General features: G+C 43.1%; 2 protein-coding genes across 2 annotated transcripts in view; both read right to left on the bottom strand.

Annotated features, from left to right (window-relative positions):
- Positions 1 to 5,349: 5,349 nt before the first annotated feature.
- Positions 5,350 to 82,353, bottom strand: LOC145353809 (casein kinase II subunit alpha). The gene is made up of 13 exons (XM_080204636.1): positions 81,969 to 82,353; positions 55,639 to 55,862; positions 37,298 to 37,409; positions 35,691 to 35,792; positions 33,249 to 33,299; positions 31,425 to 31,484; positions 25,002 to 25,085; positions 19,115 to 19,225; positions 13,797 to 13,898; positions 11,718 to 11,818; positions 11,484 to 11,632; positions 10,733 to 10,822; positions 5,350 to 10,601 (listed from the first exon to the last, which is right to left on the bottom strand). The coding sequence occupies exons 2-13, from the start codon at positions 55,737 to 55,739 to the stop codon at positions 10,486 to 10,488; spliced, it is 1,179 nt and encodes a 392-aa protein (XP_080060762.1). The 5' UTR covers positions 55,740 to 55,862; positions 81,969 to 82,353; the 3' UTR covers positions 5,350 to 10,485.
- A 56,608-nt stretch (positions 82,354 to 138,961) lies between these two features.
- LOC145353614 (transcription factor 15-like) overlaps positions 138,962 to 144,179 on the bottom strand; it is a 10,485-nt gene continuing 5,267 nt past the window's right edge. The window contains exon 2 of the mRNA XM_080204379.1: positions 138,962 to 139,495. Coding sequence (XP_080060505.1) covers positions 139,421 to 139,495 — 75 coding nt within the window. The 3' untranslated portion in view covers positions 138,962 to 139,420. The remainder of the gene's footprint in view (positions 139,496 to 144,179) is intronic.

The raw sequence follows: 144,179 nt of genomic DNA on the forward strand, positions 1-144,179 counted from the left end.
CGGGGATGCAGAGTTGATTCCAGGTGACTGTGTGGAGTTTGCATGTCTGACCCATATCTGCATGGGTTTCCTCTGGGTGCTCCAGTTTCCTCCCACAGTTCAAAGATTTGCAGGTTAGGTGGATTGGCTATAGAACAAATAACAAAGAACAGCATAGGAACAGGACCTTCAGCCCTCCAAACCTGTGCTGATCATGATGCTCTAAATAAACTAAACCAAAACCTTCTGCCCTTACTTGGTCCACATCCCTCTATTCCCTCCCTATTCACATACCCATCCAAATGCCTCTTAAATGTTATTAACGTGCCTACTTCCACCACCTCCACTGGCAGTGTGTTCCAGGCACCCATCACTCTCTGCGTGAAAAACTTCCCCTGCACATTTCCCTTAAAGTTTTCCCTTGAATTATGTATCTCCTTGTAATTGACATTTCCACTGTTGGAAAAAGCCTCTGACTATCCACCCTGTCCATGCCTCAGAATTTTGTAGACCTCAATCAGGTGACCCCTCTGCCTCCATCTTTCCAGTGAAAACAATCCTAGTATCTCTCCTCATAGCCAACATCCTCAAGATCTGACAACTTCTTGGTGAACCTTCTTTGCACTCTCTCCAAAGATTCCACGTTCTTTAGATAGTGATGACCAGAACTGCATGCAATACTCCAAATGTGGTCCAACCAATGTTTTATATCCTGCAACATCATTTCCCAACTCCTGTACTCTTAATTGCCCCAAGATGCATTGGTTAGGCGGATTAGCAGGGTAAATGCATGGGGCCAGGATGAATTGTACTGAGAGTTGGTGCAGACTCAATGGGTCAAATGGCCTCCTTCGGCACTATAGGGATTCTACATTGCCAAAGCTTTTCATCTTGCATTCATCAGGACAAATGCAAGAATACCAAATTTCAAACAATAGTAATTTATACAAGAAAGGAAGGTGCTGATTAGCTATTGTAACTGCCTGTTACTTCATCCTAAAATACACTGCTATTCATTATAACTTCCTCTGTTATTTCATCCCAAAATGCGCCACTACAAAATGTATCTGACACCAATGCAGGACTGTGGACAGAGCAGGAAAGTAGAACTAATTGGTTAGTCCTTTCAATGACATGTAGAGATGAGACAAATGACAATGTTTATGAAGTTTTCCATGACCATCAATATCAGCAAACTTCAATTTCATATCTATTGGGTGATGAAAATACTTGTATGTATAAAGTCCTCACAAATATTACTTTCTGAAAATACATGTATCCACAACATCCAATTTTCAACATATTTACTTTATTAACAAATTTCCTTTGATTGTCATACCCTTTTGAACATAAGAACATAATAGGAGCAGGAGTAGGCCAACTAGCCCTTCGAGCCTGCCCCGCCATTCAATAAGATCATGGCTGATCTGAAGTGGCTCAGTTCCACTTTCCTGCTTTTTCCCCATAACCCTTAATTCCCTTGTCTGTCAAAAACCTATCTACCCGTGTCTTAAATATATTTAGCGAGGTAGCCTCCACCACTTCAACGGGCAGAGAATTCCAGAGATTCACCTTCGAGTGAAGAAGTTCCTCTTCAACTCTGTTCTAAACTGCCCCCCACCTTATCTTGGGGCTGTGCCCTCTAGTGCTGCTATCCTTTCTAAACGGGAAGAATCTCTCTACCTCTACCCTATCCATCCCTTTCATTATCTTATACGTCTCTATAAGATCCCCCTCATCCTTCTGGAAAGACCAGAGCCGGTTCTCCCAGCCCACTGCACTGCTTTAGCACTTAGACAGAGACTCAAGTGGAGGCTGTGGCACCCAGTGGGCTCCCAGCTGGGTGCCACAGTCTCTGGGCACCAGATTTCTGGCATGGAGCTGCATAAATTATTTAAGTAATGATTTACATCTAATAAGGACTGAAGTCTCTGAGGCTGTAAGCATCTCTCCCCTCCTCCAGGAGTATTTTACTCCACCAGGATTTACAATAGCTCTCCACCTGCTAGAGGGGAGCCCCCAGGAGTTTGAGGATAAGGGGGGTGGGGGGAAGTTCCTCCCCTGGACATTGCCATCATGGCAACAGCAGTCTGGCTCCTTGGTACTGCCCATTAGGTAGCGATTGGGAGGCCGGCAGTGTGGGCTACTGCGCATGTGCCAGTCTCGACGCTGACAGATCGGCATATGTATAGTGGCCCACTCAATGCCACGCTCTCTGATTTTAACGTGATTCACAGTAGTGAACTCTGATGCTGTGTCGGAGATTCATTTTGAAAATCCTGGGCGGGGATTTACTGCAGTTTTTACGTCAACTCAACACTCAAATTTTTTTGGGAGAATCCCACCCTAGACAATTTCTCAATCTATCAAAGGGTTGGATTCCTAAGTTTACCTCCAGGTTTCCCTGGCAGGTAAAGGAAAAATAGAGAGGCAGAAAGAGACGAAGGTATGTGTACGTAAGTGTGTGAAAAGGTATGTAGAACAAGATAATTAAAAAGTGTGTGAAAGACATAATGGATAAAGTACAGACAAAGGGAACCAGAGTGGAAAACGAACAGAAAAAGTAGGAAGAGTTTAAGTTTAAGCTTATTTATTAGTGTCACAAGTAGGTGTACGTTAACACTGTAATGAAGTTATTGTGAACATCCCCTAGTTGCCACAGTCTGGCGCCTGTTCAGGTACACTGAGGGAGAACTTAGCATGGCCAATGTATCTAATCAGCACATCTTTCGGACGGTGGGAGGAAACTGGAGCACCCTGAGGAATCCCACGCAGACATAGGGAGAACAGACAGTGACCCAAGCCGGGAATCGAACCAGGGTCCCTGGTGCTAACCACTGTGTCACCCAAGTGTAAAATGGATAGAGGTATTTTATTTTGGCCTTGAGCAATACCATAAATCATCAGCTGGTTAAAAAAGATGAGAATGTCTTTTGCTGCTGAAAATCTTTCGGAATGTATTAAGTACAAACTTCAAAAAAACATCCTAACTGGCAATTTGCTTCTGTCCACATGCCCTTAAATTATTAGATATCCAAAAGCATCACACATTATAAGCTAAACACAAAATACTGCGGATGCTGGAAGCTGAAACAAAAACAAACAAAAAAAAGTGCTGGAGAGTGTAGAGCCAACGTTTCAAGTCTAAATGGCCCTTTGGCAGAGCTGTTCATTATAAGCTGTTCTGCCCCAATACTTCAGCAGGTAACATTACTGCATGATGCAAAACTTCAATAATTAGGGAAGTAAGTTCAATTCTTGTTTTTTGCTGAGCTTAGCAACCTTCACCAGTACAGCAGCTCATCTGCTAAAAACAAACTCCAAATTTCCAGGCTGACAAGTAATGCAGCGAGGTTCCTGGTTGCTATTTACTAATGTCTGCTGGAAATGAAGTAGCCGAGTGAAGACTCGGTCAGGCAGAATCTAATTACCCTGCTCCCCTCTTCCAAAAAACAGTCAAAATAGCCTAATGATCCTCTATCAAGTAGGAAGAATAATTTACTGGACACTGTGACCGAACATTGCTGTTTCCTGTTGGGAGTGCTTCCCAGCACTAGTTACTGAATTCAAATAAAGGAAATAATAAATAACTTGCATTTAAGATCCCATGTAGTCGGTGTATTTCAAAGCACTCTAGTGAATCGATTTGAGACTAAGACATGTATATATGTAAGCAATACCCAAACAAAACTTCTCATTTACAAACCTCAATGTGACCCAAATCCAGGACTAGATTTACACTTTAGAAATCAGGGACTGGACATCCTAAATTACAACGGTTAGAGATGTTTTGGTGTATGTGCAGTACCTCATGCTCATACAGGGGTGAACATATAAATCATTTTTGTGTTGATTTGGTTTTTCAGTTAGTTGAACTGTTTCCCGCAAAGCTACAACTAGTATGTTATCCAAGGCACTGCTCAAGATGAGTTAATTAATAGTTTTTTGGGATAGACTTCCAAAACCTGTTCCACAGAGCAATCTAGAGTGGCTGAAGCCTGCAACTATGACAGATAACACAACAAAACTTAATGGGCATTGACATATCCAATTTTAAATGTTGATACAAAAAGCATGATCAAAAATCGTGACAACTAAGATTTATGGAGATGAAATGTGCTCCCTATACAATATTTTCAATATATCGTGTCATATGGATGTCATACGACGGATCTGCTATTTAACTATTTCTGCTTGCAAGCGTACAATAGTGTACCTAACATCTAGGGCACTTATTCATAATTTTAGCACTCATCCATTGAAGGATGTCTGCTCCGACTAGGAATTGGAAAGTCAAATTCCAAAATGTTGACACCCAGTAAGATTATTTCAAACTCTGACAAGCAGCAAATACCTGCCTGGAGTTTCCATACATTTTGGTATTGGCTGGAAACAAACTCTGCTACCCTACCCACCGCACCACCTAGCTAGCTTCACCCCTCCATAAATATTTTATCTGCTCTCACTACCTGGCGTAACACATCCTCTCCACATACTTCAAACTATAACCTGAACCCATGCACATACAAACATTTCTGCAGGAAAATCTGCGGAAAAGGAGCTGTCCTGCCAAGATCACAGTAAAATTAAGACAATTACATTACTATGTTATGTGTCAACTTGGGAGCGGTCTGTTCCTGCATCAGCCTGAACCACCAGCTGAGCAACAGGAAACACAGCTGCACAGTTCCTCTTTCGCTCCAAGCTTTTCACTGGAAGAAACCAGGAAATGACTGGAGCTGCGTGCAAGAGCAAACCACCGTAACAAACAAGAGAGCAACTACCCTCCACCCCGCCAAGTACACGTATCTGGGAAAGCCAGCTCCTTTGTAAACTTAATAAATCGATTAGACACTGTTGAAAAATAGTACTGTGACGTGATAGAATATTTATTGGTGTTTGGGTACAGTAGCACCACTGCACAGTGAACAAGTACTTTTGTATACTTTTAATGGCGTCATACCATACTTTGTCACAAAAAAAGGGGAATAAAAAGAAAACTAGGAAGTACGGGTGACTGACACAAAGTCAGGCCCCTCGTTGAAAATAAGCACTGCAATACTGGATGACCCTCTTAGTTATATTTTACACACGCGCACACACACACACACACACACACAACCCAAGTCCATTTAAAATTGAAATGTAATTGTGGCTTTCAATAGGCACACTGCACTGAATCTGCTACAAAATGCACCATAATTTTCCCAAAGTATTTGTTGTCAGTTGTTTACATAAAATTGATCTACATACCATTCGAGTGCTTCCCCCACCCATCCCTCCATTCAAATTCAGATAATGCCACACATAGGAAGACAGGTTTTAAGTAGAGAAATATCTGTCCCAGGCACTGATAGGGCAGGCTAGCTGTCACGATTCTTGCATTTCATTTAATTGAATATTTGCAACTAAAGTATACGGTCAAAAAAATCCTCATCGCATTGGCACAATTTTCAGGTTTCCCCTCGAGCACAGATCTTTCAAGTTCAATTTAACAAGAATAAAACGACAACCTGCAGTGTTTTGTTTTTAAAACTCGCAACATTATAAACAGGTCATTTCAGACCAGTAATTTTTCTAGTGTGTAGTTTTAAAACAGCTTAAAAGTTGTATTCAGCAGCACTGTAAAATATTGGCTTTTAACCGTCAAAATCGAGTGTGATGCACAATTATTTTCAAATACATGAGGTAATTTACAGATGCAGTTAACATTGCAATTCTGCAACGGACGGCAGAAGTCCAACTTAAGATCAAATGTCATTGCAAATTTGTCTTCCGTCTGCTCAGTTGCTTGCGTTTTTATTGCAGGAAAGCGCAAGTCAATGGGAAAAGTATATCTTCAAACTCATTTCCTTTGCTATCTACACCGTGCTTAAACTATACGTCTTTTAAAAAAACCTGCGAATAAAACTAAATTAAATCTTACAAAAGTTTCATGCCGCAACATTCAGTAATGCTATCAGACTTCCAACATCAGATGACACTGTGGCAAAGCTTTATGACGTGATCTCTTCGGTGGGTTTTACACAACCAAGGTGCCTTCACTCGTCCTCAACATGACATCAAGTCTACAATCTGCAACCCAAGTCAATCTGCAGGTGACTCAGGACTCAGGTCCTTGCAGAACTCTGTAGGTGCTCTGGTGCACTAAAAATGCCCGCGCGCGCACTGCCCCAGAGAGAGAAAACAAAATCATCACACCCACCTCCAGACAAAAACTTCACAAGACTGAGAAATCCCAAACCAAGCTCTATTTTTATCTAGTTAGTTTCACTTAGAATTGATGGTTACCAATCTTAACCCAGCAATTTTACAGCAATCTGCCCTCGCCAGTCCCTTCCATTTTTGGTAGCGCTCAGTTTTGGGAATAGCCACAGCAGTGCAAGCCCAATCCCAATCCCAATAAAACGACTCACTATTTTGCAGTGCCTAGGTTTTAAATGGCAGAGCCACCACTGATTGCCTCCTGTTGGCTTTGGCTTGAGGTGACTGCCATATATTTTGGAAAACTATCTAAGGGCAAAGAGAGGGTGGGAGATGGAAAAATAAGTGCTGGAATAGCTGGCTGTGATATGATTTTCACACCAGTTAGAAGATTCGAATAATTACAAGATAATAATCACAACTGTGATATCTTGGGCCAATACTAACACTGTCCACTCTCTCTAGCTGGGAAGTAATGAGAAACTCCCTGGAATATAATGAATTAATCACCGGGCATTCAACTGGAGGGAGGAAAATTCTGGAACAATTTGGTGAAATGGTGGATGATCGGGAAAAAGGAGGGGAACGTGGTCAGATATCAGATCAGACAGGTATCTCTCCAATTTGCTTGAGCATATCATGCTGTGCTTAAAAAAAATCCATTAAAGTATATCATCGCTAAACTCAATAATAAGATTTCAAAATTACATTTCATATTCTGCTTTGGAAGAAACTAACCAGCGTTTTCCATAACTCAATTAAGTTTTATGTTTCCAAAGGTTTTAAAGGGTACAAATCAGAACCAAAAGCTACAGTGAAGGTGGTACAGAGCACAAGAAATGTTATGCATCTGCCCTAATAATTCCTTATGGGGTGACACGAGTCGAATTTCTGTAAAGCACTAGGCTTGCCAAGTGAGTCGATAATCCTTCAAATTTAACCGTAACAAAACCATTGCTGTTTTGGCATGATGGTTCGGAAGAAATTTACTGTCAAACTGGCTTCAAATACTTCTCCCATTAACTTTAGAACAAAGCAGAGGTTTGTAATTTTAGCAATTTATTTTCTGACAGATCACCCGTCAAATCTAAATGCATTTCACAACTAAATTAGTTATTCCTAAAACTGCAGGATAACAATCAGCTTCATTTAATTATGTAAATAGGTGCACATGGCCATAGTTTTTTTTATAAAAAGGCGGCAATGTCTGATGCATTGAAGCTTAGAACCTTAAAACACATTGTGGTTTCGGTAGGAAACTCAAAACAAGAGATACATTCTATATGCTGTTTGATGATGACTATTTTAATCATCATTTCTCCAGGGACTGAGATTGTTGGATCAATATATACATACATCTAGGTGGACCCAAGAGTTTCAAAGGTTATGTGCTGCTGATTCTCTACAACTAGATGGTGCTAGTAAGCACAGCAATATTCAACAGTGGAACCAGCTTACTGCAGTGCTACAATATGAACTAGATACCCAAGTGCTGTTAATAAGGCTGTAATTCACTCCAAATGTTTAAAGAACACCATCAACTTTTAAGATTGGACAATGGTCAGTTTTGTAAGTTTAACAGAACTCTCCCTTCATACAGGTTCAATTCCAACCTTAAACCCAATTCTTTGTATCTTGATGTTTCATTGTGAATAGGTTAGTAGTAAATGTCAACATCCACTCCTTACAGTTGCACAGTAGCATGACAATAGGTACAAGGTTTGTAAACGTGAACCAAGACACAGCCATAAAACTATACAAGTCATATGATGTGTATTGTATCACAAAGAATTTTTTTAAAAACCATTCTCAATTTTTTCCACAGGTCCTGAATTCAGACAAGTGATTTCAGCTTGTGACTGAAATTTGAAAAGCAGATCTCGGTTGGGCTCAGTGCTAGTGGAACTTTAAAATCCCCCCATGCCCAGGGATATTAGAAAATTAAAAAAAGGGGAAGGGGGCTTGAAACAGCAAACATTGTATGACACATTGCTGCATCACTGTGCTAATAAACCATCTGCCCCAAATGGAATGTGAATTCAAAGAGAAAGCAGGTGCAAAAGTGTGTACTGTCTACTGAAACCAGTTTCGACACTAACTCAAAGTTGCGATCTCATTAGAATTTGTGACCTGTAACCTGAATACAACAAATGAAAAATACAAAGAAAACATGAATCAGCATCTGGCCTAAGTATCCAAAATGGCTCCTAATTTACTTGACTGAAATATGTTAACAGCCATTTCAAAATACACATCATCACAAACACTGAGCCATAATACTGTTCTCCAATGGGTCACATTTTTGGCAAAACAATGAATAAATCAGGAGAAAATACTCTACAATAAGTCGGGTTAGATATCGCATTTTCTATTGCTTTCATTTTACTTTGAAATTTAAATCTTGTAAGACAGCTCAATGATGATCTCTTGTTTGGAATGGGAACAGAGTGGGGTGAAGATGCATAAATATCAGGACTACACGGTTTGGCATAAGATCATTCACCTTCCCACACTGAAGTTGTTTATCCACAAATGCACACTGACCCCTAAAGCATGGGTTACAAGATCACAGGAAAAACCCAATAAACAGATGCCTAGGAGATCTCATGCCTGCTTTTGTGTCAATGTGCATAAGTGACACCTTACTGCACACCAGCACTACACTAATTTTCCATTTCCACAGTTTAATGGGTAGTTAAATACTACCCTCCCCCCCACTAAAAAAAACTTATTCTTTTCTTGATTAAGTGCCATTTGGAACTTTTTCAGGTCACTTATATTCACACTGATCTGGTCAAGATTTAATCTGGGACTACATTCAGCTAGAGTGGGACTGAACAAAAATAATGCACATGAATGCAGAGGAGTATCACCATTCCAAAGTCTTCTAGCACAGGAATGGCATTGCAATGTACTCCCATGAATCAAACATCAGGAGGTTTTTAGCACCCAGGAGTTCACAACTTTACCAAGTCCTGGACACGTCTCAAACGCAGAATTTTTCCATCTCTAACCTGCTCCTGTCCAAATGGGAGTTGAAGGTGCATGAGGCTACACGCTGGCCTGATCCTGACCCACCACAGCAGGTCCCAGAAGCTGGATGAACACAGTACAATGATAAAACATAGAATGGAAAGAACAAATAATGCACCTAACTGGATGACAAATGTATAAGCAGGGGCTGTTTAATAAAACGTAGTCAAACATAGTATTTACTCAACTGCCTGCCCATTTATCAGCTGCAGCAGTTTTGCTTCCAAATGCTTTTAAAAAAAAATTCCCTTTCCACGTTCCACAAAGTAACTCTGAGCCCTCATTTCCTAATTCATCACCTCCCCCACCAACCCTGCTTTAAATAAAAGGCAACCGAAAACAACACAGCAGACACTGAGAAATGAGCATGTAAACTGGTTGTCTAGATGACGCTAATGGTAATGGTTTTCTGTTCGTTCCCAACATTCTCAAAAAGCCTTCAGTCCCAAGAGTTTGAAAATAAATCCATTGTGGTTCGAACTCCGGCAATAGCTGCATGATATGGTGTGGTGTGCCCAGGCCGAAAACAGGAGGAGAACAAAGCTCGTGACTTGTCTGGATTTTCCAAGGAAAGAATTTTTTTTTAAAAAGCTGAGACCAACAGATTAAACATACTCTTAATTAACAGCAGTTTTAACAGAATACTTTCAAAAGCACAATACAAATTTAATGCCGTGCTTCCAGTATTTCATATTCCTAACAGGTTTCATGTCAGAGACAGTATCCCTTTTAGCACAAGCCCAAAGGCTATTTGATTTTTGGATAATAAAAATGCAACTCACACTTACTCCCTTTACTCTAATTGTCTGGGAATAAGACTTTAATGAAAAAATTCATTTGAATGTTCCAAAGTAAATTATTTCCGAACCACTAAATTATTACAGCAGACAATTCTTGCAATATTGACATCATCTGCCCAAACTCCACTCAAAACTCAGGGGAAAAAAAATGTGGTAACACTGAACAAGTGCATGAGAACAGTGTGTAGGCAACAATTTCTGACAGAGGCATTACATATGGCCTATTTAGGACTAAGAGAGGTATACTGTCTCTAAGTCTGGTGACATACAAAACACAAAAAAAAATTCTCAAGTAAAAATCAGCCTTTTTTTCCTTTTTCAGAATGATTGAACTGAAGAGAATCCATAAGCAACTGCTCAGACGTGACATGCCCTGCTGGTTCCCCGTGTTTCCAAGGAGGAGTGAGGTGGAGGGGAGGAGGGGTTGACCAGGCTGTTGCCAGGGTTACAAGTGGTCAGGAGGGCGGCGTCAAGGCTGAGCCCCGGCAGTGGCTGGAACCGGCGTCCCAAGGGTGTTGGTAGCAGAGATGACTGGTGAGCCAGCAAGGGGTCCCAGTGGTGATGAGGTTGGCATTGCAGATATCCCTGCAGAAATATTAAACATCAGTCTTCAAAAGGTACAGATACATTTTCAACAATTTAAAATTAGCAGACTTTGACCAACAGACCTGATTACAAAGTTTAATTTATTTTTATTTATTAGCAGTATTACCGACCTGACATCATACTGGCCGAGCTGATCGGAGTGCTACCAGTTGGCATGTTAGCACAGGAGCCCATTCGGGACTGGTCTTTCACAATTGGGTCTGTGGGACAAGACAAAACAAAACAAAACCAAAATGTTGGTATGAGCATATGAGCATAATCTTTCCCAATTTCTCCCTTCTCAATCCTGCACAGCCACCGTCAGTTTTGAGGACATGCCTGATGCAAAATCCTCTGCTCTTTCTACAACAGACAAATTAATACAGCAATTCTTAGAATCATAGTGTCTCTACAGTACAGATGGAGGCCATTTGGTCCATCAAGCCTGCATTGACACCAATCCCACCCTAGCCACGTAACCCCACACATTTACCGTGCTAATCCTCCCTGAAACTAGGGTTAATTTAGCATGGCCAATCAACCTAACCCGCACATCCTTGGACTGTGGGAGAAAACCCATGCATACACAGGGAGAACATGCAGACTCTGCACTGACAGTGACCTAAGCCAGGAATCGAACCCAGGTCCCTGACATTGTGAGGTAGGAGTGCGAACCACTGTGCCGCCCTATTGTCTTTTCAACTGGTTGAAGGAATTATGTAAAGAGACACACAGACCAACGTCCCTTCCAGATTCCTTCTCACCTCTCTGGCAACTGAAAGATTAGCTTTAGGATGGGTGGGTAGTAGGAAGAGCTGTTCAAATCTCTGGAGGGAATGGCCATAACAATTAGTCCTAACAAGCAGCATGAGGCAAACTTACAAAAATAAGGGTGTTCCATAGCTTCTCGCGCCGTTAGACGTGTTTGATGATCATATCGTAGAAGCTTATCCAAGAAATCCAGTGCTTCTGAGCTAACCAGGTGCTGATTCTCACTGTGGACAAAGCGTTCCCATCTTTTACGGGAATGTCTGAAACAGGGAAACAATAATTTTCTTTTAGGTAAATGATATACAAAGTCACTCCATTTTAATACCAAAAGTGCTGCTTACTGACCTGCCCAGGATATCATTAAACCGAGGGTCCAGCTCAATGTTGTACTTGTCAATGTAGTCATACAGATCTTCCGTGCCCAGCACTTTGGCTATTCGCACCAACTTCAAAGACAGAGAGGAAGCAAGTTAAAGTCACTTGGTGGAAAAAAGATTAAACGGGAATCATACCACAATTGGAATTTAAAGAGTTATCAAAGAGCAGTTAGCTTTAATTTCATCTTGTTTAAATGATAAATAATGCTAGCACAGCAGAAATCTGTTTGAGTCTGATAACACCTTAGTACTGAATTAATACCATGCTTAAAAGTACAAATTATTTCAAATTTATCACAAAGTTACTTAATGCTTTTCAAGCATAGCAACATACTCCTTTTAAACCAAAACATAGTAAGTCTTCAGAAAGACGGGGGTGGGATTTTTTGCCCTCCCCCTACCGCCACACCCTATTTTCCAGTGGTGGAGGCAGCCTGCCACTGGCCAGCGATGGGATCTTCCAGTGTCACCAATGTCTACAGGGTTAGCATGCCCTGCAACCTACACTGCAGGGAATGCACTGGGTGCTCCAGTTTCCCCCCTCAGTGCAAAGCTGTGCAGGTTAAGTTGACTGGCCATGCTAAATTGCCCCTGGATGTCCCAGGTTAGGGGGATTAGCAGGTAAATATGTGGGGTTACGGAGTTAGGATCTGGATGGAATGCTCTGGAGAGTCAGTGCACACTCGATGGGCCAAATGGCCTGCTGATGCACTGCAGGGATTCTATGATTCTAATTTCCATGGGTCACATTCATTCACAATGTGGTGAACAGTTCAAGCCAAAAATCATCAGATCACTTATCAGATTCTGAGATAAACGTGTAGGCTAGGATGGTAAACTGTCTTACTCACACATCTATTCAGTGCCTTCCCCATCTTGCAGAAGTGACGTTTTAAAAAAGCACAAATGTGGTATATTTTTCTACCAGCAGATGGGGATGTTTTCAATGCCTAACAGGATTCTCGAAACCTCCAACACAGCCTATTATTAGTGTGAAGTGGGCTGTACCACCCACCTACGTCAGCACAGTACTGGAGAAAAGTACAGCTCATTGCAGGTTCAATACAACAGCTGCACTCCCACTCAGAGGCGCAGACAGGATAGGTGTCAATGGAAGAAAGGTGAGGTGTAAAGATTGAAGGAAGGTATTGAGGGGGAGGGGAGTGTGTCCTGTCTTTGTAAACTTAACTGCAGTCCCTATCCTAAAAGGATTCTTTTAGCCTCAGCTAAATGGTATACTGGTTACACCTTTCCAAAAGGAGCATTCCTATGACAATTTATTCATAATGCTCCTACTGTAACTAAATCTTTTATTCAAAATTTAAAGTTAAAATTACATCAGTAGCAAGGTGCTAGATCTCCATGAAGCAGAAATGCACTTCAACAGGGCTTCCCCAGAGTTTTTAATTCTGGATACACCATCCAACTCAATGCAGAATTGAACATGAATGACGACCAAGTGCCACCTCAACTAAGCAGTGCGATGTGAGCCACAAAGCTACTATTCTGATACCGAAAACCCGGGATTTTTGCAATGCCTTAGAATGGAAACAGTAATTCCAAAACAAGAGGAGAATAGGGTTTCTGAACCAGGCAAGAGGTGGGAGTGGAGATATAGAGATGCATGATCTCTATGGAGGAAGAAATCTGAAGCGTAGAACAGCCAACTCCCTGGTTTCTAATTAAAGTGATGACAAGATTTGTTGCACAGAGATACAAAGCCAATGTTGTCTGGTTTGACTGTACAGTGGCAAAAGATACTCAACCTTCTGGAAAGGGCACAGTGAAGTTCTTCTGAAGTGTAATATCATGAATATCAAGATAAAGTGAAGAACCTGGAGTTTGCACGATGGCCATTCTGGAGATTTACACACCCGATTCTACCAACGCATGTTGGTAATCTTGATTGGGCAGGAAGGAAGACATGACAGTTGATGCACAATGTACAGTACACATGGACTGATTCTAACGTCATTGGGTAAAGTACACGCAGTGAACACATTTTAAAAAACAAGCCTTTGTATAAAGCCAAGCTCGGCACTCTTACCTGATCATAATTGTCATGACCGTGGAAGAAAGGCTCTTTTCTGAAGATCATGCTGGCCAGCATACAGCCTAAACTCCACATGTCTAGACTATAATCGTACATCTGCAATGAATCAAAAAAATCTAAGTTGCAATTTAAACTTGTAAAGCAGAACATTCAGAAACACTTCAACTCAGTCACTTCCAGAAACATTTCAAAACATTGAAGGCAGAGGGTACAACAGCAATGTGAAATGCTTCATGGGGTTTCAGGGACTCAGAGCCCTGATAGATAGGTCCACTATTGCTAAGCCACCTGCCCGGATTACTGATTAATCAATGCAATGGTTGAATCAAAGTTCAGGTGCTGAAGCCACTCCTACAGCAAACTGGCTGCAGAAAAAAAATTCCAAGTCAGTAACAAATATTCAATCCATACAATTCTACTGCTGTATTTTCTTCTTAATTGCTTCCTCTTTCAACAGTGGCTCTTCACACATGTATCTACACTGAGAGAAAGCAATTACTTGTCCCTAACCAAACTGTAACAGATCCAAGATAATACCATAAGACACAGGAGCAGGATTGGGTCACTCGGTCCAACGAGTCTGGTCCTCCATTCAATCATGATTGATATTTTTCTCATCCCCATTCTCTTGTCTTTTCCCCATAATCCCTGATCCCCTTTTAAGCAAGAATCTATCTATCTCTGTCTTAAAGACACTCAATGACCTGGCCTCCACAGCCTTCTGCGGCAAAGAGTTCCACAGATTCACCACTTTCTGGCTGAAGAAACTCCTCCCCATCTCTGTTTTAAAGGATCATCCCTTTAGCCTGAGGTTGTGCCGTCTGGTTCTAGTTTTTCCTACTAGTGGAAACATCCTCTCCACGTCCACTCTATCCAGGCCTTGCAGTATCCTGTAAGTTTCAATAAGATCCCCCTCACCCTTCTAAACTCCAACGAGTACAGACCTAGAGTCCTCAAGTAGGATTTATTGAAATAATACAAGTAATTTTGCTCCACCGTCCCCATCCATAAATATAGGTTTCAGACTTCAATCTCTAAGGTCAGATTCTGACATATTTTTGCTCATTGCACATTTCAAAAACCGTGTACAATACTGAATCTCGATCGGGTAACTGACACAATCAGCTTAAAAGAATACATTCTTTCAAAAGTGTCTCGAAATTTGCATTAGAACAGGCTCCAAGGGAAATTACAGCTTAAAAAGTATTCGCCCCATACTCTTTAAAAGCATTGGCGCTCATTCTGCACCTGCCCCACACTTTATTTCCCGTGCCAACCTGCCGCCAGATCTGTTGAACCAGATGCTTCCTGCAGTGCAAAAGCATCTCACTGTGAATTACCTGCTGTTTCCCATCTCTCCACATGAGCCATAGCCTCAGCATAGCAGGGCACTTTGCTTACAGCAACAAGGGCAGCACGGTAGCACAGTGGTTAGCACTGCTGCTTCACAGCTCCAGGGTCCTGCGTTCGATTCCCGGCTCGGGTCATTGCCTGTGTGGAGTTTGCACATTCTCCTCGTGTCTGCGTGGGTTTCCTCTGGGTGCTCTGGTTTCTTCCCACAGTCCAAAGATGTGCGGGTTAGTTTGATTGGCCATGCTAAGAAATTGCCCCTTAGTGTCCGGGGTAGCGGAGGTTAGAGGGATTAGTGGGTGTAATAGGTAGGGATATGGGGGTAGGGCCTGGGTGGGATTGTGTTTGGTGCAGACTTGATGGGCTGAAGGGCCTCTTTCTGCACTGTAGCATTCTATGATTCTATGAAGGGATTCACAAAGCAGAAAATCCATGTAGGACAGAAGGAGGCATTTTACAACTAAAACAACACTTGTTCTCATTATTTCTTGCTCAACAGTCTTAACATCTCAAGATTACAGAAAGGTCACATTCAGGAAAGCCAAATTATTATTTTCTGTTTTTACTTTTCATGACACTTCATGTTACAGCATGGGTACCAAGCTGCCAATGTTATCAGTGATGCAGGAGCTGTTGACAACATCACAGGAAGTTAATCCTTTGGATTTAGATTTCCTAAATTTATCTGATTTATTATTGTCACATGTATTAGTATAAAGTATTGCTTCTTGCATGCTATATAAAGTGTGCCGTACATAGGGAAGGAAAGGAAAGGAGAAAGTGCAGAATGTAGTGTTAGTCATAGCCGGGTGTAGAGAAAGATCAACTTAATGTGAAGTAGGTCCATTCAAAAGTCTGATGGCAGCAGATAAGAAGCTGTATTTGAGTCAGTTGGTATGTGATCTCAGACTTTTCTATCTTTTTCCTGACGGAAGAAGGTGGAAGAAAGCATGTCTGGGTGTGTGGGATCTTTAATTACGTTGGCTATTTTTCCGAGGCAGCAGCAAGTGTAGGCAGACTCAATGGATGGGAGGCTGGTTTGAGTGATAAATTGGGCTTCATTTGTGACCCTTTGTAATTTCTTGTGTCTTGGACAAAGCAGGAGCTATACCAAACTGTGGTACAACCAGAAAGAATGCTCTCTATGGTATGGGGCATCCGTAGAAGTTAGTGAGAGCTGTAGCGGACTTGCCAAATTTCCTTAGTCTCCTAGGAAAGTACAGGTGTGGTGGGCTTTCTTAACTATAGTGTCTGCATGGAGGGACTAGGACAGGTTATTGTTGATCTGGACATCTAAAAACTTGAAGCTCTCAACTATTTCTACTTTATCCCCATTGATGTAGAGGGGCATGCCCTCTACTACATTAACTGAAGTCGATGATTTTGTTTAGTTGACATTGAGGGACAGAATAGGTAATGGGTTAAAAGATAAACAAGTTTTCCTTTAAGGAAGGGAAACCTCCTCTGAAAGATTTCACTCACATTCACATTGATGAGTTTTCAGAAAGGTGCTGAGGAACAGAATCTGTGTCTCAAGGGGAGAAGGGGAGGAACTCAGGAGAACACTGTGGGAGAAAGCGTTTCAATGTCTGTAAGATTTGTTATCCCTTGAAAGAAACTGACAAAAGCTTTAAGATTATAAGGCCATTAGAGAAACAAACATAAGCTTTAGATTGAAAAATAGAAATATTGAGTATCAGGCAAGGAAGTTATGCTAAACCTTTCTAGTTAGCCCTCAGCTGTCATATCGTAGCCAATTCTAGACATTCTTTCTAATGTGTGATATCAAGGCCTTGGAGAGGGTGTGAAGGAGTTTATGAGAATGATGCAAGGAACGAGGAAGTTTACTGATGTGCTTAGACTGGAGAAGTTGGAATTGCTCTCTTTGAGTAGAGAAGGCTAAGAGGAGATTCCCTGAAAGTGGTTAAAATTTGATATTGAAAATAGGCAAAAAACTGATCACTGTCAGGGAATTAGTAACCAGAGGCGGCAGATTCAAGATAATTGCCAAAAGAACCACAAGGCAGTAGAGGAGGAAGTTTTTTTTAAATGTAGAAAATTATGCTGATCTGAAATGTACTCTCTAAAAGGATGCTGAAAGCAGAAAGACCAGTTATATATCAAAGGGAACCGGATGCACACCTGAAAGGGGAAAAACGAAATGCTTCAGAGAACAAACAAGACCCTTTCAAACGGAGAAAAGACGAGGGGGAAAGCGAGAAGGCTAGAAGTGTTTTTTTAAAAGAAAATACAGATGGGAAATAGACAGTAAATGGCAGAACCCTTAAGAGTATTGATAGGCAGAGGGATCTGGGTATACAGGTACACAGGTCACTGAAAGTGGCAATGCAGGTGGAGAAGGCTTGCCCTCATCGGCTGGCACTGAGTTTAAAAATTGGCCAGTTATGTTTCAGCTTTATAGAAACTTAATTAGGCCGCACTTGGAAGATAGTGTTCAATTCTGATTGCCACACTACCGGAAGGATGTGGAGGATACAGAAAAGATTTACCAGGACGTTACCTGATATGGAGGGCATTAGTTATGAGGAGAGGTTGGAGAAACTTGATTTGTTTTCACTGGAACGACAGAGGTTGAGGGGCGACCTGATAGAAGTCTACAACATTATGAGAGGCATGAACAGCGTTGATAGTCAGAAGCCTTTTCCCAGGGTGGAAGAGTCAATTACTAAGGGGCAAAGTTTAAGGTGCGAGGGGCAAGGATTAAGAGAGATGTACGAGGCAGATGTTTCATACAGAGGGTGGTGGGTGCCTGGAGCTCATTGCCAGGGGAGGTAGTGGAAGCGGATACAGTAATGACTTTTAAGGAGCATCTTGACAAATATGTGAATAGGATGGGAATAGAAGGATATAGTCCCTGGAAGGATAGGGGGTTTTAGTCAAGTTGGGCAGCATGGTTGGTGCAGGCTTGGAGGGCCAAAGGGCCTGTTCCTGTGCTGTAATTTTCTTTGTTGTCTTTTGAACCAGAGGACCTGGAGGAAACGCACGCCAACACAGGGAGAACCTGCAGACTCCGCACAGGCAGCGACCCAAGTCAGGAATCGAACCCAGGTCCCTGGCACTGAGTGTGCTAACCACTGTGCCACCGTGCCGCCCCAAGAGTCAGAGTACGACTTGAATCTAGCTTTGAGATGACAACGATTTTACAATCAACTTTTCCAGTCACAATTGCAAGACTGCTCCTTTATACTACATATTGTAAAATTTAAGTTGGACATTCAGTGCCTTTAGAATCACAAATAATAATTTCACAAATATTTTAAGACCACAGTGAAGTACGTAATTGTTTAAATGGACTGTATAATATTGTTGATTTTTCAGTTTACAGTTCAATAAATCTGACATTTTAATTATTTAAAATATTGTCTCATGACCTTTACTTTTTGCAGCTGGTGAAACCTCATGGTAGCGTGCGACATTTCCTCGAAGTATAAAACACTCCAAGAGTTCTCAGTCTGACTTGTACTTACACTTGTCAAGATTATTGGCTGCAGAGAGCAAACTGGTTTGCGTACTAAAAATTTCAGCAGGTCCGACAGCATCTGTGGAGAGAGTAGAGCCAACGTTGAGTCTGGATGACCTGCTCTGACAAAGGGTCATCTACGCTCAAAACGTTGGCTCTATTCTCTGCTGTCAGACCTGCTGAGATTTTCCAGTATTTTCTCATCCGCAGTAATTTGCCTTTATCTAGATTTGTGTACTGGGTAAGGAAAATCTCTGGTTTAAGAATGTAAAAATGTAACAAGGATTCACTATAATCCGAAACTGCAATAGATCAATTAAATTTAACAATAGGTACCAAAATAATTCACGTTTGTATGAAAATGGAAAATTCATTAAATGGAAGAAAGCCTGGCTGCGATCCAAGAATGCTATAGCAGGCCAACACAATTTAATTCTGTACACACAAAAGCTTATGACCCAAAACGGTTTATTTTTCTCACCTGATAATCTACAAGTAGTTCGGGTCCCTTGAAGTACCTGGAAGCCACTCGGACATTATATTCCTGCCCAGGATGGTAGAACTCTGCCAGGCCCCAGTCTATCAGCCGCAACTGGTCACAGGTAAAACACAAATCAGAAACAGATTGAGAGTATGGAATGAGAAAGCTTTTCCTATCTGAAGTGTTGGCTGTGAGTACTGAGATAATTAAAATGGGAAGATCAATCGTAATTTATTTCTCTTTTTTTTAAACAGACAGCAATTCTTGCCGGGATACAGCTCCGTAGGTACAGGCAGTTTTCTGATGCCTCATCCAAGTGCCCAGTGCTTCATACAAAACTTAGTTGTCAGACGACAGAACGCAGCACAGCTGGTCCAATCTGCCACTTAACTCCGTATCCCTTAAAGCGTTTGATTAACAAAAAACAATCAATCTTCAATTTAAAATTAATAACTGATAAGTGAAAAGCTTCTAGTTTATGCGAAGAAGTGCTTCTGAATTTCACTTCTGGAAGGGCTGGCTGTAATTTAAAAACAACTTTGCCTAGGTTTCCCAGCTAATGGAAATACTTTCTCCCAAACAACCCTGTCCCCTTAATATCTTGGAAACGTAGATTAAGAAACCTTTAATATTGCTGAAAAAATAGACATGCTCTTGAAGCTTGTCATCTAGCATTCATCAGCACAGATCTGCAGGAGTGTAAATGGAAATCAACAATGCATGAGTTGAGTGCTGAGTGGTTGGTAAGTGGACTATAACCATGCAGAATGCAACAGGGACAGTTAACTACCAAGCTTTTGTTTAAACTCAAACTATGCTTGTTGACTCTGATTTGTCAAGGCGTTGCACTGGGTTAAGAATTCATGTACTGCATTACTCACTTGTGTGGCAGACAGAACTTCTTTTGTGGCTTGATAACAACATCTGTTAGTGGAGAAACCACTTGCGTTGCTCCTGCATAACAGCAGCTTGTAATGGCTAGCTTAGCCAGCTGCTCAAATTTTTGAAACATCTTACCTTTCCAGGATAATCTGAGGGTAGGTACAATTCAGGACCAAAAGTGGAGAACTTCGGACCCATGAGTTTGTGCTATATAAAGTGGGCAATGATCTGATCAGGGTAGCTAGCCATTATCCCACAGGATGACTTTAATACTTCAGCATCATGTTGGCAGGGTAAGCACATGGCTCGGGCCCTATTTGACAAGGCCAATCTTATATTATGTGGAACTGTAGGACTCCCAAAGCATACACTGACCCCTGAAGAAGGCAGGGTCGCAGTAGACAGCAGCAGAGAACCCACTGGCAAATTTCTCAACCAACACATCAAGGAAAGGGAGCACATTTGACTGCTCCATTTCAAAGGTGAATTTGAGTGCAGCATGGAGCCCATTAGGTGCATAAAGAGACATGCAGCTGAGGATTCAAATATAGCAAATATATCTACACATCAGAAATAATCAAGGGCTAGGAGGATAGGTGTCATTCCATGAAAATTTGATCCTGCTGTGAACAAGAACAATAATTGCAAGGGATTGGGCTTCATTTAAAATGATATTGGAATTGCATTAAATTCAACTTGGCTTCTCTTTGCTAGAATTTTCATAGACTCCCTACAGTGCAGGAGGGAACATTCGACCCAGACTCTGCACCTCTTCTCCAACAGAACATAGTAGCCAGGCCCCATTCCCCCACCTTATCTCCTCAGCCCCACGTATTTCCCCCTAACCCACAAATCTTGGGACACTAAGGGGCAATTTAGCATGGCCAATCTTCCTAACCTGTACATCTTTGGACTCTGGGAGGAAACCAGTGCACCCAGATGAAACCCATGCAGACATGGGGAGAACGTGCAAGCTCCACACAACACCCATGGCTGAAATTGAACGTGGCTTCTTGGCGCTGCGAGACAGCAGTGCTGACTAGTGTGCCATTGTACTGGTTATGAGCATGCGTCGAGTGTATTGCCCTCAGAAGAGAGACAGCTGCGTTTCTCCACTCCATAGGTGTGAATTGCAGCGATAGCTCTCAGTATAGCAAAACTATAGTAAGATGATTGAAGTCACTCTAATGCTGAGATCGGTTTTGAATGCAATCCTTACAGAAATTTTGTTAGCTAGCTGCGTCTATATAACAATTTTATTTTACATTTTAAGACAGCTACCAATCTGTGCTTAGTGAAACTTCAATTCAAGGAGTTCAACCAAGCCTTAAGAAGGAATTTCTCAATTTACTGGGTGTGTGGGGGTGTGTGGGGAACATGGAGGAAGATATCTTTCAATTGCTGTATAAAATGCCACGTTCACACGGTTATCTTTGATCCAAATGAAAATGCATCTCGAGAACATGGTGAACAAAAATTAAAGGCAACAGCTTCCTCCACCCCTGTGATTTACAGAAAAATAGCATTCTGACCAAATGTTGCTTTGGCAACTGCACTGTCATAATGCTGAAATGCTAGAAACAGGAAACACAAGAAACTATTGGCTGCTGTAAATGCCAGAGTATTCGGTTTTCATGAAAAGTCATATATCTGATGACAGGATTGTCGTTTAGAAGTAATTGCATCAGCTGGACTTATACTTACCGGAATTTAGAAGCACAGGAGGGAATCTCATTGAAAGGTTGGGCAAACTGTTGTTTCCCTGGGCTGGGGTGGGGGTGGGAGGCAGGGGAGAAAGAGGGGCGCTAGAGCAAGGGGCTACAGTCTCAAGACACGAGGCAGGCCATATAGGACTGAGATGAGAAGAAACCTCTTCACTCAGAGCCTGGTGAACCTGTGGAACTGTCTGCCACAGAACACTGTGGAGCCAAGTCACAACGTATTTAAGGAGGAAATAGATTTCTGGACGCCAAAGTGTTAAAGGGTATGGACAGAGCATAGCGGTATGGTGTTGAGATAGAGGATCAGCCATGATTATATTGCCAGGTTAAAGTCCAATAGGTTTATTTGGTAGCACGAGCCTTTGGAAGGCTGCTCCTTCATCAGGTCAAATGAACTTGTTGGACTTTAACCTGGTGTTGTGAAAGTACTTACTGTGCCCACCCCAGTCCAAAGCCAGCAATTCCACATCATGATTATACTGAACTGCAGAGCAGGCTCAAAGGGCCAGGTAGCTTACTGCTGCTCATAATTTCTATGTTAATGTTAAATACCATTCGGTAATGCTGCTCTGAAACACCTCGGGATATCAGGCACAATATAAACACAAGTTGTTATGGCTTGCTGTGTTTAAGCTTTGGCTCATTGGATTAATCAATTATATTTTGCAATTGTTTGTTTAGCCACAGCATCTAAAGGGTTGTCAGCAAACACAACGTGCAAAAGCAAAATACGGAGTGTCAAACAAAACACCTAGAATGCAGGAACAAAGAATGGCAGGTGGCTCAAACTGAGGGTAGGAAGAATTTGAAGCTGGGCAGGTCTCCAACTGGGCCATTTTAAAACATAGACATTATTAGTGGATTTCCTGTAGCATCAGTAGCCAGAAAGCCTGCAGGATTGCTGACAGCAGCCTCCAAACCAAACTCAAGCCTTGTGACTCTGAATAGTTGGACTTCAGAATGCAAAACTTAAAGATTCATTTTCAATAGAAGCGAGACAATTTTATGGGCAAATACTATACTTCACCACTTCGCATTTGTTAACTATGAACAGCCAACAAGGTGAGGAAACATGATAACATGAAAGATACTTTGATGACTGGATTAGTGCCCTTTCTGCTCTCTGCTTTATTAATGCCTGTTAACTGACTTGATGGCTCGTTTACAGCCAGTTCATCAGTCTGGGTGTTGACATGGCCTAATTCCGAATTATTTTTGTTTGTGCCAAAGACACAAGATCCCCTTCTGAATTAGAATGTGACCTTATGCACAAAATTATGGGATTGGAAGCAGCAGGATAAACAATGAACACTTCTTTCCCCCCCACTGGGATATGTACTAATAATGAAAGAAGCTACATAATGTACCTCAGACCCTTTCCAAATCAGCAGAAATAACCACATTGACAGAACATATGGCTCAAACTGAAAACTACCAATTAAATGATTAAGACTACCAGTGAATCCCTATAGTGCAGCAGGAGGCCATTCGGCCCACTGAATCTGCACCGACCACAATCACACGCAGTCTCTATTCCATAATCCCATGCATTTATCGTAGCTAGTGCCCCAACACCAAGGGTCAATTTAGAATGACCAATCCACCTAACCCGCACATCTTTGGACTGTGGGAGGAAACTGGAGCACCTGGAGGAAACCCACGCAGACGGGGCAGAACATGCAAAATCTCCACACAGACTGTCACCCAAAGCCGGAATGGAACCCAGATCCCTGGCGCTGTGAGGCAGTGATGCTAACCACTGTGCTGCACAAGATAGAAATTTATTTCCATTTGTGCCATCAACTCTTCTACCTTTATTATGAATGATGTGTGCATTTAGATAAGAGCCTTTATTTCTGTCTTTTACCATTTTTTCCTACTCTGACCTTATCTATATACATTCTCTGTACCTTCCTGTCACACTTGGCTATCGTTATCTGCAAAGCTATCCTGCACTATTGCCGTACCTATCTCATGGGTCCCCACAAGAACCAGGACAACTTGATCTTTCCCTTTCCACTTTAAGTTCCTCTCCAGCCCCAAGGAGACGCCTTTAACCTTGACACTGGGCAGACAACACAGCACTCAGGACTCACATTCTTGGCTGCAGTGAACGATGACAAGTAGAAAGGGAGAAATTGTTTCTGATAATTAATGGGAACCAGAGGACAATGATTTAAGGTGATTGACAAAAGCAACATGGGGAAAATCTTTTCACACAGCATGTGATTAGTACCTGGAATGCACTGCCTTGAGAGCATGGTGGAGGAAGGTTCAACTGAGATCTTCAAAATACAACGGTATAATTATCTGAAGTGAAAACATTTTTGGGTCTTTGGGGAAAAGGAAGGGGAGTGGGACTAAGTGAGCTGTGCTTGCAAAGAGCTGGCACAGACTGAGCTTTTTTGTGTGCTGTAACCATTCTATAACTGTATGCATCCTAGATTATAATAGCTTATCATGGAATCCCACAGTGCAAAAGGAGGCCATTCGGCCCATCGAGGCTACACCAACCACAATCCCACCCATGTCCTATCCCCATAATCCCATGCATTTATCCTAGCTAGTCCCTCAACACTGAGAGACAATTTAACAGGGATAATTTAACATGGCCAATCCAGCTAACCCACATATCATCGGCGTGTGGGAGGAAACAGGAGTACCCAGAGGAAACCCACGTAGACATGGGGAGAACATGCAGACTCTGCACAGACAGTGACCCAAGCCGGGAATGGAACCCAGGTCCCTGGTGCTGAGGGGCCACGGTGCTAACCACTGTGCCACCAATATTGTAAGCTTGTTGCTTACAATACTGTTTCAAAACAATACAAATTCCACACTTAAAACCACATAGTGACACATTTTACCTATGATATATAAAGTGAAACAGGAAATCACTAAATCTTGGCTACGGTCTGTACTGCATGCTTCCTCTTCACTAAAACCAAGACGTGGGATAGAAGGGAGTTTGTTTTTTTAAACAATTGTATGATCAATTAAATGTGCCACCAGAGAAACTGGTTTGCCCATCCTCGAAGGACACTTTGTTATGGAATAATCAGACAATGCACTTACACTCTTCAACACCTGTGTCTGATGGGAGAAGCCAAAAAAAACTCCAATATTTTTCATAGGAGGCTTGGCAGAGATCAAAAATGTGTCACTTGTGAGAGCAGATGGACTGTTGGTACCAATTAAAACGGTTACCATACAGCATTAGAAAGGAGAAGCAGCACGTGGACCTTTCAGTACAGGAATGATTGTGTTTTTTTAATCATCTTTACCTTTCTGTGCTCATGGTCAATCATAACGTTGTGTGGTTTCACATCTCTGTGCATGATTCCCATACTATGGCAATAATCCAGAGCCTGCAGACAGAGGAACATCAACCAACCATTGTTAGTACACACGCTCATTAATTAATAAGACTGACAAATGAGCAAAGCACAAGTTATTTACAATGAAAACTAGTTAATTTAAGACACGGCAAGAATCTTATTAAGGTCTAATCTCACCAACTGTATTTTGTTGTTATATTAATATAGAACCCCTACAGTGCAGGTGGTGGCCATTTGGCCCATCGAGTCTGCACCAACCACAATCCCACCCAGACCCTATCCCCATAACCCTAAACATTTACCCTAGCTAGTCCTTCTGACACTAAAAGGCAATTTAGTAAGGACAATCCACCTAATATGCACATCTTTGGAGTGTGGGAGGAGATGGGAGCACCCAGGGGAAACCTATGCACACACAGGGAGAATGCGCAAACTCCACACAGACAGTGACCCAAGCTGGTGCAACTCTCCTGTATTCATAGTAAAACTTGTCTAGACTCTTGGTTCACTCACATCTACTGCTCAGTGCAGCTGCAAGATGAGTTACTAATTATTTGGAGAGCTAGAAGTTACTCATTGAACTGAACCCAGTTCCCTGGCACTGAGACACAGCTGTGCTAACCACTGTACCACCGTGCTGCCCTAAAAACATTAACAGTATGAAGGACAGCAAATTGAACGGTCTACATAAGAACATAAGAAATAGGAGCAGGAGTAGGCCATCTAGCCCTTCGAGCCTGCCCCGCCATTCAATAAGATCATGGCTGATCTGTCGTGGCTCAGTTCCACTTTCCCGCCCTCTCCCCATAACCCTTAATCCCTTCTCTTATCAAAAACCCATCAACCCGCTTCTTAAAAATATTTAGCGAGGCAGCCTCCACCACTTCAACGGGCAGAGAATTCCAGAGATTCACCACCCTTTGAGTGAAGAAGTTCCTCCTCAACTCCGTTCTAAACCGCCTCCCCTTTATCTTGAGGCTGTGCCCCCTAGTCCTACTGTCTTTTTTGAGCGGGAAGAGTCTCTCCACCTCTATCCTATCCATCCCATTCATCATCTTATACGTCTCAATGAGATCTCCCCTCATTCTTCTAAACTCTAACGAGTACAAGCCTAGTTTATTCAGCCTCTCCTCATAGCTCAATCCCCTCAGCTCCGGTATCAGCCTAGTAAACCTCCTCTGCACTCCCTCCAGGGCCAAAATATCCTTGCGCAGGTGCGGCGCCCAAAACTGCACACAGTACTCCAGCTGCGGCCTCACCAATGCCCTATACAGCTGCAGCAAGACCTCCCTACTTTTATATTCAATCCCCCTCGCTATGAAGGCCAGCATCCCATTCGCCTTCCTGACCACCTGCTGCACCTGCAAGCTGGGTTTTTGCGATTCATGCACAAGGACCCCGAGGTCCCTCTGCACCGTCGCCTGCTGCAGTTTTTCGCCACGTAAGTAATAGTCCTTCCTACCATTCTTCCTACCAAAGTGGACCACCTCACACTTGCCAACATTAAATTCCATTTGCCATTTCCTGGCCCATTCGCCCAGCCTATCTAGATCCTTCTGCAGACTCTCCACACCCTCCGCACAATTTGCCGTTCCCCCAATCTTGGTGTCATCAGCAAATTTCGACACCCTGCACTCGGTTCCCTCCTCCAGATCATCTATATAAATGGTAAATAGCTGAGGCCCCAGCACCGACCCCTGGGGCACCCCACTAGTCACCATCCGCCAATCCGAATAGCACCCATTGACCCCCACTCTCTGCCTCCTATTTGACAACCAATCCTCTATCCACGCTAACACCCTACCCCCAACTCCATGTCCCCTGACCTTCTGCAATAACCTCTTGTGAGGTACCTTGTCAAACGCCTTCTGAAAATCCAGAAAGACCACATCCACCGGCTCTCCTCTATCCACTGCCCTAGACACATCCTCATAGAACTCCAGTAAATTTGTCAGACACGACTTCCCTTTAATGAAACCGTGTTGCGTCCGCCCTATCAAGCAATTCCCTTCAAGATGCCTCGCAATTTCCTGCTTAATGATGGATTCTAACATTTTACCTACCACAGACGTTAAACTAACCGGCCTATAATTCCCCGCCTTTTGTTTTTTCTAGAGCGCTTATTGTGTGTCTGGAAGTTGAATAGGATTGAGAATGAAACACCATTTTCAGTCTCCCTGATTGCAAAAAGTTACTCATGCGGATTTTATTTGAGCCATAAAAATAGAAAAAGCTGCCTTGTACTAATCCCATCTGTATCCATGTTACAGGCACAATTATTAGCAAAACTGCCCCTTGTGGCAAAAACTGCCCAAAATAGCAAGCTAAACATTTAGATGACTTGAACCAATTCAGGAAGAGTATGACAAGGCAAAGGGAGCTTCAGTGAATTGGTGGCACTGTAACTCAGTGTACTGTGCCAGAGAAAAGTGGCAAGTCTCACAACACCAGGTTAAAGTCCAACAGGTTTATTTGGTAGCAAAAGCCACTAGCTCTCGGAGTGCTACTCCTTTGTCAGATAAGTCGGAGTTCTGTTCACAAACAGGGCACATAAAGCCGTGTTTGTGAACAGAACCCCCACTTACCTGACGAAGCAGTGCTCCGAAAGCTAGTGGCTTTTGCTATCAAATAAATCTGTTGGACTTTAACCTGGTGTTGTAAGACTTACTACTGTATTTACCCCAGTCCAACACCAGCATCTCCACATTGAGAGAAGTGCCATGGTAGAGATCTATTAAGTAACTGTGGCCTTAATGAAGGCAATGCCTTAAATAAAGACTTGAATTGCACTATGGAGAGTAAAAAGATTGCAACTTACACTCGTGACTCTAGTACACTAAGATATGCCATTTACATAGAATCAAAGCACCCACAGAAACTCTTGGCAGAGGATTAAAAATAAACAAATTTTAAATGGCTATGGTAAGAACCAGTTCGAGTAGCAATCATCCTTCAGTATTGTGAACAATTACACCAGGATTCAGCAAGATCCTCATCTAGCTTTCCCTATCTGTTGTTGTCATTTTAAAATGAGTGATTTCGAGCTCTCCAAATAATTAATAACTCATCATGAAGCTGTACTGAGCGGTAAATGTGAATGAACCAAGGGTCTAGGCAAGTTTTACTATGAATACAGGAGTGCTGCGCTGTGAAGGGGTGCCACCTTTCAGATGAGGAATTAAACCAGCCTCCCTCTCAGATGGATGTAAAAGATCCCGTGCCACTGATAAGAGAAGTAAGGGAACCCTCCCCAGCATCCTGGCTAGCATCATTTAAAGAAGGCTGTCATTATCACATTAGTTACTGTGGGACCTTGCTGTGTGCAATCTGACTGCCCCATCTCCTACATTACAACAGTGATTACATTTCAACAGGATTTAATTGGCTGTAAAGTGCTTTGGTATGTACTGAGGTCATGAGGAGTACTATAAAAATCTAAGTATTTATTTCTTTTATGTACGTCAGAGATACAATATCTCGCACCTGGCATATACTAATTCACAGCAAGGAACCAATATTTCTCTTGTATGATATTTATTCGCATTCATTATCAAAAATATTATACATGTTCAACTAAAAAAAAAATTCCTCAACAGCCAACCAAGGCAAACTTTCCCAGGAGAAAAGCTAATCTAAGAGAGCAGTTTAGCCTTCAGGAGACCGCAACTAAGCAGTGACATTCAGCATTTAAACTACTGAGTCTGGCTTTCTTATCCTGGTAGAAGAATCAAAGACCCAGTTTAAGACTGTTAAGCCTCCCTGAACAAAGTCCAGTATAAAAGTAGCTTGTGACCAGCAGAGCAGCAACAGTAAAGAGCGAGGAACAAGTCGCCCACCTGGTTTGCTTGATAGGATTTTGTACATAAACTGAACAGAAAGAAAAATCTATAAAGGAAATTGAAATGCAGCAGGCTTCCTGCAGATACATGAAATCAAATTTAAACAGAAAAACACAGCCTTGAACAGGCTGCACAAAGAGAGAACATAGACCAGCAACCTCCATTCAAATTAGATTTTTGATTATTTTGAAGCTATAAAATTGAACAGACGATTGCAATGTTAAATTTGTGAAATGAGGGAAACAAGACTGCACCAAAATCCACCCCACGTAAGGGCCATCAATCTTGCTGCGGAACAGTCTCACAAAGCCACAATGATTTTCCAGCTGAACAGTACCATGCATTTGACATCCAGATCAGTTGCAGCTTTTGTTTTACAATCTATATTTTTGACATGAATATTTAAGCAAGATGAATTCTAGGACAAAAAAGGAAGATTGTCGCTCATGCAAGGTCTTCTCATTCTGACAACTCACCCAGGTCCCAAATCGATTCTGTTGGAGGTATGTACTAGGTATAGAAAGCGTGGCTCCTTACCATGCCTGTCCCATGACTGATTTGATGTAGTGTCCAACTGTCAAATCAGGGCTTGGAAGGTTAAATTGACAGCAGGTTATATGAACTTGGCTCATATTGCCTCCAACGCAGAAGACTGAAGGCAGACTGATCTATAATCTGGAGTGGATACAGAACAATATTTCCTCTGGTGGCGGCGGTGGTGGTGGTGGGGAAGAGATCAAGAATGAGGAGATAAATAAATCCAGAGTGAGGCTGCTCAGGAGGGAAATTGGAAAAAGCTGCACCAGAGAGAATAGGATTGTAGAAATCAGGAACCTATTCAGGGGGTTGCTTGGGAAGCAGAGAATATAGTTCCAAGTGGGAGACAGCAATCCTACATGAGCAAGGGGATCCTATATGGCACAGCAAAGCAGGCACTGAAATCAGTCAGACCAACCCAACACCCAAATTATAGTACAAATGGTGTCTACCATGGAAAGCCCCTCAGCAACTTCTAATGTTGATTAAATGCTCAAATTGTGGTGCGCAAGTAGATGAAGTAAATACTATACTGTTTGAACTTCAACTTTTCCTCAATTCCAAGAGATAGCAATACACAAAATTTAACACTTCAATTAATTGCAAAAATATGTAAACAACCCCATGATATAGCCATTACAAGGGACATCACAGCTGCTGACCAGAATCAGCCAGCTGGATCTTTGATTTTCAGTTCAAATAACAAGTAACACACTTGTGTTCTTCAAGCACAAGTAAACAGCAATTAGGTTCCTTCCTAATTGGTATCTTTGATTGCTCCCATACTGTATCACTGCTTCAACACCAAGGATGAAAAAATTACTCTACAGAGTTCTGCACACAAGTTTACATTAACAAATTGACCCTCACTCGCTTAGTGTTATTTCATAATATTCGTAGAGTCATAGAACCCCCACAGTACAGGAGGCCATTCAGCCCTTCGAGTTTGCCCCAACCATAATCCCACCCAAGTCCTATTCCCATAACCCCACACATTTACCCTGCTAATCCCCCAGAGACTAGGGTTAATTTAGCACTGCCAATCCACCCAATCGGCACATCTTTGGAGTGTGGGATGAAAACCGGAGCACCTGAAGGAAACCCATGCAGGCGCGGGGAGAAAGTGCAAACTCTGCAAAAGGGGAGCGGATATTACTATCTGCTTTCTCTAAATCCAAGAGGTTCCAGTAAGATTAGTGGAGGACCAAAAGAGCAACAAGCACTTCTTCAGCACAGTTTCACCCAGCACCAGAGATTGTCCCACCACCTACTGTAGTATCTCCTTGAACTATGTCAGGTCATTACCCAGGAATTATGCTGCCATCCCGATTAGCCAGGCATTCCATAGCAACGCCAAATACATAACTATATTTTTATAGCTGGCTAAAATCGTTTATGCTTCCGTGTAAAGTAAAGGAACAGACACTTTCAGAGTCAATATTTAATCAAGACTCAAATTATGATGGCTCAAGATGAAATGAGTAGTTGACATCTATCACCTGAATTTGCAGATTGCCATTTTGAAGTACCCTCTGGTTAATATAGGCTGCAGTTCATTTGATTAATTTAAACGTGAACCGATTTACACATCTGCACTCACCATGTCCCTGAACATTATGACAGTGGTGTCATTACATCAGATTAATCAAAATCAGCAGTAAATCCATGGCCCACATAGTACAGTTTTTCAAGGCAATAAATTTGAATTCCTCAATAGTCCTGCAGCAGCGACAGTCCAATTATCAAAATTCTTGCAAGGGCTCCTAAATAAATTGGCAACCACAGATAGCACAAATACTGGCACAAATGTCACAAAATCCACCTCCATAAAATTGGGAATTGCCGAGGATGTTGATGCTGCTTTCAGCATCCTGACTGGTGCTGTAAATCACCCAAGGAGCTCACTTGTGTTCTGTGATGTTGAACACCAGCATCCTCCTTAGATACTGTCATGTAAACATTCCATTCTCTGTTCTCTCAAAATTTAACATACCTTCAAAATCTCATACATGTAGAATCGTATATCATAATCTGTTAAGGTCTGGTAGAGCTGCTGTAAGGAATATATACAAGAAAAGATTAGGAATATTGATAAAACCCTGGCTGGCTAATTAAAATAAAATTCAATAAATCTTTATGCATAGAATAATGAAACACAAAATACATTTCTTCTCCATCGAAACATAATCGCAAACGCAACTGAACTACGCATTGTTTCTCTTCACAATTAAAGCAATGGAACTCTTCAAAGTTCATCAGCAGCAATGCACACCATGGTCAGGTAGATATTTGTAACCCTGCAATTATCCTAATATATGGAGATGCCAGCATCTCCATATATTAAGCGCAGTAAGAATCTCACAACACCAGGTTAAAGCCCAACAGATTCCTTTTGGGCTTTACCTGTAAAGACTCGCATTCCAATCATTGTCTTGTAAATTGAGTTTGTGCCTGTCCATGAGTTGTTTGTGAACACAAGTCCTCACTCACTTGATGAAGGAGACTGAGACTCTGAAAGCTAGTGCCAAATAAACCTGCTGGACTTTAACCTGGTGCTGAGAGACTTTTTACTGTGGTTATCCCAATACCCAAACCCAGCTACCTGAACTACAGACAGGGAGAAAACACTTCCTTCTTTAGTGGACTTGCAGAAAACAAATGAACTTTACCATTTTTTTGGTTTACACTTGTAGAAGTGCAGTATCTTTAGTTGCATCTTTCTTGATCATGTGGTGTTTGACTGATGCAGATCTTTTGAATTGAGTATGTGAATAAATGACTATTGTTTAAATCTACGATACTAGGGTTTCAATTCTGTTGCTAATTGACCACCACTAACAGGGGTTTAGAAACGCACATCTACCTTCTCAAAAGTAACCTATACTGATTGAGGACAGGGCGGCAGGGGGGCAGTTTCAGTTTATTGCCCTTTCCCTGTCCATACCAGTCTTCAAGGTCAGACAAAAAGGGATAGAGGTGGCGTGCAAGTTCCTCTACTCCTCTGGAAATTATGGGCTCTCTTATTGACTTGCTTTTCTTTAAAAGCGTTTGAAAATTGCACTTGCAAAGTGCGATGGGTGTTGAGAGTAAAACCCTTAGCATCTGAAATATGGAATTAAGTGTCTTCCATTGAATTAGAAACTAAATTTATCAATCGTAAACAGCTATGCTTGGAACGGAAAAAGTGACAAGTGGCTGGGAATTATGAAATCAGTTTCAGGAATAAATAACAAGGGAAAAAGGGAACTCCTTAGCTAAAGAGAACATCAAATGGCAACATCAATAGCCGGAGGGAATCTCAAGAAAATTATTTCCCAAGAACAAACACAAGTATATACTGCAGTCGACTGAAGGAGAAAGCAACACCAAGGTAACAAATTATTGCTCAGGTGCAATACTGTCGGAAAGGATTGGTCCTTTCTTCACTGAACTGTACATTTGTGGGGCTTGGGGAAGGGGGCACAAGCATAATCATAAAGTCACTACAGTGCAGAAGGAGGCCATTCAGCTCGAGTCTGCACTGACTCACCTAGGCCCTATCCCCATAACCCCACGCATTTACCCTGTTAATCCTCTGACAGTAGTGGGCAATTTAGCGTGGCCACTCCATCTAACCCCACAGGAGGAGGAAACTGGAGCACCTGGAGGAAACCCACACAGACACGAAACGAACGTGCAGACTCGCACAGACAGGGACCCAATTGAACCTGGGTACCTGGCACTGTGAGGCAGCCACTGTGCTACCCTTATCTCCTAATGGAAGATGAATATCAGTGATAATTGCATCTAACTTGCAATGTAAAAAGCACAATCTTACCTTGAAATCTGTATTGTTTACATGTTCAAAAACCAAAGCAGGTGTTCGTGACTGAGAAGAAACAAAGAATCAGAATCATAAATCTAAAATTAATTGCTCATGTAAGATATTTTACAAGGTGAAAGTGGTTAGGATCCCCTTTGTTGGAAATGGTCATTGCTTAGCATCTACTTAATAGATCCAAAATTTAATGATATGAAATAAGCTAAGATTGTTTTCATCATGTCCCATAACACATCCTTTGACAACAGACAAACGATGATGACTTATAGGTTTTCATAATTTCTTATTCATAGAGATTACTATTAAAACAGGGCAAAGTAAATAACATTTAAATGTGCATCTGCATATTTGCAAACATGGATTCAAATAGTCTCAACCACAAATTGTGAACTGTAACACATGAACCAGTCACCTTCTCCATCTCCTTCACCTGCTTTTCTACAAATACATCATTTAAACAGTAATTCAGAGCAATTTTTCTACCTTTACTATAACTAATAAGATGCAAGTGGTTTATAGAAAGGCCAGCACTGAGGAGGAGAGGAAAAAGTAGACTGCCCTATAATAAAGTGATAAATTAATTGGCTAGTGTAACCGTGAACCATACAAAAGACCGAAGGAATTAAATCCACACCAGCCTTCCTCTGCATGGTTCATTACCACGCTCATTCAGCTCTTTAGGGATGAAAGGTCAAATGAAGGTCAAATTTCTCTCCCGAACGCCAAGATAATTTGAGCAAAAAAAAAGAGAATTTAAATCTCAAACATTGGGGTCTAGGTGATACAGTGTACAATATTAAAACACTGGTCTCTTCCCTTTGTGCTTTGGTATTCAATTTAGCCGAGACAATGATTGTTTTAAGGGCCCTATTGAGTTAAACCAATCTGCATCCAGCTCCCAGTATGAAACCACAGCATGAATTTAATTAATGGAAAACTAAATTGTCCACATCACAGAAATTAACAGGATGGAAGGTGTGGAGAAATGGAAAAATGTCACATTGAGAATACAGGGAACCTAGCCTGGGCATGCTTGATACTACAAGAGTACAACATCACATAGCATTCGAGTCACCAGATTAAAAAGAAAAAAAAAGCCACAGAAATAATTAAATGCCTAAAAGATAAATGATTTAGCATCTAAATTGTACCACAACAAAATAACCACATTTAAATAAAATGTAATTACTTCAGGGATCAAATCCAGGTGTGTAGAACTCCGCACATGTCCAAACAGAACATTCACATGATCCTCTACAACTGGACTACTTATATGTTCATTTCTACAACTCAACAAATGCCCACTAGTCCTCAACACACTTCTGGCATCACGTTCCCACATTATCCCCATATCCCTTGATGTCTTAAAAATCCAGAAATCTTTCAGGACCAGTTTTTTACTCATTAGGAAATTCCACCATCCAAAAATTAGCCCGGTGAATCTCGGTTGCATTCCTGCAGTGGCAAATACGTCCTTCATTAGGTAGGGATAACAAAACTGGACACAATTTTAAGATGCAGTCTCGCTAAGGTTTGACACAATTGCAGCAGGACCTTATGACTCCCACACTCAAATCCCCTTGCAATGAAGGCCAATATACCACCTGCCTTTTTAAATGCTTGCTGCACCTGCCTGCTGACTTTGGGCACTAAATGTTTGAAGGCCCATGATAACCGTAGATGCAATAAAGTGCTATTTAATCACTAGGAAGCTCTTCAAGAAATTACATGCACTCAATTTACTGAGAGAAATATCACCAGTCAACATGATAGAAAAAAAAGTTAACTGCCTCTGTGCTCTTAACTCAAGAAATGCAAAGGAAAGGCTTGTTTTACTAACCAGGGTTGCAGAGGGTAGCAACTTAAACCAATAGCTAGGTACAACAGGGATCTAAAAGCAAAATACTGCGGATTCTGGAATCTGAAACAAGAACAGAAAATGCTGAAAAATCTCAGCAGGTCTGACAGATATTGGAGATAGAATAGAACCAATGTTGACTCTGGATGACCCTTCATCAGAGCCAAGAGCCACTAAGGCTCCTAGCTCTGATGAAGGGTCATCCAGACTCAAAATGTTGGCTCTATTCTCTCTTCACAGCTGCTGTCAGACATGCTGAGATTTTTCAGTATTTTGTGTTTTTACAACAGGAGTCTACTGCGCCATGAGTAACCATCAAGTCCCACTGAGTAACAGAAAATACTGAAATCCAAATAATCAGTTCAGCTTTTTACAACGCTGATTCTCATTTCCTATTATTTTGATTTCCTCTCAGTTTTCTTTAATGTGCTATTAATAGTCACAAAGAAACAAAAATCCTTCTCAACTAAAAGATGTGTTAAGTTGCACTTCCTTAACACTGCATATTTGATTCAATTTTTATTCTAGCTAGATTTCAGTACAAGCTTAATCGAAGTGAAAAAACTGAGATCTTCACTTACCACGGGATCTTTGACAATATCTATGAGTGTGATAATATTTGGACCTCCACGCAGATTCTCCAATATTTTAATTTCACGTTTTATTTTCTTCTTCTTTACGGGCTATATGAATAAAAGCATATATTTGCCTTGATTATAAGATTAACAACTAAAGTGTGATTATTTTATTTCTTCCTTTGCTATTGCATACAAACTTTGGAGCACCAATGCACCAACAGGAATGTTCTTCAAAATAAATATTCTTTCATGGGATGTGGGCTTCACTTGCTAGGCCAGCATTTTTATTGCTCATCTCTGCCCTTGAAAAGGTGGTGGTAAAGCCACCTTCTTGAACTGCTGCAGTCCATAGCGCTTTTAGGGAGGGAGTTCCAGGTTTTTGATCCAGTGACAGTGAAGGAACAGCAATATATTTCCAAATGAGGATGGTGTCCATCTTGCAGGGGAACTTCCAGGTGGTGGTGCTCCCATTATCTGCTGCACTTATTCCGCTAGGTGGGAGAGGTAGTGGGTTTTGAAGGTGGTGTCAAAGGATCCTTGAGTTGCTGCAGGGTATCTTGTTGACAGTGCACACTGCTGACACTGAGTCAGTGGTGAAGGGAGCAGATGTTGGTGGTGTTTGATAGGTGCTGATTAAGCATGCTATTTTGTCCTGGATGGTGCTTAGCTTCTCAAGTGCTGTTGGAGCTGAACTTATCCAGGCAAATGCAGAGAATTCCATCACGCCCCTGACTTGTGCCTTGTAAATGGTGGGCAAGCTTTTGGGTGTCCGGAGGGGAGTTACTCACTGCAGAATTCCCAGCCTCGTGTAACCACAACAGTTATATGGCTGGTTCAATTCAGTTTCTGGTCAATGGTAACCCTAGGGTGTTGATAATAGGGGATTCACCAATTGCAATGCCAACGAATGTCAAAGGGAGTTGGTTATATTCTCTCTTTTCAATTGGAGTTAAAAGTTTTTATGAGAGAGGCATGCGAATAGATTTCTCACTTCCATACAGCATTATTCCCATTCAACTCTTTTGCTCTGCTCTAAACCTCTACATCTGTTGCAAACAGCAGAGACATGGTGGATGAATGGCCTCTTTTTGTGCTGTAACCATTCTATCGTTCTATGTCGGAGGTCAGAATTTCATGAACCATACAAATCTTACAGCACATAAGGAGCCCACTAAATCCACTGTGCCTACACTGGCTCTTTGAAACAGCTATCCGGTCAGCCCCACTCTCTTGATCTAAAATTTTTCTGAAGGCTATTGGTGTTTCCTAAGATGTAAACAGCAGACTCAGCTGTCACTGGAATAATGGGTTTCTTTGAGGTAGTATGACTTTTATTCTCATTCCACAAGGGTGAAATTGGTAGTGTGCAGCTCAGGCATGGATCATGATATTGCTGAAGCTTTTCGTCTTTCACTCATCAGACAATCATAAGAATACCAATGTTTCTCTGGCATTGGTATTCTTGCAATTGTCCTGATCAGTGCAAGACAGAAAACTTCAACAAGATGTCTCTTTTCAGCAATATTCAAGCTCTGTAATGCCAAACAACCATTATGAGATATGTTGAGAATTTGAAGCACACAGTTCATCAGCACTGAAGCAAGTCTTACCTTAAGTATTTTAACAACTACTTTTTCATTGTTTGTGATGTTAATGGCTTCAAACACTTCACTGTATTTCCCTCGACCTAATTTACGAACTAATTGGTAGTCATCTTGATTTCTGCAAAGGAACAGAACATGACAGAGAACAGTTTAAAAAAATACAGCTCAGTTCAATAGATAAAGCAAAACATTCAGAAAATGAAAATCAATTATAAAAGGGTATACAATAGGCCACAATTTCACAACAGTACTGAATTATCAAATGTTGCCTATTTATGTCTTCCTCACCAGCAGAACCTTGCATTTTCAATACCATCGAGTACATTCTTTATGCATGTTCCACATTATCAAAACACTAATGTTTGCTTTAAATTGGCTGAACGATATGTGCAATAACTATTATATGCAAACAACAACTGACATATGGACATATCAATACATTGCATAAATACTGATTCAACAAGCCAGTAGTTAAGATATTTCAGTTCAAATTAGATCAAGAGGAACAGCTTTAGCATTTGACTAGCATGCAGCATAATTGTGTTCTAATATCTGATTCCTGCCCTTTCTTCATGGGCCACAAATGTTGCAATAAATGCTTCAGTTGAAGCGACTTTTCTACAGTTAGACTTTTCCGCCGTTAGACTTTCGACCAATGTTCAAAAACGTTGTCAAACTTCTCTTGACACAAGTGATCCACGCTTTTTCAGCGCTTATTAAAAAATGTATTGAATAAGTAAATCATACTTGATACCAGGCAGTCCAAAACTTCTTTCGCTTTAAAAGGTCGTTTTGGTTCATAAATTTAACAAAAACATTTACAAACATGAACTGCGCATAAACTGTTGCTTCTTCACAATCAGGTTGATGAAATCAAAGCCTTTTGCTTCAAGAACCCAGTAGTGAACTCTTACACTACCACAATAAAACTTAACCGTAAGGAATATAAGTCATGTGGATGAGGACAACTCAAACCTGGCTGGGAAAGGAGGGGGTGGCGGTGGGGTGGGGGGTGGACAATAAGAGTTCAGGAATAACTTCGGGTCTACTACAAATATTATTGTGCTCCCATTTCCCAAATCTATTCTTAGTTCAGTTACTCAACTGCAACTGAGATTGTGCATAACAATGTTTTATTAAAATAGCTTTATTCACACTACTGGGTGTGGTTTTCTTCCCAAACAAAATAAATGAGTAAGAGAAGTGGTCTGCACTCTTCATAACAAACAACTAATGGAATATCACGGTGAGCTCAATCACAGAGTCAAGGACATTACCAGCATCAAAGAATGACTTGATGCCCCAAGGACTTGATGTGTATGGTACATGCTCCGAAATGGGAATGCACTCCTTCGCAAGACTGTACTTACAAAAACTAAGGAAATCAAAATGTCCTATGGAGATGGCAAAGAATAATTATTCTGAGAATTAGTCTCAAGGTAGCAAAATATCCTGAGGGATGGGATGCAGGTGACGGGGAAGGGAGTTGAGTGGTTTGTAACGATCTGAACTCCAGGTAAGATTAGTAATAAAGTAGTATTTCCAAGAGTCACACTTTTGAACACAACTTTAAGCATACTCCTTTGACAATAGGATGGTAAATCGTCATCAAGGAGGAAATAGCGAGGCATCTTGAGGGGAATTGCTTGATAGAGCAGACGCAGCACGGTTTCGTTAAGGGGAAGTCGTGTCTGACAAACTTATTGGAGTTCTACGAGGATGTGTTTAGGGCGGTGGATAGAGGAGAGCCGGTGGATGTGGTCTTTCTTGATTTTCAGAAGGCGTTTGACAAGGTACCTCACAAGAGGTTATTGCAGAAGGTAAGGGGGCATGGAGTTGGGGGTAGGGTGTTAACGTGGATAGAGGATTGGTTGTCAAATACGAGGCAGAGAGTGGGGGTTAATGGGTGCTATTCGGATTGGCGGTTGGTGATTAGTGGAGTGCCCCAGGGGTCGGTGCTGGGGCCTCAGCTATTTACCATTTATATAGATGATCTGGAGGAGGGAACCGAGTGTATGGTGTCGAAATTTGCTGATGACATCAAGATTGGTGGAACGGCAAATTGCGCAGAGGGTGTGGAGAGTCTGGAGAAGGGTCTAGATAGGCTGGGCGAATGGGCCAGGAAATGGCAAATAGAATTTAATGTTGGCAAGTGCGAGGTGGTCCACTTTGGTAGGAATAATGGTAGGAAGGACTATTACTTACGGGGCGAAAAACTGCAGCAGGCGACGGTGCAGAGGGACCTCGGGGTCCTTGTGCATGAGTCGCAAAAACCCAGCCTGCAGGTGCAGCAGGTGGTCAGGAAGGCTAATGGGATGCTGGCCTTCATAGCGAGGGGGATTGAATATAAAAGTAGGGAGGTCTTGCTGCAGCTGTATAGGGCATTGGTGAGGCCGCAGCTGGAGTACTGTGTGCAGTTCTGGTCACCGTACTTACGCAAGGATATTTTGGCCTTGGAGGGAGTGCAGAGGAGGTTTACTAGGCTGATACCGGAGTTCAGGGGGTTGAGCTATGAGGAGAGGCTGAATAAACTAGGCTTGTACTCGTTAGAGTTTAGAAAAATGAGGGGAGATCTCATTGAGACATATAAGATGATGAATGGGATGGATAGGATAGAGGTGGAGAGGCTCTTCCCGCTCAGAAAGGACAGTAGGACTAGGGGGCACAGCCTCAAGATAAAGTGGGGGGCGGTTTAGAACGGAGTTGAGGAGGAACTTCTTCACTCAAAGGGTGGTGAATCTCTGGAATTCTCTGCCCGTTGAGGTGGTGGAGGCTGCCTTGCTAAATATTTTTAAGACGCGGGTTGATGGGTTTTTGATAAGCGAGGGGATTAAGGGTTATGGGGAGAGGGTGGGAATGTGGAACTGAGACACGACAGATCAGCCATGATCTTATTGAATGGCGGGGCAGGCTCGAAGGGCTGGATGGCCTACTCCTGCACCTATTTCTTATGTTCTTAAAGAACAAAATTTAAATGTTTGCAATGGCTAAGTTTAGCAAACCAATTTGCAGTTGATTATAAGGAAATTCTTGAGTCAGTAATGCACACGATGACCTGTAACTAGCACTGCATACTGAAACCTCCCCATAGCAATGTGCTCAGCTGGTCTAAGAAAAACGGTTTTATTTTCAGCAAAACTGCATTTTGGACAAGTACGACGGCTCATCCACATGTACCTAATTTTCAGTGCAATGGGAAGTTTTCCATTTTTTCAGTAAAGGCTGTGAAGAGTTACACCAGCAGATGATACCGTCAAAACCATCCACTGCAAATCCAATTTGATGAACAGAACTCTACACACTAAGCTTGCCAACTTAAATCACCTGCACAAACGCTTAAACAAGAAGTCTCACTATCAGCTGGCAAAAGACTTGCTAGCTGGGTGCCAAATGCTGCCTGCTGGCACATGAATGATAAACCAAGTAACTGCTTAAAAAGAAACAAGTCAACACATTGTCCTTCATATCCAGTTGATAAAATGCAAACAACATTGGTTTAGCTTCAAAATTCACCTGATCAAAACACACATTATAGGTTGCAATCAATAATAATACCAGCAGGTTCTTAATCACTTTAACATGTATATTTCCATGGTATTACTTTATATGCACTTCAAATTCACACACTTAACCATTACATACTTCCAATCCTAATATACCTGTACATTAACTTGCATACAATGAATGCTACACTGAGTAGTTTAGGTGCACAAATGATCAATATTATTTTATATTTTCTCTAATTAAGCCTCATTGCAGATTTTTAGTTGGTAATTACACAAAGCGCTGGCAACCGAACCAAGATTTCACAACTATTTAACTGCAGAAAAATAATAAATGTGAAAAGAACAACAACAGCTTTGCAAAAAAAGGAGCAACTTCAGACACAATTTACAGGCCCATTTGTTTTATTTAAAACATTGGGATTACCAGGAACAAGTTAAAACAATAGCCAAATTAAAATATCCAGAGTGGACGCTTCTACCTGGCCAAACTTTTAATTTCTTTGAGGATGTGACAATCTGATTGGACTATGGTGTATGCCTCCAAGGACAACTATAGTTAGTTTAGTTTTTATCTATCAAGCACAAGTAGGCTTACATTAACACTGCAATGGAGTTACTGTGAAAATCCCCCAGTTGCCACACTCCAGCACCTGTTTGAATACACTGAGGGAGAATTTGGCATGGCCAATGCACCTAACCGGTACATCTTTCGGACTGTGGGAGAAAACCGGAGCAACTGGAGGAAACCCATGCAGACACAGGAGAATGTGCAAACCCCAGCCAGACAGTGACCCAGACCGGGAATTGAATCTGGGGTCCCTGGCGCTATGAGGTAGCAGTGCACCACCATGCTGCCCCTATTGTTTTCTATTGATAGATTTAACTTACATTTCATGTTAATTAGTGACACAGAAATTTGATACCTAAGTGGTAAAATCAGAAGGGGCAGGGCAGCAAGAGAGTGAAAGGGGAATGGGAACAGGGTGTGAGAATGAACAAATGAGGAAAGGGGTTAGGTAGGGAGGTTTAAAACAGCAGGAAGAGACAGGAAAGTTTGATATAAGTAAAGATTAGACTTAATGATTAGCCAAGATATTAGTCACACGTTTGAAAATAACCTGCAATGCCACTGAGCGTTTTCAGTGTCTGGGCACAGAGCCATCATATGGCCTAGCTGTGCAATTACAGCACAATAGGTACAATCATCCTACTACAAACAGAAAATTTGGCACTGCAATAAAATCATGACACCAGGAAGTCAGGTTTGCAGGCTGAAGATTGTTCATACTTTAAGCAGTCTATTGTGTATAACCAATTAACATAGAATTGCAAAACATTACAGTACAGATTGAAACCATACAGTCCACCATGACTGTGTTGATTCTTTAAAGTTCTACCATCTAAAAGATGCATTTCGGAAACTCACCAAGCTTCTTTCAACAGCATCTTCCAAATGCGCGGGAGCAAGATAGATGCGTGCAGGGAGAAAGCAAGAGGTGCACCAGAGAGAGAGCTGTGTGCGATAGAGAGAGAGAGTGCAAGAGAAGAGAGTGCATACACGAGAGGTATTATTACGTTTGATTTCTGTGTTTGCACCTATTTCACAGCATACAAAGGACTCCCCGATGATCTTGGGAAGTCACTAGGAGTGCCACAGCTCAAAGTTTGGGAAGCCCTGACCTTGCACCCAGCCTGCAGGTGCAGCAGGTGGTCAGGAAGGCTAATGGGATGCTGGCCTTCATAGCGAGGGGGATTGAATATAAAAGTAGGGAGGTCTTGCTGCAGCTGTATAGGGCATTGGTGAGGCCGCAGCTGGACTACTGTGTGCAGTTTTGGTCGCCGTACTTACGCAAGGATATTTTGGCCTTGGAGGAAGTGCAGAGGAGGTTTACTAGGCTGATACCGGAGTTGAGGGGGTTGAGCTATAAGGAGAGGCTGAATAAACTAGACTTGTACTCGTTAGAGTTTAGAAGAATGAGGGGAGATCTCATTGAGAAGTATAAGATGATGAATGGGATGGATAGGATAGAGGTGGAGAGACTCTTCCCGCTCAGAAAGGACAGTAGGACTAGGGGGCACAGCCTCAAGACAAAGGGGGGGAGGTTTAGAACGGAGTTGAGGAGGAACTTCTTCACTCAAAGGGTGGTGAATCTCTGGAATTCTCTGCCCGTTGAGGTGGTGGATAAATATTTTTAAGACGCGGGTTGATGGGTTTTTGATAAGCGAGGGGATTAAGGGTTATGGGGAGAGGGCGGGAATGTGGAACTGAGCTACAACAGATCAGCCATGATCTTATTGAATGGCGGGGCAGGCTCGAAGGGCTGGATGGCCTACTCCTGCTCCTATTTCTTATGTTCTTACACGATACCGATTACAGTAGTTCAACAAGGCAACTTAGAACAGTGATGTGGAGATGCCAGCTTTGGACTGGGCTGGGTACATTAGAAAGTCTCAACACCAGGTTAAAAGTCCAACAGGTTTATTTGGAATCACAAGCTTTTGGAGCGCTGCTCCTTCCTCTGGTAAATGGAGAGGTGAGTTCACAAACACGACATATATAGGCAAAGACACAATTGCAAGATAATGGTTGGAATGTGAGTCTTTACAGGTATAGACAGTGAGAGTACAGGGAGGGATAATTACAAGTTAAAGAGGTGTGAATTGTCTCAAGCCAGGACAGTTAGTAGGATCTTGCAAGTCCAGGCCAAATGGTGGTAACTAGAGATGGGCAATAAATGCTGGTCTCGTCAGGGTTCTCGCATCCTCAAAAAGAGTAAAAAGAGCAACTGCGCTCAGTCCCATACTGTCATTTTTTTTCTGTGACCTTGTAAACTTCTTATCCTGAAGTATCTGTCCAATTCAATTTAAAATTAGTTAACAGCTTCCAACTCCATTTCAGGCAGAAAGTTCTAGTTCTTGACACCAATTAAAATATTCTCATTCCCCTCTAGGGGAATTGGGAGACACTGGTACTTAAAAGATTCAACTTGTCAATCTGAAATGTGTACGAATTAAGTTCAGAAGTGATAAAATCTTGTTACTATTATTTTGGGTAATAACTTGTAACATCTATTAGATGAATTTTGAGACAAAATAAATGTTTTGCATATTTTATAAACTAACAATCTGTTCACTCTTAAGCATTTGGTTAATCAAAACAAAAACTGCTCAACAGGAGCAACAGTACAACAGAACATCATGCCCAGAAAATAAAAATGTGTTTCTCAAGCCTGTTTCCAATACTGGAAAAACAAGACATCACTCAGTAGTTTTCTATAACCAAAGTGACTTCATGAATTTTCAGAGCACCAGGGTCAGTAGATCAAGCAAAGACCAAAGAAATGGTTGTTCAATTCACAGCTGAAAGCCCGAGAGGGAGCAGATTAATTTAGGTAGCGCGAGTACACCAACTTGCAGCTAATTACACAGCAGGTAATGCTGACAATAGGGCACCTGCCCTACCCTGGTGGTTAGGGACCGTTACACAGCCCAGAGGAGGGAGGTCATGACACATTGGGGAAAACAGTACTGAAAAAGAAGCCAGTTGGGATCAGAAACATTTTGTAAAACAAAGAAAACATTGTGAACTGCAGTCTGGGATGGGGAATTACCTTACGAGGAAAGGCTGGACAGACTGGTTTTGTATCCACTGGAGCTTTAGAATGAGAGGTGATGTATGATCCTGAGGGGAGTTGACAGGGCAGATGCTGAAAGGATGTTTCCCCTTGTGAGAGACTAGAACCAGGGGAACACAATTTAAAAACAAGGGGTCTCTCTTTTGGGGCACAGTGAAAGTAGATCTTTTTCTCAAGTGGGTTGTCAGACTTATGTCTCTGGAGGCAGGATCTATGAATATTTTTAAGGCAGAGGCAGAATAAATTCCTGCCCTGTAACTTCCTCAGAGTGACAATCACCCGCAGATTGCCACTCTGGAGACGCTGATTCTCGTTGAAATTCCAAAACCCACGCCTCACCCAAATCTTCCTGCCTGAGGCTAGGGACTGTGTTGAATGGTTTCCAGCCCAGTACAATTGTACAGGGCAAGTTAACCCTTCTGGACAATTGCCTGATAAACCCTTATGTGGAAACTTCTTAGAGAGATTCCCCAGCACATCACTGGGGTACCCACCCCCACCCAAAGTACAATGCTGAGGAATGTGGGAATTATGGGCCTTAAAGTAAAAGCAAGTCACAAGTATAGGGACCAGGCAGGAAAGTGGAGTTATGGGTATAATCAGATCAAACATTATCTTACTGAATGGTGGAGCAAGTTTGAGGGGCCAAATAGCTTACTCTTGCTCCTAATTTGTATGCTCTTATATAACTGACAATAAGAAATTTTATAACAGACTCAAACTTAATTTGTGTTTAAAGCTTCTGATGCTATTTCTATATTCATCTATATTAGTGTCCCTAATGTAGTAAAACATCCCATGGCACTTTATGGACACAAAGTAAAAAAAAAAGACAGCAAGCAGGGAAGAGTGTCAGAGATCAAAGACATTCAAAGGGATAGGCTTTGATTAAGACTTGGAGAGATGGCGAGAAGTTGCAAGGAGAGATGCAAGGCAGAGTAGCTTAATGGGCATTTTGAGCAAATGGCTAACATATATGAAGACTTTACTACCAGAGGAGTAAAAGAAGTGGAAATAGAAAGGAGACTAGAGTTAAGGCAGCAGTCAGTTCATGGTGATATGTTTGGCTGGAGAAGGCAAAAGTACAGAGTGATGAGGGATTTTAAATTTAATCTTCATAACATTCAACAGTGACAGTAGCAAATCAAGAGAGTTGAACATACTGCACGAAAGGATGCAACTGGCAGATTTAGGCCATCCGGACCATCAAGTCTGCTGCACCATTCGATCATGGCTGATATGCACCTCATCCCCATTTTCCTGCCTTCTCCACATAACCCTTCAACCCATTACCAATTAAAAATCTAACTCCTCCTTAAATTTACTCATTGTCCCAGCATCCACTGCACTTTGGGGTCGTGAATTCCACAGATTCACAACACTTTGGGAGTAGTTTCTCCTGAACTCTGTTTTAAATTTGCTACCCCTTACCCTAAGACTGTGACCTCTTGTCCTAGAATTTCCTACAAGAGGAAGCACAGGAAGAAGCTCTTCCTGCTGCTCTAACAGCCCTTTCTGAAAGGCCCATCATCTGGCCAACCTTTGGGTTATCCATCATGATTAGGCAACTATAAAGATAAAGGGCTTTGGGATTTAACAATAAAAACCTGTTGTTACCACCCCATGAAAAATAGAGTGTTCCATTTAGTTCACAGAAGTCCTGTCTGTCTTTTATATTAATGCCACGCATGCCAGAAAAAAGAAAAAATAAAACCGTTTTTCATGTGCATAGAGTGAAAAATATATAATTTATGTTCTATCATATGGAGGTAGTAGGGAAAGGCAGGTGGGAGAAGAGACAGCAATCAAAAAATTATTTCTTTAGTTAGAAATCAAGAGAAGTCTTTCTGCAGGCAAAATCTAAAAATTCCAAAAAGAAAGACAGGTAACATGTCGAGGTGACATTGATAGGTTAGGGAATGACAACGTAATCTGAAAATATTAAGAACGTACAGGTTGATGGTACATCGGCAAATGCAGAAATGAAAATGATTTGGGATGCAGTTATCAACGATTTCTATCAAAGAAACATTTCCACATCAATAAAACTATATAGGCTATATGGATACATGTTAACAGCCTCTCATTACATTGAAATTGATTAATTTAGTCCTATGTTATCTACTGGTTAAAGACATGCTTTGAATAGTCTATGTAATCCTTCTAGCAAATATCGATGTCTTGGAGGAGATTCAGAGAAGAACAAGAATATTTATGAGTTAAATTAATATGTGAGCCAGACTTTGAAGTGAAAATTAAGAAACAATAAGGAGCCAAAGTAGGGGAAAGACTAGACACAACCTAAGCCTTTGAAATAATCAGGCAATTTCACAAGTTATCACTGCTAGACTAGGGTAAACTGTACAACTGCCGAGGTTTAGCTGCAGTTTAGAAGAACTCCTTGGTCTGTGATACAAGTTTAGCAGTAGCCAGATATAATGTAATAAAGTTGTTTAGTTTACAACTGCACGTCTTTAGTAACTGCAGACAACTCAGCTTAATAAATATGCTCTTGGAACAATTCCAAAATGCACTATCTCATGATTTTCTACATCATTCTAACTGCTAGCACGTTAACTCATCAGAGCCCTCTTTCAAACTGGCTCAGTGGATCCTGCCTTGAAGCCAGAAAATTCAAAGCACACTTCAGGACATCAGCACATAATCTAAATGGCACTACAATGCAATATTGAGGAAGTGTTACTGAGTCAGAAATATAATTTTCTGGTGAGACATTAAATGACAACTCTGACGGCCTGTTCAGATAGACATAAATGATCCAATGACACCAAGAGTGTTCTTCTGATGTTCCAGCCAACATTTGTTAACCAACTTGGCATTTATCTCATTGCCTTTTGTGGGACCTTGCTTTGAGCAGTTTTCCAACAAAACTTTTAATTCATAGGCTGCAAAATACTTTGGAGCATGATGACAACACGAATGGCACTTCAAAAATCAAAGTTCTTTTATTTCTTTCACAGCCTTCATTGCCATTTTCCTGTTGCCCAGTTTGGTAGCAGTGAATTTCTATAGTATTTCCCCAAATTTGGGCAACGTGTATATTTTTTGTAATAATTTTGCTGCATGCAGCTGATGATTGGGCTGAGTTCACAAAATAAATGTCAACTTTCCATTTCATGCAAACAAATTTTTGCCATGGCAAACTGCAATTTGTGCTCAAGTGACATGTCTTGGGGTGATTTCACGATTCTATAGTAACTATACAAATCTAAGTTGTTACTGTAATTTTCCTGATAGCCAGCAGAGCAAAGAAACCAGTACCATTCTTGGAATAGATTTAGTCAGAGTGAAATGTTACCAGTAGCATCTAACTCCAATCCATTCCTGTGTCTGTCAGTATCTCCTTATACGTGTTCAAGTAACCATTCAATCAATGCGCTCTGATGTGAGGTTATAATTAACCTCACCTATGCCTCCCTATCCTTCCCCTCAGCAGGGAACAGAAGACTACAGCCCAACTGGTTCTGAAATGGTTCCGCCTCCACGACCAAAACTGAAAACTCATTCTCAAAAAACTGCAGATGTGAAAGCCTTCCCAGCAGTGGTTCTTCTATTAATTTTGACCACTTTGTTTTACTAATAATTTGTTTTACAAAAGATTGGATTGATCAATGGCATGGCAGAATTGTGGTCCAAGATTAAAAGCCCACAGTAATTTGCTTTTATATTCTGATCCATTACTACTCTGTCACATTTCTCCAGTGCTGATTCCTGTTGCTGATTGAGTGGTGTGGAATGACTAGTGCTGTGTTTAAAGATTAATTCTCTCTTCTGACTTAAAATATCAATGCTTGCCTCAATTCCTCAAAATACTCCTGTCATTGGTGACTCGCAGCACATTTGGAATCCTTAGTTCTCACTCACAAACTGTATCTGCCTTTAAGGAGCTCCATTCTACTGTGACAAATTCACTATTACAAAATTGACCGAAAGCTTCCTGTGTGGGGAAGCATGGCATTGTATGTTTTGTTGGGTACTGAATCAGTCAAAATTCCGCTGGCAAATTTAATTGTGTGTGTGCTGGTGCATCACATGGCTAATTAAAAGCTCTTAAGAATCATAATGTGTATGAACATGAAATACATGCGCAGGCAATCTAAGGATTTTACTGGATTTTCGGATCGCTGTTGAGCAATATTGTCAAATCTAAACTTAAGCTATTGACGTTAAGGGGCAAAATTAAGGGGCTTCTACTTTCTCAGAAGACTAAGGAAATTTGGCATGTCAGCTGTGATTCTCACCAACTTTTACAGATGCAACATAGAAAGCATCCTTTCTGGTTGTATCACAGCTTGGTTTTGCTCCTGCTCTGCCCAAAACTGCAAGAAACTACAAAAGTTGTGAATGTAGCTCAATCCATCACGCAAACCAGCCTGTCATTCACTGACTGTCTACACTCCTTGCCTTGACAAAGCAGCCAGCATAATTAAGGACCCCACACACCCTGGACATTTTCTCTTCCACCTTCTTCCGTTGGGAAGATACAAAAGTCTGAGGTATCAACTGTCTTGAGAACAGCTTCTTCCCTGCTGCTGTTAGACTTCTGAATGGACCTACCTTGCATTAAGTTGATCTTTGGCTACACCATGGCTATGACTGTAACACTATACTCTTTCATTTCCTTCTCTATGAATGGTATGCTTGCCTGTGTGGCATGCAAAAAACAATACGTTTCACTGTATGTTAATACATGTGACAATAATAAATCAAATCAAAATCCCATGTTGCTTCAGTTGGAAATTAATGACGCAATAAGAATTGTCCACTGTACATCTATATATTCTGAATAAAGGAAGTAGAGTTCCTTAGCATTGCAACTTTTACAATGTGTGTTCCATGCAGGAGTCTGCATATCATCGCACAAATGTCATTTTATCAGCAAAGCATCAGCTACTGCTCACCACTGATGAATTAGAAAATGTCAGCATATTGATAGCTGCAATATTTTTCCTTTTAAGTCACAAATGACAGATTTTCAAGTAAAATAATACATTTTTCTAGCCACCAGGAAAAAATGTAATAATCAGACAATTTACAAACATCTAGGAAAGCTTCCTTGGTTGCAGAATAGCTGTGTTAGATGAGCTATACGTAAAATAACTTGCTCAGAATACTGCAATATATCCAGCCTGAAATTAAATGGGTGATCTCATTTATCTTAAATTGATTGAAGAAAAATCTGTATTATTTTTCATCTCCCTGTTAGTTTTGCTCTTCATAATCAGGGCCATAGGGCTGTTTCTGTGTTAGTTAGGAAACTGAAAAAACTAAAAGATGCAAAAAGGAAATTCAGTTTTTAAACAAGAACAATAGCAGCCAGAGTTCAAAGCAACCAATTATCAATATTTTAATGCTTTTTAGCCCCCATTCCCCTATTTTACAGCTGTGTGTCACTCATGAACACAACGTCACATAATTGTTTCACAGTCACCCATCGAGAATGAATAAGCTTACATTTACAGAACAACTCACTATTTCCCTGAAGACCCAAAGTGCTGCACACCCAATGAAACCTTCTCGAACACAGTTAAGCAACTTATTTCCTCACAGCAGGAACCCACAACAATGAATGAGACAGGCAAGATGACGCGTGAGGGGGAAAACTTCAGCCAGGTCAACGACATAGCATCTATTCTTCAAATTGTGTCATGGAATTTGTTTATACCGCAGATCAACAAGTATACAGGACCTGAGCTTAACATCGCTTCTGAAATACACAATTGCTAACAATGCAATATTCACTTAGAATGCGTTTCAGTAGATTATGGACTCTAGTTCATAGCTACCTTGTATTCAGTTTCAGTATCAGAGAATCACTATAGTAGAGAATGAGGCCACTTAGCTCATTGAGCCTGCAATGACAACAAACCCACCCAGGCCCCACCCCATAAGCCTGACACTAAGGGAGAAGCTAAACCTGACTGATCAACCTAACCCGCACATTTTTGGGTAGGAGGAAACCAGAGAACCCAGGGAAAACTCACGCAGATAGGGGAGGCATACAAACTCCACACAGTTACCCAAGGCTAAGGTTTACAGAAGTGGCAATGATAGCCCTGTTCCTGCAATTTTCCCACTCTTCAGCTCTCTCCTCAATAAATTGAGGACATGATGGGTAAGGTGCAGAATACAGCCAAAATAAGCCATTTGTAGAAACAAGAATAGATTGCAAAATAAAACAAACTTGTGCGACACTATGGATGCAGACTCGGTTTAGGCGTTGCCTAAGATGCAATGAATTATGTGCACTATGAAATATTTTTGTTCCTGACAGTCAACTTTAAACACTTTATTCTCTTTATACTTCATTATAATTTGAGAGCTTATTTCATATTGTTTTTTTAAGTGGTTATGAATTGATGTGTCCACTGATTTTGTGTAGAAATGACAAAGCCAAAATATGATAACTCACTGTCATGTCACAAAGTGCCCTGCTTAGGTTTCTTGCTTAGCTGTTAAAGTGCAACTGAAAAGTATAAGGAGGAAAGCTGGGAGCATGCGCAGCCAGGTTAAAGGAAAGAGATCAGTAGACAATAATTAAGTTGGAGATAAGCAAACAACAAGAATAGCACAGATGATAAAAGACAAAAAGCAATACTGAATCATCTTTCAGCAGATAATGGTTATTTAAACAAAAACTTAAAATAGCATTGTACAGACAAAGCCTCCTACAGAGCCATGGGTTGGGAGCAGGTCAACTTAATCACTCATGGAGCCATTTCTTCAGGAAAAACAAATTAGACCTGTTGGAATTTGGGGTATCAGAATCAATTAACCCTTATTCTCAAATTTCAAAATAACTCAAATTGATCATCCTTCTTGGTGACAATGGTCGTACTTGACATGCTGAGCACTCAGCAAAGCACAAGCAACAATATTGATTTGAAACATCACATGTATTAGTACACAGTGAAAAGTATTGTTTTTTTTTACGTGCTATACAAAGTGTACCGTTCACAGAGAAGGAACGGAGACAGTATGTAGTGTTACAGTCATAGCTAGGTTGTAGAGAAAGATCAACTTATTGCAAGGTAAGTCCATTCAAAACTCTGACAGCAGGGAAGAAGCTGTTCTCAAGGCGGTTGGTACCTCAGGCTTTTGTACCTTCTTCCCGACGGAAGATGGAAGAGGGAATATCCAGGGTGCATAGGGTCCTTAATGATGCTGGCTGCTTTGCAGAGACAGCAGGGAGTGTAGACAGAATCAGTGATCGGAAGCTGGTTTGTGTGATGGATTGGGCTACATTCACGACCATTTGTAGTTCCTTGCAGTCTTGGGCAGAATAGGAGCCATACCAACTGTGATACAACCAGAAAGAGTACTTTCTATGGTGCATCTGTAAAAGTTGGTGAGAGTGGTAGCTAACATGCCAAATTTCTTTAGTCTTCTGAGAAAGTAGAGGCATTGGTGGGCTTTTTTAACTATAGTGTCGGCATGAGGGAGTCAGGACAGGTTGCTGGTGATCTGGATACCTAAAAACGTGAAGCTCTCGACCCTTTCTACTTCATCCCTGTTGATGTAGACAGGGACATGTTCTCCTTTATGCTTCCTGAAGTCACTGACAATCTCCTTCATTTTGTTGACATTGAGGAGAGATTATTATTGCCGCACCAGTTCACCAGATTTTCTATCTCATTTCTGTACTCTGTCTCATCATTGTTTGAGATCCAACCCACTATCAAAATCATCACACTTTAAGCAGAAATGCAATCTCCATGCAAGTAGACTCTGAATTGTGCCCCAAGTCCCATCGCATTGGTCAATGCGATGTGCCAAGCTTCCACAAATTCTGCTCTATTACTTTCTTTTCACAAAAAAGTCCAAGGAAGCTGATTTTATCCATTCATTGCCTTGCTATATTTGAGTGTTGGAATTACAAAAGATGAGCCATCAATGTTTTCCCCAAGCCTAGTCAAGCCCTCAAGGTCTTGGCCTTGCCAAGCTCAAACTCTTTATCAGCTTGCAAATATTTGACTGCTAAGTCTGAAAAGCATGATGGCCTTGGCACTCAGGTCTCTTGTTAAGAATTCATGGCATCATTGTTTCCTCTGCCCGAGTCTCTGGAACTCTGCTCAGGTGTTCATTTTTAATTCTCACACAGCACTCTGCTCGATTTCTGCTGCAGTTTACCTTTTAGCAATTTGGACAATGATGGCCCAATTCTTCATCAAATCAACTCTCAGCTGCTTTTACTCAGAGTGCACTAGAAACTAGATTAAAATACAATTCCATGTAGCATGAAGTTAGCCATAGCGTTGAAGTTAATTTTTGTTAATTGGCAAGAAAACCAGAAGCAGGGGTCCTCCACAATTCTTAAAGGCTCATGGGATGCTAACGGTATACAAGATACTTAAAAGATGCTCAGCAAATAATGGCAAACCAGAAAAAAAAACCTTAACAAATCTGACACATGCAAAACCGAAAGCAACTAAAGCCACAACACTTTCATCCAGAGAAAACAAAAAGTTAAAATGCAGGATGCAACAGTCTTGACTCCTATAGTTAAGCTTTTCAATAGATTCCAGGGATAGACCGCAACAGAACACTGGATTTGTGCAACTGCGTGTCACGGAAGTGGATTTAAACAGAGAGGTTGAGGACAGAATCTTTGTATCACCAATGATTATTATTCCTTCATGGCCAAACCACTGACCATTGCTCCTTGGTCGCTACAATGTAGATTTGCAAGAGGTTATTTAACTTGTAATGATCTTTCCTCTTTTTACTGCTTCCTAACTTTTCTACCCCTCAAATGGGAAAAATAGGTTTGTGGACCTATCATACAATGAACAGCAGATACAAATCTACGTTACACTTCCTCGCAATGCCATCTTTTCAAAGATCAACTGCTTTGTGCTATATCCTGGCTTCATCCAGTCGAATATTAAAGCAACACAGAAAAATTAAAAGAAAACTCATCCAAATAACCATCCAAAAACATAGCTTTTTTTAATTTAGGACACTATAAAGAACAGCTCATGATTCGACGCTGGGGCAACAGATTACATTTGCAACATAAATGCAGCATGCCAATTGCCACACAACTTTATTCCAGTTGCTCATCCATTTAGATGAATGAGGGAATTAACTTCCAGTCAAGTTCAGGAACACATACAAGCTAACTCATTTTACTATAAACAAGTAGCTAGCCTATATTGGCTGATTTCCATTAACAAGTGTACCCCTTAACATCTGCAGACAACTTATTTGGCAAGGCCTCAATGGCATTTGATCTCTTAAAATGAAGCCAAGATGCAGACTATGGGTAAGACATTGAACAATCATCCATCTGAGAGTTAGGATAAAACTCATTTCGCAGGCCAAAATAAGATACTTTAATTGTGATTTTGTATAGCATTTGCTGAACCCTTTAGTAAAAGTCTGGTATCAATTAACGAAATATTTTAAGGACAAATGTAACATGTAGTCAGATCACATTCCATAAAAGATTTCCCATACCAATTCAATTAACATTCCAATTTATTTCAACAGAGCAGACTAAACCAACTTCCCAAAAGTGAAAACATGCATTGAACAAGACTGCTCTATAAATCATATTTATTTTTTGACAGTTCTCAAAGTAAATGTCCAAGTTTCTGAAGCATTCAAATGCACCAAGTGTGGCACATCATGAAGCATGTTTCAACACTTCTTCAAGCTTATCTTAGCATAAATAAATGTCCTAGAAAAGACCAACTGACTTGTGAAGATTAAATATAAACTACAATAATTTCACGTGTTAATTGTCTCAGCAATTAGCATTTTTGTGACTGAGTCATAAGGTTTTGGGTTCAAGTGTTACAACTCTACTTTGCAAAAACTTGTCATTGTGATAAATCCTTTTAATTCCAAAGCAAATCTAAAATAATTCTGGAAAGGCGGTAATTGGATTTCCTCGTTAGGATATCAATTCTGAGAAGACTCTAGCTGGCGTTGTTGTGGGGATGAAAGCTAATAAGGCCAACAGAATCAAATTGGAGAAGTATCATGTTTGAGCCTGTTGTCCTGCAACAGGACACAATTATAGAGCTCATGGTGAGGCAAAGCTCTCTATAAACAGGTCAGTCTTCTGTTTGGCAGGACTAAAAACAGAATTCCAAAAGCTCTTGGGGGACTAGTGTACAAGCAAGCAAAAAGGGACCGTAACCTAAAGGCAGTGTGAAGAACTCAGGCATGCTGAAGAACTGAACCAGAGGACCACAGCTTAAACCAGGTATTGTTAGTTGGTTGAAAAGGATATCTGGAAAGCTATGCCATCAGGGCTCCAGTGGGAAAGGGTTCCTAGACATGGGCATTCCACCAAGTACCAAGTCGAGGGTAACAGTACAGTACAATACTAAAAAAGTGTTGCATCATCTGAGGAACCATGAGAAGTTACACAGTCTGTTGAAGTTTTTTCTTTCCTCTATGAGAATTGAGCATTGTTGGCATTTACTGTTCATCCCTAATTGCCCATGAGAAGATGGTGTTGAACTGCGGCAGTTTTTAAGGTATATTTAAATCCACAGGGATTTTAGGTCGGAAGTTCCAGGATTTTGATCCAATGGTGCTCAATGAAAAGTGATATAGGTCTAAGTCAGAGAGAATCCAAGTGAGAGACTTGAAGGGAAACTTGTTGGTGATAGGGTTCCCACAAGCCTGCTGGCCTTGCTTTTCCAGGTAGTACAGATCAAAGGTCTGGAATGTGAAGAAGCTCTGGCAAGTTGTTATGGTGCACCTTGTAACCACTGCAGCCACGACATGCTGGTGATGGAGAGAGTCAAAATTTTGAGTGATGAATGTAGTGCCAACAAAGAAGGCTGCTCTGTCCTAGATGTCCTACAGCTTATTGAATGTTGTTGGGAGTTGCACTTACCCATCAGAGACTGCATCTTATTGATGGTTGAGTCTGGAGGTGAGTAACTGACATGGGTACAAAAAAATCACATACCACTCAGGAAGCTTTTAGAAGCCTAGCCAAAGTAAATTCCCTCAACCGTCACCATCAACACAAATTATCTGGTAGTTATCTCATGTTTACTGTGCACAAATTGGATAGATATTAGACTATAAAATAACAATCACACTCAAAGTAATCCACTAATTGTAATGTACCGTGATCATAAAGACTCTGTATAAATGCAAGTTATTTCTTACATTTGATGCTGGCTATTCAAACAAAATATCTGATTTAAAGAGAACTTACCCCCATTCCACCACATGAGATTCGTAATCCCAGTATTCCCTTGGTTTGTGTGTGTTTACATCAGTGTAAACTCTGGCCCTGCTTGGCACAGGTCCTGCCATGTCTAATAGGAGGCCAGAGACAAGCTCAGAAGCAGATGTTGAGTGGTTTAGCAGCTAGGGGCAGGTAATTATCTTCGGTTCTGACAATCAGCGGAGCAGGAAAGGTCTTGTGTTTATTTCACTCTGTTAGAAAGAACAGAAATGTGATAACTACTATTCTGACTAAAGCAAAAAAATGCCCCCATAACAGTAAACTTATCGACGCACGTACCTAAAGATTGAACTACCTAAAAATAACCCCAATAAGTGCTGAAAACTCAAGCTGAAACATTCAAAGTTTTAAATCAGTCAGTGAAATAGAGGCGGCAAAATGTCACTCAGTAGGATTATGGATACAGTGCAAACCATGTGTCATTCAAGATTGAATTTACTGGCTGCAATACACTTGTGTTTTATGCAATTGTCTGTTTAGTGCTATACTGAAAACAAATCTTACTCTCCCAAATTTTGATAATAATGTAAACTTACAAAGCTGCTAAAGGTATTAGAACAACTTTTGACTGTTATAAACTCACTCAATATGTTCAAAACTGTATCAACTCAGTGTCTGATGGAATGAGTTTGAATCCCTGAATGGCAAAAATACTCCATTCAATTTCCTGAGTTCCACCTCAAATATAGTAGAAATCAATAAACATAGCTTGAAGGCATGGGTCTAAGACAGAATATATAGGCGAGTCTTTGCTGGAGGAAATCTCACATTGTACTCAACTAATTTAGGCCAACGATAAACGACCACAGCAAGAGACCTGCAAATAGAGCTTAGACAATGTTAAACTTTGTCTACTTAGTAGCTGCTTTCCTCAATGGGAGATATTAAAATCATAAACAGATTCCAAAAGAATAAAGTGTTTATTCCTCAAATATTATTAAACCTGTAAACATGTAAACCTGCCCTTTTCCAACCTGGGTAAACAGTTCCCAACTAAACTTTCATGTCAAAAATGACAGAAGTCACAGCGAGACTTGACAATTTGTATTTATACTCCTGGGTTTGTTTTTAACACGTGGACAACTTTATGTTTTCCAGGCTAAGTTTTGATTCTCTAAGTTTTTAAGTGAAAGAAAAACTAGGAATTCTTTTTACTAAAAAGCAGTACTGTTGTAATAAAATTATTCACATCGTGCAGGAGGCCTTTCAGCCCATTGTGTTAGCTCTTTGAAAGAGCTATGCAATTAGCCCCAATAATGCTGTAGATCTTTCCTTTTCAAGTATATGGCAAATTCCTTCTTGAATGGTGCTGCTCAGTCTGCATTTAAAATTGCGACAACTCACTGCATGGAAAAACTGTCTTCCCCATCTTGCTAATTCGCTTAAATTACCAATTACCAATTCCCCATTACCAATTCATCAACCAGGGGAAGCAGCAGCTTCTCATCAAAAATGCCCAGTTTTTAAAAACATACCAAATTTCTTCTAGATCTTTCTTACATCAAGAAAAATCCCAGTTTCACTCCTCATAACTAAGGTAACTCATCTGAAGTCTCATTCTGTTAATCTTCTCTGCATCCTCTCCAAGTCCTTAACACAATTGCTGAGGTTTATTGCCTATAGTAGCCCAGATCTTCCAGTCTCTAGATTGTGGGAGACCAGACATACCCACCCCAAGATGCTCTTTGAGACTCCATGAAGTCTCCACACCAACTCCACAGGGACAGCCTGGAAATTCTTCTGCTTCCCAGGACCATCCAAAAAAGTCTCAAGTTAGGGACTTCCAGGAATTTCTGACGTGCTTACCTGAATAGTTACCAATTAGTAAGGAACGGCATGGTGGCACAGTGGTGAGCACTGCTGCCACACGGCGCCAGGGACCTGGGTTCTATTCCCAGCTTAAGTGACTGTGTGGAGTTTGCACATTCTTCGTGGGTTTCCTCCCATAGTCCAAAAATGTGCGGGTTAGGTTGACTGGCCATGCTAAATTGCTACTTAATATCAGGGTTACTAGTAGGGTAAATATGTGGGGTTATAGGGATAGGGCCTGGGTGGAATTGTTGTTGGTGCAGACTCAATGAGCCAAATGGCCTCCTTCTGCACTGAAAGTACTCTAAATGTTACGTAGGAAAGTCCTGGTCTAATTCCTGGTAACTACATAACTGAGCCCCCACCTCCCAACTATGCCCCATCCCCCAACTATCCCCTTGAGCCAAAACAAAGAACAAAAAAAATTACAGCATAGGAATAGGCCCTTCAGCCCTCCTATCCTGCATCGACCATGCTGCCTTACTGAACTAAAACCCCCTACACTCCTTTGTTGCCATCCTATTCAAGGGGTGGGACCTAGAAGCACCTAGGTCCCAAGCCCTGACCCTACCCTGCTGCCACCTATCCCCCTTGTTCACTTACCTCACCGGCCTACCCCTTACTCACTACCTTCACCAACCCTACTTCGCTCATTCATTAACAGCTGTTATATGTCCCAAAGCTTTTCAGTGAGTCAGTGACCACACAACACAATATGGCAACTACTGCTGTAAATAAGGAGTACGGCTTTTGCGCTGATTCTCTTCACTGATGTTTCTAGAGGTTTCATACAGGATTCTCCATCAGCAGACTGGCCAGAAAAAATCAGACGAGTAAAGTGGTTACTCTATTATCCGATCAGTATCAAAAGTAAGGGTCCCAATCCTGCTCAGAAGATCTGTGCCAATATCTGAAGTGACAGCCAACCAGCGATCTGATTACTTCTGAACTATTGTGCCATGATAAAACCAAGGACCCCCAAATTCATTTACTTTTTTTTCAAACGTAAAGTCGAAGTAACTTGTTGTATCACCTATGCATATCTGAACCTGAGATTTCTCTGTACCTGGGATGGGAAGTAGGCTACTTAATCCCTTGAGCTGTTCCGCCACCAGTCAATTAGATTATGGTTGATTTGTGGTGTAATTTCATATAACCACGTTTGCCCCATATCCCTTTACATCTTTGCTTAACAAAAAACTCAAAATTCACAATTGCAGCATTAACCATTGCTTGCAGAAGTGAATTCCAAACTTCTCCCATCTTTTGCGTACAGAAGTACTTAATCTCACTCCTGAAAGATCCGGATCTAATTTTTGGACTACGTCCCACTAATTTTAAGTTCACCAATCAGCAGAAACGGTTTCTCTCTATCCACCCTTTATGTTCTGATAACGTGTATCATCCTTTAATCTTCTAAATTATCGAATTCATATAATCTCTTTTTGTAATTTAATCTTTGGAAATGAGTATCATTGCTAAATCTGACAAAGGGTCATCCTGACTCAAAACATTGGCTGGAGTTTTACTGCCCAGCTGGCAATGGGAAATTGGAGCAATTTGGGGGGGGAAACACCACCATAGAAAGGTCCGTTGACCTCAGGCAGGATTTTACGGTTTCAGGAGAGTGAGGCCGTAAAATTCTGCCCATTGGCTCTATCCTTTCTCCACAGATGCTGTCAGATCTGCTGAAATTTTCCACATTTTCTGTTTTTGTTTCAAATTCCAGCATCTACAGAATTTTGCTAAATTTATGCTGCACTCCTTCCAAAACCAGAATATCTTTCCTGAGGTGTGGTACCCAGCATTACTCTGTTCTTCCAGATTGGTTTAACTAGGGTTTTGCATATCTGAAGCTCCTGCACAACCTATGAAACTGTTCAATTGCAACCAAACTTGAAATTAGGCATCCAACATTCCAATGCGCTTTGCCGATAGTGGTTAATTATTTGCCTTGCTGTACTTTCTCAAATGGAGGAGACCTTTCACGTCTGAATATTCTTTTATCACTGTTTAAACATCAACCTGTGAGGAAAAATTATGGTGCCAGAAACATGCATGAAAATCATGTTCTAGACATTTCTATGCAGATAACAGTAATGCGTCCAAATGCTGGAATCTCTGAAGCGTTGCTATGGAAATGCTGGCATACACTGGAAAGGTGCCTTCTGCAGATTAACCTTTTGAATACTGGAAGATCTTTGCAGCATTTAAAACATTCACACTCTGCGTCTTGCATGCTCTGGCAGCTGGTGAAATATTTCTAACTCTCCCGTTAATGCGTCACCTAAAAACAAGTATCTCTGCTATTTCAGAATTTTGAACATGCATCTAAAAATCTCACTGCAGAAGGTACCCTGTGGTAGCCGACAAAATACAAGTTGCTCTAATCATGAAAAGAACAGCAGTGGAGTCGGAAAAACATTCTCTGCGGCTCTGAGGTGCAGTACCAAGACACCAGTTGCCACGATATTAAAAACTGATTGAGGATATATCACCAAGATGAAATAAATACTTCAGAACAAAAGCCATACAAATGGGCTTACCCTCAAGAATTTGTCCAAATAGTGTGTGCACATTTGTGAGTCATTTAAAAAAAAGTATTATGTCATGGCTAGACTTTCAAATCAGAGGCGCCACCTTTGCTCCATTTCCAAAGCCACTGAAATGTGTTCTCACTAAGCCCCAAAGCCTGGTCACTGATGGCTGTGATGTTCGGAGCTGAAACCGGATGACAGATCACGTTTCAATGTCTAATCTGAAACATGGCAAAAACAAAACACTCACCAATGCCAGCAGACTTGTGATGAATTTAAATTTTGCTTTTAACTTCTGAATTTTGTTTTTGTTCACAAAAACTACTCACATGGATATATTTTTCAAATAAATTCTCAGAAACAAGGCCATCTATAGAATCGTACTCTAGAGTATCCTTCTACGCTGCAAGGCTGATAGCTGACAGAGGCCACTGGTCTGAAAGCAAAATAGAAACAAAGCATCTACTTACTGTATCTTCAGACACACAAATACTGAATATTTTTCATGAAGGCAGGTTATATTGATATTGGTCACAGAACAGTCACCATTTCAATATCTCCCAGCTCCCACCTATCACTGACCTTCTACTTTGCTCCACCCCTTCTTATACAGTATATAATCACATTGCTCCCTCTTTTTAGCTCTGACGAGTCATACAGACTTGAAACATTAACTCTATTCCTCTCTCCACAGATTCTGCCAGATATGAGTTCTAATTTCAATGATACCTTGGTGCACTGTCACCCCCTTTCCACACACCTTTCCTTGCAATCACAGAAAGTGCAACAACTCTGCCCCTTTACCTCCTCTCTCCTCAGTGGCCAAGGCCCCAAACACTCCTTTCAGGTGAAGCAACATTTCATTTGCAACTCCTTCAATTTGCTCCACTGTATTTCACTGCTCCCAATGTGGTTTCCTCTAAACAGAGACTGGATAACCACTGTACAGAACAGCTTCACTCAATACAGAAGTATGATCCCAACCTTTCCATTACTTGCCATTTCAACTCAGATATTGCACTTATGCTCACATGTCTATTCTTGGCCAACTGCAATGTTCCAGTGAAGCCCAATGTAAACTGAAGGAGTTGTATCTCACCTTCTGATTAGGCATGTTACAGCTCTCAGGACTCAGAGTTCAACAACCTTAACTCTGACATGTCACCTACACAATGCCTGCTCTTTTAAAACATTTCTTTGTCCCAAAATAATCCCCCCCCAGCTGTTATTTGTTTGCACATTTTGCTTTCGCTGAGCACTGACCTTTGTTCTCCTATTAACACAATCTGCTATCTTACCTTAATGTCATTATCAGCACCTTCCAGTCCTTCACACTGCCATTAATGCTTCCACTGCCTTGTGCCCTACACATCATTGCTGCAAGAGCTCCTAGCACCCATCTATCACTGACCTATATAGTAAGTAATCCATAACATTTCTTCTCCTCTTTAGCTCTATACAAGAGTTATACTGGACTTGAAATGTTGACTCAGTTTTTCTCTCCATAGATGTTACCAGACCTGCTGAGTTTTTCCAGCATTTTTGTCTTATTTCAGAAAGCACACCAATCAGTTTACCAGGACTAAAGGTAAGGTAAAGTCGCCACAGTCCCAGATGGCTTTAGGCTGCTCTCCCCTTTGAGCTGAGAGACAGCTGACTGGTAGTGATTTAACCTGAGGAACACCACACTTCAGGCGAAGGGCAAGGTTAGATGGGGGGGGGGCCTTCACGAACAACCATGCAGCACGGAAACACAGTGGTTTGCACTGCTGCTTCACAGCTCCAGGGACCTGGGTTCGGATCCCAGCTCAGGTCACTGTCTGTGTAGAGTATGTACATTCTCCCTGTGTCTGTGTGGGTTTCGTCCAGGTGCTCCAGTTTCCTCCCACAATCCAAAGATGTGCAGGCTAGGTTGATTGGCCATTATAAATTGCTTCTTAGGGATGCATAGGTTAGAGGGATTAGTAGGTAAATATGTAGGGATATGGGGATACGGCCTGGGTGGGATTGTGGTTGGTGCAGACTTGATAGGCCAAATGGTCTCTTTCTGCGCTGTCGGATTTTATAACACAGCCAGTGTGGGAATTGAAACCGTGCTGTTGGCATCCTCTGCATCATGAACCAGCTATCCAGCCAACTAAGCTAACCGACTCCCCAGAAAAGGTAAAGTTGCCATAATCCCAAATGACCGTAGGCTACTCTCTTCTTTGAGAACAGTTGACTGGTGGCGATTTAACCAAATGATCACTGTACCTCAAGCGAGGGGCAAAAATGAAAAGGCAGGGTCTTCACAAATAACCTCAGATGGTACAGAAATTGAACCCATGCTGTTAGCAGAACTATACACTTCCTGTCAACCAACCAAACAAGCTGAGACAGGTTAAGCACACATGGATCATGATCAGGGGAGCACTATTAACTGTTTTAATGCAAAAAAGATGGATATACAGAATTACAATCCCTAAAGAGTAAAACAAATCTTGAAATCCCATGGGCTGAAAATAAAATGTGAATGATTTATTGGATATAAACTGGTAACCCTAATTATAAATGGAAGGAATTAAAGAAATAGAACACAGATTACACTGGTTAAAAAGCCTGGAATGCCATGCAATTAAAATGGAATCTGACTTTTCGGTGGCCATTAAACAGCATTCCTAATCATGATGTATAATTGCATCGTGACCTAAAACTGAACTGCGATCTTAAAGTACATCTGAGCCAGTCAACATCTGTGACCCAACTTTTATTTTAATTGAACTGTCTAGGTCAGTTGCCTCCATTCTCCTGCTGACACTGGGAGGCCAATTCATAAAATGGAGAGCTCGTCTTCCAGCCAAGAAAGAACAATTTTGCAGTTGACTCAAACAGACTTAGAAAACTTGAGCTAGGATTATTTCAGCAATTAAAATATAAGGCTCAAAGAAAAATTGTCTACTGATTTACAATTAGACACTACAACCATATCCACAAATGGAATAGACTTGCCAATATTAGAATATCACAGACCTTCCAACTTACTCTATCCCTCCGTTCTTTGAGAGTTATCATCATGAGGAGCTACCTAATTATCGGCGCAAAACACTGCATTGCACAGTCAACGTACAAAACTGGGCCACCGAGTGCAAGAAGACTGCAACTTTCAAATAAAGATTAACTTTGTACAGAAAGTGGCCTACATTATACGTCACTTCCCTCTCACTGTACACAAAAATAGAACCACTCAGGTGAAAACATTACAGACAGGGGGGTCGAGAATGTAAGGTAACCCAATGCATGAACAGCAAGGAAGGCACTGAAGGGATAAGTTTTAAAGTGCTTCTGAAGGCAAATGAAGTAGTTTAGCAAAATTCTAAAACTCAGCATAGTAATGGTGGATGGATTGACAATAATGGTAGGCAGAATAGTTAGGAAACTGGCAGCAAATCAGAGTCAATGGAACAGAAAATGTTGTCAATGCCATATAGACTCCAGAAAACTTTTATACAAAATAATTGGCCTTTGGTGGATTGATTCAAGAATAGCATTCAAAAGGGAATTGGATAAATACTTGGAAGAAAAAATTGTAAGGACATGGGGAAAGAGTTGGGGGTGAGACTAACTGGTTTGTTCTACACCACTGGTTTGTGGTGCAGACTCAATGGGTTGAATGGCCTCCTTTTATGCTGTACTATTTTATGATTAACATAATCGGGAAAGCGGCCACTCAGCTCTTTCAGTTTCCTCCACCATCAATTTGAGCATGGCTGACCTTCAAATTCAACTATATATTTCTAGCTTTGACAAAGCATCACCTGGACTCAAAATATCAGCTCTTTTCTCTCCTTACAGACACTGCCAGACCTGCTGAGATTTTCCAACATTTTTCCTTTTGACTTTAAATTCCAGCATCTGCTGTAATTTGCTTTTATACATATTCCTACACGACTCTTACATCCATTAACTCTCTTGGTATTTAAACACCGATTTAATTCTTTAACATACTCAACGGCAGAGTATTCACAGCTCTTTGGGTAGAGAATTCTCAAGGTTCACAACAATAGTGCCGAAATTTCTCATCTCAATCCTACAATAAACATGAAGGAGGCTTCTTCAGGGACTGAGGATGGCAACAAGTGGCACTACTCATTTTTGCTTCCAAAGTTCTTGCCCCTGGAAGTGATGCATGGTTTGACATGTTAACCTAGGTGCTGGATAGTTGGAAGTCATGAAACAGAGAAGGGTTTTCCAACAGGGAGCAAAGAAGAGATCAGCAGACAGAACAGAATCAGGGATCACTTATTTCTTCCCCGAGCCTAAGAATTTCAGAGCAACCAGAAACATCTCACCCTGTGTAAATCAGTAGAGAACTCAGATTAAACTGAAATTTTCTGTTCTCTGCATCAGTACTGCACGAGAGTACAGTAATAAAATGAACCTTCAGAACATCCAACAGTGGTGCTCTTGTGAAGGATTGACTTAACAATATGCAGTATTTTCACATATTTCAACGGTGGAGCTACAGTAAAAGAGCATTCATACAAAGTATCAGTGAATAATATTAAGATATGATGCAACCAAATTAGGTACGAGACTGGCAGAATAAATTCAAATATGTTACTACCATACACTGAAAGAATCTGATATTAATCAAACATTTTGGGGGCAACATTTGAAAAATATTCAAGAATATTTTTCACACAATCACTTAGCACTCAATTGGATCCACCTCCACCACACACTCAGGCAGATGCCTGACACTCTGTCCAGATGCCTCATGATTTTGAATGTGTCTGTCAACTTAGTTTGCCAATTATCTTAAACGTGCGTGTTGACTTCCTCGCCAATGGAAAGCGTTTCTCCCCATTTACTCAATCAAAGCCCCTCAGCATTTTCAGCACCTCTATGAAACACACCCTTAATCTTCTCTGCTGTAACGAGAGCAATCTCCAAAATCTTCACATTGTCCTTATCCCTTGTATCATTCCAGTAAATCTCCTCTGCTCCCTTTTGAGAATCTTAGCCTAAATTATGGTGTCTAGAACCGAACACAGTATTCCAGCTGCAGTCTCACCAATGACATAAGCAGGTTTAGTGGTAACTTGATTTTGTACTCCACACTTCAGTTTAGAAAGCAAAAGGAAGTTCTATAACAGTCATAAGAACATAAGAACATATAAGAACATAAGAAATAGGAGCAGGAGTAGGCCATCTAGCCCTTCGAGCCTGCCCCGCCACTCAATAAGATCATGGCTGATCTGTCGTGGCTCAGTCCCACATTCCCGCCCTCTCCCCATAACCCTTAATCCCCTCTCTTATCAAAAACCCATCAACCCGCGTCTTAAAAATATTTAGCGAGGTAGCCTCCACCACTTCAACGGGCAGAGAATTCCAGAGATTCACCACCCTTTGAGTGAAGAAGTTCTTCCTCAACTCCGTTCTAAACCGCACCCCCCCCCCTTTATCTTGAGGCTGTGCCCCCTAGTCCTACTGTCCTTTCTGAGCGGGAAGAGTCTCTCCACCTCTATCCTATCCATCCCATTCATCATCTTATACGTCTCAATGAGATCTCCCCTCATTCTTCTAAACTCTAACGAGTACAAGCCTAGTTTATTCAGCCTCTCCTCATAGCTCAACCCCTTCAACTCCAGCATCAGCCTAGTAAACCTCCTCTGCACTCCCTCCAAGGCCAAAATATCCTTGCGTAAGTATGGCGGCCAAAACTGCACACACTACTCCAGCTGCAGCCTCACCAATGCCCTATAAAGCCGCAGCAAGACCTCCCTACTTTTATATATTGTTGAAACAAACTGTAAATTTCAAATCTCATTCTTCAAGTCACGGAACTATTATCAATCATCACATTGACATTATGTTTTGAGATGATTTTCATGTGTGCTGTATCGTGGAAGGACAGTCCCTCCATAAGTGCACCCTATGCATTTGAAAGTCACTTCAACCTTACTCAACATTTGGTTTGTGGCCACTGTTCCAATTTCCCAGTCTGATTGGGCTGCAAAAGCTAGGCAGTTCCCCATATGACTGCTGTGGTCACATGTCAAGTGGCCATGTCCCACTCTAGGAAAACTGGTAGAGTGTGAAAGCTTGGATTAGCCATGGGAGGGAGAGGTGGAGAAGAGGCACCATTTTGTTATTTCAGCTTGTTCTATAAACAGTTTCTCGAAAATGCCAAGTGACATTTGGGGAAAGAAAGGGAATTGGGATCATGGGGAGAGGGATTTAAGATAATGTGCCCAAACTACTCACTAAATGAGTCAGACTTAAAATGGTCACTTCCATAGCATAAGCAATTACACCAAAGTTTGGAGCCAGCCTCAGACATCAATTCCCATTCCTGACCAATGGTGTAATGGAAATTGGTGAAAGCAGAATTCGTCAAGAGAGGAGAGGTTAGGTTTTAGGAGAGACATTTCCAACAGTTGACCCAAGAGTACAATCCTTTGGCAGCTCAATGTTGAGCTGAAAAAGTAAAAGTGAACAAAAGACTGGTAATGATTGTGTCCCAGTAAATATATATGCTAGTGCCAAAGGGCAAACATCCACACTGCATCAACTGTTGTTGTATTAGCCCAATGTGACTATTTCAATGGTTCCTATAAAGCAGTTTTATATTGAAAATGCATTGCTGACAGGCACAGAAAACTCCAGCAGTCAACGGCACATTATAACATAATGAAGGCAAACTCTGTGCCTTCAAAAGTCCAGGATCCAACTTTTTGTTAATGCCCAAACTCAGCAAGAGGAAATACAAAGATGAAAGCCTTTCACAACAGTGTAGAAACATAGCATAAAGATCATGTTTGGAAGTCATGGGTTACAATTTAAGCAGCACTCTTCCAGAAAGAGTCCCAGTTATATAAAAATGCCCAAGGTTTCAAATCAAAACATCAATAGCATCTTGAACAGAGACGCTGACCAACACAAGCAGTTGCTTGTATCTATACCGCATATTTATACATCATTCAGCGCCCCCCCCCCCAACAATTTATAAAATAAAATGCTTAAATACAAATTATGATCGTCAAAGCTTTTCAATCTCAATTTTTACATTCGAACAATGTAAAATAATACATTTCTGACAAAAGCAAAACTGTTTAATCTCTCTTGAAGAACATGAAAGTAGAAAGGAAAAATGCCAAACGCAAAAAACTTGCAATTAAGAACGCGGTACAACAAACTGGAAGCACACCCATATTAAAAGGATCTTGTACGAAAGGGGTACCCAAACTACAGCCCACAGTCCACCTACCACCTCCAACCCATGAACTCTGAACACCAGGCAGCTCAGCCCCGTTTTATGCCTGCAAGCATTTGGCTGTTTAGTTTCAATTTTGTAGGCCTGGAAGTTTGGGAGTGACTGCTCTCAGGGTCATTGTCTTGATGGTGGATAAATCCTGAAGTCTCAGCACCTTATTATTGCAAATGAGTGGGAACATTAATTTGAGCTTGCATACTGCTGAAAAAGAGAGGCATGTTGCTGAGGCTCTTTGGCTTGCACTCTACAGGATGAGCGCAAGGCGGCCAAATTTCAAACAATGACAATAATTTATACTGCTGCATAAATCCATCTGAAATTTCATGGCAGGTTTGGTGTCACTCAACCAATACTCTGAACTGAGGTTAGCAGCACAAAGATGCTTGCTTACAGTGTGCCCTATAATCGAGTTTCTTATCCAATATTAGTGGACATATTCTGCAGCTAATTCTTTTTATCAGTGCGATTCAATGCTAGAATATTCATGATCAGGTAGACTATAGTTAGGATGCAATCACAACTGGCATTCGTGTGATTTAGAATTATGTATATTCTATTTTCTAAAGTGGTTTGTGCTTCCACTAATCTATTGGTAGGAACAAAAATGTCATGAGGATAGTAATAAAAGTGTCATGTACAATTTCAAACGTTAACACCTAGAATACATCTTCATATTGCAATGCCCAAACTACCAATTTGCCAACCTCCAAAATATGCATCACCCAAGCTAGCCACAACATCCAAAACGTTCAAACCAGTCCAAATTTCTCAAGGTTTAAAATGCGTTAAATCAAGATGCAAGTTGAGAAATAGCTGATTTGTTATTTGGCAATCATGGGTGGTGCAACTTGAGTTGCATTATGTGAACAATTCTCCTTGTAAAGTTCACTACCCACTTCTGCTCTCACTTTTCCCCTCCCTTGCACAACCACAACAGGGTGTGTTTGTCTTCACATTCACCTTTCATCAGCCTCCATATTGAATGGATCACCCTCCACTAACTCTACAACAATGCCATCATTAAACACATGTTCCCTTCCCTTTCAGCCTTCTGAAGCAACTACACTCTCCACGACACCCTGGTCCACTCTTCAATCGCGCCAGCAATCCTCTTCTTCCCATGGCACCTTTTCAGGCAAGAGATGTAACACTCAGCCTTTTACCTCCTCCTTTCTCACCGTCCAAGGTTTCAAACATTCCTTGCAGATGAAACAGCATTCATACTTGCACTTCTTTCAATTTAGTACAACATCCTTGCTAATCAGAATGCATACTGACTGCTTTACACAGCAAAGAACAGACACAAGATTGGGTGACCACTTTGCAGAATACTGCTGCTCAGTCCGTAAGCATTACTGAGCTTCCTGTCACCTGTTAAACTGTCAGTTAAATTCTCATCTTGCTCTCATGTTGACCTCTGTCTTCAGCCTCCTGCAAGGTTCCAATGAAGCTCAAGGAACAATAGCTCAACTTTCCGTTAGGCACTTAACAGCTTTCTGACCTCAACACGAAGTTCAACAATCACCAATCATTACCTCTGCCCCCATTTTATTTCCTTTCCCTTTCCTCACTTTGAGTTTATTTTTACTTCCTGACAGCAGTGGCTATTCAGAATTCTGTACCTCACACCGCGTCAGCATCTTTTAATTTCTTTACTCAGCCCATCATAATTGTCTTTTGCAATGTTCCATGAACCCATTTGTCATTTAATCTCGTGCCTTCCACCCGATCAAAATCTTCCTTTATGCCGCCTCCCCCCCTCCCTCCCCACCTACCCCTCCTCCTTTCAACCTGCTTAAATCTGTTTCATTTTAAAACTTTTCCAGTTCTGATGAAAGATCTCCATCCTCAAACAATTCCACAAATGCTGAGTATTGCCAGCCTTCAGACTTTATTTTAGATTTATTTTATCAGCATATTTTTCTCTTGTTCTACATGTTTTCATACAGTGGTGTCCTCTGGCATGCTTCCGCCATGCAGCTTTGATAAATAGTTAAAGCATCTTATACAATTCCATGCAAATTAAGATTTTGGTTATTAATATAGCCATGTAACCTGGAGCTTTTATAATTGTTACATTATGGTGCACTTGATCAGTTTCAACATAAAAATTACATAATTTATCTCCCAATCTGTTCTGGATTCACAAGTCTCTGAACTCAAGCCAGATCATTTGATGTAATATAAAAATAGAAATTGTGCAACACTGTTAAACACAAGACAACCATATTTTGCAGATAAAGTTTAACAAATTTTCACAAGCTGCTGCTGAGTACCACTGAAGTTAATATGTGTATAAAGATTTTAACAATAGCACTTTTAATTACATGCCTTGAAATTGAAACCCAAGCTGAAATACTAAAATCAACTGCTAAAAGACAGAAATAAAAGCCTACGGCTGGTCTCAAGTAATGCTGTTCGCCACAACGGCATGGCATCATGCAGGGAACGGCCAGCCACTGTAAATGTCAAGATAGCAGCTTTTTTATTTAAGTAACCTTTCCACCTAATCTTGATGCCACAAAGCATCTTAAATTAACACTGGCTGTTTATTCATTAGGAGTCATCTTGAAAATATTATTCTCCAATTCCATGATGTCTGTACCTAAAACATCTGGCAAGTGCCAAAGCATAAGCAGAAGAAAGAGAACATGGATTAAAGAAAGTCAGCACATTAAAAAATGAAAATACTTCAAATACAGAACATCTGAAATAAAGTAATAAATTATGGAAAAACAGTGCACCTGTCAGCATCCAAAAACAAAATAATTTAATGTTCCAGTCCTGAAGAAGGAACCCTGCTACCAATATGTTCGTCTAATTCTTCCAGATGCTAAAACGTGCTGCATATTCCAGCACATTTCAATTTTTACTTAATAACCTGCCGGTAAATGGAACTCATAGTCAAAATTATGGTTTAGTCAAGTATAATCTCAGTAACAGTAGGACAGTTATAAAAACTACAATGATTGCTTAATGGTGCGGAGAGAGAAATTAAGCACCGTGATAAAACTGAGCCATGCACTATGCTAGCATATTCCACCACCTGGGTTTTTCGGAATGCCCAGCCACCAGTTTTTCCATTGAATGTGTGAAAAAAATCAACAGGTGGACAAGTACAGAAGGAGAAACTTTGATTTTTATCTTGAAGTGCAGAGAAAGCTGATCCAAAAACCCAAAACTCTGGCAAACTTTTAAAAATTCAACTTGCTACAAAACGAGATTCAAACTTAAATACCAACATAACTGTGCTCTGATGTGCTCTCCCTCTCAAATCCCCAAGTTCAAGACCTTGACACCCAGGGAGATCGAGTGGAAGCTGGTCTCAAATCAACCATGCTAAAAGAACCTGCAACCAGACCATCAGTTTGTTCAAAACCACCAGTGCAGACCTTGCTCACCTACTCATCAGGATAAAGAATGTCCTCACTTTAAAGGTGGGAGATGGAAAGAGAAGGCAAAAACTAGCCACTCTCTGATACAAATCCATCTTTACAGAATGGTACAACATCAAGTTGGCAATCTTAATTACTTCTCTACTTCTCAAGGATTGATTGTTCACAAAGTTCCAACTCTCTGAACAACTTCCCAATAAATGTGAAATCCTGAAAAAGTTAAACTACAAAGTAAACATACTTGAGGTTAAAACAACAATGTCGTATTTACACCAATTTGAGGGGCAACATAAATTTAGTGAACACAGACCTGGTTTTGCTTGAGGAACCTGTAGCAACTGCAGCAGATCAGCAGCCACAATGAGAGTCACAACTATTTTTTTTACCTAATTTTAAAGACTTGCATTTCGATAGCAGCTTTCGCAATCTCAAAACACCCCAGAGCATTTTACAATCAATAAATTAATTTTGAAATAGTCACTGTTGTAATGCAGGGAAAACACAACTGCATATAGAATTGCATACAGAAAGTTCCTACAAACAGCAATAGATTCCACGACCAATCATGTCATTTAAACAATGCTGGAGAAGGACAAATCAATACCAGCCACAACACCAGGGGATTTCTCACCTTCTTCCAATAAGGTTACGGAATTTTTTTTATATCCACCTGAGAAAATAGACAGGTTTAACATCTCATCTGAATGACAACATCTCTGACACTGCAATGAATTGCCAGGCTGCATTATGCATTCAAGTTCCTGAAGTGGGGTTTGCACCAATGATCATGTGACTCAGACTAAGGCTAGCACTATCATAAGGGTGGGACAGTGGCCAGCACTGCTGCCTCACAGCGCCAGGGACTGGGTTCAATTCCGGCCTTGGGTGACGATGTGGACTTTGCACATTCTCCCCGTGATTATGTGGATTTCCTCCGGATGCTCCAGTTTCCTCCCACAAAAATGTGAAGGTTAGGTAGATTGGCCACGTTAACTCGACACTTAGTGTCATGAGGATTAGCAGTGTAAATATGTGGGTTACGGGAATAGGGCCAGGGTGGGATGCAAGCTCAATGGACCGAATATCCTCCTTCTGAACTGTAGGAATTCTATTCTTCTATATAATTTACAGTCCATTCACCAACGCTACCAGCAGATTTTAGAAGCTGAAACAACCAAATCTATTCAGACTTACTTTCCGAAATTCCAAGATACTATATGTATCTGAAGGAAAGGGAGGAAAAAAATTGGTATTCTGAGATTCATTATTAAGGAGCTTTAGCTTGCTTTGTAAATATTTAAATTTAAATTTAGTAATTATGCTAACAAATGTCACTCTCATCTCTAAGCCCAGAAAATTCAAGATTACTCCAGAACTCAAGTACATAAACCACAAAGGAGTGCTACATTGTCAGAGGTGCTATGTTTAAGGATGAGACATTGAACAAAAATGAGACAATTTGAAGAGCAGGAAATTTCTCTCAGTGTACTGGATAACATTTGTTTCTCAACGCAAACCACAAAAAAAAACACAGCAAGTTGATCATTTTTGTTGTGAGGTGTGTATGGGACACTACACTGTACAATCAGACTAAAGCACTTCACATTCCTTTTAGCAAAATTATATTAGGAATGTGGGTATTGTGAACAAGGGCATTAATTAGTATCCCCAACTCTAAAGACCCTTAATTAGCTTGTTAGATCATTTCAGAGGCAGATTAAAAAAAAAATCAACCACACTACTTGCAGTCACATATTAGCCAAACAAAATAATGGCATATTTCCTTCCCTCAGGGCAATCAGATAGGTTTTTACGGCAATCTGGCAGTTTTATGGCCATATGTACTCAGACCAGCTTTTAATTCCAGATTTAATTCATTAATTGAATTCAAATACCCCAGCTGTTATGGTCAGATTTGAACTTGTCTCCCCTGATCATCCGTGCCTCTAGATTACTATTCCAGTAACATAAATACTATACTACCATACCAATATAGCAGGTTACTACATTTCAAAAGTAATCAATTGGCTGTGAAATACACTCATATCTAAAATTGTGGAAGAACTAGGAATTAGATAGGGCTTTTATTGATCTCTGGATGTCCCAAAAAACACCAAACAACCAATAAAGTACTTTTGAACTGTAATCACTATCATAATGCAAGTAGTGCTATAGGTTCTTCCAATGACATCTAATGGTCTGTCCTGCAACTGAATGGATCTCAAGTCTAACTGGAATGCAACTGTACACTGAAGATTTCTGCCTAGAACTCAAGGAAGTTTGAGCTCCCAAGTTCACTTAACATTAGTGGCAGAGGAGCAGAAACTTCAAAACTACTAGGTATACTCCCTGGTTTTTGTTGACCAGAGGCCCTTGGGCTTGGGATAGGGAAGAAAAATCATTTACCTTTCCACTCCGCTCTTAAAAGATTTACATCAAATTATTATGTTCTAGCCAGCAGTGATTGTCTGAAACTTCAGCCACAACCAGCTTTCAATCATGAACCAAGGCAGTATTTATTAACTGAGCCACATCATCTATCTGTAAAAGGAGTCTTGTACCTATTATGTGTGGTCATCTTCAAGAAGTCATAGCTCACTGCATTTGAATAAATACAGCACATTTTTAATTTGAAGTGCAAATTAATTTTTCCTGGTTCTTTTACTTTAACAGCCTGAACTATATTATTTACATTGCTTATAATATTAGATTAAATTTCACAACAAATAAAACAATTAAATTATGAACATTATTAGCCCCATTTCATGCTGGTTTCTACTGTCTGGGAGCTGAAATTTGCAAGTTACTGTTATGTGCAACTTCCTTCCCAAAAAATAGTGACATTAAACCGTATTAAGAATTTACAGCAATTAGACTCTGCAGCCTTGAAAGCCGGAGCCACTTTTAAAAGGTCTGATGGAAAGATGAACACACATCTGCATAAAACAGAAATCAAATGCAAGGGTGCACAATATTTGTTTAGTTGTGTTATTGCACTGATGAGTTTGTGGAAATACTGATAATCAATTTTCAATTTACTTGTGCTCATAGATTGTGTCTTATTTCCAAGATGAATCACACATATTACATTAACATTGAATCATTAGCATTATTAATCATGCAAGATTACTGGCTGATAATTCAAATACGGAGCAGTTACATGTAAATGAATAAAGGTAGAAATCTGCCACATTTCTGACCACTGAATGACTCAATTCACTTGCACATTAGTTAATCCATAGATTACATATGTAGTCACAAAAATTGCAACAATTCAATTCAGGGTGTCATCCAAAATTCCCACTGAAATTACTAAATACCACCCTAAAACAAAAATCTTAAATTATACTTAAAATGTGATTTATGGTTAAATCTGTAACCCACATAAACACCCCACAATATAACTAAAGGCCCAATTGCTGCTTTAAAATCAAAATTGCAACATCTTAAAATTTTCCCAGAAAATTGAATAAATCAGTCTAAATATTAATGTTTTCAACACTATAACATTTAATTTCCAATGAAGGTATCCCCTTCCAAAAAAACTATTATTCAAAAGCTACATTCTTCAGCCTCACTGCAGTGTGCATGATAAAATCCTACATCTTGCACCACTCAAATGAAATTCCAAAATATTATCCCATGTTCCCAAGCACACTGGAAATCTAATCAATAAATCAAGTCAATTCTGACTTATATTGTCCTTTTTGCATACCAATCTTTGGGATTTCATCTTCTCCAGCTTGTTAAAATACAACACCACACTACAAAGGGTGCTTTCAAATATCTACTGCTCGTCTGCAGGTTATCATTGCAACACATTTTAAAAACATAATTTAAGAGACGTGGCGTTAAGAGAGGTCAACGTTGTGAAGCCACCTACTGAAAGTAGCACTGACAAACATTTCTGTACATTAGCAATAGTTTTTCTGGCTACCAAACCCAGATTGAATCGCACATTTGCCACAAGTCCACTGATAGCAGGCCACTGTTAAGATTTGGCTTCTCAAACTTAAGGAAAAATTACAAGTTCTCTGGAGTTTAAGCCCCCAAATTGGAACTAAAATGTTTAAAGAAAGCTAACAAATGCAGAGAATATGGTACAAGATACTGCCATTCAGCCAAAGTGCAGCACCTTTGAAAATATAATCTTTTTTAAAGAGTAGCCAAATTAGTCAGAATCTCCTTTCTCTTTCCCTATAGCACTACAAATTTTTACTTTCCAAGTACATCCAATTCGCTTTTGAAAGTTACGATTGAATATGCTTCCAGGCATTCCATAAGAACATAAGAAATAGGAGCAGGAGTAGGCCATCTGGCCCCTCGAGCCTGCCCCGCCACTCAATAAGATCATGGCTGATCTGTCGTGGCTCAGTTCCACATTCCCGCCCTCTCCTCATAACCCTTAATCCCCTCGCTTATCAAAAACCCATCAACCCGCGTCTTAAAAATATTTAGCGAGGTAGCCTCCACCACTTCAACGGGCAGAGAATTCCAGAGATTCACCGCCCTTTGAGTGAAGAAGTTCTTCCTCAACTCCGTTCTAAACTGTCCCCCCTTTATCTTGAGGCTGTGCCCCCTAGTCCTACTGTCCTTTCTGAGCGGGAAGAGTCTCTCCACCTCTATCCTATCCATCCCATTCATCATCTTATATGTCTCAATGAGATCTCCCCTCATTCTTCTAAACTCTAACAAGTACAAGCCTAGTTTATTCAGCCTCTCCTCACAGCTCAACCCCCTCAACTCCGGTATCAGCCTAGTAAACCTCCTCTGCACTCCCTCCAAGGCCAAAATATCCTTGCATAAGTACGGCGCCCAAAACTGCACACAGTACTCCAGCTGCGGCCTCACCAATGCCCTACACAGCCGCAGCAAGACCTCCCTACTTTTATATTCAATCCCCCTTGCTATGAAGGCCAGCATCCCATTTGCCTTCCTGACCACCTGCTGCACCTGCAAGCTGGGTTTTTGCGACTCATGCACAAGGACCCCGAGGTCCCTCTGCACCGTCGCCTGCCGCAGTTTTTCTTCCAGATCATATATTGTATTAAAATCCTCGTACTGCTTCCAATTCTTTTGCAAAGTATGGTGACAATGTGTACTCAGGTTACCAACCCCTCTGGAAACTGCTGCCCCTTATTTACTCTATGATTTTGAATATCTCTATCACATCCCTGTCAACTTGTTCTGTTCCCAGGAGTACCGGTTTCTCTAGTAGCTTCATTCAACTTGGTAAAATTCTCATAATTCTCCTCCACATCATCACTAAGCCACAGGCATCCTTCATAAAATGCCCAGAATTGATCACAACAATCCAACTGAGGATTAACTGGTGTTCTGTAAAAGTTTAACATGCCTTCCCCGCTTTTGTACGCTATGGCTCTTAACAAAGCCCAGAATCCTTTTAAACGTTGTAAATAACGAGGGCTATTTCCATTTCTCCATTTTCGTATCAAAATTTCCCCACTATCACACCTTAAATTTCATTTGTCACATATTTATCAATTTCAGTCTAGCTAGGCTCTTTTGAAATTTGTCACTATCATAAGATCCTAAGATATAGGAAAAGAGCCTGTTCTGCTATTAAATACCATCACGGCTGAGCTTCTGCACTTTTCACTCCCACTCTCCACATCCCGATTCCCCCAGACCCCAAAAATCTGTTTATCTCAGCCATAAACATAATTCAACATGGAGCACTCACAAGCCTTTAGAATAGAGAATTCCAACGATTCCTCCTCATCTCAGTCTTAAATGATCATCCCTTTATCTGAGACTGTGGTCCATATTTAGATTCCCCAGTCAGGAAAAGCATCCTCTCAGCATCTACCCTGTCAAGCCCCTTCAGAATTTTGTATTTTCAATGGGATCACCTCTCATTCTTCTAAACTCCAGAAGTGTAACCCAATTTACTCAACCTTGCATCATAAGTCAACCCTCTTGTCCCAACATGGTGAACTTTTGCTGTTCCACTTAAGTATGCCCTTCCTTGCTCACTGCTTATCACATTTCAGAGCTTCATGTCATCTGCAAACTTTGAAATTATGCCCTATAATCAAAGCAAAGTTATTAATGCAGAGAGCCTATAGATTTCCAATGCTGGGATATCGGTGCATGCTTCTCTTCAGTCTGAAAATTAACCACTCACCATAAGTCAGCTGTGGTTCAGTTGGTCACACTTCCATGAGTCAGAAGGGTCCAGATTCAAGTCCCACTCCAGGGTTCAATACAAAAAGCCAAGGCATACATTCCAGGCAGTACTGAGGGGTTCCTGCACAGTCAGAGTGCCATCATTCAGTTGAGAAGTTAAACTAAGGCGCCAACTGCCCTTGCAGGCGGACATAAAGGATCTCATTTTGGAGAAGATCGGGGGTTATTGCCGGAATCCTGTCCAATATTTACCCTTCAATCGACATCACAAAACCAATTGTCTGGTTATTATCATATTGCTGTTTGTGGGAGGTTGCTTGTGCAAATTGGCTGCTGCATTCCTTACTTAAAATACTGACAATTCAAAAATTACTTCAATCACTGTAAAGCACTTTGAAATATCTAATGGCAGGTCAAGTTTGCTTTTTGTCCCAAATTCATACCTCGCTCTTTAATTTCATGTACTTCAAATCTGCTTACAAGTTTGTACTTGGTACATTATCAAAGACCTTTCAAAGTTCATAAAAACAACACCAACTGATTACTCTCATGAGCCCTCTACGTCACTTCAACTGACCAATTTGTCCAAAGGTTGGGGGTTAACTGCCAGCCCAAAATTCGGTTCAGGGAAGGCTCAAACTTACCAGAGGATTAAATAGAAAATGCCAGAAATACAAAGTCCAATAGAATTTAAAGAACAGTTCTAAAGTTGATTTATTAGTTGCAAGTAAAACTGATATTAACACTGCAATGAAGTTATAGTGAAATTCCCCTCGTCGCCACTGTCCTGTTTGGATCAATGCAACTAATTAGCGCGGCTTTCAGAATGAGGGCAAACGGAAGCATCCGGAGGAAACCCATGCAGACACATGGACAACGTGCAAACTCCACACAGACAGTGACTCAAACCAGGAATTGAACCAGGGTCCCTGGCACTGTGAAGCAGCAGTGCCAATCACTGTGCCACCCCATGTTTCAGGGTAGAGATATTTATATTTTCTCTTTTTAAGTGCTGATGCGCCTGCTGTATATTTTCACTGAGTTTTCGTTTTACATTTTCAGAATTTCTCATATTTACTCGTCAGTGCCTCTATTCATCTGTGCATAAAGATAAAGTTTCTTTTAAATTGAGAAATTCATCTTTCAAGTCAATATACAACAGAAAGCAATTTATCAATCTTCAATATGTATTGTGAGCAAGATATAGTGTCCAGCCCCTCCCCATGTCAATCATTTCTAGTGTGTTAGCTGTGACAAAGACACCAGCAGTTCAGCTCCCCCTTTCCTCCATACATCACAATCTGCTGCTGTGAATCTGAATCCAAATTTTGCAGTGAAATAATCAAGATTATCAATAACGTGAACTATGCAACTTGCAGGCACAAAGAACAAACGTGCCTGACCTGGATGATATAAAGGCAACTGGGCTAGATAGAGAGCTGCATTGAAATTTCTTCAGATACCACAGGAGCTATAAACATGATATACTTACTTTAAAGAGAGCACCTTGAAACTCAAGTAAAGGGAAAATAAAAAAAACAGAAAACTCCAAAATTGAAAAATAATTTGTGCCAGTCCTCTGCAAATTCATACATCATGCACCTGGTTTCCGTGACTGGGGTTTATATTCCATCCTATTCCCACTACTTCTAAAAGATTCCTCACTATTTCTTCCAAAAATCCCTTAGACCCTTAAAAGGTTAAAGCTCATTGACTGTCCAGATTACAAACTTACACATCACAGACTAATTCATTTTTAAAAATTCATCTTTGACAGACTATTGCATTTTGAATTTTACCTTTCATACAATTTCTGAGTATATTTTCCTTAAATCTCAGCTTCAAATCACAAAATACAAAATTAATTTTTTCTCCTCTACTTTGCATCAACATGAAAGACCATAGTTCACTTCTCCTTCTCAATAAATGACAGTCTAAATGTCCAATCAGGCAAAAGCTTGAGCCTCAGGAGAATTATGAAATATTGAAGCATTGTAGATGCTGGTGTTGGTGGCAGGGTCAGACAACAGGGGGTACCTTGAAAGCTAATATGTGATTAGCCTACCACACTTAGCACATTACCCTCAAGAAAAGACTCAATCCCCCAATCAGGAGAGCGGAAGACCATTGCAATTAAATGTTCCTTTGCCTCACCTCATCCTCAAGGAAACAGAAATACTATTATGGTGGACATACTACCATAATCTTCCTGGATTTATCTGCAGGATGTAGGGCTATTACAATCACTTCTTGATCTTCATGCTCCTGTAGCTCATAGGACCACAAGAATCACCCTGGGTACATGAAGGGTGATCCACAAATACCCATGTTTCCAAGGAAAAGATATGACAAATATCTCCTCACTCAGTTCATGAGCTATTAACATAGCTATCCACCTCCCCAGTACAGTGGGAGTTTTCGCAAGTGCTCCCTTCACTGGTACATGGGGAGATGTCACAAATAGCTCCTCACACGGTACATATGGAGATATCGAAAATAGCACCTCACGGTACATAAGGAGTATCAGAAATATCCCCTCCCAGATAAGAGTCATCACAAATATCTCCCACCACCCCCCCAGTAAAAGGAATTATCACAAATACCGACTCCCCAGTAAGAGTTGTCGTCACAAATAATCCCTCATAACCCCTCCCCAATATATGAGAGGTCTTCACAAATACCATCTTCCTTGGTACATAACTTGTCGCTAACACCCCCAGGCGGGCACGTGAGGGGTTGTCGCTAACACCCCCAGGCGGGCACGTGAGGGGTTGTCGCTAACACCCCCAGGCGGGCACGTGAGGGGTTGTCGCTAACACCCCCAGGCGGGCACGTGAGGGGTTGTCGCTAACACCCCCAGGCGGGCACGTGAGGGGTTGTCGCTAACACCCCCAGTCGGGCACGTGAGGGGTTGTCGCTAACACCCCCAGTCGGGCACGTGAGGGGTTGTCGCTAACACCCCCAGGCGGGCACGTGAGGGGTTGTCGCTAACACCCCCAGTCGGGCACGTGAGGGGTTGTCGCTAACACCCCCAGTCGGGCACGTGAGGGGTTGTCGCTAACACCCCCAGTCGGGCACGTGAGGGGTTGTCGCTAACACCCCCAGGCGGGCACGTGAGGGGTTGTCGCTAACACCCCCAGGCGGGCACGTGAGGGGTTGTCGCTAACACCCCCAGGCGGGCACGTGAGGGGTTGTCGCTAACACCCCCAGGCGGGCACGTGAGGGGTTGTCGCTAACACCCCCAGCCGGGCACGTGAGGGGTTGTCGCTAACACCCCCAGGCGGGCACGTGAGGGGTTGTCGCTAACACCCCCAGGCGGGCACGTGAGGGGTTGTCGCTAACACCCCCAGTCGGGCACGTGAGGGGTTGTCGCTAACACCCCCAGTCGGGCACGTGAGGGGTTGTGGCTAACACCCCCAGGCGGGCACGTGAGGGGTTGTGGCTAACACCCCCAGTCGGGCACGTGAGGGGTTGTGGCTAACACCCCCAGTCGGGCACGTGAGGGGTTGTGGCTAACACCCCCAGTCGGGCACGTGAGGGGTTGTCGCTAACACCCCCAGTCGGGCACGTGAGGGGTTGTCGCTAACACCCCCAGTCGGGCACGTGAGGGGTTGTCGCTAACACCCCCAGTCGGGCACGTGAGGGGTTGTCGCTAACACCCCCAGTCGGGCACGTGAGGGGTTATGGCTAACACCCCCAGTCGGGCACGTGAGGGGTTATGGCTAACACCCCCAGTCGGGCACGTGAGGGGTTATGGCTAACACCCCCAGTCGGGCACGTGAGGGGTTATGGCTAACACCCCCAGTCGGGCACATGAGGGGTTATGGGTAACACCCCCTGTCGGGCACGTGAGAGGTTATCGCAAACACCCCCTTATGTACCAGGAAGGGGGTATCACAAACAGCCCTCCCTGGTACGTGAGGGGTTATTACAAACACCTTTTTCCAGCATGTGAGGGGTTATCGCAAACATCCCCTTCCCGCTATGTGAGGGATTATCACAAATACCCCCTCCCTGACACGAGGGATAAACGCAAACACTCCCTCCCCAGTACATGAGGGGTTATCACAAACAGACCTCCCCCCGGTACATGGGGGTAATCACAAATACCCCCTCCCCAGTATAAGAGGGGTTATCATAAACACTTCCTCCCCAATACATGAGGGGTTATAACAAATACCCCACCCTGGTACAAGGGGTTTCACAAACACCCCAGTACATTGAGGGGTTATCACAAATACCACCTTCCTGGTACATGAGGGGTTATCAGAAACATCCCCTCCCCAGTACATTGAGGGGTTATCACAAATACTCCCTCCACAATAAAAGGGGTTATTACATTGAATCCTCTCTTCCACCCTGTGGAAGCAGTACATGATCCCCCCTCCCTGCAGGGGCAGTACATGCCACCTTTCCTCCCCTAGCCTGTGGGGGTAGTGCATGCCCCCTCCCCTACCCTATGGAGGCAGAACATGCCCCTTCCCCCACCGTGTGTGTGTGGGGTGGGGGGGGAAGAACATGCCCCTTCCCCCACCCTGTGTGTGTGTGTGTGTGGGGGGGGAGAACATGCCCCTTTCCTCACCCTGTGTGTGTGGGGGGGGGGAGAACATGCCCCTTCCCCCACCCTGTGTGTGTGTGTGGGGGCAGAACATGCCCCTTCCCCCACCCTGTGTGTGTGTGTGGGGGGGGGCAGAACATGCCCCTTCCCCCACCCTGTGTGTGTGTGGGGGGGGGCAGAACATGCCCCTTCCCCCACCCTGTGTGTGTGTGGGGGGGGGGGGGGAGAACATGCCCCTTCCCCCACCCTGTGTGTGTGGGGGGGGGGGGGGGGGGGGGGAGAACATGCCCCTTCCCCCACCCTGTGTGTGTGTGTGGGGGGGGGGGGCAGAACATGCCCCTTCCCCCACCCTGTGTGTGTGTGTGTGGGGAGGGGGAGCAGAACATGCCCCTTCCCCCACCCTGTGTGTGTGTGTGTGTGGGGAGGGGGAGCAGAACATGCCCCTTCCCCCACCCTGTGTGTGGGGAGGGGGGGGGGCAGTACAAGCCCCTTCCCCTCCCCCCTCCACCTGGTGATAGATGCCCCCCCCCCTCCTCCTCCCCACCTCCCCCCAGCATCTCAGAACACTCCAACCCTATAGAGAGCCCTCTTACCTGGCCTGATTCCTCAGAGCGGGGACTTGTTTGTTCTCTTTCTCTCTCTTCTGGGAGGAATTGTTTGCTTTCAGGGTGGGGAGGTGAAGGAGGAGGAGGAGGAGGAGGAGGAGGGGGGGAGGTGGGAAAAATGTGAGGGGCTTTTCTTTTTGTAATTTTTTTTTTGCCCGTTGGTTAGTTTGTTTCCTTCTCTCTCTCTCTCTCTTTTTTGGTTTCAGGTATGTGTTTGTGTGTACGTGTGTGTGGGGGGTGTGTGTGTGTGTGATGAACCTGCTGTCCTCCCTGCAGTTCCGAGCCGCCGGCCGGCCGGACTCGGCGCTGGAGACACTCGGACTGCCGACAATATGGCGGCGCCGCGCTTCCCCCGCCAGCCCCGCGCCACAACGAGGCTGCGCCGGCCGCTCCGCGCCCAAATCCGTCCGGGCGAAACACGCACCCGCTCCGCAGCTGGGGCGGGAGGCGGAACCATAAACCTGTTACACCACCCAGCTCTCATTGATGTGGCTTCACTCCAGTCTTGTGCCAAAACCTACCCTCAAAATCTTTAAACCCTTCTTCTCATGCACACTGTTCAATTCCCCCTCCCTTCCTGCCAGTCTCAAATCAGTACATTATTAAAACAGTTCTAATACAATAAAAATGCTTTCTCAAATATTAAGCTTATTTTTATACGACAAAAATGCATTTTCAAATATTAATCCTCTTACAGTGCAAAAAGAGGCCATTCGTCCCATCGAGTCTGCACCAACCACAATCCCATCCAGGCCCTAACCCCCGTATCCCTACTAATTCTTCTAACCTACACATCTTCGGGCACTAAGGGGCAATTTTAAGCACGGTCTAACAACCTAACCCACACATCTTTGGATTGTGGAAGGAAACCCACACAGACACAAGGAGAATGTGCAAACTCCACACAGACAGTGACCCAAGCCAGGAATTGAACTCGCAAAAACCCAGTCTGCAGGTGCAGCAGGTGCTCAAGAAGGCGAATGGAATGTTGGACTTTATAGCGAGGGGGATAGAATATAAAAGTAGGGAGGTCTTGCTGCAACTGTACAGGGCACTGGTGAGGCCACAACTGGAGTACTGTGTGCAGTTTTGGTCGCTGCATTTGCGAGAAGGATATATTGGCCTTGGAGGGAGTGCAGAGAAGGTTCACTAGGCTCATACCGGAGATGAGGGGGTTAGCCTATGAGAGAGATTGAATAGACTGGGCCTGTATTCGTTGGAGTTTAGAAGGCTGAGGGGGGATCTTATAGAGACATATAAGATAATGAAGGGGATAGATAGGGTAGAAGTAGAGAGATTCTTCCCGCTTAGAAAGGAAAGCAGAACTACAGGGCACAGCCTCAAAATAAGGGGGGGGGAGCAGTTTAGATCTGAGTTGAGGAGGAACTTCTTCACTCAAAGGGTGGTGAATCTCTAGAATTCTCTGCCCGTTGAAGAGGTGGAGGCTACCTCGCTGAATATATTTAAGTCATGGGTAGATTGGTTTCTGATAGACGGGAATTAAGGGTTATGGGGAGAAAGCGGGAAAGTGGAACTGATCCACTTCAGATCAGCCATGATCTTGTTGAATGGCGGGGCAGGCTCGAAGGGCTAGATGGCCTACTCCTGCTCCTATTTCTTATGTTCTTATGCTATGAAGCAGCAGTGCTAACCACTATGCTAATTCTCTCTTCCATTCTGTGCAACAAAATATATTCTCAAATGTTTGCCTTCCCCTTATACATAAAAATCCATTCTCAAACATTAAACCTCTTGATGAACAATAAAATATCCTCTCAAATATTAAACCACTCTTCCACTATTTACACAGCAAAATGCACTTCCAAATATTAACCTTTATACAATATCAAGGGCAGCACTGTAGCACAGTGGTTAGCACTGCTGCTGGACTTTAACCTGGTGTTGTGAGACTTTTCACTGTGTTTACCTCAGTCCAACGCTGGCATCTCCACATCATGCCTCACAGCATAAGGGGCCTGGTTTCGATTCCTGGCTTTGGGTCACTGTCTGTGTGGAGCCTGCATGTTCTCCCCATGTCTGCGTGGGTTTCCTCCGCGTTCTCCTGTTTCCTCCCACAGCCCACAAAGATGTGTGTGTTAGGTGGATTAGCCATGCTAAATTGCCCCTTAGTGTCAGGGGGTTTGTAGGGTAAATGCATAGCGTTATGGGCATAGGACCTGGGTGGGATTGTGGTCAGTGCAGACTTGATGGGACGAATGGCCTCCTTCTGCACTGTAGGCAGAATGCACCTGCATTCTCAAGTGTTAACCTGCTTTTTGTACAACAAAAATCCCTTGTCAAACATCAAACCTCTTTTTATACAGTAAAATACACTCAAATATTAAACCATTCTTCCAGTTTTTTACATAATAAAATGCATTCTCCTTTTAACCCTCCTTTTCATAAAATAAAATGTCTTCTCAAATATTAAAATTCTCTCTTTTATAGATATTAACCGTCTCATCCTCTTTACACAATCAAGTTTATTTATTAGTCACAAATTGGCTTACATAAACACTGCATTGCTAGGGTGGCAAGGTTGCCAGTGGTGGGCACTGCTGCCTCACAGCATCAGGGACATGGGTTTGATTCTCAGCTTGGGTCACTGTCTGTGTGGAGTTTGCATGTTTCCCCGTGTCTGCGTGGGTTTCCTCTGGGTGCTCCGGTTTCCTCCCACAATCCGAAAAATGCGCTGGTCAGGTGGATTGGCCGTGCTGAATTCTCCCCTCAGTGTACCCGAACAGGCACCGGAATGTGGCGACTCGGGGATTTCCACAGTAACTTCATCACAGTGTTAATGTACTCCTACTTGTGACTAACAAATAAACTTTAAAAGTTACCGTGAAAGTCCCCACACTCTGGCACCTGTTTGGGTACACGGAGGGAGAATATAGTGTTACCAATGTACCTAACCAGCACATCTTTCAGACTACGGCAGAAAACCAGAGCACCCGGAGGAAACCCACGCAGACACAGGGTGGCAGGGACCAAAGCCAGGAATTGAACCCATGTTCCTGGCACTGTGAGGCAGCAATGCTAACCGCTGTGCTACCAACATAAAATGCATTCTCAAATGTTAACCCTCTCTTTCTTATACAATAAAATGTACTCTTAAATATTAAACCTCTGCCTTTTTCATGCAATAGAAATGCATTATCAAATATTAAACCTCTTTTTTATACTATAAAATGCACTCTCAAGTTCGTAAATTATTAAACCACTCTTCATACAACAAAAATGCATTTCCAAATATTAACCCTTTCTTCTTTTTTAGACAATAAAAAAATGCATTCTCAAATATTAAACCTTTTCTTTAAATACAACAAAACACACTCTCAAGGTAGTAAAGGATTAAACCTCTTTTGTACCATAAAATTGCACTCTTAATGTATTACATTATTAAACTTTGCTTTTTATATCATCAAATCATCCCAACTGTTTGAGGATGCATTTTATGATGGTGGCACAGTGGTTAGCTAACACCAGGTGCCCAGGTTTGATTCCCAGCTTGGGGCACTGTCTGTGTGGAGTTTGCACATTGTCCCTGAGTCTGTGTGGATTTTTGGACTTAAACCTGGTGTTGTCAGACTTCTTTCTGTGTGGATTTCCAGTTCCCTCCCACACGCTGAAAGACGTGCTGGTTAGGTGCATTAGCCACGCTAAATTCTCTCTCAGGTGGCGACTTGGGGATTGTTTTGTGTCATAAAAACGCATTGTCAAGATCCTGAAATTGTGAAACCGTTCTTTTTAGTGGGACAGTCTCAAACAAGGGGATGTAGCTACAACAGAAAGGTGTGTAGAAATTTCTTCTTGCAGCAGCGGGTGGTGAATCTCTGGAATTCCCTGCCTCACAGGATGGTGGAAGCTGGATCATTAGAAGTATTTAAAGTGGAGGTGGATAAATATTTGATAGCTCGGGGAATCGAGGGCTGTGGGGAAATGGCACAGAAAAGGACTTGAGGCCAGCATAGATCAGCCATAATCATATTGAATAGCGGGGCAGGCCTTGGAGGGCCTGGTGGCCTACTCCAGCTTTTATTTCTTGTGTTTTGTATAACAAAAAATGCATTATCAAATTCCCCCCAATTTGTTAAATTTCGTATATAAAAGAAACACATTCTCAAATTTCCGTAAATTGTCATACTTCTCGTTGTATAATATAAAGTCTCTCAAATTCCCCCAGAATTATTAAACCTTTTAAAAGTGTATATTTATAATTAAAATGCACTCTCAAATTCCCTCCTCCCCACAAATGCTAAACTTTTCTCCTCATGTAAGATATTTATTAATGCGCACAAAGCTTTTGGACATGTTTGCATCAACAACTATTCGCTTTAATTCCTTTGACAAAGGGGCGTCTGGATTCGAAACGTCGGCTCTTTTCTCTCCTTACAGATGCTGCCAGACCTGCTGAGATTTTCCAGCATTTCCTCTTTTGCTTTTATTCCGTCCCACTGCATCCAGATTTCTGCCCAGCCATCTCTTTTCACTGATCAATATACGTTCCGAGGAGAGAATGAGGTTGATGATTTGTAGTTCTCCCGCACGATTATCAAATTAATGCACAAACAATGTTCATCATCTTTCCTGAGTTTGTCATCCACTTTCCATTTGACACAAGTCCTGTGGTGATGGGTGTATTACGTAGCAGGTATGGATTTATGCAAGCTGTAGCCACGAACATGTACACGAACGGCCCAGGCGATAGGGTCCTCTATCACTGGGAAGAAACAAAAATGGGTCTTGGCAGCTGCCTAAGTGAGTGAGCATCCCTGTTCAGGCCCGCACTGCTCACCTCCTGAGTATGAGGAAGGGGCTAGAAATGGCGCCCTAGACATTGACTGCTTCCTGGGACCTGGGTTCAATTCCCGTTTTGGGTCACTGTCTGTGTGGAGTCTACACGTTCTCCCCGTGACTGCTTGGGTTTCCTCCAGGTGCTCTGGTTCCCTCCCATAGTAGGGGAGAGCTTGCAGACTCTGCACAGTCACCTGAGACTGGAATTGAACCGAGGTTCCTGATGCCACCGTGCCACCCATTATGCCACGGGGTCTTTTATATCCATCTGGGAGGGCAGACCCAGCCTTGATCTAACTTATCATTCCAAAAGTCCTCTAACTGTGCAGCACTCTCTCAGTGCTGCACTGCAGCACCAGCATAGAGTTTGTACTCGGGTCTCTGAGGTGAGACTCAAACCCAGAACTTTCCAACTCATAGGCAAGAGTGCTGTCAACTGATCATCCCCACTGTCTGGCACAGCACAGTGGCACAGTGGTTAGCACTGATGCCTCACAGGGCCATGGAGCCAGCTTCAATTCCCGGCTTGGGTCACTATTTGTGCGGAGTCTGCACATTCTCCCCATGCCTGCATGGGTTTCCCCTGCATGCTCTGGTTTCCTCCCACAGTCCAAAAGACGTGCTGGTTAGGTGCATTGGCGGTGCTAAATTCTCTCTCAGTGTGCCAAAGTGTGGCGACTAAGGATTTTCACAGCAACTTCATTGCGGTGTTAATGTAAGCCCACCTGTGACACTAATAAATAAATTTAGAACAACTTTAAACTTGTTTGCTGCCATTACTGTCCACAAACCATTAGAATGAATCTTTGCCTCAATTCTGGTGAGGTTGTAGCAGTGGAACAAGATCCAGCTCCAAAGAAATTCCCAACCATAAACTTTCAAATCACCACAAGGAATGATATAATGATGTTTTGAAAAATGACCTTGCTGTCACGTTTTCTCTGAAATCTATTTACATGCTGTGATTTAAAAAAAAACATTATCTCTCCAGGCCACACAGCTGCAGGTTTTTTTTTAGTTTAATGATTATTTTCTCTGACATTGTTTCTGGATGTATTACCAGTGAGAAGTCTCACAACTCCAAACTAAATTCCAACAGGTTTGTTTGGTATCACGGACTTTCCGAGAGCTGCTCTTTCATCAGGTGAGCCAGGTGTATTCCAGTTAAGAGCAACTTGTTGATGCTGATTCTTTTTTCATTAAAACAATACTTGTGAAATATTTAGCGATTTGAGTGTTAAAACGTGACGGTGTTCAATCATGCCAGTTTACCCCTTGGCAGCAAATGTGTATAATGTCATTACAATGAAAATGTTGCATGTGTCCGCCCCCAATCCCTACCAACAAAACTAAATTAAACTACATGTTTGGTAGACAAGTTAGAAAAGAGCAGAATATCTCTACATTCAAGAATTTCCTCTCACACAAATAACTCCACGAAATTAATCTGAATGGGGCAGTAGGAGAATTCTCTCAAAGTCCAAGAATCATTTAATTTGATTTGATTTGATTTTTTCTTGTCACATGTATTAACATACAGTGAAAAGTATTGTTTCTTGCGCGCCAAAGCATACCGTTCATAGAGAAGGAAACGAGAGAGCGCAGAGTGTAGTGTTACAGTCATAGCTGGAGCGTAGAGAAAGACCAACTTAACGCAAGGTAAGTCCATTCAAAAGTCTGACAGCAGCAGGGAAGAAGCTGCTCTTTCCGGGGTGAGGTAGCCAAATGGATGCAAAATTGGCTTTGCGACAGAAGACAGAAGGTGGTTGTAGAGGGTCGTTTTCCAAAGTGGAGGCCTGTGACCAGCGGTGTGCATGATGTGGGTATGCCGGCGTTGGACTGGCGTAAACACAGTAAAAAGTCTGACAACACCAGGTTTTAGTCCAACCTATTTATTTGATAATATACTCACTAGCTTTCGAGGGGACAGCCTCTTCGTCAGGTGAATGGAGAGTTCTGGCCTCAGACAGAGCATATAAAGCACAGACAGTTTAGAGATTACTGATTAAAGTGCGAATCCTTACACCTAACCTGCTGTTCAAGACCTGAAGTGGCTGATAATGTGAGTGGTAGGAGCACTGATCACAGTTTAAAGAGATGTGTATTGTCTCCAGACAGTACAGTAAGTACTGTCTGGAGCCTCAGGGGTCGGTGCTGGGTCCACTGTTGTTTGTCATTTACGTTAACGATTTGGATGAGAATATAGAAGGAATAGTTAATAAGTTTGCAGATGACACCAAGATTAGTGAACAGTGAAGAAGGGTATCTTGGACTGCAAGGAGATCTTGATCAATTGGGCCAGTAGGCTGACGAAAAATTTAGATAAACGCGACACATGTCCGGCTGGTGTGGAACTGGAAAAGTTTCAGACCCTTCTTCTGAGCGTGTTTTCAGTCCCGCTGCCATATACACTCTGGCTGCAAAATGTTAAGCAATTCTGTTACTCGCTGTGGAAACTTGTAGGCGGGGTTTAATGCGTCCAAAAACCCGCAGAGGGAGGTAGTGCGCATGTGCAGATCTTTGACGCTGTACATTCACATTTTCTAACGGAAAAGAGAGCTGCCAGGCCCCTGCTACTGCAGGCAGCCTGAAGCAGACCACCCCCCTCTGCAATCGCGGGGGTCCATGGTCTCAGATATAGCCCCCGTCAACCAACCCCCCACCCCCCGGCGCCCAGACCAATCAGACTCCCACTCCCCCACCGACCGCAGACCCCTGCCCTCCACACCAATCACTGCCGAGTGGCAGCGGACCCCCTACCTCTCCCCCTCCCCTCACCGATCGCTGCAGAATGGCTGTGGGCCCTCACCGTCTCCCTCTCCTTCCCCCACTGACTGTGGACCCGCTGCCCTCCCCCCCCCCAACCCCCACCCCCACCAATTGCTGCAGAATGGCAGTGGCCCCCCCCCTCCCTCCCCTCACTGATTGCTGCTGAGTGGCAGCAGGCCCCCCCCCCTCTCCCTATTAGCCCCACCCCCCACTGACCCCTCCCCCGTTAGCTTCACCCTCTGGCACTGCCTGGTGGGCATTGCCCATGTGCCAGGCTGGCATTGCCCAGGTGCTAGGGTGGCACTGCCAGTCTGGAGTTGCCCAAGGGGCACTTTGCCCCCTTGCCTTCGGCCTCCCCACGGGGCCTCAATGATCTCCGGTTCCACCGGTGAGGCCAAGTGGACTGCTCCCCGTTCAGGGGAGGCATGTCTATTCCTCGCTGGTGAGAATCTTTCCCGGAGACGTCATAAAGGCAGGTGAGCCTGGATGACTGAGTGCTGGGCTTGTTAATGACACTCAAAACATAACGTCAATAAATTTAAATAAACTAATCAGCCTCTCGCCCATTTCCAGCAAGAGGCTGGCCACACCGGAAATCCTGCGCTTGTAAAATGTCAGCAGCTGTGAAAACAGGCGCCAATCGCGCTATTCGCTTTACGCCCAGTTTTGCGACCCCGTTGCACCCCTGGTTGTTACTCTTTGAACACCAGGTTAAAGCCCAGCAGGTTTATTTGGTAGCACAAGCCACCAGCTTTTGGAGCGTTGCTCCTTCATCAGGTGAGTGGGATTTCAGTTCACAAACAGGGCATATACAGACACAAACTCAATTTACAAAATAATGGCTGGAATGCGAGTCTTTACAGGTAATCAAGTCTTCAAGGTGCAGACAATGTGAGTGGACAGAGGGTTAAGCACAGGTTAAAGAGTCTCTGACAGGACAGTTAGTGAGATTTTGCAAGTTCAGGCAAGTCGTGGGGGTTACAGATAGTGTGACATGAACCCTGTTGCCCATACGCCCTGCTTATGAACAGAACTCTTACTTACATAAGAACATAAGAAATAGGAGCAGGAGTAGGCCATCCAGCCCTTCGAGCCTGCCCCGCCATTCAATAAGATCATGGCTGATCTGTCGTGGCTCAGTTCCACATTCCCGCCCTCTCCCCATAACCCTTAACCCCCTTGCTTATCAAAAACCCATGAAGGAGCAGCGCTCTGAAAGCTAGTGGTTTGTGCTACCAAATAAACCTGTTGGACTTTAACCTGGTGTTGTGAGACTTCTTACCGTGTTTACCCCAGGCCAACGCCAGCATCTCCACATTATTACTCTTTGCTCGGAGTTCAGTCTAGCTGCTTCCGTTTCTTACGTTACAGCAGCGACCACACTTCTAAAGTACTTTATTGGCTGTGAAGTGCTTTGGGATGTCCTGAGGATCTGAAAAATCACCCTCTTCCTTTATTTTTGTGATGCAGCACCTTGTCTGAGGAGCTTTGACCTCGTCAGCCAGGTTAGGATAACCAGAACTCTGGCGTTGACCCTGAGTGAGGAGTGCCGTCGGCCTGCAACAAGTTCTGCGGTGGAATCTAGGCTGGAAGTAACGTCCACCCTGTGGTTTTGTTTTACCCCTGGCTGTGTTGGATGTTGACTCCTTGGTGCTGCAGGATCTGCTTTCCCTGAGTCTGTCTGAACCGTTTTCCTTTGGCCTCCATCTCTATCTGGGTAGCACAGTGGGTTAGCACTGCTGCTTCACAGCTCCAGCATCCCGGGTTCGATTCCCGGCTCGGGTCACTGTCTGTGTGGAGTTTGCATGTTCTCCTCGTGCCTGCGCGGGTTTCCTCCCATAGTCCAAAAATGTGTGGTTTAGGTTGATTGGCCGTGCTAAGAAATTGCCCCTTAGGGTCCAGGGATGTGTGGATTAGTGGGTACAATGTGTAGGGATTTGGGGGTAGGGCCTGGGTGGGATTGTTTTCGGTGCAGACTCAATGGGCCAAAGGACCTCTTTCTGCACTATAGAGTTCTATGATTCTGTGATCTCCAACCAGCTAAAGATTCACCAGACACTGGCTGAGGAGTTCATTTCTAGGTGTTGAGCAGCATTTTACCGAGTTTGCTGGTCGATCGCTCACTGACAACAGTAAATCAGTTAAATATTTGTTATTCGACCACAACTTCCAAACAAGTTGTGGAATGAAAGGCTGGTTCCCTACCTCCCCACCAGCCACCACGCCCAGCCCCCCACCCCCAGCTCCCCCGTCATCCCAGCCACCCTGCACTGATGGCGACCTGAGGCATCGCAATTAATAACCATTCTGTCAGCCTATTCATAATATTCTTAGAAATTACAACAAGAATTTCCTGCCCTTCCTCAAACGGTATCATGGGATTATTGCTGCATACTTGAATCACCGGAACAAGCAGACAGGACCTCAGTTTGACATTTTACCCGATTGATGGCACCTCTGACAATGCAGCACTTCCTCAGTACGGCACTGCATGCGGAATGCTCTGACCCGGCAGGCCCATGGGTGGCACTCAAACACACAGTTGTACAAAGATTCAGTTTTTTTTTTGGCTTGTGTTCAGACCCCTCAGGTTCAGCTGCTCATAAAGGCACAAGGCATGTCTCCATAATGCACAGCAGCACGCACTCGCTGACTGGGATGCAATGATTCGAGATATAACCCACCACGGAGTGGGTAAAGACATCGTGCAGCAATCGCAGAATAACCATTGGTACCTCTCTCTCCCCCGGCTGATTAGAACCACCCAAATTCACAGCCCGGGTTCGATTCCAGCCTTGGATGACTGTCTGTGTGGAGTCTGCACATTCTCCCCATGCCTGCGTGGGTTTCCTCCAGGTGCTCCAGTTTCCTCCCACACTCCAAAGATGTGCAGGTTAGGTGGATTGGCCATGCTAAATTGCCCCCTTAGTAGAAAGAACAAAGAAAATTACAGCACAGGAACAGGCCCTTTGGCCCTCAAAATCTGCACAAACCATGCTGCCCTTGTGAATTAAAATCCCTCTATTCCCATCCTATTCATGTATTTGTCCAGACACCCCTTGAAAGTCAGTATCGTAGCTGCTTCCACTACCTCCCCCAGCAGCGAGTTCCAGGCAACCACCTCTCTGTGTGAAAAAACTTGCCTCATACATCTCCTTTAAACCTTGCCCCTCGCACCTTAAACCTATGCTCCCTAGTAATTGACTCTTCCACCCTGGGAAAAAGCTTCTGACTATCCACTCTGTCCATGCCTCTCTTAATCTTCCTGACTTCTATCAGGTCATCCCTCAACCTCTATCGCTCCAGTGAGAACAAACCAAGTTTTTCCAACCTTTCCTCATAGCTAGTGCTCTCCATAACAGGCAACATCCTAGTAAATCTTTTTTGTACCCTCTCAAAAGCCTCCACATCCTTTTGGTAGTGTGGCGACCAGAATTGAATATTATATTTCAAATGTGGCCTAAGTAAGGTTCTATATAGCTGCAACATGACTTGCCAATTTTTAAATTCAATGCCTCTGCCAATGAAGGCAAGCATGCCGTATGCCTTCTTGACTATCTTCTCTCCCTGCATTGCCACTTTCAGTGACCTATGTACCTGTACACCTAGATCCCTCTGTCTCTCAATACTCTTAAGGGTTGTGTCATTTACTACACATTTACTATCTGTATAAGACCTTCCAAAATGCATTACCTCACATTTGTCTGGATTAAACTCCATCTGCCATCTCTCCGCCCAAGTCTCCAACTGACCTATATCCTGCTGTATCCTCTAATGACCTTCATCACTATCCACAAATCCACTAACCTTTGTGTTGTCCACAAACTTACGAATCAAACCAGTTACATCTTCCTCCAATTCATTTATATATATTACAAACAGCAAAGGTCCCAGGACTGATACCTGAGGAACGCCATTAGTCATAGCCCTCCATTCAGAAACATAACCTTCCACAGCTACCCTCTGTTTTCTATGACTGAGCCAGTTCTGTATCCATCTTGCCAACTCACCTCTGATCGTGTGCTACTTCACCTTCTGTACCAGTCTGTCACAAGGGACCACGTCAAAGGCCTCACTGAAGTCCATGTAGACAACATCCACTGCCCTACCCTCATCAATCAGCTTCGAGACTTCCTCAAAAAACTCGATCAAGCTGGTGAAACACAACCTCCCCTTCACAAAACCATGTTCCTCTCACTAATACGTCCATTTATTTCCAAATCTGTCTCACAGAATCCTCTCCAATAATTTTCCTATCATTGACGTAAGGCTCACCAGCCTGTAATTACTTGGATTACCCTTGCTACCCTTGTTAAACAAAGGAACAACATTGGCTTTTCTCCAATCATCTGGGACCTCCCCTGTAGCCAGTGAGGATACAAAGATTTCTCTCAAGGCCCCAGCAATTTCCTCCCTTGCCCCTCTCAGTATTCTGGAGTACATCCCATCAGTGTCCAAAGGTGCGCAGGTTAGGGGGATTGGCCTTGGTCCATGAGTGGGATTACAGGGAGAGAGCGGAGGGAAGGGCCTGGGTGGGATATCTGTCCAATCTATGCAGACTCAATGGATAGGATAACCTCTTTCTGCAGCGTAGGGATTCTAAACAGGAAAAAAAAAGTCCATTGGCAGGAGTCGGACCGAATTCCTCTCCCAGTCAAGACCACCAAGCTTTGGGCAGTTTTCCCTTTGCCAATGAAGCACCAGGGATTGGTCACAATTCCCAGGATAACACATTTCTGCAAAGCCATTTCTCATGCCTCTGGACTATTTCCCAGGATCTGCTCTCAGCTGATTATCGTCATGGTGCTTGGTGACTGTCCAGTGCTGGTTGTCATAGGAACCAAGTGGTGGGTGGCCATGCTGGGATGTGGAAAACTGTTTACTTCTTCTCCCCCAGTGAGTTACCTGAGCTGAGGAAGAGAATGGGAGGATTTGCAGATTAAAGATTCCGCCACCAGATGGTGCTCCTGCTATTCCACGAACAAATAAATCTCACAGCTTTAATTTTTAATCCACAGTTTTTTTTTCTGTGTGAATTTTGTTGCTACTTCCTATTCCTTAAAGCCCTGATTTTAAATGAATGGTTCCTGCAGTTGGGGTGAGGATTCCAGTCAATGGTCGTTCTGCACTCTGCCCAGTTTTTACGCTGAGCTGATTTCAGTGGAGGGTAAAACTGGATGGGGTGTCCGTCTAGGGGCCACCCTCTCTTCCTGCCAGGCAAGTGAGATTCAAATCAGGCTTGAAGTCTTTCTGGGCCGTGTGCCGATTCCCGTTGGATTCGTGTCGAGAGTCATTGGCTCATATCCCTCTTTTGATTATACAGTGGCTCAGGGGTTAGCACTGCTGCCTCACAGTGCCAGGGACCCGGGTTCGATTCCTGTATTGGCTCACAGGAGTCTGCACATTCCCCCCAAGTCACTCATCATTCTGACTTGGAAATATATCACTGTTCCTTCACGGTCACTGGGCCAAAATCCTGGAGCTCCCTCCCTAACAGCACGGTGGGTGTACCTACACCACATGGACGGGAGTGGTTCAAGAAAGGCAGCTCACCACCACCATCTGAAGAGCAACTAGGGATGGACAATGTAATGTTGGTCCAGCCAGTGATACCCACAGCCCATGAAAGAATAAAAAAGATGTTGAGAGAAACACAGTGGGACAAAGCAATTCAAGAATATAATTCCATAATGCTTTTGATTTGATTTGATTTATTGTTGTCACATGTATTCGTATTCAGTGAAAAGCATTGTTTCTTGGGTGCTATACAGACAAAGCATACTGTTCATAGAGAAGAAAAGGAGAGAGTCCCCTTGTCTGCATGGGTGTCCTCCGGGTGATCTGGTTTCTTCCCACAGTCCAAAGACGTGCTGGTTAGGTACATTGGCCATGCTAAGTTCTCTCCCTCAGTGTACCCGAACAGGCGCTGGAGTGTGGCGACCAGGGGATTTTTACAGTAACTTCACTGCAGTGTTAATGTAAACCTAATTGTGACTAATAAATAAACTTTAAACTCTTAAACTTTTTAAAACCAATCCGTACACAAAACTTTTTTTTTGGTCAATCCTGATAAGATGTTTCCCACACTGCCTTATCCGCTCCAGTATCCTTGACAGAACGTCATGCCCTCATGTTCCTGCCTTGCATTAAGTTGATCTTTCTCTACACCCTAGCTATGATTGTAACACTGTTTTCTGCACTCTCTCCTTTTCTTCTCTATGAACGGTATGCTTTGTCTGCATAGTGTGCAAGAAACAATGCTTTTCACTGAATACGAATACATGTGACAACAATAAATCAAATCAAATCAAAAGCATTATGGAATTATATTCTTGAATTGCTTTGTCCCACTGTGTTTCTCTCGACATCTTTTTTATTCTTTCATGGGATGTGGGTGTCACTGGCTGGACCAACATTACATTGTCCATCCCTAGTTGCTCTTCAGAAGGTGGTGGTGAGCTGCCTTTCTTGAACCACTCCCGTCCATGTGGTGTAGGTACACCCACCGTGCTGTTAGGGAGGGAGCTCCATGATCTTGGCCCAGTGACCGTGAGGGAACAGTGATATATTTCCAAGTCAGAATGGTGAACACTGGGGGGGATCATCCAGGTGATGGTATGTAGGGGCGGCACAGTGGCACAGTGGTCAGTACTGCTGCCTCACAGTGCCAGGAACCTGGCTTCGATTTCTGATAGTGTGAAGTTTGCACATTCTATCCCGTGTCTGCATGGGTTTAGTCCAGGTGCTCCGATTTCCTCCAACAGTCCAAAGATGTGCGGGTTAGACGGATTGGCCATGCTAAATTGCTGCTTCGTGTCAGGGGTACTAGCTTGGGTAAATGCATGGGGTTGTGGGGAAAGGGACTGTGGTCGGTGCAGACTTGATGGGCCAAATGGCCTTCTTCTGCACTGTAGGATTCTATGTACTGCTCTCGTCCTTCTAGATGGTTGTGGCTGTGGATTTGCATGGTGTTTTGTAGGGAACGTTAGTGAGTCCCTGCAGTATATCTTGTAGATGGTACACACTGCTGCCACTGTGTGTCAGTGGTGGAGAGGATACATGTTTGTGGATTGGGTGCCACTTAAAGGGGCGGATTTACCCAGGATGGTGTCAAGCCTTCTGAGTGTTGTTGGAGCTGCACTCACCCAGGCAAGTGGAGAGTTTTCCATCACATTCCTGGCTCGTGCCTGGTGATCAGGCTTTGGGAATTCAGGAGGTGAGTTACCCACTACAGGATTCCTAGCCTCTGACCTGCTCTGGTAGCCACTGTATGTATATGGCTAGTCCAGTTCAGTTTCTGGTCAACGGCAACCGAAAGGATGTTGATTGTGATAATTCAGCAATGTAATTTCATTAAATGTCAAGAGGGCTGTGGTTATATTCCCTGTTGTTGGAGAGAGTCTCTGTCTGGCACTTGTGTGTCATGAATGTTACTTGTCTGTTGTCAACCCAGACCTGGATATTGTCCAGTCTCGCTGCATTTGAATATGGACTGTTTCAGTGAATGAGGTCATTGATGAAGCAGCTGAAGATGGTTGGGCCCAGGACACTGCCCTGAAGAGGAGGCTGAAATGTACCAGTCAGCACCTCTGGTTGAAGATTGCTGCAAATGCTTCAGCATTAACTTTTGCACTGATGTGCTGGGCTGCTCAATATTTGTGGATCTACTGAGTTGTTTAATTATCTACAACCATTCACAACTGGGTATGATAGGACTGCAGAGCTGAGATCTGATGCATTGGTTGTCAGGTTGCTTAGCTCTGTCTATTATTCGCTGCTAATGCTGTTTGCCACACAGGGAGTCCTATGTTATAGCTTCATCAGGTTGACACCTCACTTCTAGGTATGCCTGGTGTTGCACCTGGCATGCCCTTCCTGCACTCTTCACTGAACCAGGATTGATCCCTTGGCTTGGTGGTAATGGTAGAGTGGGGGATCTGTCGGGTCAATTCTGTTGCTGCGAATGGTCCTTAGTGTCTCATGTTACCCAGTCTTGAGTTGCTAGATCTGGTCAAAATCCATCCCATTGAGCACAATGGTAGTGCCAGACATCACAATGCAATCCTGTCCCCACATTGAGGATTGGGAACCCTCCACATACCAGAAGAGTGTTTCACCAAGCCATTGACTGCTGGACACATCTAGACCGGGTGGCACGGTGGAAAGCAGGTGGGGCTGCAGAGGACTTGGACAGGCTAGGAGAGTGGGTAAAGAAGTGGCAGATGGAATACAATAAAAAAATACAATAAAAAGTGTGAGGTTGTGCACTTTTGAAGGAGGAATGGAGGTATAGATTATTTTCTTAATGGGAAAATGCTTAGAAGTCAGAAACACAAAGGGCCTTGAGACTTATTGTTCAAGATTCTCTTAAGGTTGGCGTGCAGGTTCAGTCGGCAGTTAGGAAGGCAAATGCAATGTTAGCATTCATGTCAAGAGGGCTAGAATACAAGAGCAAGGATCTACTTCTGAGGCTGTATAAGACTCTGGTCAGACCCCATTTGGATATTGTGAGCAGTTTTGGACCCCATTATCTAAGGAAGGATGTGCTGGCCTTGGAAAAGGTCCGGAGGAGGTACACAAGAATGATCCCTGGAATGAAGAGTTTGTTGTATGACGCATGGTTGAGGACTCTGGGTCTGTACTCATTGGAGTTTAGAATGTTGAGGGGGGATCTTATTGAAACTTACAGGATACAGCGAGGCCTGGATAGAATGGAAGTGGAGAGGATGTTTCCACTGGTAGGAAAAACTAGAACCAAAGGGCACAACCTCAGGCTAAAGGGACGATCCTTTAAAACAGAGACAGTGGTGAGTCTGTGGAACTCTTTGCTGCAGAAGGCTGTGGAGGCCAGGTCATTGAGTGTCTTTAAGACAGAGATTGATAGGTTCTTGAATAATAAGGGGATCAGGGGTTACGGGGAAAAGGCAGGAGAATGGGGATGAGAAAAATATCAGCCAATGGCGGAGCAGGCTTGATGGGCCAAATGGCCTAATTCTGCTTCTATGTCTTATGGTCTTCTGGTGTTACAATATTGATCAAGGGGTCAGTTACTGCAGTGAGGAGGATGATATCTTGGCTGGCTCCTCAACTAAGGCCATATGGGTGGAACTTGAAAACAAAAAGGGGGCAATCATATTGCTGGGAGTGTACTACAGGCCCCCAAAGAGTCAGGGAGAGATAGAGGAGCAGATATGTAGGCAAATCCCAGAGAAGTGTAAAATCAATAGGGTAATAATAGTCAGGGATTTCAACTTCCCCATTGTTAATTGTGATAGGCAAAGTGTGAAAGGTTTAGAAGGGGCAGAGTTCATTGGTCATTTAAGGGCCTCAGTTGGCCTAGGGGAAGCCTCCCTCACCATGCCATTGTTTCCCATGCTGGGCAGAGGCCAGCACCCAGTGGGAAGTCCGGCAGCTTTTACTGCTCAGATTGATGGTGGGCAAGATTCAGGGTGCCTCCTTTATTGGCCCGTTTGGAGACCCTACCCCAAAGTTTAACTCCCACCCCACAGTTACTCTCCCTCCTCGCTTTTTTTCAGCATCAGTGATTTTCAAAACACCTTCTTCTGACAGGAAAAAGATACAAAAGCCTGAGGTCACGTACCAACCAACTCAAGAACAGCTTCTTCCCTGCTGCCGTCAGACTTTTGAATGGACCTACCTCTCATTAAGTTGATCCTTTTCTACACTCTAGCTATGACTGTGACACTACAGTCTGAGCTTGTTGCCAAAGTAATGTCAGGACAATGGTTCACTCACCGAAGGAGCGAAAATCCTTTCAAATCTCCTGGGATGCCAGGTCAAGACCAAGATCAAGATCAAGAGGTTTCTGGGGATCAAGGTGAAGCGATGGTGGGAAAATGGGGTTGAGGATAAAAGTAAAGTTGTCTTTCACAACCTCAGCTTGTTCCAAAATACTTTTCAGCCAATGAGGAGCTCTGGAGGCGTAGTCACATTTGTAAAGTAGGAAATGCAGTATCAAGCTCCGACAAAGAACAATGTGATAGTGGTCAGATCATCTATTTTTAAAGCAAAGTTAAAGTTTATTTATTAGTGTCACAAGTAGGCTACATTAACACTGTAATGAAGTTACTGTGAAAACCCCCTAGTCGCCACACTCTGGTGCCTGTTCGGGCACACCGAGGGAGAATTTAGAACAAAGAACAAAGAACAACACAGCACGGGAAACAGGCCCTTCGGCCCAACGAGCCCGCGCCGTCATTTTAACATTATGAGTGCCCTCCTCTACCCATGACCTTTGTCTACACCTATTGGGGAAGATTGAGGCGAGACTAATTTAGGGATAATTTGTTGCACCAATCAGCCGAAGAGCACATTTTTGGGGTGTGGGAGGAAACCGGAGCACCCGGAGAAAACCCACACAATCACGGGGAGAATGCGCAAACTCCCGCAGAGACTGGCCCAAATCCATGTATCTGCACAGCAAACAGTGATAGTCACTGAGCTGTCGTCAGATGGCCAATCCATCTTTCAGACTGTGGGAGGAAGCCGGAACGCCTGGAGGAAACCCACGCAGACATGGGGAGAACGTGCAGACTCCGCACAGACCTTGACCCGAGCCAGGGATTGAACTTGCATCCCTGACGCTTGTGAGGCAGCAGTGCTAACCGCTGTGCCACCATGCCGTTGCTGGTTTAGAAGGAAATATTTAGTTTAGAAATAAATATTTGCCCAGGATGGGTGGGGAGAATTCACCTGCTCTTCTTTGAAATAGTGTTGTGTGATATTTTAATTGGACGTCAGAGAGCGGATAGGACCACAGCTTAACATCGCATTTGAAAAACAGCTCCTCCAACAGTATGGTACTCCCTCAGTACTGTACTGAGAATGTCAGCCTAGATTATGTGCTCACAAATAAAAATACAAAATAACATTCCAGGATATGGGAGAAGTGCTGGAAAATGGGATGAGCGCGCCTTCAGTGGTAGTTGTTGTTGTCGTCGCAGGCTCGATGGGCCAAAGGGGTCTTTTCTGTGCTGTACGACTCAGTCCATTGAGCCATGGCCATCACGCTAATATAGATCAGCAATGATGGTTGGAGGGAGTGAATGACCTCCTCCAGTTCCAATGTACCTTTGACTCCATTCTATATTAGAAAAGTGCCTCTCCAACAGGAAGTGGGCTGGATAGGGGAAGCTAGAACAGAATCCATACGTTGTGCTCCAATAAAAATATCCCATTTTCCTGCCGAAATGTCAGCTCCACATTTAAATCATTGCAGTTGAATCCCTTGACCTGACCTCCACATAGCTTCTTTAAGGATCTTTGCTAGTGCGTATTTTCTTTTCCACATGTGTTGCGCAGACTTTGGCTAATTTGTTTTAAGAGTTTCCTATACTCAAGACATGTTGGTGCTGTAAACTGGCACTGGCCACAAGTGCTATCAGGGACTGGAAGGAAGCCAAGGCAGTGTAGTACAGGTGCCTGCTCCTCTGAGACTGTTCCAGGGCAGCCCTTCGGAAATGAGCAACTCATTTCCCCCCAGCTTGGTCTCCGGAGAGACTCAATGCCGATACCCTGATGGTGAAAGGTACTCGTTTCAATGTGAAACCACCTGCCCCCATGTCCCTTAACCTCTCTGAGTAAATGTTTTGATAATAATAAGTTATAATCGTAATGTTTAACATATGTTAACAAATCCAGATAGTTCCCTCCAAAGACACCCTTTAACTACTGTTAAAACCACTGTTTCTGCTTAAATTGAGAAAAGGGAATGAAGGTGCAGAGTAAGCCTCCTAACTGGAGAATTTTATAGTTAAGCTATGACTCTGTACTGTAAAAGCTGCTACAATGGCCATGTGGTACTGTGTTGTGGCATATCCTGTAGCACAGAAAAAGTCCACATCCATCTTACGAGCAAATGCTCAATCTCGAGATCCTTCTCCCCCTTGTCTCCCTTCTCATTGAGTTGATTTGATTTCTTATTGTCACATATATCAGTATGCAGTGAAAAGTTTTGCTTCTTGCGTGCTATACAACCAAAACATACCCTTCATAGAGAAGGAAAGGAGAGAGTGCAGAATGTAGTGTTACAGTCATAGCTAGGGTGTAGAGAAAGATCAACTTAATGCAAGGTAGGTCCATTCAAAAGTCTGACAGCAGCAAGGAAGAAGCTGTTCTTGAGTTGGTTGGTATGTGACCTCAGACTTCTGTATCTTTTTCCTGCAGAAGAAGGTGGAAGAGAGAGTGTCCGGGGTGTGTGGGGTGCTTAATTATGCTGGCTGCTTTGATGAGGCAGCGGGAAGTGTAGACAGAGTCAATGGATGTGCAGCTGGTTTGCGTGATGAATTGAGCTACGTTCATGACCTTTTGTAGTTCCTTGCGGTCTTGGGCATACCAAGCTGTGATACAATAAGAAAGAATGCTTTTGATGGTGCATCTGTAAAAGTTGGTGAGGATCGTAGCTGACGTGCCAAATCTGCTTAGTCTTCTGAGAAAGCAGAGGCATTGGTGGGCTTTCTTAACTATAGTGTCGGCATGGGGGGGACCAGAAAAGGTTGTTGGTGATCTAGACACCTAAAAAAATGAAGCTCTTGACCACTTCGTACCCGTTGATGTAGACATGGGCATGTTCTCCACTACGCTTCTTGAAGTCAATGACAATCTCCTTCATTTTGTTAACATTCAGGGAGAGATTATTGTCCTCGCACCAGTTTATCAGATTCTCTATCTCTTTCCTGTATTCTGTCTCGTTGATATTTGAGATCCATCCCTCAACGGTGGCGTCATCAGCAAACTTGAAAATCAAGAGCATTCATCCTCCGGCACCTTTCTCAAGAGACTGTTCTTCAAGTGTGAATGAACACTCAAATTGCTATTACACTGAATGTACATTACAGAAAAGGCCATTTGGCCCAACTGGTCCATGCTGGTATTTATGATCTGTGGGAGTCTTCTTCCCCGCCACTCGACGTAATCCGATCAAAATATCATTCTATTCCTTTCTCCCTCATATACTAATCCAACTTCCTCTTAAATGCATCCATATATTCCTGGGTTTCCTCTGGGTGCTCCAGTTTTCTCCAACACTCCAAAGATGTGTAGGTTAGATGGATTAGCTATGCTAAATTGCCCCTTAGTGTCAGCGGGACTAACTTGGGTAAATGCGTGGGGTTATGGGGATAGGGCCTGTGGTCAGTACAGATTTGATAGGCCAAATGGCCTCCTTCTGTATTGCAGGATTCTATATTCGCCTACATGCCGTAGCAAGTTCCACTTTCTCAACTCTCTCTGGGTCAAGACATTTCTCCTGAATTCCCTAAAGGATTTATTGGTGCCTATTTCATATTGGGGACTCCACACTTTCCCCACAAGTGAGAGCATCTCTCTTTATGGCTACCTTATTAAAATTTTTCCTAATCTTAAAGACCTCTTTGCTTAGCCTTATCTTTTCGAGAAATCTCGGCCTGTTCACATTATTTCCTGGCGGGTGTAGGGGTAAATTCTCTGGTCCTGTCCTCCACGGGAGGGAAACTTTGCTGGACTATTGAAAGGTCCAATGATCTTGGATGGGAATGTCTGGTCTCGGGGCGGATGTGACGAGAAAATCCCACCACAATCAATCTGTTCTGATATTCTCCCTGTATACCTCTTTTTGCACCTTCTCCAATGCTTTGTATCCTTTCTGTAATGTGGAGACCAAGAATTTTGTACAATGCTCCAAGTCTGGCCTAACCATAATCCTTGTAAATCGGATATTCCTACTTAGAGTAACGAGGTGGGATTTTATGGCTTTGCTCAAGCGAAACTGGAAATCCCATCTGAGGACAATGGGCAATTCCATTGTTCAACCCTCGCCTACTCCGATTCCATGGCAAGTGGGTCGGTAGAATTCCGGCAATGGGGAGATACTTATCCTGTCAGTTCTCCACCCATGTTATGTCACTTGCCGTACCTAAGAATGAAAGCACTGTGAGCACTTGCCCACATTTAAATAATCGTTGAATCATAGAACCCCTACAGTGCAGAAAGAGGCCATTCCTGCGTCAACAATAATCCCACCCAGGCCCTATCCCCATAACCCCACATATCTACCCTGCTAGTCCTCCTGACATTAAGGGGCAATTTAGCATGACCAATTGACCTAACCTGCACATCTTTGGACTCTGGGAGGAAACTGGAGCACCTGGAGGAAACCCACATAGACACGGGGAGAACATGCAAACTCCACACAGACAGTAACTCGAGCTGGGAATCAAACCTGCATCCCTGGCGCTGTGGGGCGTCAGTGCTAACCCCTGTGCCATCGTGCCAGCCATGCCCCCTACATTATAATTTGTTGAGAACCATCTGCGTGGTATTTTCCAATGGTTTGATGATGCAGAGCGTCCTTTCATAATCACCCCTTGGTAGAATGGGCACCAAGGGTTGCTAGGCAATGATAATTACCTGGAAACTTGTGGTGATGGCACAAAGTTATTGAGGTTTTCCTTTCCAGTTTAGTGCTGAACCTTAAGGCTGGAGTTGCTGAGACAAGGGCAGTGGTAGGGCAGTCAAAGGACAGTATCACAGCCAGCACTCCCACCTCTGCCTCTGCCCTCTGCAATTTTCCCCTCGGGCGGGGCAGGGCAAGGAGGGGGATTTGGAACAGGCCCCCCCCCTCCCCCCACTAACGAGATACTTAACATCACTGTAAGCTCATTACAAGCCCATCTCCGGCAAGCTTATTAATTTTTAGTGAGGAAGCTGGACTTTACCCGCTGTTGGGAGTCGGAGCAGTTCAATGGAGCTGGGGACAAGGAAGGCACAAGTTTGGGTGAGAAGATGCATTTTGAAATGGCAGTGAAAAGGTTGAAAATGGTGGCGGGTGGTCAGGGGGGAGGGGATGGCAGGTTGGGGTTCCTACTGCATTATATCAAAATTCACCAGGCTTCCTTGTCCCAGCTTTCCCACTCTCCTCTGAACTCTGGGCCAGAAATTTAAGCAGGCGAGATTACAGTCCCACCAAAGTCTATAGACTTTTGATGGGCTGTCTGCAATTTATAGCCCCCCCGCCTGACCTCCCACGCAGACAGGGGGCTGTAATATTCGGCCCCAAGGGAAATTTCAGTTTTGCCAACTTCTGTCCAAATACATTAATGTGTGAATGGCAGCCACAGCAACGGCTGTCAAAGTGAGTCACAACGTGGCTGGCTTTTCGACCGATCTGACGCTGTTCCAATCCCCTTGCCTGCCCATTCAAAAAGAAATCCCGCAACACCAGCTTAAAGTCCAAACAGCTTTATTTGTAGCAAAAGCCGCAATTCCAAAAGCTTGCAGCTTTTGCTACAAATAAACCTGTTTTGGACTTTAAGCTGGTGTTGTGGGATTTCTTTCTGTTTTATCCCAGTCCAACGCCGGCATCTCCACATCATGACTGCTCATTCAACGCAGATTGCCTATAATAAGTCTTCGAAGGTGAAAGTCCCTTCACCAGATTCCCTTTATTTACAATTCCGACAGCAGTACACGGATTGCTCGCAGTCAGCAGTCTTTGGGAGTGCCAGAGGAACCGACACTCCTGGTTAAATACAAAGAAAAGACAGCCTGATTGGCCCATCAATTGAGTCCTTAATCGGGGAGTTCATATTCCAATAGGTTGACCTCAGTGGTCTGACTGAAGTCATTACCTTGTCCCTTAGGCCGTTAACACCCTGACTCAATCGAAATAGATGTCACTTCCTGTTTGGAATCAGGTTGACAACCCAGAATCGAATCTGCCCCCTGATTCCCATCTCCAATGGGGAAATAGTCCCTTAGGTTCTCACAAATATTCCAGGTAATTGTTCCAATTTTCCTTTGTCTGATCACCCTTCCTGACCCCAACGGGCTTTCGATTGGGAATTCCCCTATCTGTGCTGGAAGCAGATAGAAGCAGAGGGAAAATGACCCTCAAATCAATCTGCATGGTGGAGGTGTGTTACACTTCACTCGGTGAGTCTGGGTTGCTGTGGCAACCTGCATGTTATAGTCTGGATTTATGGACAGTGATGAAAGAGGCTCCAACTTGCTTTCCATCAAATGGCTGATGAGGAAACTCTCCCACCTTTGCTGAACACCGTTAATGGAGGGAGTTGGAAGTTGATGCCCAATCTGTTTGGCCACCTTATGAATACATCTTCATTGAAGTCCTGAAGGAAGTCTTGAACCAAGACATTCTGGCTCAGGGGCAGGGATGCTACCCACAAGACTTCCATCAATTCCAAACAAGTGACAAGATATTCCAATGTCATTGACATGCCATCACCTCCTCTGCACTTCCTGGTGCTGAGCTGTGGAAGCAATACTGCTGTGTGACATAGGGCAGCCTGGTGGCACAGTGGTTAGCACCGCTGCCTCACAGCACCAAAGACCCGGGTTCAGTTCCCGGCTTGGGTCACTGTCTGTGCAGAGTCTGCACATTCTCCCCATGTCTGTGCAGGTTTCCTTCAGGTGCTCCAGTTTACGCCCACAGTCTGAAAGACATGCTGATTTGGTGCATCAGCCTTGCTAAATTCTCCCTCAGTGCACCCAAATAAGTGCCGGAATGTGGCAAGCAGGAGATTTTCACAGTAACTTCACTGCAGTGTTAATATAAGTCTACTTGTGACACTAATAAATAAATTTAAAATTTGTAAACTTAAATTAGTTGCCTGAAACTCTAATGGATGCTCGTGTAAGTAACAGGTCCCTAATCTGTCCAGTGATCACCTCCAGGGCTGGTTCAGTTAACTCACTACACAGTGCACTGACCACCAGGCATTCTGTCCACTCACTGAATGAAGCACTATGCAAAGGGGAGACAGAATTACTATTGTCAAGAAAAATAAGTTGAAGTATGTTTTTCAAAAATTAACAATGAGTCAAACTTCTGTGCAATATTAGTTCATACGGTTCTTTCGTCCACCATTCTACCAAGTGTGTGAACTCAACATTATTCTTTCCAAAAGAGGATTAATTAATAATATATGATTTTGCATTCAGAACATCTTTACCATGTTTGAAGTTTATTTATTAGTCACAAGTAGGCTCACATTAACACTGCAATGAAGTTACTGTGAAAATCCTCTCGTCACCACAGTCCAGTGCTTGTTCGAGTACACCGAGGGAGAATGGCCATTGTACCTAACCAGCAGGTCTTTCAGACACGTCAGAAGAATCTGAAATCCAATACAGAGGTGCCACAGCCTCCAAGGTAAATCATGAATTTTGAAATTAGTTCAATGAAAAATTTAGTGAAAAGACAGATTTGAACACTTGGCTGAATTCATCTCCCACTCTGCCCATTTATGGAATAGACAGCGGGTAGTTCGCGACATAAGTCAGCAAGGTCTCACAGTTTGATTCCCCGTGTCTGTTGAGTTAACTCACTACTCAGTACTGATCTCTGATGGGTGATGGTGGTTTAAAGTGCTGGTTAATAACGTCCTGAGATTGGTGAGGGGGAAATAGTGAGGATTCCTGTTCATAATCACCGACAGGGGGCAGGGGGCAGGGAGGCGGGGGGGATTGCCGCTGTGGCCATTGGGATATGGCGGTGAGGGGCCACTGCAGTGTGAAGAGACTCGAGAAGCTGGGATTGCTCTCTTTAGGGAAGAGAAGGTGAAGGGGAGAGGAGATTAAATGGAGGTGAATTGTGAAGGGGCTTGATGGAGTGAGTCAGGAGAAACCGTTTTCATTCGTAGCAAGGTCAGTAATTAGACTCAAGATAACTGACAACAGAACGAGAGGGGACTTGAGGATAATAAAGTCTTTATGCAGTGAGTTGCTATTTTCTGAAATATACTTTCTGAAAGGGTGATGATGATTTGGAAATGCTGGTGTTGAACTGGGGTGGACGACATGAGGGGGGTCACACGACACCAGGGTCAGGATTTTAATGGCCTCACTCAGGCGAGACTGGAAAATCCTGCCTGAGGTCAACAAAGATTTCCGTTGTCAGATCCTCATCTGTGCCAATCCCATGGCAAGTCCCAGTTATATTCCAACAGGTTTACTTGGAATCACAAACAGCGCTCTGAAAACTCGTGATTTCAAATAAATCTGTTGGACTTTAACCTGGCGTCGGGTGAGCTCTCATCTTGAAAGGGCGATGGATGCACATTCAATAGTCAATTTCAAAGGAGGGTTTGGTTACACATTTGAAAAGGAAAAATTGGCAGGGTAGAAAGCGCAGTCAGGTTAGACTAATTGGGCCAAAGAACTTACATGGACGCAATGGGCTGAATGGCCACTTTCTGAACTAGATGGTTCAATGATTTGCCAGTGACACCCACCCAGTCTTGACTGTGTAAGAAAATAGAGGGCACCTTCTAACCTCAAAAACTGTAGGAATGAAACAAAATGAGAGCAAAGTAGACTTAAGGGGCCACAAAGCATAATGTATGCCTTGAGGGAGTGGTAGTCTCTGGACACAGCTGGGTATTAAGCCATCAAATACGCAAGACATGACTGCAACGAAAGTGAATGAACTTACCTTCCGAAAAGAAGGGAAAACTCATGTAGAAATGATTATCAAGTACTGTAACTTCACCAGAGAAATTATATATTAGGGGTAAGTCTTCCCATAACAGTGGCACAGTGGTTAGCACTGCTGCTTACTGCATCAGGGACCTGGGTTTGATTGCTGGCTTGGGTCACTGTCTGTGCGGAGTCTCCACGTTCTCACTGTATCTGACTGGGTTTCCTCTGGGTGCTCCAGTTGCCTCCCACACTCCAAAGATGTGCAGGTTAAGTGGATTAGTTTACCCTAGTGTCAGGGAGATTAGCAGAGCAAATAGGTTGGGTTATGGGGATAGGGCCTGGGTGGCAAAATGGTTGGTGCAGACATGATGGACTGAATGGCCTCATCTGCACTGTAGGGATTCTATGAAAAAGCAGGTGAACTGTAGGCTTGAGCACCAGGCCTCTGGTGCACTGAGATAGGCAGCAGTTACTTTAAGAAGATTGCGTTTTCACGCTGAGGGATGGGGGAGACCCAAAGCAGGTATCATTGTGGATCACTCACACAGAAGGCTAGCTGTCTCCTATCACTTGTTTTCCTAATGTCCCTGTCAGCCTGGCCTTCCAAATGTTTGATTCTATTTATAGAGATAGGCCACAGGGAAAGGCATAACAAGCCTAAGCTGCAGCTGCACAGTGCAGCCCTTGGCCAGCAAGGGAAACAGTAATGGTGGGAAAAGCCTGATGGAGAAGCAGTCATCAATGTGGAGCTCAGGGATACCCAGGAGCATTAACCCTTTGAAGTGCTCAGAATCTCCCTCATAATCTACTGCAAACAACCTCGCGCTAAACCTTCAGCTAATGACATGACAGCTGGTAATCTCCTCTGCCTGTCCAATGTTTACCCTTGGTGTGTGAGTCCACACGCAGAGTGTTGACGTGCTGTTGGACAGTGGAGCCCAGCTCCTGTTCTCATCTGATCCTGGAGTGTGGACTTTACAACCGGGGGTCATTTGACATCAGCTGCGCGTTGACAATGCGGAACCCGGTAACTATTTACTTTCTTCAAAGTGGACCCCAAACTGAACAAAACCAACTCGGAAGTCAATTGAGTTTATTTTGATTCCTCACTGGGGTTACAGTTGTGTGGGTGCTGACTGCCCTCTGAAACCTCGCTCTGTATGGCAGTCTAGATATGGACAGAGGGGTAAGCTCACTGTTTCTGTCCTCACTTGTTGGCCACACAAACAGTTTCCAGTGGGAGCCATTAGGCAGCAGATGGGGGGGCAGGAACTGTGGCTGACTGATTTTTCTCAGGGCACAGGAGGGAGATGTTTAAAAAATATATGTCCTATGGGATATAGTGGTATTTGTCCTTAAGTATCTGTATTCCATTGGAAGTTTTTTTGACTACAATCTCCAGTAGATAAAAACACCCACATACACAGGGGCAGCGCGGTGGCACAGTGGTTAGCACTGCTGCCTCACAGTGCCAGGAACCCGGGTTCAATTCCCGGCTTGGGTCACTGTCTGTGCGGAGTTTGCACATTCTCCCCATGTCTGTGTGGGTTTCCTCTGGGTGCTCCGGTTTCCTCCCACACTCCAAAGATGTGCGGGTTAGGTGAATTGGCCATGGTAAATTGACCATTAGCGTCAAGCTAGGGTATATGCATGGGGTGATGGGGATAGGGCCTGGGTGAGATTGTGGTCAGTGCAGACTCAATGGGCCAAATGGACTCATTCTGCAGTGTAGGAATCTATCTATCTAGGCTGACAAAGCATGGAGTGTTGAGTGATCATTGCTCAGTGTTCCCTACCTTCCAGCCTTTCCTCAGTGGTGCGCACACAGTGCTGCCAACTCAGCTTGCAGTCTGGACATATTCCTGGAGGTTTCCTCACTGGACCTTCCATCTCCAATTGCCCGCCTCCACTCCCAGAATTGGTCACCCAAATCCATCATCACAGCGCCCTACCTTTTCACAACCAATCGGAAGGCGAATGGACTCCATTAAAGTTTTAAAGTTTATTTATTTGTGTCACAAGTAGGCTTACATTAACACTACAATGAAGTTATTGTGAAAATCCCCTGGTCACCACACTGTTCGGGTATGCTGAGAGAGAATTTAGCATGGCCAATGCACCTAACCAGCACGTCTTTTGGACTGTGGGAGGAAACTGGAGAACCCGGAGGAAACCCACACAGACACGGGGAGAACGTGCAGACTCCGCACAGACAGTGACCCAAACTGGGAATGGAAGCTGGGGTCCCTGGCGCTGTGAGGCAGCAGTGCTAACCACTGTGTCCAATTGGATGACTGTCAGTCAAACAGTTTTTCCTTCCCTCCTGTCCAATATTTTTTAAAACTTAAAGTGTTTAAAGAACAAACATTTGTTAAAAACATGCCCTTTTGTCCTTTCCCCCTGGACGCTGCTCGCTGCCATGCCCTGGTCACTAAACTTCAAGTCCTATAGACTCTGCAACGATTCTGGAGAGTTGGCAACCCGAGGCACGTGTGGAGCCGGAGATTGCTGATTAAATCCAATTTGACCTGAGTTCAGGGAGCTCTTAATAGCTCCCAGTGGTTCCGTGGGACAGGAAGATGTCATAGAAGTATTAGGAAGGAAAGCACGCACAAGGCAAAGCTGTAAAGACAGTCTCCAAGTGGTTAGTTTTGGGTCAGAGCCAGGACTGTTGATGGCTCGGTTTAAGGTCTCGGCTTAGTTTCTATGTGTAATTTTAAAATAGTTCCACCGTTCCCCCACCACACCCCCGTCTCTGAACCACAAAAACAATATAAACCCTCACAGAATGAAGCTTTTAAGCTTCTCTCTTAACTGTGTACCTCTGGTTTTGCAGCACTCAGTTAAAGACTTTTGCTGAATATTAGCCAAGCATGCCAGGTGAACCGTGCTCCAGTATCTTGAAATGAAATGAAGTCAATGTGATTTTTGCAGCTGAGTTTTATTGCGTATCTGTTACAAGCAAAGCTCTGGAAAGATCGACTCACAGAGAAAGCCACGGTCCAAGTTCCTATTGTTAACACTTCAAAGGCTTTTTGATGAAAACACTTCAGCTTTTAAAGTAGAAAACCCATCCATGCAACAGTGAAGAAGGCTTTTAGAGATTTTGTTTCTACTTGGTTCTCCACCCCTCCTGATTTTTTGCTGGGGTTGGACTGTGCTAATCCTAACCCCCTCTGTTCCCTAAACTGAGGGGACATAGAATCATAAAATCCCTATAGTGCAGAAGGAGGCCATTGTGCCCACACTGTCAATAATCCCACCAAGGCCCTATTTCCATCACCGCATGTATAAGGGGCACTAAGGGGCAATTTATCATGGCTAATCCACACACACCACAGAATGTGGTGACTTCTTGAAAGCTGTGCCCAGCATACCCTCTAGTTCGATCTTTTACTCTATGCTTTTAAAATGTTACTCTGCAAGACTGTACACTCTGCACTCTCTCCTTTTCTTCTCTATGAACGGCATGCTTTGTCTGTATCACGCAGAAGAAACAATACTTTTCACTGTATAACTGATACAGGTGACAATAATAAATCAAATCAAATCACTGAGGGAGAATTTAGCCTGGCCAATGCACCCAGCTGGGACATCTTTCTGACTGTGGGAGGAAACCGGAGCACCCAGAGGAAACCCATGCAGACACGAGGACAACATGCAAACTCCATATTGACAGTCACCCGAGGCTGGAATCGAACCCGGGCCCCTGGCGCTGTGAAACAGCAGTGCTAACCACTGTGCCACTGAGTGGAATTTTTAGACTGCACCCGCTGGCAGTATCTCCCAGTCTCGCTGAAGTCAGTGGGCTTTTGGATGGTTTGCTGCATTTTCTATAAGAAAGTTGAAAAGAGCAGACAGGGGTCCCCTCCCCCAAAGGGTATGACAGAACCGGGGGGAGGCGGGGGTTATGAAAATCCACTTGATTATCATCAAGACTTTTTTAATTCTAGATTTAGTATTGAGTCCCTAAAGTGCAATAGGAGGCCTATTGGCCCATCGAGCCTGCGTTGACTCTCTGAAAGAGTATGTTACGCAGGCCCTCTCCCCTGCCCTATCCCCGTAACCCCACACATTTACCTTGGCCAATTCACCTAACCTACAAATCCCTGGACACTAGGGGGCAATTTAGTATAGCCAATCCACCTAACTGGCATATCTTTGGCGTGTGGGAGGAAACTCGAGGAAACGCACGCAGGCACGGGGAGAAAATACAAACTCCACACAGACAGTCACCCAGGTCCCTGGCACTGCGAGGCAGCAGTGCTAACAACTGTGCAATTGTGTCTACATGAATTAGCTGAAGCTGCTATGGTGGGATTTGAACTTGTGTCTGTAGAGTATTAGTTTAGGTCCTCCAAACCGCTCGACCTGAAATACTACCACTCCGTTCCTGTCCCTCTTACTGATATTAGCAGAGTTCTCTTTTAACCTGAGCAGCGATCAACTCCAGAGTAGCTCAGGAAGACGGCTTTCTGCATCAAAGGCCTCATTGGTGCTTAATTTTCCCCACAATTCCTTCTAGACCCCGGGCGTTGCCAGCTGGTATCTTAAATCCCAGCTGCACTGAATGGAAACTGCAGCAAATTGCGAGACAAAGGCAGCAGGCAGTGAACGAGTTAAGAACTGACTGCAGTTTCCATACATACATCCTGTCACCTGTTTTTGTAACATTGGAGGCTTGTTGTTGCCTTTAGGGTCAAGGCCTAGACCGCTTTCGTCAGTCTCCATGTTTAGTGGTCGTGTAGCCCTCTTCCTTTAGTGTTCCGTATTTGGGCCAGCGACACTCGAGAAACAGGTCAAAAGAAGCAAGCTTCACATTTCTGCGCAGATTATTATCACCCATTGACTGGGCTTCTGTTAAAGGATGGGTACATCCTTGGAGCCACCACTTCATGTCCAGTGCTGTAGCATTACCTTGCGCTCTGGATCCTTGCTGTGTACTTTGCGCTGATAAATCTTTAAAATTGATTTTTACCGACAGACTTCCAGATTTTTTTTTAGGCATCGTTAAAAGCGATTTCACCAGAATTTAAGAAACACATCGCATCTCTAAATGTTCCCATTATTTTTCCACCAATAACTGGTTGTATATATTTGACAGCTGTGACTTATGCAGATGCATGATATTTTAAAAACTTATTCTTTCCATGGGATGTGGGCAGCGCTGGCTGGGCCAACATTTATTGCCCATTTTTAATTGCCCCTTGAACTGACGGGTTTGCTGGGCCCTTTCATTTCAAGAGTTAACCACATTGACCGTGGTTCACATGTAGGCCAGATCAAGTAAGGATGGCAGATTTCCCTCCCTGCAGGACACCAGGTGGGTTTTTACGACAATTGATGATTGTTCCACGGTTATCGCTATTGGGACTAACTTTTAATTCCAGGTTTTATGAATTGAATTTGCTGTGGTGGGATTTGAACCTGTGTTCCCAGAGCATTAGCTTTGGTTCCTGGATCACTAGTCCAGTGACCACCTCCCCACCATCATGGATAAGGTACACACATCGGACTGTGTGCCCGGTTTTCAGTCAGAAAATTAAGGCTGTACAACATGAATTCTTTAAGAGAGGGTGTTTGGGTCTTTATCAATGATTACAATTTTTATTTCCTGAACATCATTCTATCTTGATTGGGTTCGGAGTAAGGATTGCAGTTACCAGACTGAATTAGCGTACTAAAAGTCCCATGAAGACAGGTCTCATCAATTAGTGACTGATTTGGGTCTCTGTTATGTATTTAAGTGGTTGTATGGTTGCTCTAAGAGCTGATCACATGATTTGATGGCGATGTCATTGGGGTTTCATAGACTCCTGCTTTTAGTTTCTTTTTCTACTCTGTGCAGGCAACAGCTCCTTCAATAAATCTGTTGTTGTTATTTTGAATCACCACGTGCAAACCATATCCTTTTCTTTTTGTTTAAAACCCACAACCCTGAACAGAGTTAGGACATTACAATCACCCACCAATGCCTACAAACAGCTACATTGCAATTGACCCCACCGATTTTTATTTTCCCACCATTGTATTAGCATATACGAAATTGGAGAACAACAACAACTTCCATTTATAGAATCATAGAATCCCTGCAGTGCAGAAGTAGGCCATTCAGCCCATTGACTCTGCACCAACTCTCCGACAGAGCATCCCACCCAGACCTGATCTGAATAACCTCACTAACCACTATGCCACTGTGGAAGTGGAGACTGAGCTCAGCAGGGGGTCGGCCGGTGGGGGAGCCGGTGGGGGGGCTGCGGGGACCAGGAAAATTAGCACATCAGCAGCAGCATCCTCACTGTAGACTAGCTGTCTCTGCATATACATGAAGTAAACAGCGCGGACAAAGGTGGATGTTTCACTCTATCAACAGGACACAACTGAATATCCTTGCTAACAGCACCAAAATTGTACCAAAGACATGATTAAGTGACCATTGCTTGAATGGACATTCCTTCCATCTACCACTAAAGATAATGACATTACTGATAGGACACGAGTAAACAGCTATTGTCTCAGGCCTACCCTTTTTGTATCACATGTAAATAGTGTGTGACTAGGAGCAATTATTTTCACTAGAAGTTATCAGAAATGTCCTATGATAAAGGCTGACTGTACCCAATGGAACAGAGCAGCCTGGAAAAGCTTTAGGAATTCTTCAGGTCTCTCCTTATCGATAAGGAGGCAATAAAGGATTGATCACTCGTAAATGCCAAACCTGAATATCTTTCCAGCAGTGACACCACATTAACACAGTAAAACAATCCGAGAAACAATCCAGGGGTGTTACCAGGCACAAAAGTTCAAATTTTCAATTCTGGGTTGGGTTTGGGCATTTTTTGTGTTGGGATGCCAGCGCCAAGCTAGGTTTACGATCCTGACCTCGCGTGGCATTGAAGTGACAGGCATACTGTGGTTTTTTATTGAATGAAATACCAATTAACTACCAAAAGCCACCCTTGCTGCCTGGTTAAGGATGGCGGGCAGGAGGATCCTGATGCCAGAGGGGGAATAGGAGACCCTCCAGCAGTGAGAGAGTGCAGGCCACCCACCGATGCTGGTGGGGGGGGGGGCTCCTCAAGATGGGGGCACTTTTCAAATTGTTGAAATTAAACTTGGCCACAGCTGTTGCCATGGAGAAGCCCCTTCCACAGGGTGGCCAATGGCTGTGGTTATGGCCGTTTGTAAGTCAGCCGTGTATTGGGAAGCAGTGGAAGGTGGGTTGGAGGAAGGGGTGGGGAGGGGGGGGGGAAACAAGAACTTAAAGGCAATATGAAGCACATATCGGAACCCTCCAGTCTGCTGTTGGGAGATTGTCCCCTTTCACCAACCACTGCAGGGGAGCGGGGCATCTTCTGGCTGGAAAATTGCAGTCGTGCTGTGGACATGCCGGCATTGGACTGGGGTAAACGCAGCAAGAAGTCTCACAACACCAGGTTAAAGTCCAGCAGGTTTATTTGGTAGCAAACGTCACTAGCTCTCGGGCCTCTTTGTCACTCGACGAAGGGGCAGAGCCCCGAAAGCTAGGGGCGTTTGCTACCAAATAAACCTGTTGGACTGTAACCTGGTGTTGTGAGACTTCTTACTTTGCAAAATTGCAGTCAGGGTGGGAGAGTGACCTCAATAGACCCCTTCATTGCCTCCACTGGCTAACCTGCAGCATGTGGGTCGGTAGATGTGGCACCTCCGGCCTGGCCTGGCCCAGAGGCTGAAAGATGCAGACCAGCCTCCAGCACCAGCCTTCTTGCCCACCCGCCTCAGGTTTTGAGAATCCAGCACCTGCTTCAATTCTATTTATAATTATCAAAGAATTAACTGGAGAGCTACAAAAAGTGGTGATCTAAACAGGAATAAAGAATTATTTGTTGTTGTTCAGCCTGACTGTATTTCTTTGAGTCATCTTTTCTTTTCCTGTGGGTTTTAGCGAAGATAAATCTTATTTTTTGCTCAGACTGTTTGAATTTACTTTGATATTTGGGTGCAAATTTTCCCACCAATTTTCTCCCAAGCGTTTGCACTGGAAACAAAACATGGGAAAATGCAATAAGACTGTTGCAATTATGGCTGTAATTATCCCTATTTTCTGCCCGGTGATGGAGCAGCACTCCTTCGGAATGCTGTGGGCATTGTTAGTCAAGAGACTGGGGCATAACATTTGGGTTGACACGTCAGTACAGTACTGAGAGAGTGTCAGAGGTGCCAACTTTCGGATGAGATGTTGAACTGTTATCCTTTCTTGGGGCGGCACAATGGTTAGCACTGCTGCCTCACAGCGCCAGGGACCCGGGTTCGCTTCCCGGCTTGGGTCACTGTCTGTGTGGAGTCCGCACCTTCTCCTCATGTCTGCATGGGTCTCCTCTGGGTGCTCCAGTTTCCTCCCAAAGATGTGCTGGTTAGGTGCTTAATTCTCCCTCAGTGTGCCCGAATAGGCACCAGAATGTGGCGACTAGCGGTTTTTCACAGTAACTTAATTGCAGTGTGAATGTCAGCCTACTTGTGACACTAATAAATAAACTTTACATTTAACTTTCTGCCCTCTCAGATGGACAGAATAGATCCTATGATGCTTTTTCAATGAAGAAAGGGGAAATTATCCCAAGTACCCTGGCAAATATTTATCTTTCAACCAAGATCACTAGAACAGATGGTCGAGTCATATGTTGCTTTTTGTGGGAGCTTGTTGTGCATTAATTGCCAATTGCCTTTCTGACATTACAACAGTGACTACACTTCATAAGTACTCTGGGGCTGTAAAGCTTTTTGGGACTTCTTGGGGTTATAGAATTGTAAGTCTTCATATAGAATGTGATGATACTGTGCCTTTAAGAACTGTTTTTGTGTCATGTTTCTGATGTAGGGACTGTTCTGCACTTCAGCCTTGATTATGGTGCCAATTGTCCACAACTGGTAGCCCACTTGCAGAAGAGTAATTGCTCCTAATTATTGGGGTGTTTGTTTTAATCTGAATTAATGCAGTTTTTTTTAGGGTTGTCCACGGGATTTTCAGAATAAGATTTAACTAGGTTGATTGACATGTGTATGTCATACACTAATGGGAGGAGCTAGGATTTGGGAGGGACAGCCAGGCAGTTGCTGTTTGAATTTGAAAAGAGCAGCAGTTCTTTTCTTCTTCCTCTCTCTTTCTGGAAATTGTAGTCTGGGGAACTGCTGGAAAATAGGTATCTCTCTCCAGAGGTTTGCAAAAGGCAAGAGGTGTTCTCTCTCTCTTTCTCACTATAGTTCTGCTGTGTGAAGACGGGTTTTCCTCTGGAGGCTACTGTCTAAGAGCTAGAAGATGGAGGTCTACCTGCATCTCTGTCCAGAGGGGATAAAAGGCTGAAGGACTGGGAATTCATGTAAACCTGAATTGCAGTGGTTAGCATTACTGCCTCACAGCGCCAGGGACCTGGGTTCGATTCCCAGCTTGCATCACTGTCTGTGTGGAGTGTGCATGTTCTCCCCGTGTGTGCGTGGGTTTCCTCCAGGTGCTCCCATTTCCTCCCACAGTCCAAAAATGTGCAGGTTGATTGGCCATGCTACATTGCTCTTCAGTGTTAGGAAAATTAGTAGGGTAAATATGTGGGGTTTACGGGGATAGGGTCTGGGTGGGAGTGCAGTGTAGGCTCGATGGGTCGAATGGCCTCATTCTGCACTATATAGAACATAGAACACTACAGCACAAACAGGCCCTTCGGCCCACAAGTTGCGCCGATCACATCTATACCTACTAAGCCATAGACCTATCTATAACCCCCAATCCCATTAGATCCCATATACTCATCCAGAAGTCTTTTAAAAGACCCCAGCGAGTTCGCCTCCACCACCACCGACGGCAGCCGATTCCATTCACTCACCACCCTCTGAGTGAAAAACTTACCCCTAACATCTCCTCTGTACTTGCTTCCCTGCACCTTAAATCTGTGTCCTCTCGTAGTGACCATTTCAGCCCGGGGAAAAAGCCTCTGAGAATCCACCCTATCTATTCCTCTCAACATCTTATAAACCTCTATCAGGTCGCCTCTCAACCTTCATCTCTCCAGGGAAAAGAGTCCCAGCTCCCTCGACCTATCTTCATAAGGCATGCCTCCCAATCCAGGCAACGTCCTTGTAAATCTCCTCTGCACCCTTTCAATAGCTTCCACGTCCTTCCTATAGTGAGGCGACCAGAACTGCGCACAGTACCCCAAGTGGGGTCTGACAAGGGTCTTATAAAGTTGCAGCATTATGTATTCTATGATTCTGTGTTTCTTGCCAATTGATTGTTAAGAGGGTTTACTTCCATGGGGATTTTGCTTAAATTGAAACTAATGGAAATAGCTAGCATGTCAAGAACTATAGCTTGTCATGTTTAAGCATTTCAGTTGGTAAATGTTATGCTAATAACTATGTCGTTGTTAAATAAATTTTGTTTCAATAGAAGCTTCCTAGTGGGTCAATAGAATCACACCTGTGACCAAACACCTTACGCTCGCACTAATACCAAACTCAAAAATAATTGAAGCTAGCTTAACTTCTTATGTACTTTGGAGTTTCTCATCTGGTCCCTAACAAGAAGACAGAAGATAGTAGAGGTATTAGCTCTGTTCCAATGGGGAATATGTCATGATAACAAGAGGCCTGGGGACAAGTTGCCCATGTATCCACCAGTTTGATGTAAGAAAAATAGCAGATTGTCTCCCATGTGTAATAGAAATAATATTTTATTCTGATGAATGAGGCTGAACCAAACAGAAGCCTGTTCCACTGCCTCGTGTGCACGCTAATCCTTATTACAGACAGAAACAAAACGATGAAATACAATTCAGTCCCTGCGATTTCTCATGAACCAATGTTTCTGTTGAGAGTAATCTGTCCTTGAGATGCCGACCATTGTATAATTACAAAAGAATTTGAACAGTTTCCAAAGACAATTTCAATCCAACTCATCCCATTAACTGCTATTGTTTAAGTACAAGATAATGCAGATAGGGTGGGAGCCAGGATACTCTGTCTTCAGGCTGGAGGTGTAGCCATTTATTTAGGAGGGATTTATGTTTAGTAAATTGGGATGGTTCACCACCGTATAGGGTACTTATACCTTCTCTAATCTCCCCAACTTTATCTTAAAATCACAATAAGTTTTTAATCAGAACATTTTCATCTGCAATGTACCAAACTTTTCATCTTGTACTCATCAGGACAAACACAAGAATGCCAGATTTCAAATGATCACAACAATTGATACAACAGGAGAAAAGGGGTGCTGATTGGTTGGTATAGTGAATTGTAATTGGTCAAGGCATTGTCATGGAAAAAGCAACAATTTGATTTGATTTATTATTGCCATATGTATCAATATACAGTGAAAAGTATTGTTTCTTGCGTGCTACACAGACAAAGCATAGCATTCATAGAGAAGGGCTGGAGAGAGTGCAGAATGTAGTGTTGCTGTCATAGCTAGGGGTGCAGAGAAAAATCAACTTAAAGTGAGGCAAGTCCATTCAAAAGTCTAACGGCAGCTGGGAAGAAGCTGTTCTTGAGTCGGTTGGTACACGTCCTCAGACGTTTGTACATTTTTCCTGATGGAGGAGAGAATGCTTGGGGTACTTGATTATGCTGGCTGCTTTTCCAAGGTAGCGAGAAGTATGGACAGAGTCAATGGATGGGAGGCTGGTTTGAGTGATGGGAACTAATGGGAACTGGTGCTTCTGGGCAATTCTGGATAAATCCTTCTTCTTGTAGTCTTCTGAATTTTCTATTGGTATCCTTTTTGTCAGTAATACTGATAGAAGTTATCTACTGAGTGGCACATTGCACTGACCTTTCATCCTTAAGGGGTAGCTCACAGAACTTTTACTTCTAGGACCAGTGATTGAATTTAGCCTGAGCTACTGGCAGGAAGGGCTTCATAATTTTACTAAATTGCAGTGTAAACCTGGTACCAAGGCAAAAACAGAGCAAGACTCCTAAGAATCTCACTCTGCTTATTTCTGATTTTAGTCAGATTCTTAGTAGGGTTGCTGTGAAGTCTCATGAGAAGAAAATAGGGAGGTTCTATAAGAAGCAGAACTGCAGCATGTGCTGATAAAATATGGATTATTTTATTTTCCTTCTAGACTCCCTCTGCTGGTATATGGGCATGATAGCTGTAAGTGGGCAAAGTCCAAAAAGCAATTTTCAATACATTATATCTTATCCGTTCTTCGTGAATGAGATGAAAAGTATGTTTCAATGGTTTGTTACCAAAGATGTTAAGCAATAAACACAACTTGAAGTTTATTTGTTAGTGTCACAAGTAGACCTATATTAACACTGCAGTGAATTTACTGTGAAAATGGGCTGAACATTAGTGCTGCGCTCCACACCTCCTCCACCCTCTTCACCTAAATCCATCCTAATCCTTTCTCATTGCGCTTCCCCTTAAATGTATCTATGCACATGTGAGCTCCATATCCTTACCTCTAACTGAATGAGGACATTTTTCATGGATTTATTAGTGATAACCTTATATTTATGGTCATTATTCTGGCATCGCAAGTGGAAACATCTTCTCTAAGTCAAAACTCAAACTATTAATCTCAAACCTTAAAAACCCCTTTCACTGACCTCCTATTCTGCCCCAGCCCCTCTCCAACTATATAGTTCTATATTTCTATCCTTCTTCAGTTCTGTAGAAGAGCAATATTGGACTTGATACATTAACACTGTTTCTCGCTCCACAGATGCTGCCAGACCTACTAAGTTCATTCAATGAGTTCTGTTTTTATTTATTGTGTGTGTGTTAAAGATCTCTCTCAGAAACTCTCACGCTTCTCTTTCCCAGAGAGAAGATCCCAGCCTGTTCACTCCTTCCTGATAGAAAGAACCTCTCAGTTCCAGGTTTTGTTTGCTAGTGAACACTATTGTGGAGAGTTGAAGAGACGGTTGTAAAGAAGGCCTGAGCATATTGTACTTACATGTAGAACCCACACTCAAACTTAACTAGTTTGCCCCAAGATTTTGCCTAGATCTGGAGCCAAAAGCAGAGGAAGGAACCTTCAGACTTACATTACAATTGTGGAAGGAGCTTTATCCATGTATTGAACCCATGTTGTGTTATAGATGCATCAAAACTAGGAGTAGGCCATTCGGCCCTTCCAGTCTGCTCAACCATTCATTTTGATCTTGGCTGATCAAAAGAACCATAGAATTCCTGCAGTGCAGGGGGAAGCCCCATTGAGTCTGCACCAACTCTCCAAAACAGTATCTTACCCAGGCCCACTTCCTCCCACCCTTTCCCCATAACCCCATGCATTTACCCTGGCTAGTCCACCTAACCTGCTCATCTTTAGACAGTAAGGGTCAATTTAGCATGGCCAATCCACCTAACTTACACGTCTTTGCACACTAAGGGGCAATTTAGCATGGCCAATCCACCTAACCTACACATCTCTGAGCACTCAGAGGCAATTTACCATGGCCAATCCACCTAACCTCCACACCTTTAGACACTAAGGGACAATTTAGCATGGCCAATCCACCTAACCTACACATCTTTGGACACTAAGGCCAATTTGGAATGGCCTATCCATCTAACCTACACATCTTTGGGCACTCAGAGGCAATTTACCACATCTTTGGACACTAAGGGGCAATTCAGCATAGCCAATCCACCTAACCAGCGCATCGTTGGATACTAAGGGGCAATTTAGCATGGCCAATCCACCTAACCTGCACATCTTTGGGCACAAAGGGGCAATTTAGCATGGCCAATCCACCTAACCTGCACATCTTTGGACACTAAGGGGCAATTTAGCATGGCTAATCCACCTAACCTGCACATCTTTGGACACTAAGGGCCAATTTAGCATGGCCAATCCACCTAACCTGCACATCTTTGGACACTAAGGGGCAATTTAGCATGGCCAATCCACCCAACATCTGTGGAAGGAAACCTGAGCCTGTATGCTAACCACTGTGCCACCACACCACCTACGTGCTGATACTCGGGGTAGGAGGATCAGTGACACTCACAAATCATTTGTGAATTCTAACAGGTTGTCTCAAATTTTCCACTGCCTTTACATTTCCCACACCACACGTTTTCAAACAAAAAAATTAGTTTGAGCTGCCTGGCCATATAATGTGGAGTTCATTAGAGAGCGCACACACCCCCACAAGTCAATCAGGTTGCAGGAAACAATCTACTGCATTATATCATGCTTCCACCGGACAGGCATTAATGTCATCGGTCTTCGACTTTTAACAATGACAGCGGTTCTGACTCTTGCATTAACCTGCTCCTGATGGCTTTAATTAATGGCTTTTAGACACGCACTCTGCAAGGATTCTGACGTTCAGCTTCCGAGTTTTTAACGACCTGTTTTTTTTCTCTCTCTCTCAGAAGGGAAAAAAGAGAGAGAGGGAGAGGGAGAGAGAAAAGAGCCTGTGTCTGGCAGAAGGCGAGTTGGGGACGGGGGAGCAGATACACAGCAGCTATTGTAATGTTTGTTTGAATGCAGGGGAAACTCTGTATTCCCCTGTGTTGCCGAAGGAATTCAGACCATACAGACACGGCCAGGCAGGGCAGCTCGCTCCTGGCTCAGACTCCAAAATCTACAACTCCCCTGCCGGAATAAGGCGGTGGAGCCCAGCCAGGGTGAAACTCAGGTTCATTTCCAAATAAAAATGTCCAGAAAAAAACATCAGCTTAGCTTAAAACAAAAGAGGGGCGGTGGAGTACAATATTCTGCCGGTTCTATTCAAATGTTAAATTGTGCTCAAGTTTAACGTATTGCCATTTTAAAATCAATTATTGCCGAGTTTGAGCTAAATAATAAGATTCTCCAGTTTGAGGCAGCCTCAACTAAAGTTTATTTATTAGTGTCACAAGGCTTACATTAACTCTGCAATGAAGTTATTGTGACATTCCCCTTGTCGCTACAGTCTGGCGCTTGTTTGGGTCAATGCACCCAACCAGCACGTCTTTCAGACTGTGGGAGGAAACTGGAGCACCCGGAGGAAACCCACGCAGACACGGGGAGAACGTGCAAACTTCATCCAGACAGTGACCCAAGCTGGAATCGAACCCCGGTGCTGTGAGGCAGTGGTGCTAACCAATGTGCCAAAGTGATACAAAGCTATGTGGGAAAGTAAGCTCTGAGGAGGATACAAAGGACAGGATTTTAACATGGGCTTCGGGACTTTAAGACTTGATTGAAGCATATAAGATCCTGAGGGGTGTTGACAGGGTGGATGTGGAGAGGATGTTTCCTCTTGTGGGACAATTTAGAGCTAGAGGTCACTGTTTTAAAATAAGGTGTCGCTCATTTAAGGCAGAAATGAGGACAATTTCTTTCTCTCAGAGGGTCGCGAGTCATTGGAATATCCTCAAAAGGCAGTGAAAACAGAGTCTTTAAATGTTTTTTAAAGCAGAGGTTTCAGAGATTCTTGATAAGGAAGAGGATGAAAGGTTATTAGGATTGCCAGCAATGTGAGATTATTATCAGATCAGTCATGATCTTATTGAATGGTGGAGCAGGCTTGAGGGGCTGAATGGCCTGCTCTTGCTCTTATTCCGTATGTTTTTCCCAACTACATCCCTTACCCTCTCACCCGCCACCCTCCCCATCATCCAGCCTGCCATACAGGGGCCTGGAAATCCTGCCCACTCGGTCTACAAAGGGACGTGCCCCTCATTATTTTATAGACCTCCAAAAGATCACCCCTCACTCTCCTATGCTCCAGGGGAAAAAGTTCCAGTCTATCCAGCATCTCCTTATAACCCAAACTGTCAAGTCCTGGTAGCATCCTAGTAAATTTTTTCATGCACTCATTTTAGTTTAATAATATCCTTAGCTTTATCCTTAGCTAACCTTTTCACCAACTCTGTATCATTGGCAAACTTTGATACATTGCTCTTTGTCTCTGCACCAAGTACAGATTGTAAATAGCTGAGATGCCAGCACTGATCCTTGCAGCACTCCATTTGTCACAGCTTGTCAATCTGGAAATGTCACATTTATGCCTACTCTCTGCTTCCTGTTCATTAACCAATTCTTCTATCCATGTTAATATGTCGCCCCCAATTCCATTAACTACAAATTTGGGTAGCAATCTTTTGTGCAACACCTTATCTCTCAAAATCTCAGCACTGCACATACAAGCATACAAAATAGGAGCAGACATAGGCCATTCAGCGCCTCAAGTCTGTTCCAGCATTCAATAAGATCATGGCTGATCTGTTTGTGTTGAGTTCCACTTTCCCTATCTACTCCCAATAACCTTTGATTCCCTTGACCAATACGAATGTATCTACTTCCATGATATTCATGACCCCACCTGTGCCTCTTTCTGAGGCACAGGGTGGAATTTTCTCATCGCACCGACAGTGGGAATCATTGTGGACGGGACAGGACCATGCAAATGTTCATTGACTTTGGGTGGGATTTTCTGGTCTTGGGAAAAGCGTGGCTGGAAATTCCTGCCCAGGGTGTTTGAAATTTGTACAAACTTCTGAGAGAAAATAATTCTCCTCATCTCTGTCCTAAAAAGGTGACCCCTAATTTTAAAACAGTGCCCCCTAGCTCTGGTCTCACCCACAAGAGGAAACATCCTTTCCATATTCACCTTGTTGAGATCATTCAGGACCTTATATATGTCAATCAAATCACCCCTCACTCTGCTAAACTCTGGCAGAAACAAGCCCAGTCTATCCAACCTTTCCTTGTAGACAACCCACTCATTCCAGGTATCAACATAGTAAAACTTATTCAAACCACTCCCATGCATTTACATCCTTCCTTAAATAAGGAGACCTAAACCGCACACAGTATTCAATATGTGGTCTCACCAAAGCTCAGTATAACTGAAGCATAACATTCCTTATTTTTATGTTCAATTCATCTTGTAATGAAGAACAGCATTTCATTAGTCTTCTTGATAACTTGCCATACCTGTATGCTAACCTTTTGTGACTCATGCTCTAGAACACCCAGATCCCTCTGCATATAGGGTGGCATGGTGGCACAGTGGTTAGCACTGCTGCCTCACAAGCATCAGGGCCCTGGATTCAATTCCACGCTTGGGTCACTGTTTGTGTGGAGTCTGTACATTCTCCCTGTGTCTGCGTGGGTTTCCTCCAGGTTCTCCAGTTTCCTCCCACAGTTTGAAAGATGTGCTGGTTAGGTGTATTGGCCGTGCTAAATTCTCCCTCAGTGTACCCAAACAGGTGGCGGAGTGTGGCATCTAGGGGAGTTTCACAGTAACTTCATTGCAGTGGTAATGTAAGACTGCTTGTGACACTAATAAATAAACCTCAGCTTTCTACAGTCACTCTCCGTAAATTCAGACTAAGCAGATGTTAGTCACCTGCAGGTTTTCCAACCTGTTAAGTAACGCTCGGGCTCCTTGCAGCTGAACTTAATTTCATTGGTGAGTGACAAGAGAATACTTTGATTGGACTACGAGGTGCAAGTTTGAAAATTTCAGTGTTGACTCAGCCAGCGAAGCTGAGTGATGCCAGTTTGGCGGGTTCTGCCATAAGCAGGGGGTGTCTATGTGAGCAGCCTTCCCAGGAAGGGTCACAATGTAGGCCACACCAGAGGCTGCTGGGGGTGCATTGTGGTCCAATTGGAAGGCCACTGGTTTCCATCGCTCCCTCTCTAGCAGCCCAATAGACCCAGATTTCACGCTGAGGAGGTCAAAAATCCAACTCTGGCACAAAAAATATCAGCATTGTTATTGTTTTAGTCGGCAATATCAAGTTTAAATGTGGGTCAACGTGGCATTGAATAGAATTTCTTTACACTTCTTTATATCTAAAATTCAGACCTTTGATGTTGAGTAAAAATAGGAAATGAAAACAAAATTTGCACGTCTGAAATCTGAACCACCTCCTGCAAGCTTTTCTCTGCATGAAAAATGATAACTCCATCAGAAGGAACAGTTCTTTAGGATCATGCTGTAACTTAACTCCCAGGAACTGGCAAAGCTATTAATCTTTCCTCTTATTTCTCTCTTTGCTGATTCTCCTTCACTTTCCCCTTTTGTTCCTTTAACCATCTTGTGTTCTTTTTTCGATTAGTTGCTCCTTTTCTCTTCCTCCCCTCCAAAGGTGGCCACATTTCTGTTGGGATTCAGGTCAATGAGTTGGGCACCATCTGATGCCTTATCCGAATGGAACCTGCAAATTGGACAGAGCAGCAGAACATGGGCAAATGGAAGGAACTGGAGTGGCATCACATTCCCATTCGCACACAATATCCACAGCCATGTGCAGACGTGACTGCTTAATAATCTGGAACTGTGGCCACTATTTGATAAGGGACAGTTAGGTCAAAGATTAAGGATTAAGAAAATCCCACCCTAAATCTTCCCATATGTTTATGGTTCAGCTTTGGAAACTAGATCATTCTGAGAATGAGTGCATCTCTGGTGAGGCCAACATTTATTGCTCATCCCTAGTTGCCCTTGTAAAGGTGCCTTGTTGGTCCATTGCAGTCCATCTGGTGTAGGTACACCCACAGTGATGTTAGGTAGTGGGTTCTGGCATTTTGACCCAGTGTCACTTCACAGTGACAGTGAAGGAACGTCAATATATTTTCAAATCAGGATGGTGTGTGATTTGCAGGAACTTGCAAGTTTCAGTTTATCTTCCAGGTGCTGATTACTCATGTCCATTAAGACCATAAGATATAGGAGCAGAATTAGGCCATTTGGCCCATTGAGTCTGTGCCACCATTCAGTCATGGCTGATGTGATTCTCATCCCCATTCTCTTGCCTTCGCCCCCTCACTCTTGATCTCCTTATTGATCAAGAACCTATCTATTTCTGTCTTAAAGACACTCAATGACCTGGCTTCCACAGCCTTCTGTGGCAAAGAGTTCCACAGATTCACCACCCTCTGGCTGAATAAATTCCTCCTCATCTCGGTTCTGAAGGATTGTCCCTTCACTCTGAGGTTGTGCTTTAAGTTCTGGTCTCTCCCACTAGTGGAAACATCCTTTCCATGTCCACTCTATCCAAGCCTCTCAACATTCTGTAAGTATATGAGGTGTTGGGGAGGTGTTCACTCCCTGGTTTAGCCCGATTCTGTGCTATCATTGTTATTGCTACAGTCATGCCACAGCTATGCAACCAGGAGTGTCAGGCACCACTGAATAGATTCCATCCTCTTAATGCTTTGCTGTGCTGTAAGAAGATGCCAGCCTAATAGCACAGGTCAGAGGTAGAGGATGCAAACACAAAGGACAAACATTGGTGAGATGGAATGGCTGTAAGGATGCATAAAGGCAGCTGAAAGCTGGTGAGCTGAAAAGCAAGATACAGTTAAAAATAGACAATGTTGGAATGTGTTCAACAATGTAACACAATCTCTGAAGTCCAATGATTCCATAATACATTAAGACATTACAATCTCTAGGTTGTGTCAAATCTTTTGCTATGTCTCAGACCTATTCTTAATCCCTAGATGGAGTTGACATTCAATGACATTATCATCTCTAAATCCCCACTATCAATATTCTGGGGGTTAACATTTATCAGAAATTGAACTGGACTTTTAATATAAATACTATGGCTACAAGAGCAGGTCAGGGACTCAGAATCCTGCATTGATTAACTCAACTCTGGACTCCCTAAAGTCTACCCACCATCTACAAGGCACAAGTCAGGAGTGTAATGGAATACTCTCTGCTTGCCTGGATGAGTATAGCTCCAACAACACTCAAGAAGCTTGACACCATTCAGGATAAAGCAGTCCCCTCGGTTGCTACTGCTTCCATTCAATCCCTTCACCACCACCACACAGTAGCAGCAATGTGTACTATCTACAAGGTTCACTGCTCCAAGATTTCTTAAGCAGCAGCTTCCAAACCCACGACCACTACCATCTAGAAGAACAAGAGCAGCAGATACATGGAAACACCATCACTTGGAGGATCCCCTCCAAGGCACTCACCATCCTGATTTGGAAATATATCACCGTTCCTTCACTGTCGCTGGATCAAAATCCTGGAACTTCTACCCTAACAGCACTATGGGAGTACCTACCCCATATGGACTGGAGTAGTTCAGGAAGGCGGTTCACCACCACGTTCTGAACAGCAAATAGGGATAGGCAATAAACGCTGGTCTATCCAGAGATACCCACATCCTGGAAGTGCTTAAAAAAAATTATATTCAACAACATTTTAACATATCAAGAGACAAAGTCCAAGAGACAGAAAGGGCTGAGTAATGATTAAAGGCATATGGCCGGGTTCTCCACACCGCCCCCCCCATCCCAAAAGAGGTGGCTTACCATTGGCCGCAGGATTTTCCAGTCCACCAAAGTCAACAGTCCAATTTGTGCTGATGTCCCACCAGACCACAGGGAATCTTGTCCCGGGGAGTTGCCTTCAGCAGGATCAGAAGATCTCGGCAGCGGGAAAGGCTGCAAAGTCCAAAAATGTGCGCATTATGTGGATTTGCCTTGCTAAATTGCCCCTTAGTGTCAGGGGACTAGCTAGGGTAGATGCATGGGGTTATGGGGATAAGGCCTGGGTGGGGATTATGGTCAGTGCAGACTCGATGGGCCGAATGGCCTCTTCTGCACTGTACAATTCTATGATCCCAGCCATAGTCTCAAGTTGCGAAGGTGTTGGAAAGGACAATTTAGATTCATTTGCTTTATGCTGTGTGAGTGCCAGAGTATGGAATAAGGAAGGAAAAGAGGAATGGGCTCAGGCCATTCAACCCCTCGAGCCTGTTTCATCTAAATATTGGCCAAGTCACTGAGATGAGCATCCCTGCTCTTCTTCAACTAGAGGGATGGGATTGAGGCCTCTGTTTAAAATCTCATCTGAAAGGCGGAATTGTCAGCTGAGGGACGCAATGAGGGCTGACCACATCAGAAACTCAAGGGAAGAACTGGTATGGCGCTGGAGAAAGATTTAATGGAGGCACCTGAGAGATAACATGGGATACAATATTTCTAAGACCATTATGTTTACTGTGGACTTTTCAGATCCATCGTCACATTCCAATGATGGAGATAGTGAGAGATAGAGATGGAAACAAGAGAGACAATTGGTACTAAATGGTATTAAGACAAAAGCAAAGAAGCAAAAGAAGGATAGAGGGAGAGTTACAATATTTATGAAATGTACTACTCGTTGTAACTTGCCCAGTGGGACCACACATCAGGAATTCAGGCTCTGACTTCCCATGACGTTATTCCATTTAAAGGACAGACATCATGGAGAGAGCATGCACAAATTCCTGAAATGTGCTCCCAATGGACAGGGCTTTGCACTGAGAGAATAATTTCATGAAATTACAGAGATAAAGACAGCGGAACAGAAAGATAAGAGCAAAAACAGACATGGGGACAAATGGCCAGTGAGAGAACTGCAGTGACATTAAACTGGGCAGAGAAGCCACGACATTCAAAAGGAAAAAATAGTTCAGGCCAGTATTCTTATTTCCCCGTTCTTATTGTTTTTTCCATACGGATTGGCCACTGGGTGTGAGGGACCCAATATTGGGGGTTGTGAACCCACTCGAAGCTGTACCATCCTCTCTGGCTGAATTTTCCAGGTACAACATGGGATGGATTGATGATTGAATGGCAGAGCAGACTCGATGGACTGAATGGCCTAATTCTGCTCCTACATCTTATGGAGGTACAATCCTGATAATGAGATCTCACACCCAGCAATATCCAGCGGTCTTGTGGGCTGGTGAAATGTTAGGATTTGCCAACCTTTGATGCCTATCTGACCTTTGAAAGTGAACATAGCTTATACAACTCACGGCACCCCCACATCTCTTACTTTGGCCTGGCCTTCCGTGCGTGGGCAACCTGCAGACAGGCAGGAATCCTGGGCATCAGCGGTAAAATTTGGATCCCTTATTAAACGGGTCGCTGATGGCTCAGTTATTGCCCGCGCTGGCTTCCTCCCTCTGCCGAACCCCCTCTCCCTGAAGCCACCTCTGGAAAAATCGGGAACAGGTGGGAAATTTGGGGAGGAGCAGTCCCAGCACTGTTTTTCTCTAAATTTCCCAGACTGCTTCCGAAACCAGGCCGGGAAAATTCTGCCAAGACATCCAGAGAAAGTGAGGGCAATTTGAGCCTCACCCCTGCCTTTGGGGAGTTGGCATGATCAGGAGAAATGCTAGCTTGACATTGTAATGCCAATATTGCTGCCCATCGGGTTAGATTAGAATTCTATCAGGGAGCCAGGAATGCAATGATGCAAGTCATGGGGGAGGCAAGGGCATTTTGTCGCTGGATTACAAATTCAGAAACCCAGGCTCTGCTCTGGGGTCCCAGGTTCGAATCTCACCACGGTAGATGTTGAAATTTGAATTCAATAAAAACCTGGAAATAAAAGTCTAAAGGTGATGCATGAAACCACTGTCAACTGTTGTAAAATCCAACTGGTTCCCGAATGTCCTTTAGGGAAGGAAATCTGCCGTCCTTACCCCGTCTGGCCTTAAGGTGAGCCCAGACTCACAGCACTGTGGTTGACTCTTAAAATTTGATTTGATTTTGGTTTGATTTGGTTTATTTTTGTCACATGTATTAACATGCAGTGAAAAGTATTGTTTCTTGCGCGCTACACAGACAAACCATACCGTTCAAAGAGAGGGAAAGGAGAGAATGCAGAATGTAGTGTATTAGAGAGTTTAAAAGAGTTAGAATGAAGTTTTAGAAGCGTGGAACGAGAGTAAAAGATAGTATTAGAAGGTATGCTGGGCACAACTTGCATGAAGTTGCCTCACTCCAGCATCATCTTAAAAAGCCATGCAGTTTGAGGGTAATTAGCGATCATTAACAAATGCTGGTCCACACCCACATCCCATGAAAGAATAAAGAAGAAAAAAGGCACAAAGCTAAAGACAGATAGATAAAGAGAGACATTCAGAAGCAGAGGATTTCTAGAACATTTGGAGTGATCATGCTGGTCGCTCACTGGGAACAGGATTTAATGAAACGACAGAATGGAAAATTCCGGACAACCTCCCTATTTCCAGGCGGCCTCTGGTGAGCAATGTTAAAGCATTCCACACAAAGACATAAGGCAGCAACAAGAGACAGCCGAGTATGTACAGTATGGTGACTCAGTGGAACTGTTGGACCTTACACTGACCGAGTCAAGATGTTTTTAAAAATAGAGCCGGGTAAAGTTATGTGGGTCCAAAGCATCAATTTTCAAAGGGTAATTCTTTAAACTTACTGGGAGATTATTGTTCAAATCTTTATCACATGGCAGCTAATCACAGACTCAGTAAAAGACTTATTTGATTTGATTTGTTATTATTGTCACATATATTAACGTGCAGTGAAAAGTATTGTTTCTTGCGCGCTATGCAGACAAAGCATCCTGTTCATAGAGAAGGAAAGGAGAGAGTGCAGAATGTAGTGTTACAGTCATAGCTAAACTGTAGAGAAAGATCAGCTTAATATAAGGTAGGTCCATTCAAAAGTCTAATGGCAGCAGGAAAGAAACTGTTCTTGAGTCATTTGGAATGTGACGTCAGACTTTTGTATCTTTTTCCCAATGGGAGAAGATATAAGAGAATATGCCTGAGGTTCGTGGGGTCCTTAATTATGCTGGCTGCTTTCCTGAGGCAGTGGGAAGTATAGACAGATGGATGGGAGGCTGGTTTGTGTGATGGACTGGGCTTCATTCACTTCCTTTTGAAATTTCTTGCGATTTTGGACAGAGCAGGAGCCATACCAAGCTGCAATGCAACCAGAAAGAATGATTTCTATGGTGCATCTGTAAAAGTTGGTGAGAGTTGTAGCGGACATGTCACATTTCCTTAGTCTTCTGAGGAAGTAGAGGCATTGGTGGGCTTTCTGAACTATAGTGTCCATATGGAAGGATGAGAAGAACTCAAGATATTTTGGAGGGTTGTGGGACTGGAAGAGATTACCGAGGTACAGAGCAGCGAGGGATTTCTTCAAAGTGGTAAAGGGATCTTTAACATCCGCCTGAGGAGGGAAGATATAGACACTGTTTAAAGCCACAGCCAAAAGACAAGATCACAAGATCTTCACCTAGTGCAGCACTCCCTCATCACTGCACTGGCAGTGCCAGTCTGGATTATGGACTAAAGTTTCTTGACTGGGAAATGAAACCATGACCTACTGTCTGAGAGGAGAGTGGACAACTATCAAACCATGGCTAAAATGAAGCAGCCCTCTTATTCACTTTCCAGGGACCAATCTATCAATGTTTGATTTGATTTGATTTATTGTTGTCACATGTATTAGCATACAGTGAAAAGTATTGTTTCTTGCGCACTATACAGTCATTGAGAAGGAAAGGAGAGAGTGCAGAATGTAGTGTGACAGTCAAAGCTAGGGTGTAGAGAAAGACCAGCTTAATGTGAGATAGGTCCATTCAAAAGTCTGACGGCAGCAGGGAAGAAGCTGTTCTTCAGTTGGCTGGTACGTGAACTCAGACTTTTGTATCTTTTTCCTGGAGTAAGAAAATGGAAGAGAGAGGGTGGAAGAGAGAAACAGAGTTATCACTCACAAAAAAACTTAAAGCTTTTGTCTGCATGAATTTACCCAAGAGCAGTGTGTCGAGTGAGGGTGGGGAAATGTATGAAATCTAGGGAAGGAAAAGGGGTCGTTGAAAAATGACCCTACCCTGCCCTGACCCCCACACCCCACACCCCTCACCTCATTCCCAGGGGTGGGGTACCGCAGTTGTGTGCAATGCTTTACTCCAAGCTTCAGTTCAGAACAGACAGACCCTTTACATTAGGGGTTTCTGAGGATAGAATGCAGGCACATCAATAGAACAGAGTAGATGGAACTTTAAGTCTGAAACAAAGCAATGGTTAACTACATAAACTGGCTTTGAAATAACCGCAAAAAAAGCTTTATTGCTCCAGCTACAATATGTTTTTCCATTTTTGAAAAGACTGCAATATTGCAATTTGGAGGTTGCACTGTTTGAGTGTGAATCAAACTCAGTGTTGGGATAATGAGCAATCTACATGTCAAGTGAATGAATTGTGTCTGGATGATTCTCTCCAGTGTATTTTCTTTTTGTTTTGCTGAGGGCGGGATTGCCTATATCCCCCTGAACTGTTCCTGCAGATTTACACCCTCACCGCCTCTCGCACAGCTGCACAATCTCCCAGCCCAGGATGTGTTCATGCTTTTTACCATGCCTAATCCTTACCAGACCCTTACTTAACAAGCATGTGCTTCAGAAAAAACAACCTACCGGGGGGAGAGAGAGAGCAGAGAGAGAAAAAAAAATCAAATCCCCACACACACAAACCACCGGGAGCTTGAGCTCAGTACAAACCTTTAACCAGGAAAAGCTCATTTTAACCCAATGAATGATAACACTTACTGCGTCTCTCTAATCTATATTTCACACATAAAGGTATATATATAGCATAATGTTAAAATGGGGATTTGTTTGGGGTAGAACGTGATATTTTTGCTTCTCAAGCTACGTTTTGTTGGTTAATGAGGTACTTACCCTCAATGCTGCCACCAGTATCAAGTGCTCCTGGAATGGGTTAACTACAGGATCAGGCCACCTAAGAGTCAGACTATAAATTTACTGTCAGATATTACATATATATATAATCCTGTGGATATGCTCTACTGGAGATTGATTTGAAACCATCCAAAATGTCTTTCAGTTAGGACCCTAATCACCATCTGAGATAAAATAAGCTCTCAGCCCAGCTTTGCATACTGAGGGTCCCAGTAGTGAAAGGAAAATTTCTTTTTGTTCACCCACCTTCCCACCGTTTTCTCTCCTTTTCACTGTGTTTCCTTGGGAGCCAGCGACCCCGCTGTACCATTTCCCCCATGTGGCCATCATTGCAATGCAAAGGTCAGACAGTAAATATCAGTAGGCCATTCCGATGTGGGGGGGGGGGGGGGCATTGGAACCAGGTCTAATTCTGATCTCACCTGTCAGCCGCACGCATGCACTTTGCAAGGGTCACTGGGTGGTAATCGGGAATGGGAGGTCCCGGTTGGTCTTTGTCCTCTCTGACCCAGGGCGCTGTGGTCAGAATCTGGTGCCCATGGTTAAGGTCAGCTAAGTCAACACAGTCCGTCGGTTAAACCTGGGACTCTGTTATGTTGTCTGATCAATACACTAGTCAGCCAGTTTAGTGATAAAATGCCCACTCCTTGTCAACTGGGATCTTGGGTTCATGTCACACTATCTGTAACCCCCATGACTTGCCTGGGCTTGCAAAATCTCAGTAGCTGAATGGAGACAATACACACCTCTTTAACCTGTGTTTAACCCCTCTCTCCACTCACATTGTCTGCATCCGTAAGGACTTGATTACCTGTAAAGAATCGCATTCCAACCATTATCTTGTAAATTGAGTTTGTGTCTGTATATGCGCTGTTCATGAATACAACTCCCACTCATCTGAAGAAGGAGCAAGACTCCAAAAACTTGTGCTACCAAATAAACCTGTTGGATTTTAACCTGGTGTTGTAAGACTTCTTACTGTGCCTACCCCAGTCCGACGCTGGCATCTCTACATCATGGTTACGTCAGCTTGCTCATAGATCAAACCATAGTGATAGAGAAAGAGAGTTTTTTGATTATGTACCACCTTTTAAAGGATGGCCCAAAGTCAATAAGCACTTTTTGAAGTTGTTGTAATCTAGAAAATGCAGCAGCAATTCAGATACAAGGGGCGGAATTCTCTGGCCACACTGGTCTAAAAACCGGAAACTCCCACCCGGCTGTCAATGGACTTTCACATTGTCCACAACCCACCCGCTACAATCGCAGTGCGGGTGGGGTGGGAAAATTCCGGCCAAGGTTCCCTGACTGAGGGATGGATTTTGGCTAGGACATCAGGGAGAACTCCCTTGCTCTTAAACTTTGAAAAGTGCCAGAGGATCATTTACAGGCACCTAAGAGACCCTTAATTTATCACATCACATCTGAAAGGAAGCACCTCCAACAATGTAGCCCAGTCCAACCATGCAAATCAGCCCCCCTCCACCATCGATCAACTCTATCTACATTTCCTGCTGCCTCGGGAAAGCAGCCAGCATAATCAAAGATCTCACACACCCCACACATACTTCTTCCACCTTCTTCCGTCGGGAAAAGAGTCAGAACACGTATCAATCAACTCAAGAACAACTTCTTCCCTGCTGCCATCACACTTTTGAATGGACTTACCTTGTATTAAGTTGATCTTTCTCTACACCCTAGCTACGATTGTGACACTACATTCTCCATCCTCCTTTCCTTCTCCCCTATCTATTCTATGAACTGTACATTTTGTCTGTATTGCACACAAGAAACAATACTGTATCCCAGTACACAGTCCAAAGATGTGCAGGCTAGGTTGATTGGCCATGCTAAATTGATCCTAGTGTTAGAGAGATTAGCAGGATAATCCCAGGACATGGGGTTACAGGAATAAGTCCTGGGTGGGATTGCTGTCAGTGCAAGCTCAATGGGCCGAGTGGCCTCCTCCTGCACTGTAGGAATTGTGTGATGTAATAATATCAAATCAAATTAAAAAAATGTAGCAATCCCTCAGTACTAAACTAGGAATATTAACCGAGACCCAAGGCCAGGAGTTGAACTATCATCCTTAACAGTCAGAGGTGTGACCACTACCCACTGAACTACATTGGAGGTGGAACGTGTTTGTTTTGTGAAGAGATGCTCCTGTTTGCTCATTCAACAGCTTCTCACTCTGCTGCCTATTCCACCTGGCACACACAAGGAGTTGAGTGTATTAGGAATCTAACTTTGGAGCAAAGCAGTGTCTTGGCATGTCTGCATCACATGGCTACCATTAACCCGGGCTCTTTGGGGACTGGGGAGGGGAGTTCTGTGACTCCCGATAAACCATCCTCATAAGTTTTACACCTAGGCTATACATGTCTGGCAGGATTTCAATTCTGGCCTCTGATTGATTTGAATTAAATTCCTCTGCTCAGAACGACAGTGTGTTTACATGGAACAAGCCAGATAGTGTAACTCACAGCGGAAAGCATTAATGTGCAGGAATAGAGCCTGGAGACCAGGGTTGAGGCCAAAATATGCGCAGTATCAGCCAAGAGCATTTTGTAATCGAACACCGCACGGTCCACGTGAACTCAAACGCACACATCCTAACCACATCTCCCCCCCTGCAGAACCCAGTCATTGACAGTAAAGAGGACACTCTTGTTACCGGCACATCAGCAATGAAAGTCATGCTGAATTTTATCTTTTTATGGAGAAGTTGCTGATCTCATTTCCTTTTCCTTAAACAAAATCTCCTGATACGTGCTCCAGTCAGAACACATTGTTCAGGGGATTGGCAACGTTGTGAATTTGGAATTACGCCTCCAGTAATTCTTCCCCCTCCTCCTCCCCCACTCTTTCTTGGACTTTCTTGAGCCAGGGCTGTATGATTTTGAAATGAATGTACAAAAATTGGTCAATGACGCATTCTCGAGGGAGCACTTTCTTGGGAATGGGAGTGTCCTGCGATGGGGAGGTGGGGGGAATGTTTGTTTCATTCCATGGTGCATTGGAACCACCATTGAATGGACCATCTTGATCAAGAGCTGCACCCAGAACATACAGGGTGGGAAGGGGCTACGGCATTGAAAAAGATCGATTCAGGCAACTTGTAACTCTACTCCCTCAACCCCAGCCTCTCCCATCCCCTCCCTCCACCCCATCCAGCCCCCTCTCCGCCCCTTCCAGCTTCCTCCTCTTCCAGCCCCCCCTTCCCCTTCCAGCCCCTCCCCTCCGCCTTCCCTCACAGCCCCCTGCCCTCCCCCCTTCCCTCACAGCCCCCTCTCCTCTTCCCACCGTCCCTTCATTAATCCCGAATAGCTGCTAACACACATCTCTCCTGGAACACTAGCGGCTCGCCTGTTAACCAGGATAATGAATGCAATCGGGACGATATTAACAGGACTCCATTGTCTCCATGTATGGGTGGAAGTGCGGTGTGTCCCGGTATTCCCCACACGCCAGCCCCCTTCACTTCTTGCTGAAAAAAAAATTGGATTGGACGGAAGTTGGGTTTTTAATTTTAGACCTGGACAGATGGCAATAAACAATAACTATTTTTATTCGTACAGCATCTTAACATAATCAACCATCGCAAGGTGCTTTGCCGTAGGTTATAAAACAAAGTGTGAAATGACCGATATTCTCCGACGTAGCCCGGGATTCTCCGGTCCCGCTGCAGTATATGGAGATTTGGCTGAGTGCCAAATTCTCCATGCTCGCTGGCAGTGGCGGCGAGGTGCGAATGGCCAGAACCTTCCTGTTCACATCAGGAGAGATTGGGTCAGATAAGCGCAATCTTTCGTCCAGGTTTGAAGGAGCAACTTAAGGGAGGCAAGCGAGGCAGAGAGGCAAGGAGGTACAGGGAGGAAATTCCAGAGCTTAGGCCCAGACATCTGAAGGCACGGCCACCAATGGCAGAGCAATTAGAATTGGGAATGTACAAGAATTTAAGAAGCACCATTATCTGGGAGAGTTGTGTGGTTGGAAGAGATTGCAGAGATATGGAGGGATTTGAAAACAAAGCTGGGAATTTTACGATCAGGATGTTGCGGATTGGGAACCAGTGTGGGCCAGCGAGCACAGGGGTTGGAGAAGAATGGGACTTCCTGCGGGTTAGGACAGGGGCAGTAGAGTTTTGGGTGACCTCATACTGACGGAGTTAATGAATGGAATTATTCCACAACCCCATTCAGGATTCGCCTTCTTGCTGTGACATTGCAACCTCCCTGGTCTGGGTGATGAGCTTTGGTTACACATCAGGGATTGAAGTTGTCGAAATGACCTGCATAATGGATCTGCATGGTGAGAATCTCCCAGACAACCCAGCCCAGGCACTACCTCAGGGCCAGCTAGGATTTCACAAGGTGCCTTCGCCAGAAATCTTCAGCCAAGTGTTCATGTGTGAATCTCAGCAGGCTTTCACAACAAGCCTGGCAGATTCTGCCTTACCCCATGTAGGATAGACCACTTGAGGGAACAGAGACCCTGCAGTGCAGGTGGAACCAGTCACAATAAAGAGTGACCCACCCATCCCCAGGCATTCTCCCTTGTCTGATAACCCAGAAAATAGCCATGCTGGATGTCCCACCCAGGGTCCAACACCTTGTCACATGTGGTTTTGCCAGGCAGCAGGTATGGGTTCAAGTATGGGCTAATGTTCTCAGCTGTTACCTCAGCGCAGTACTGTAGGAGTGCTACACTATCAGCGCAGTGCTGAGAGCATACTATACTGGTGGCACAGTTGTTAGCACTGCTGCTTTACAGAACCAAAGACCAAGGTTCAATTCCTAGTTTGGGTCACTGTCTGTGTGGAGTTTGCGTGTTCTCCCCGTGTCTGTGTGGGTTTCCTCCAGGTGCTCCGGTTTCCTCCCACAGTCCAAAATACATGCTGGTTAGATACATTGGCCATGCTAAAATTCCCCCTCAGTGTATCTGAACAGGTGCTGGAGTGTGGCAACTCAGGGATTTACAGTAAGTTCATTGCAGTGTTAATATAAGCCTACTTGTGACAATAATAAATAAACTTTAAACATTGCCAGTGCAGTAGTGAGGGAGGGTGACACTGCCAGTGCAGTAGTGAGGGAGTATGACACTGCCAGTGCAGCACTGTCAGTGCTGTACTGACTGAGTGCTATACTGCCAGGGCAGTAATGAGGGAGTGCTGCACTGTCAGTGCAGTACTGTCAATGGAGGAGGAGATGTCAAACCCAACCCCCATCTGCCTTCGGCTCTATCTCGAAGATCAGGGGACTCCATCCCGCAAGCAACAATCACTTAAGAAAAACAGACGATCCTGTCATTAATTTGTGGGCTATGCAGAGACTGACTGCCATGTTTCCTACATCACAATAGTGACAACACTTCAACAAAATACTCGCTATGTAAGGCGCTATGTAAATGCACGTTCCTTTTTAAAATGCCTCTCTACAAGTCTCCAGGGAAGTGATTTAAACTCAAACCATCCTCAAAAGTACAAACACAACATCCCCCGGCAGAGAACACATCTCTCCTTTATTTATTTTTTGTTCACATTTTGGCTCGATTTTGAAAAAAAAATTTACAGCAGATATAACAACATAAAAAAACTTAGAAAAGGCCAGATCTCCCCAAATGGAGATAGACTTCAGCATATTTTAAAGTGTCACACTCTCCTGTCCCACACTAGACTCACGCTCTCTTTATAGTCTGTGGCTTGTAGCCGGATTCGAACGCTCAGTTCCAACTCCAGATACAAAACCTTCTGCTTCGATTCATTCTTGGGGAGGGGAGCAGAGGTTTCAGGACTGTGTCCATGTTCTCCTTGTATAAAGTTTACCATTTGTATTTTTTTTGGGGGGGGGCGGGTTGCAGCGAGCACTCTGAACTCCTCACGATTGGAGTCTGGTGGTCGGTTGCATTCTCACTCTCTCTGTCCCTCCCCCTCACTCTTCAGCCGTCTCCACCGTGCCCTCTCACTGTCGCTGCAGCCTCAGAGTCCCCGGTCCCCTGAGCTTCGAAAACCCGCTCTTGCCGTCTTTGTCCTTAACCTGCAAGTTCAGAGAGAGAATAAAACAAATCGACCGCTTTCAGTCAACACCAAGGAAGTGTTTATTACACATCTCACATTTTGAAATCGCCCTCATACTTTAAAACAGTAAACTTTTACAAAACTTTAGTAAACTTTTTAAAAAGTTTATTAAAGTTAAACATTAAATTATAATTTAATTTGGATAAATGTTATACTGCGAATTAAAATATTTGCTGAGTTTGTTAAAGTTTACTCAAGTTTGTCAAAGTTTACGAAAGTTTCCAGAAGGTTACTGAAGTTAAAGTTGGAAAACATTACATGTTATACTACGAATTTAAAAGTTTACTAAAGTTTGTAAAAGTTTATTAAACTTTACTAAACTTTGTAAAACATTAGTAAACTTTAACAAACTCAGCAAAACATTTTAATACGCAGTATAACATATTATCCATATTAAATTATTTAACATTTCCAAAATATGTATAAATGATATACTAATCGAGATTTTAGTTAGTCTAATATTTTTATAATACGTGCACGTTTATTTTATATATGCATATTTTCGATGTTTTTACAGTATAGAAAGCTTAATGTGCAAACTGCCACCATTTTTGTGAATCTATCGTTAGTTTAACTTGGAAGGGAATTCACGTTTTGCTTTGAGTTGGGATTTAGTTGGGTCTCTTTTTAAAACGGGAGAAGAGGGAGCTCCCATTCCAGAGGTGATCGAGTAACAGATTAATGACACGCCGTGTGTAACAGTAGAACTGTGACCAATGGGTAAGGCGATACACTCCCCATCGCTGTTTGTTCTACGTGGGGGTCAGTTAGAAAAACAACACCCGGCTTCCTGAAATGTTCCCTGTTTCGCCGGCTCCCTTCCCGCCCCTTCATGTTCCCCGTTCTCAGGCACACCTGATGTCCCACATGGCTTTTATTACCCCGTGGCTGGGAGACACGCACCTCTTGAAGGTAGTTTTGGGCGCTGTGTGGCGGAGTTCAGAAACGTACACTGCTGGGATTGTGTTTTAACAACATCCCCGCAAGTTCAAAAAGTGACCCAAGTAATTAAACGTTTAGGCTAAAATAGCTGACAACGTTACTGGAGCAAGTTTAGGTCAGGCCAACACGGTTTAGCCAACACATTTAATTAGGAATTTCTGCAGGCAAACAGACCATTCGGCCCAACCCGTCTTACTCTCCACACCAGGAAATGAAAAACAATGAAAATCAGTGGGATAATCCAGAGAGGGGGCTTAAAACAGGAGTAAAAAAAAAACAGCCATGTCCTCGGGCACATTTATAAAGTTATGAAATACCAAAATCCAATTCTGATTTAAAGTCACGATTCCCCCAGGGGAACCTCTAATTTATATGGGGGCTACGTGAAAAATTCCACCCCCCAGTAACACAAACGACACATGTGCAATAATAATAATGTAGGAAATGAGCTACAATGTGTGTAATTGAATGGAGTGGCTCAGGTGGCGGTTATGGACATTAAGTGCTATACAAAGCTCGGTGGTTTTGCGAAAACTGGCAGAACCCATTTAATTTGATACTTCACATTTACTGCCGACAATTCAGACTTATTGATTAAATACAGTCTGCAAGTTAAAAATGTAAAAGCCCCGCAGTGTAAGCAGGGCAAAAATCCCGCCGAACTGGAAACCAGCATCTGACAAGTTCTGTTGTTTTAAGAAACGAGGTGTAATTTACATTATTAAGTTCTGATCAAAGTCATCCACTTAAAAACGTCAAATCTGCCTTCTTTGCCCAGATGCTGCTTTGACCTACTGAGCATATCCAATTTGAACTCAGAGTTTTTTGTGTGTGTACACCATCCCTAAGACACGACATCTCATCATATACCTATTGGTAAAAGATATTCTCTCTTCCACCTTCTTCCATCGGGAAACAAAATAGGAAAGTCTGAGGTCCCGTACCAACCGACTCAAGAACAGCTTCTTCCCTGTTGCTGCCATCAGACTTTTGGATGGACCTACCTCACATTAAGTTGATCTTTCTCTACGCCCTAGCTATGACTGTAACCACTACATTTTGCACTCTCTCCTTTCCTTTCCTATGTACGGTATGTGTTGTCTGTATAGCGCGCAAGAAGCAATACTTTTCACTGTGTAGTCATACATGTGATAATAATAAATCAAATCAAAAACGGCTGGCCGTCCCTTTTGAGAAATCGATTTGCCAAAAAAAAGACGTTTTCAACAATTTGACGACTCTTTTTCACAATCTGATTGATCAATAATAACCATTGGCCTCTTCTGTCAATTCCAAGAGATTTCATTGGCTGTGATAATGTAGACTGTGTCTATTTGTGTTTAATAATATTCAAATGTTTAATGGTTATCAATTACTTTTTGGGATCTATTTATGATCATTAAGAGAGTTGAAATGCTTTTTGGAGTAAATATTTAGTTGAATTCCTATTTTATTCTCAGTTAACAGCTTTTAGGTCTTTGATCATTCACCTCCTTCCAAGTGTAAATAGCTTCTGTGAGTCAGTCCTATTGATTTGATGATTTAGTGTAACTTTTTCGTACATGGGATTGCGGAGCCTGAGCTAAATGTGTCACCCATTGCCTGAGATTGGTCAAAAAGTCAAACCCAAGCCTCATTCATTCCGTTGTCACCTCCATTTACATCCAATCTGATTGTGTTTTGACAGAACATTTTCTCTCCGGGTCACTTGATATCCCTAGTCCACGTGGCTGGGAAGGCAGGCGTGTGGCTTGGCCCCATTCTTTGTGCTCTGACCCAGGGAGAATGCAGTAAATACAAAGAGCTGGGAGGGGCTGGGGCATGGAGATGACTTTACCTCCAATCTTTCCTGTTTTCATTTGGAATGTTCCAAGTTTCCACTTGGCATGGAAATTTGGTTCTTCATTCTCTTCCAGCAAAAAAAAAATTCCACAATGGAGGTATTCATTTTATCACATTGTTCCCACTTCTCTTTCATCAATAGTTTTCTGAAGTGGGTCAGAATTGATGTTCTGTGTTGCTAGCTGCAGCCCCTGCATGGTTTATATGCAGTTAGCTTGAATGAGGTTTGATTCATCTTCAAGAACAATAAAATAAAAGCTCAAACTCTAAAAATAACCAAACCGGTATTTACACACCAAACACCAGGGCTGGTTGGCTGTGTGGTTTCATTAACTCTGGGTGAATTCCTGATGCATTAGTCTCATAAGCTACTTGCTGTTGGAGGACAATTCTATTAACTCATGACTCTCCATTGCAATTCTCTCAAAACAGTTTGGAAAATATGCCAATATCACAAGGCATAGTTCTAAAGTGGGTAACCATGGTGACATAGTGGTTAGCCCTACTTCGCCAGGGATCTGGGTTCGATTCCCAGCATTGGGTGACTGCCTGTATGGAGTTTGTATGTTCGCCCCGTGTCTGTATGGGTTTCCTCCCGCGCTGCAAAGATGTGTAGGTTGGGTTGACAGGTCATAGTAAATTGTCCCTCAGCGTCAGGGGGAAATCAAAGGGTAAAATCGTGGGCTTATTGGGATAGGGTCTGGGTGGGATTGTTGACAGTGAAAGTTCAATGGGCTGAATGGCCTCCTTCTGCACTGTAGGGATTCAATGAAGTGAGTCAAATTGAAAATCATTTGCTAAATTATTTTAATTATGAAATTACACTGAGTTAAAGGTTTATTAGCTGGATGGTATCACATTTTTCATAAATTTCAATTCAAATAAAGAAAATATTCTTAATATGGCTTCTCTTTAATCTCCAGTTCAATTATTATAATAAATGTTACAGATATTTAGTGTTAGGCCAAAAACCACTGTAATCTTAAATCTGTTTATATTGCTTCCAAATAGAGGTGCAATATACTGTTTTTCTCCCCAGTGTCGCTCCCAAACTTCCTTCACAGATACAGACATTTTTCCTGACATGTTATATTCATACTGAATGGAACTATTTCTGGTGTTTATGTTGTAGCTTTCCTGTTGAACAGGTGGACGGCATTGGTCTATTATGTCTACAATCAGGGATTGACCCACAAACAGTATTGTGTCTGCACAGCAACTAAGATCAGTTTCTCTGGGACCAAAAGTACCATTAACAAAATACACTGTAGGTGTATCATATATACACCTACACACTCTTTAATATTTTTTGCTATGCTGTGAACTAAATCAACTTTTTGCCTCTATATTTTTCCAAACACATTTAGTAAGATTACAATCTTAAGTAAGTAACAAAGCTTAGATTTTATATTAAAAAACACCAGAGTTTTAAAAATCAACAAAGTCAACATTTATAAAGCATTTTATATTTGTTTACTTTTATGCAAATCTACAGAATTTGTTATATAGATTTCTTTAAATTATGGGAAGATATGACTGAGAATGCAAGATATTAATGAATTTTATGTATGACCATATAACAGTCATGGGCGGCACGGGTGGTGCAATGGTTAGCACTGCTACCTCACAACTCCAGGGACCTGGGTTCAATTCCTGGCTTGGGTCACTGTCTATGCGGAGTTTGCACATTCTCCCCAAGTCTGCATCAGCTTCCTCTGGGTGCTCCAGTTTCCTCCCACATTCCAAAGATGTGCGGGTTAGGTGCATTGGCCATGCTAAATTGCCCCTTAGTGTCCCGGGATGTGTAGGTCAGAGAGATTAGCGGGGTAAATATGTGGGGTTATATAGGGCCTGAGTGG

The sequence above is a fragment of the Carcharhinus amblyrhynchos genome, chromosome 16, assembly GCF_965287045.1.
Source record: "Carcharhinus amblyrhynchos chromosome 16, sCarAmb.v2.hapA, whole genome shotgun sequence".
In the NCBI taxonomy this organism is placed as follows: Eukaryota; Metazoa; Chordata; class Chondrichthyes; order Carcharhiniformes; family Carcharhinidae; genus Carcharhinus; species Carcharhinus amblyrhynchos.

Coding starts and splice junctions, on each gene's coding strand:
- LOC145353809 (XM_080204636.1), bottom strand. CDS start 55,739: ATGGCAGGACCTGTGCCAAGCAGGGCCAGAGTTTACACTGATGTAAAC. Junction 35,793..37,297: donor TAGTTGTTAAAATACTTAAG/GTAAGACTTGCT, acceptor TTATTCATATAG/CCCGTAAAGAAGAAGAAAAT. Junction 11,633..11,717: donor TTTAATGATATCCTGGGCAG/GTCAGTAAGCAG, acceptor TCCCTGTTTCAG/ACATTCCCGTAAAAGATGGG.